Here is a 144,179-nt window from a genome sequence, read left to right on the forward strand (position 1 = left end):
TGGAAAGTAATTAACAACCCCTATGGCAGCAACCATTTTCCCGTGAGACTACTAGCTATAAGCAATAACTCCCAAGACACCGATTCGCCTCAAACTTTTAAACAACATGCAGCTGACTGGAAAACATTCAAAGAACTTTCCAGACTAACCCTTTCGCTAATAAGTCATTTAGATGTTGAAGCAGCCAGCTCACTTATTACGGCCCATATTCTTGACTGTGCTCAAAAGAGCATTCCTGAGACCACTCCTAAAACCCTCCCCAGACCTAGACCATGGTGGAATGAGGAGTGCAAGCGTCCACGTTCCGAACAGAATAAAGCATGGGCACTCTTACGCCGCTATCCTACGGCAGACAACCTGCTTAAGTTTAAACGGGCAAAAGCCAAAGGAAAGCGGACATGGCGCTTAGCAAAAAACGAAAGTTGGACAAGGTTTATATCTTCTATAAACTCTTACACAGACTCTCGCAAAGTATGGACTAGGATAAAGAAACTAAAAGGCTACAAGACCAACCCTACTCCCCTTGTAAATAGTGTGGGTAACACAATAAAAGACCAAGCAGATGCTCTCGGCAAACATTTTGAACACGTATTCAGTTCCTCTCATTACACGCAAACATTTTTACAGCACAAGAAAGCAGCTGAGCGCCAGCCCCTTTGTGTGATTGATTGATTGTGGAGTTTAACGCGCCGACGCAACGCAGGCGATGAGGCACGCCGTAGTGGAGGGCTCCGGATTAATTTTGACCACCTGGGGATCTTTATCGTGCGCCAAAATCTCGTACACACGGGCGTTTTTGCTTTTCGCCTCCATCAGAAAAGCGGCCGCCGCGGCCGGGAATCGAACCCGCGACCTCGTGCTCAGCAGCGCAACGCCTTAGCCACTGAGCCACCGCGGCGGGTAGCCCCTTTGTGTGTACCAACGGTCAAATGAAGGATACAATGCACCATTTACGATGCCCGAACTAACTACTGCACTGTCCACACGTGGTAAGTCAGCCCCTGGAGCTGACAGATTCAGCTATGAGATGATCAGGCACTTACACATCGACACACTTTACACAATACTCTTTAACAAAATATGGCAGAAAGGCCGCTTTCCAAAAGCATGGAAAGAGGCAATCGTTGTACTCTAAAAGAGGGGAAAGAACCGTCCTTTGCTGCTAGTTACAGGCCTATTGCCCTGACCAGCTGTTTGTGTAAGCTCCTGGAAAAAATGATAAACCGACGACTTTTTTACTTTCTGGAGTTTCATGGTGTTCTGGACAAAAATCAGGCAGGGTTTAGGTCTGGGAGATCGACTACAGATAATCTGGTTGCGTTTGAATCGTATGTTAAAGACGCTTTTGTCCATAAACAGCACGGCTTCTCTGTATTCTTTGATATGGAGAAAGCCTACGATAGAACGTGGCGATATGGTATTCTATTGGACTTGCAGTCGTTTGGCCTTAGTGGCAATATACTCAATGTTATACTCGTGTCGGTGTGGGGACTGCCCTGTCTAGAATATTTGTTCAAGAAAATGGCGTACCCCAGGGAGGAGGGCTGAGCTGTGCACTGTTCATTGTTAAAATGAGTTCTCTTAAAACTGTGCTTCCTCGAGCTGTTTCATACTCTGCCTACGTTGACGATATCCAAGTTAGCTTTAAATCCTGTAATCTGTCGATATGTGAACGCCAAATCCAATTAAGTGTCAACAGGCTGGTTACATGGGCTGAAAGAAATGGGTTTCAGTTTAACGCTGATAAAAGTGCTGTTGTCTTCTCTAGGGTAAACGGTGTTCAACCTCTTCCTTGCATCACGTTAGTAGGTCAGCCCATACCAGTGAGAAAGGAACACAGGTTTCTAGGTATTTTGCTCAACCACGAGCTCGCATTCATACCACATATTAAATTACTAAAAGTAAAATGCCTGAAAACAATGAACATTTTAAAGGTACTATCTCATCAGTCCTGGGGTACGGATACAAAATGTCTGCTAGCACTTCTTAATAGTGTTAGGTCAAGAATAGACTTTGCCTGCATTGTATACCAGTCTGCAACCAAAACAGCACTCAAAATGTTGGACTCAGTATACAACTTGGGGCTTCGCTTGGCCACAGGGGCATATCGAACAAGTCCTATTCCATCCCTTCATGTCGAATCAAACCAGTGGTCTCTAGGGTACCAGCGCGCCTACACTGCTCTGATGTATGCCGCAAAGGTGACTTCTTTGAAGGAACACCCTCTGAATACCATAATGAAAAATAACACAACTGATCATCTTTTTGAAAACCGACCATCCATAGCTCCACCTTTCCCGCTGGCAGTTTCACACCTCGTCAGCGAGTTCCAAGTTCCTCTTACTGATGTCTACTGTACTTCAATTTATGATTTTGTCGCTCCGTGGGACACTTTCCCAATTCTCTGTGACATGTCCTTTAGAGAAATACAAAAGAAAAATGTACCAAACTTTGTCATCACTCAGCATTTTCTGTTCCTCCGTGACAAATACAAGGCAGCTGAAGTTTACACAGATGCTTCAAAAACTACCACAACTGTATCCTGTGCTGCAAATGGCCCCCTACTTAATATATCCAAAACAATGAACAGGAACACAAGTATATTCACTGCAGAGGCGCACGGTATTCTACTGGCTTTGAACCACATTCTTCGAAACAAAGTTAAGAAGTCAGTTATATACACAGACTCTCTCAGTGTCGTCTCAAATCTTTCATCTCGGAAGGTCGGTAGAAACCCTACTTTTAATTGTGTTTTAAGAGCTCTCCACTCTGCTTATGGCCTGAAACTCATTGTCACAGTCTGCTGGGTTCCTGGCCACTGCGGCATTCTTGGAAATGAAGCTGCTGACCGTAGTGCTGCAGCTGCCGCCCTTTGAAGCAGCATAGACGTAAACAAGGTCCCATATCAAGATCTGAAACCTTTTGTAAAAAGAAAGCTGCGGGACCACTGGCAGCAACAATGGGACAGAGAAGCAGAGAATAAACTGCATGTCGTTAAACCCAAAATAGAAAAGCCCCCTGCTGAAAAACATGAGCCTTATGCAGATTGAGAATTGGCCACACACACATCACACACTCATACCTTTTAACGGACGCAAACAAGCCACACTGTCATTGGTGTGGGGGGCAGCTCTCAGTTCTTCACATGCTTATTGAATGCAAGATGTGCAGCACAGAGAGAAAACGTTACTTTCAAGAAATATACACTCATTGCATACCCTTGCACCCTTCATTATTTTTAGCAGATAGTCCCACGTTTTCTTACAGAAGAGTCTTTAATTACCTTGCCGATGTTGACTTCTTGAAGTACATAACATACTCCCCATGATCTCACTTGGCCTCGTGTTCCGTCACAAAACAATGGCAGTACTGTGGGGTTTTTAACACCTTGCATACCAATATTTCTTACTTTTAATTATGGCCCTATACACCAACTTCCATAGTTTAATTTTGATGTAGTGGATTTTTTACAGATTCCATTTTAATATCGCCTCATAGCATCCCACCATTGTCATGGCGCTCTTTGCCCTCGTCGGCCTTGCGCCATAAAACCCTAAATCATCATCATCATCAACACATACTCACATCTTGACTTGGACATTGGGTCTGCAGTTCTCTTTCTATCACTTGAGTGGGGTGTGGGCACAGACCGATATGGCAGTGACCACTTCCCTATCTCACTACCATACGTAGGGAAAGGCCCAAACAGCTCCACTTTCCCTAAAAGGTTCAATGAAGCAAGAGTGAACTGGAGTACCTTTACAGAAGCTTCCAAACTACACCACACATCCATAACACACCTGCGCGTTGAAGAAGCCCCCCAACTCCTCACGGCGTACATCCTCGACATTGCGAAAAAGTCCATTCCCCAGGCCTCTGGTGCAACGTGCAACGTGCAACCTTGGGAGTTCCTGGTGGAATGAGGACTAGGCGGGTGCGAGAGGCCCGGAACAAGACGCGGGGTATCCTTTGTCGGTACCCCATGTCCAATAACCTTGTATCATTTGAGGGTAAACAGCTCGTAAAACAGCTCCTTTCAATTTTTAAGTAAACTTTGGGAAACTAGTTAGTCTTGCTGATTTTTTTTTTCCACGGGTTTCAAATATGCCATATTTTTTCAGCTAGTCAATTAGTTCCCAAGATAATTAGAGATAATTAGCATTTTTTGTCAAACAATAGACAAAACAGTGTTGGTCATAAAACTGTAATCTTGATATTCTCCAATACTATGAACCCTGGTGAGTGCAATAAGAGAATCGGTTTTTTGATGCACTGCTTGGAATTAATTTTACAGCTCACTAGTGGCAAGGAACCATTTTGAATGTCCATTTCAAACACCAGAGTTTAATGAGCTGTGAAATTAGTAATAATTCCAAGTGGTGCATCAAAAAACCGATTCTCCTATTGCATTCACCAGGGTTCATAGTACTTGAAAATATCAAGATTGCAGTTCTGTGGTCAACACTCTTTTGTCTATTGTTTGACCATAAATGAATAATTATCTCTAATTATCTTGGGAACTAATTGACCAACAAAAAATAATGGCATATTTGAAATCAGTAAGAAAAAAACACCAAGTCTGACAAGTTTCACAAAGTTTACTTGAAAATTAGAAGAAGTTGTTTTAAGACCAGTGTCCCCCCTTAAAGGACAACAGACACACAACCTGTCCCTGGTTAGCACAACAGGGGACACACTCGAAGACCAGGCTGATACACTTGCACAACACTTCCAACACGTGTCGAGTTCTGCACACTACACAAACACTTTCATGAAACACAAGACGTGCATGCATTGAAAAGAAGGTCTTGCAAGACAATAATAAGTCGACCGCCTCTTATAACACCCCCTTTTCACTTCATGAGCTGAAGATTGCTCTCAGTACTTGTAAGCCTTCAGCTGCAGACGTCACATACACCGGCCAACACTTCTGCACCCATACAACAAAATATGGCTTTCGGCGCACATTTCCAGGTCTTGGTGGGAGGCTGTAGTGATTGCTTTCCTAAAGGAGGGGGAGGACCTTTCCTCTCCCTCCAGCTATTGACCCACTGCCCTGACAAGCTGCCTGTTTAAACTTCTCGAAGATGATGAACCAGAGGCTCGTGTGCTGCTTAGAGTACGGTGGTCATCTCAAGCGCTTCCAGGCTGGCTTCAGGGCGGGGCGATCCACAAACAACCAACTCGCCGCCCTTGAGTCATACGTAAAGGATGCTTTCATTCATAAACAGTTTTGTGCGATGGTGTTTTTCGACCTTGAGAAGGCGTATGACACCGCTTGGCGTTACGGGATTTTCAGTGAAGCCATTCGGTGTTTCGGGCCATATATTAAGCGGGAGGAGGGGCTACGGACCAATTTGATGCCTAATTCATTTGAACATGCGCAACACTCAAGGTACATTGTGGGCTGATGTACGAGATAGCAGAGGAACCCGGCTAGCTTCGCTAGAGAAAGTGCTAGGTGCCGTACACTAGCCCCTGCGGAATCCTTAGACTCATGCACGGGTTCGGGTCCTCACATGCGGTAGGCAGGCTCCGGAAATCCAAAGTAAGGCTTTATTGCCTGGCAATACAGACAACACGACAATCGCTTGCGGGGAGACATTGGCCCCGTTCGGTCGCTCAAGCCACGGGACTCAGACCTCGATATCCGTCATCACGGCCGCCGGGGCAGTGGAGGCATCCCTTGCAACCGATCAGGGCAGAATCTCTCAGCAGAGTCCCTTGGAGCGAACTGGGTTCACCGTCACCGGGCCTTTGGAGTAGGCACTGCTGAGCCAACCGATTCCGACCAAATCACCCAGTCAACTCCCGGGGGAATGTGCGCGCGGCCCGCTGGTCAGCTCGGGAGGGAGAGGAAGTCTTCCCCTGGTCGGGGAGAGGGTGGTGCAAAGGAAGGCGACAAACTGGTCCTCCTTCCCCCGCGTCCTCGCGCACATGTTCGCTGTGAGCCGGTTCGGCGCGTCGCATGGGGTCACGAAGAGGTCACGACTCGCGTGATGCGCGCCGGCTACCCAAAATGGCGGCTCCAAGCTGGTGAAAACTTGTGCAGGTGAGGCGTAGGGAAAGAAGGGTCCCCACAACATAACCACCCTTGCTAGTTACATGTCTGAGAGAATGTTTCATGTAAGAGTCAGTAGTGCAATGTCAACGGTACACGTACAATAAAACGGCATGCCGCAAGGTGGAGTTCTAAGTTACACTCTGTTCATAGTTAAAATGAACTCTCTTGGGAAGGAATTGCCACCTGCAATTTCTATTCAATGTATGTAGATGACGTCCAGATATTTTTTAAGTCATGTAATGTGTCAGTCTGTGAACTTCAAGTCCAGCTCGGTGTCAAAAAACTTGCCAGCTGGGCAGAAAAGAATGGTTTTAAACTCGATCTAGAAAAAGGTACTTGTGTTGTTTTCTCCAGAAAGCATGGGATCCTTCCAAAACCAGACATTTACTTTAAATGACGTTTTGATTCCTGTCAGAAAAGAACACAAGTTTTTTAGGTATAGTGGTGGATGAAAAACTTACATTTATCCCTCACATTAAGCAACTCAAACATAAATGCGTACAAGCAATCAAAATTCTTCAAATCCTGTCACACCGGTCCTATGGAACGGACAAGATACTCCTGTTGCGTATTTTTACCAGTCTTGTGGGGTCTCGATTGGACTATGGAAGTGTCGTTTATGGGTCCGCAACAAAAATGGCACCAAAAATGCTTGACCCAGCGCATGCATCTGGGGCTTTGCCTTGCATGTAGCTCTTTTTGCTCTAGCCCAGTCCAGAGCCTCTATGTCGAGTGCAATAAGTGGCCCCTGCCTCACCAGAGCATATACATGGACTTGCTGTATGCCTCAAAAATCATGGCTATGACTCACCATCCTTTTAATTCCACCATTAATAATACATCCTCAACAGAACCCTTTTTCTTTGCCTTTCTCACTTAGGATGAAAGAGGAAGCTCCTGAGCTCAAGGTCCCCTTTATAGACATACACAAGACACCCATCATCAATTTTATGCCACCATGGAATCTCCTCCCTGTGTCGTGTGCCCTGTCTTTTACACGGCTTGATAAAAACATAGCACCAAGAATTGCGATTTTGGAGGATAAGTACCGGTGTGAAGAATTTTATAGTGATGCGTCAAAGACTGTTATCGCTGTGTCTTTTGCTGCGCACTGAGAGAACTTTCGTGTCTATAAAAAGATGAATGTCCATAACAGTATTTTCATGGCAGAAGCACACGGCATATTAATGATCTTACATCAAATTATCCAACACCAAATACCAAATTCTATTGTGTATGCGACTCCCTTAGTGTTTTACATTCTTTGTCATCTAGAAAAGCGATCTAAAAACTATAATAATTCTTTTTTTTTAAGCTATTGTATCTGCATAGACCTCTAACATGGAAATAACTATGCTGGATTCCAGGGAACTCTGGAATTGTTGGTAATGAGGCTGCCGGTGCTGCACTGCAAGGCACAGTTGACATAACAACAGTACCCTACACTGACATCAAGCCGTACATCAGACAAAACTTCGCAAAACGCCAAACAGACTGGAGTACACAGACAGACAACAAACTACATTTAATTAATCCACACTTGGGACAATACACCACTGACACAAGCAGCAGGTACACAGAAGTCGCCTTGGCTAGATTGCGGATAGGCCACACGCGTGACACGCTCACACCTGCTCACTGGCTCTTCACGACCCCTGTGCAACAGGTGTGGGGAGGGCCTATCCGTGGTCCACATACTAATCGCATGCAAGGCACTCAGTACAGCACGACACAAACTTTCCCCAACTGTACCGACAATACATTCCACTCCACCCATTTTGGTTTTTTTGGTGACGATGCCATGGCTGCTTTCAAATGCGCTTTGAAGTATTTGTCAGATGTTAACTTTTTACACCTCACTTCCTATCGTGCATAATCAAAACTGGCCCTATGCACCAGCCATCACCATTGCCTTTTATTGATTTTACCATTATTCTGACTCACAGGTCTAATGGTTTCTTTTTTTTTTGTATCTACTTTTGTTGGGCACTCTTTGCCCCAACTGGCCTTGTGCCAAAAAAAATCCAACCATCATCATCATAAAGTCTATCTTTAATGACTGGGTGCCATGCCTACTTCCATAATGATGTCTCACTGTTTAGCAGTGTGTTTTTATGCTGTGTAAGCCTTAAAGGCCAACTGCACTCAAAATTTCAACCTCCTGAAAATGTTATTTTCGAATAGTCTGCGTAAAAAGACTGCAAGATACAAAATATGACAGCTGGAATATGTGTATTCACGGCGCAAACAACCATAAAAAATCGGAGATTTTCGAAACGACATTGAGGAGACCACGGTCATTGCGGCCGGGGTGAAGGGACGTTCCAGCAAGTGGGCGAGTGGTCTATGCGGCAGGCCGGATGAAGAAAACCTGCGCGCAACGCTTCCCCTTCCGCAGCCGCTATAGGAGAAGCGCACCCAGTGGAGCCCGACCAGTTCTCCTGACTGGCCATAGGAAAAAGTGCACGGCCGGCCGCCTTGTCACTTCCGCTTCATGGCTGTTTGCGTTATCCACCGGCAGGTGCAGCATAGCCTGTGACGGAGCTATTGTAAACGTCTCCAACTAATTAGCAATTCATTTCACGGGGCTACCAGTCATGTCTCAGTTGGTTTGGTTGTACGTACCGGACATTCAAAGTAAATTTGGCCAAGGTGAAATTTGAGCACAGTTGGCCTTTAAAAAGAATTTACTTATATCATGGTTTGTTTTGTTCATGCCCAGGTTGTGCAATTTGAACATGCTATCACTCCACTAGCTCTAGCCCTGCAGACTTTCCAGTATGTTGTCGTAGCTGACATTGGCAAGATGGCGACGAGGATAATTTTAGGGAAACACCTTCCAAACACACTCCTCATTTCAAAAAATGGGCCAAGGAAAGCTCAAGTTGGTACCTATGTGTTCTTTATTTTAATGCGGCAGGCTAATTGGACACCATTTATGGCTTCAGTCTCTATAAAATTTTTCATTACTGGTGTGGGTGATACGCACGAAAATAGAAGTATCCTGGAAGGTAAAATGTGTTACTATTTTACGTGAAGTAAATTAAAAAGAGATTGTGCCTGTGAGGGTTTGGTAGGATTGCACTGGGGCCTTCTTTAGTGTCAAGCTTTGTTGGAATGCTATGAGGCCGTGTCTGTAGCCTGGGGGGGGGGGGGGGGGGGGGGCTGTGCAAACGCGCAGGTGACTTTGACACCTCTCACCACGGGGGCGCCTTTGGTGGGCGAAGACTTCATGGTGGGCGGCCTGACCGCCATGGTGCAAGCGGTGGCTATCGCAGGTGCCCCAGCAGCCACGCAGGGGGAGCAGCAGCTACCCGGCGGACCAAAACCGGTAGGTGGGCTTGGGTCAGTGTGCAGATGTGGGGAACTCTCGCGTTCAGAAAGAGCTCAGACCCAGAAAGAGCTCCGAAACGGTGCTAGCTAGGGCTGATGCTACGTTCGGGCTTTAACTTTTTCGCTACCGCCGGAAAATTGACCAATTTTTAGGGGTCCAAGAAAACATTTTTTTCCTGCTAAAAAAATTGGTTAGGCACTAATTACAGGAACAAAAAATGCAGATTATTTAACGGTCTTTCAAATAACACCAGTTTTATAAATGTTTTTATATATCATAGTTGTGAAAAAAAAATCAAAATCAAAATTTTTGTCAAGTTGTCAAAAAAAATGTTAAAAAAGGAGTTGTGTATATCAAACCACCGGTAGTAGAAAAAAATTAGAATATAAATTTTGTAGGGAAACATTTCAGAAACACGCCCTGGAAAAAATGTCGACTTGCGCAGAACAGTTTGGCAGATATAAAAAAAAATGTTAGCACGCACGGTGCTCGTGTCATGGGGTGAAGCCGAACCTCCAATTCAAAATGTGCAATTTCGGGTGGTTTTCTGGAATAAGTCTGGTGGTTTGACATTACCAGAGGCACCAATTTGCCCCCACATAACGTAAAACGTCTTGTCAATGACGGACTTTGCATTTACAGCGAACACAATATTTGGGACAAGGACGCGATGCGGAAAAAAACATGCATGAAGTGGAAAACAGAACGCCGTGGTTGATGCTTGTTGACGTTCACGGTCAGTTATCTCTGAAAACATGAAGCTGAGCTTTATTATCATCTCCTTACTCACAATTGTAGCCTTGCTCGCAAAAATCAGGTACGATGTGCTAGAATCGTGCCCTGTGATCTTTGGCCGAGTAGGAGTTGCGCGATGAAAAAGATCAGCGCAACGATGATGATGATGATGATGATTAGTGGCTTTCCCTTTGAATCGGGGCGTCGGTTGTCAGCAACCAACGTTTTTAGATTAGGTAATCTAAAAACGTTGTCAGCAACCGACTTGCCTGTTTTATTACGTTTACATGCCCTACTCCCAGGTTAACCTATAGATTTGCTTCCTCCCTCCCATCTCTCCCTCTTTTCTGTTTTAAACTCATCGCCCCCACCCCCCTTTTTTCTCCCCTCGCTGTTCTAAATTCTCGTCTGCCTGATTACTCCACCTGCGTACCCATCCCTTCCCTGCTTTTCCTCCACCACCACTCCAGTCGCCTCTTCGTCACCTCTATGGCCTTGAAGTTGAGGTTCCCCCTCGCCCCAAATCCCAAAGCCTCCGCCAGCGTCGTTTCCCCCTCACCCCGCGGTGGCCGTATCTCTGTGCAGCTCCTGACAATATGGTCTCCTCTATTGCAGCGCCACCTAACAGTTTTCAAATGAAACCGTGCAAAAACCTATCGGAGCTATCAGAGACTCCATCGGAATAGACAGTTCAACTAAGCAGCAACACTAGACACCCGGATATACCCTCGCATGGAAACGAAACTGGAAGGCGAACAGCTGGCAGTGTAAGGCCGGTTTGAAGCGCTGTCCTCGGCGGAACAGATGTCTAGGTACTGGGTGTGATCTTTTTACTTGCTGCTGCTGCATCTGGAGTTTTTTATCGCAGAAATCGAGTTAGGGTGGGGGGAAATCAGGAGCGGCGTGCTTTGCTCGAGGATCAGTCGCAGACGCTCCAGGCGCTATGGCAGGTTGCCTTGAAGTTGGGTAACTGCGTAGTAGCGCTAAATATGAATTTCGCGATGCAGGAACGGAACCGAAACTGTTGTAAACTGTTCGTGAATGGTCATGGGGTATAGAACTACCACAGAACTTAGAACAACGTGTGCAAAGGCAATAAAACTGCCTAAAATCATAAAGTAGCTTGGCAACCAGACACTGCTTGACATTTTCAGCCGATTTCTGGGATTATTGCTGTCAGAGCGCGAACCTGACGATTGAAAATCGTTTGCTGGTTCACCATTCACGCCCTGATAGCAAAAAACAAACGCTGGTGCAGAGTAATTACGAGTGGCACGCATTCTTCATTGGTAGCAGTGACGCGCGATGACCACGCCCACACCACGCCCCTTTTCCACACCCAGGTGATTGAAAAGCGTGTCAAAAATCACGTTTCCATTGCAAAAATGAAAAGAAAACTGATTTTGAAAGGCCATTTTCTGATCTAACTCCGAACAGCTTTACTTGTTTGAGCAACGCGTGGAACGCTATGAAAAGGCGCTCCCAAAGTATCGATCAAATTGATTGTTTTTAAATAGGCGCGGTAGCGGAAGAGTTAATGTAGCTGCATATGTTGAGTAGCAGAAAAACCTGCAGCTATGCGCAACTTTGGTGTCGACAAACAATATGGGCACCACGTCGGGAAGTTTGTGTCGGGAAGACGCTGATGAGCAGCGGTGATATCTGTGACAATTGCTAACAAGTGCATCTACAGCAGGGTGCCAGATAGCATGCCGCTGTAGTGGTTCAAAGGGTTTCTCTGCAGATGTGGCACAAATGTTGCCGCCATCTGTATTGCCGGCCAAAGTTGTTACGGTTGTCTGCAGGCTGCGTATTATATTCAAACCCTCTCTGAGTCCCCCTTTTCTGTAATGTGTGAGCATTCCTTCATGACTCCTCCTAGAAGTGTCTGTCCGTCCGAAAACTGGGGGTGTTCAATGGAAGGCCCTGGGGCCCTCCTAGCAATAGAAGCATGCATACAGGGGAGAATACAGGGTGGCATCAGAAAGGGGAGGGGGGGATGCTCCTGCATGACATTTGGAGATGCTTTCTGCATCTGTAAATGTCATGCAGAAAGCAGAAAAGTGTCAGTATGCATTGTTCTGGTACTTTATTCAGTGCAAAAGGAGCTTCGGCGACTGAACCACAACGCCAAAAAAACGCAAACAAAAAATTCCAGTAAGGTATATGACATACCTTAGGAGTACTGACACGAAATTTTTATGTTACGTTTTTTTTGCTGCTATGCGTGCCTACCAGCCCACTAATCATAGAATGACAGATTAGACGGTCGAGCGCAGCGTAAACATTCATTTGCGGCGTCGATTATTCGTGCCAGTTTCGGTTTCGACAAAAAAACGCCGAGCGGCCTCCATGACAGCATGTATCACATGGCGTCACCATTCTTGCCGTATCGCTGCCTCTCTGGAAGCGCGCGCGAGCGAGCGCACGCGCGCGCCCTGACCGGCCGAGGTCTTCGCCGTCCCCACAGGCCCGGGCAGCATGACGTCAGTCCCAAAACCATGACGTGTACACACGCCCGAGCAGCGCGCGCCAACCACAGCCAGCGCGTCGGCTTCGTCACGGGAGCCCCGAAGTCGGCAGTTTGGGGCACGTAGCGGATGATGTCACGTCGGCCCGCTCTGGGCTTTCTCGTGCGGGCGAAGATTAAAATGGATTTTAAATATGTTTCGCTGAACGGTTGCTGTTGAAACTTGCTGGGAGATATCTCCTGATAAAAAGGAAGCGTTTTACATAGTTATCTCAGCTTTGAAATTTCGTGTCAGTACGTGTCAGCCATGAAGAGAAAATGCAAGTTGGTTTTATTCGAAAGATTTCGTGTTTAATAGTGCCCCCAGCGCTTGTCCGAATACAAACGGTGCTTTATTCACTGAGAAATTAAAAAAAATTAGGTTAAAATTTTGATTTTCCCGCTCAATCGTGCGTTTTCGTGGCCCCAAGTGACATCACGGGAACCGACCACTCTGCAGCCTAGAGTACCTTCATTCACGCATCCGCCGTACAGGGTAGAGACACATAACGCTGGCGCCGCCATGTTCGGTTGCTCGCTCGCCGCCGAAGCAAGTCATTGTGTCAAAACCGCGCTAAAATTATCGCCGCAACGCGGTTTACTGAAGAAGTTTGAATCATATTGTCTGTTTCGCGTTGCTAGGTCTCGTGGGAAACGAAAAGAATAACGCGTTGAGCCCGTTGGCCCAATTGCGGCGGCACGGGACCGTTCAAAGGTTGTCTCCACCCTGTACAGCGGTGTTGGTTTGTTCCCGCGTTTCTTTACGTTCCGTCACCTAGATGGCGCCACCATACCGTGGCAAGCGTTTGGTTTGTTTTTGCCCGCATTTAAACCTGGCTTGTTTTTGTTCTGGGAGAAAATATTTGTTCCCTGAAACAGTGCTCGCTCGACAAATGGGGTCACGTAAGACACCGTTGCTTGCGTCAATCGGCCAGTGTCGTCTGAGACAACCCCAAGCCCCGTAGTGCTGTGCAGCTAAACCAAAGCATGCTGTGCACAGTACGAACAGCAGAACGTATCAGTACTTCTATGTTTACATGTGCTTTCGTAACTTCCACTGTTTGTCCCATCATTCTTTTTGCTTTGTAAAGAATGTGCCCTAAATTTAAGCGCAAATCGCTCGTTCGTCTAGTTTGTAAGCTCTACCTAATTTGCGTCTGCTTCTGCCAGCCTCCGCCAATCGCAGAGCTTAGCCCATGTGACATCACAGGTTCTGTTGCGGGAAATGAGCTGGTGGGTCGCATGACCATTCCCGTTTTTCCTAATTATGTAGCTTATTTGAGCGAAGTTTACGTTTTAAAAGTGGTGTCAGTATGATTCTAACGAGACAATCTTTTGAATGAACCAAACTTGTGTTTTCTCTTCATGGCTCCTTTAAGCACCACACAGCATAAAGTGAAGGTGTAAGGTGTATACTGGGCCTAAATAAACACTTCAAATAAATTTCTCAGCTTCTACAGAAACAAATGATTGATGTGAATGATGAATAAAGAGGCATAAACTATCGCACCAGACAGAAGAAAGTCAATCTTCAGCCATTCGTTTTTCCCTTATAGATGGATTACAAAGATAACAGCAGTCAGCCTACAGCCATTTGCTCTTCCATTATAGACAGTCTTGGGCAGTAACTAAGTACTAGTAACGCATTACCGGTAACTAGTTACTTTTTTCAGTAACCTGTAACTGTAACACTGTTACTTTTTTTGGAGTAACTGTAACGAGAAATATCGTTACAGTTACTTTATTTCTATAAAAAATTATCCAACAGCAACACTCATTAACAACCGATATACGGTTGGCGCGTTTCACTTTTTCGGCCTTTCTTCCGCAGAACCTTCGTCTACTTCATCTGTGCCAGCTTACTCCCTTCGCATGGGTGAAAAACATCTGGGCCCGTTTGCCAGAACGCGATAAGTGTGGGAATAGGTTCTCAACTACGACTTTAGCGCTGTCTAGGTACTAAGTCGTTTGGCCGAAACTGATACAAACGCTCTGTTAAGGTAGTGTTTCCATCGGGTTTTCTGGCAACCGGCTTATTTGCCTTGGCCGACTTCGACTTATTGGCGTCTTATTCGTAAGCGGGAACTTAAAGGGGCCCTGAAAGGCGTTTTGAGCACACTAAATTGACTAGCGCAGTCGTTAGATTGGGTCGTCAACATCATCTGTGCCAAGTATTACTCTTTTACGCGCAGCGGAAAGCTCACACTTTTGTTGCAAAGTTTGTCGCTTTTTTCTCACCCTTTCCTTCGTGTTTTTGGACGCCGCCATCTTCACATGTCTACATCATCGATTCCGAGATGTTCGTCATGAGCTAGACATCCTGCTATTGGGCGGCTTTTTCACGCACTTCCGCCAAGAGATGAGTCGTCTGCTCAGCGTCGGCTCGCCGGCTGATCTGCCAGCGGAGTGCCGGAGTGCTTGGACATTTTACGACAAACGAAACAAGTGTAAACAAACGCTTAACCGTTCGTATTGAATGCAACAGGGCCATAACACGACATGAATATTCTCTTAAGTACGTTCCATAAAGAAAGCGTTGAAGCCCCGTGGCACTTCTTTCTTGCAATCGCAGAGAACGCCCTGAGCCGAATGCCCGGGTTTGACGCATACATTTTATTCAACTTCCAAACAATCCAGAGATGTGTTTCGAACGAACACAACGTCACAACATGCGTTGCAAGTCCGAACCGCGATTGACAGACGATGGGTTGCCTCCTCCTGCCCCTCGTAAATTCGGCACTCACCTCGCGCGCGGTTGGCGGGGACGAACAGCAAGTCACTTAACTCTGGCGCACAAGCCGAGATGGCTTTTACCCACGCACACTGCACATACACCATGCGAGGTTGAGTCGTACGCTGCTGGAGAAAGATAATGCAGACCATGGGAAGCACTGTCCACCCGCAGAAGCACAACGTCGCATTTCATCGCGAAACAAAGGCGTCCACAACACACACACCATCGCCTCCTGTAATGCCAAACGCATCTCGCACTTCCAAATGAGAGTGAGTAGTATGCCTGCAGTGCCCATATGCCGCGAGGTGGGGCCCCAAGCTGAACCGGGATCACGCAACCGTAACTGACTTCTAGAGCGGTTTGTGCCTTGTTGCCAGGGCAACCGATGTTTGATATTGTCAAAGAAATGGTGCTCTCTCCAGCGCTAGACAGCTCAGAGCCGCGGCGGAACATGTTTTGCCAACGTTGCCGCTCTCCACCACGCGTCGCCCCAAGCTGAACTGCGTTTTGTGCACGGGTTCTGTATCAGTTTAAAATGTCTTTTTCACATGCCGCCGCCAGGAATTACCACCGCCACAAAATAAGACCCTGCACCAGCGGGGCCACATCTGATACGGCGCTTTTTGGATAAACAGTGCGCTGTGCATCCAAGGGAGCGAGCGCAGGATCCTCCCCGTGCGGCTGCGAGTTCGCCGCCGATAAAGAGTCGCGTGCCGCCGATAGCAAAGTTCTGCAGCAACGTACACCGCGAAAGGGCAAGGCCAGGCCGCCGCACACATGCGGCCAGATTTTTCGTTCGCTTTTCCAGCCTTGAGCGGAGTGCCGGATTCATGGTGTCAACAAAGCTTGCCCGTAGCAGACGGCTGTGTGAGCAGCACAATAGCGGAAGTACGTCACCGCCGAGGAGCGCAGCATCATGGGAGGGAAGGCTCGCTCGCCGTCAACAGCGGAGAGTAAGTTGAAACGAGGAGGAAACGCGGCGCGACGATAATGCGCGGTTTTTGATTTACGATTTCTCAGCTAATACTCATCGCTTCAACAAAATTCTTGCGGGAGGAGATTGCTAATACATTGCTTTATTTGGTTACATGTACATCCACGCATCGGCGGAAGGTATTTCAGGACCCCTTTAATCGGGAACTTATGCGTACGGGCAAACGGGCCCTGGACTAGAAATGTTTAGGCGTGCACGTGTGCATGGTGTCCCACGCGGTCTACTAAGGGCTCGAAGTTTCTAAGTCTAAGCTGCAGTCACAGCGCGACATCGCTCTCACCCAGGCCATAAATAACGCTGCGACACGCGCCTAAGCGCACGTAGATGCATGTTGACGCGCCACGACCTATAGTTGTGGTGGTGGTTGTGGTTTGCGACGGGAAAAGGAAAGGAAATTCACTGGGGATATTTTGAGCTCGGCAGGGAGCTCACCTGCATACAACCCAGTGCAGGGGAAGGGAAGTAGAGGGGGAGTGATAGGATAAAGTAGAAAGAGAGAAAGAAAGAGAAAGGTATAAAGAGAGCGGTCAGTCCTAGAAAGCTGTCAGTCCGGGCACATCAGTCAATCACTGCACTCCGGGCTACAGCCGTTGCGTAAGACCGGTCGTCTCCAGGAAGTGGAGCAGATAAGAGAAGACTTTCCGTTGGGTTGCCGCGGGCCCCTTCGGGAACAGAAGGTCCTCCGCTGGGAAGGCCTCGACGCTGGAGCGCTCGGTGGAGCTCTGCTCTCTGCCCCGCGTGGTGGGGGCAGAAGCAGAGTAGGTGCTCGAGCGTCTCCAGTTTGGAACAGTCTGCACATGTAGGGGAGTCCTTGCGCCCGTGTTGGTGCAGACGCTCCACCACATTGCAGCAGTTGAGCCGCATGCGGAGAAGCGGGCAGCGGGCGTCCCTGCTGATGCGTGCGGGCAACGGTCTGGGCGCCAGGCCGCTCACCACCCGAGGGTCGGGGTTCATCGTCTGCACAATGCGGGTCAGGGCAGTGCGGGCCTCGTTGAACGCGGTGACGTCTTGGGAGACTGGGGTGCCCTCCTGGTGGGCCTCCCTGGCGCGGGCGTCAGCGTCTTCGTTGCCCCGGACGCCACTGTGGCCTGGCAGCCAGTAGAGTCGCAGGTCGCAGCCTCGGGAGGCCACAGTGCGCAGCTTGGTTGCAAGGGAGCGCTCCGGGTAGCCGCTGCTGTTGGTGGGTTGATCGGCCGCTTGCAGCCGCAGCAGGGCAGTCCTGGAGTCCGTGAGAATGACTGCCTCGGGGTGGTTATGGGGCCGAGCTCTGCAATCTATGCTCATCGCTCCAGGCCACCGACCCTGGGACCTGAACCACCCGGTCTGCTCTATTCGGCAAGTCTTCAGGATCATTCTGATCCATCATTTGTCACATTTGACCGCATACACGTTGGGAACCATGTCTCCGAAGGCGTAGTCATGCCCGGGATTTGCCAATCCTAACCAAGGAGTTCGAATTCGGTGCCATGGCAACGGTGCGATCGCCGCTGTCGCCACGTGCCGCCGATGCATCTCCAGCTGAAGCACGCGCTCTCACCACCGAAGAAACCCCTCGTGCCACCAAAGAAGCTCATCTTCGGTGCATCGGCATGCCCACGCAAGGAGCAAGCTTGACCAGCCACAGACTGCCTCAAAATAGCCTGCCGTTAACAATGACATTCGTGCCTGTTGAGGTACGCCGCCAAGTGGTGCAACACCGCCGAACCAGCAGCATCGACTGTGCACGCAGCCTAGAACTCCTCTTAGCCAGGTGCAGTGATATCCTGGCCAGCCATGCACGCGCCATTGAGCTGCTGCAAGCTCGGGGCAGGAGACCTCTCCCTCTCGGTGCTGTATGATCGACCACCACGCCCTCCCTGGTTACGTCTGGCGACTACTGTGCAGGCGTCGAAACGCAGCACAGCCCTCTCGATGCCGATGCAGACGACCAGGTGGTCAGCATGGACTCTGCGCCGCCAAAAAAACGCGGCCGAGAACCCGCCGACGGTTCGGGGGAAGAACAAGAGTACGCCGAGGATAGAGCTGGTGACATTTCAACAGTGGACCCAGAGACGGCGGCCAATGCGCGTGCCCCCATTCCCAAGCGCTGCAACCAGACCAGCGATGCTCCGCAAGGGGTGACAATGTCACAGGCTGCGCAGATCGGCAGAACACGATAGGCCAGGTCACACTCCCACGTGAGCTCTCCTGTGCATTACCGGCCCCTTGCTACCTCCGCTGGACAGGTTGCGATGGCAGCTGCTGTGAGGGAGCTCCCTCAGCATCCCGCTGCCTCGTCGAATGGTGCCCCCGCTACCTCGCCGAGTGGCGCCGAGCTCGCCAACGAGCTTGTGCGCTGCGCTGACAGAGCGGCGGCTGCGTCCGCTCTTCTGGCCGAGGAAGAAGATGGTGATGCGGCGCAGTGCATGGTCACGCCGATGGACTTTGCTGCCACAGGCGTCCCCAAAGAAGGGCGATCCAACGCCGAACCTTCTTTGGCCACGACCTATAGTCCGACGCACGGCTGTACCATTTTCGCCACATCTGGAGTGCAGTAAAAGTGTTTGACACAAAGGCGAACAGGAAAACAAACACCCACAAACGCTGCACAACGCACTGAAACCTTTGCACTTTCGCGGAAGCCTGGAAAACTCCGGTCAGGGTGTCGCTTTCTCATTAGCGACGTGCAGCCCTGTTTGCAGGGTTATAAAACGCCGTGGGGAGTCTCTCGGCGGCCTCGCGCTCGTCCAGCCCTGTGCGAACTGTGGAGTGTTCGATTCACAAGTCGCAGTTGCTTGCGACCATTGTGCGCTTTAGAGACCCCTGGCCGTATTTGGGACCACGCGTTTGGGACCCCTGGTCTAGAGGCTTCATCCAGCTGTACCAAGTGCTCGAACGAGGTCGAGGAAGTAATAAATTTCACGCCCCTCCACACATATGACAACCTTAACGATGGTGGCCCCCGAGTGCCCTCACACCAGCCAGCATCTTGGCCGGACGTCTGACCACACTGCCACTGCATGAAGAAATGTTCTTGGAAAGCCTCGCGACTTCTTTTCGAGGGCTGTGGCCGAAACGAAAACAGTAGCTACATCTGCTTTTGAATGTTGGGTGCAAGGAATACTTGGGCGAGCTTCATTCGGCCTACGCCTCAAAGCAAACGAAGGGAGGGGTTCCTGGGATCGGCGACGTGATTGCTGTGGAAGGCTGGGATTGTGAGAGCAGTTTTTTCCGGTCGAGATGGTAAAATCCGCCTTTGTGAGGCCAGGGGGGCGGAGGGGGAGGGGAAAACAGTAAAGCGTTCATTTTCGTTTCTATTCCCTTTGGAAATATCTTCTCATTCCGAGGATGGGGGTGACGGGGGGTTGGGGCGGGAGAACGACTCGGAGGGCCCACGGACAAACGTCGCTTCGGCAATGGCTCTAATTGGTCTCCGTCTTCGGCCACAAGTACGAAATAAAAAGTTAACGAAGCGCTTTTTTTTGAGTATCTTTCAAAAACACCTCGACAACCGATGTACTCCCACGTCTGTTTCCCCTTTCCTCCAAGGGCGTTCCGTCGGTCCGCCACCTCCGCCCCCCCCTTTTCCCATTCTCTCACTACGCGGGACGGTCAAGCAACGGCACTGTAGGCGAAAATAAATTAATGACATTGAAAGGTTGTTTCGGCTGTGTTGTCATCCAGCTCGGTATAATATAAGTTCGGCCTCTCTCATTCCAACTTTGAAAAACAACTAACTCTATGCTACAATGATATTCGCAAATAAATTTTTTACAGTGAGAGTGCAGCAACAAAAATAAAGTTCCTTATGATGGATAGCAAAACTTCCGTAATAAAAAAATGAGGCGTACACAACGATTGTTGGTTTGGGCATGAGAGTGCATCATTTTAGGTTCCTTTCGTGTAAGCTTTGCTACGTGTAATTTTTACTACCTGCATACCTTCGTACGTTTCTATTAAATGAGCCAAATCTATTTAGCTATTAGTTTTATACAGTAACGGAAAAGTAACGACGTTACTCTTTTGCAGTAACTGTAACTAGTTACTTTTGGAAAATTGGTAACTTTAACTGTAACAGAGTTACTTTTTTGGGTTAGGTAACTTTTTTTCGGTAACATGCCCATGACTGATTATAGATGGATTGCAGAGATAGCAGCAATCTGCGGTTCCCAACATGAGCCAATCGCTCAGTTACCCTACTTACGTTGACGAAAATGTCCGGGTACGCAGACAGTAAATAAAGTCTCAACAATCTATCTTAGCTCATGCATGGTGGACCGAATGCACGCATTCAGTCTACGAATCTAGAGTTGAAAAGCACCTTTCTGAGATCGCAACGCTGATCGGCAGCATCACCAGGCCCTGCAGTATGAGTGTATGAACAGTTGAAAAAAATGTCCATGTTGCAAACGTTGAAGGCCTCAATGGCTGTTGACAAAATGCACGCACCGCATTCCTTTTCTCGGCGCCACTTTGTGAACCACAAGTCGTACTCGACGCGGAAAGCCTGTTCAGGCATGCAGGTAATTGAGCCGTACTTCATTGCAAGGCTGCCGCAAATCAGGCTAGCTCCGGAAATGCAACTAGCGTACACAAAATTAGAAGGCACCAAAGAAAACAGCTGGAATATATCCAGCGTCTCAGATGGAAATGTTTGGATGATGTCCGCGATCACATTGTCCAACAGAGGCATCTAGATAGTTTGTCTGAAGTGGCAATGTCACTCGTGGACATAATTTGGGAGCAAGCCTGTCTTTTCAATGTGCACTTCAGCTGAAGATCTGTCCCAATCTCCTCAGCGAGTGCACTGGCCTCATGAAAAATGGCATAAATCTGCTTTTGCTCAGACATCACTTTTCTCGCAGTACTGTCGGAGCGTCCTGTACCACGTCTTGAGCTGTCTTAACGTCTATCGATGGCTTTTGAAACACCTTGCTGAGCGGATACGTGTGTGCCAAAAGTTCATTTAGGACCACCAAAGCAATAACAAAGTGGCTATGAGATATTGCAGGGAGAAGTGTTGCAACTCTGGAGGCACTCTAGTGTTCCCTCTAGTGGGAAATGTTATGTAACGTTTCGACAATTCGGGAGAGAGCTGCGGAACTGCCGAACACATTCATGGCATTCAACCCATTGGGTTTTGCAGAATCCTGTGAGTTGCCCTCCAAGCATCTGTTAGAGAAGTTCATTCTTTTAGACAAAGCTGTGAAGAATGCACTTGCTTCCTTTATTCCACTGACAGCATTAGGATATTTTACACTGCAGTTGATCTTGAAATTGATAAATTAAGCGCGGGATTGTAGCGTGGGCACCTTAGAGCATGCGGCACACTTTGAATCTCTGCTACTGCTCCTTTTGTTTCAGACACCATAGTGCTACGACCATCTGTCCCAACTCTGACACAGTTCTTTAAATTCGGTCATTGGCTTTGTAGGACGGTGCGAACAGTGCGCCCCAAATCTTTACCTTTAATGGTTGGCTCGTGGCCACTTTGATTCATTGTCTCAGAGTGCTTGACAGATTGCTTTCTCAAAGCGATAAATTCAGGGAAGTCCTCGCAGAGTACGCAGTTATGCACGTAGCGCAACACCAACGCTCACTGCGATTCGTGGGCGATATCCGTACTCTTATCAAACATGATGGTGTGTAGAACCGCAGTTGTTACTCTTTCTGTGATGATGGAGCCCAGGCCCCCCCCCGCTGGCTCCGCCACTGCGTGCATAGAGGTGTATGTGTGGAGAGAGTGCTTCTGCACTATCTGGCAATTTTTACCCGAGAGGCGTGGGCCAAGCGAGCCTTGAAAGGTGAGCAGAGCACGGCATTGCCTGGAGTGGCATGCTCATCCCCTCTGCTCTGGATCGTTGCAGTTGCGGGCCCGGCAGCAGCCAGAGGTGGCCCCGCCGCCTCCCGCCTCGGGGGCTGCTCCTCTCGAGGACCCCGCCATGCCGGCTTCCAAACGTCACTTCTCTGTAGCCACAGCAGGAGACCTCAGGTAGCACCCATGTGTGTGGGGGGGGGGTTATTGCCCATACTGCCCTGTGCAGTGCCCTTTAACCTTTGACCTGTGCCGAGTCCTGGTCATAGTTCAAGGCTTGTCCCAATGCTCCTATCACGGGAGGATAATGTCATGGGGGTCAATTCTAAGCTTCGGTGTTCTGCTGGCTGCCCATCGCAAACAAAACGAAAACACCCATAAACCATTTTTAACGTCATCCGAGGAAAGCAGTGTGGAGTTTAGCTCTGAAGCTGGAAGTGGACGTGTGTGGTGTGAAGGGAACTGACAGTAGACATGGAGCTGCACGTGTGGTACTGTGCCCATGAGTGGTACCCCACTGATGTCTTCGTAGTACGTGTGTGCGAATATCGAATAATCAGATATAGCAGCTTTTTTGACTAATACACATTTATTTCACCATATTTCACAAACAATACAAGTCGTTGTGCTGGAAGATCAGTTGTTTTTTCACGTGGTTGGGAAGTGGGCAATCCCTTTTGGCCGACACCAGTTCACGTGCCACAGCAAGCGCCCTTTCACTGGGCACTGAAATGTCTGGTGTCTCGACGTATTTGAGGGAAAGCTTTGCAAGACTGGGGTACCTGAAGCAGACCACAGCCTGCTACCAGCCACATGAATCGCTTTTTTTTCTCACCACTGTCTCCTCGGAATATGCAGCAATTTCCCATTCTGATGAAGGAAGGGTTGTATTTCCCGCTTGGCCATTTGCCAGATCAAAAGCATCCCAAACGTCGCATGAAGGCTGCGCAGACTGTTCTGGCTCTTGCTGTCTAGCTGCTGGGTTAGTTGCACCCACAGGAGGACATCATGCCTGATCGTGAAGCACCATGTATTTTAACCACATCGTCTGTTTTGAACACTGTGAACTTGAAATGTTGGTCCAAAAACATGCCCATGCATCCTTCCTTGTCCTCGGCATACAAAGGGAACCTTGCTTTGATTGAACTGGCCAGTGCTCTGTAGAATTCATTTATTCCACCGAATTCGCTAGGACAGTTAAACGTTCCAAAATAATTGGCACTTGAGCAGAAAGTGAAGGACATCTTTGTGCACTGGAAATCACAGTAGCATCATAGAATGGCGTCAGTACTTTGACATACTGTATTTTCGCAAGTATAACCCCCACCGAAAATGTGAAAATTTCAGTGGCAAAGTAGCAGTGCGGATAACACACAGGGTTTTTCCTTTAGTGCGGCTTCATGGCAATGTGCATAGTTCCGTGAAGCTCCTACGCAGTAACACTAAGCCTTCCATGGCAGTGATTGCACAGATCATACAAGGACAAGGAAGACCTTGTGTACAACAGTGAGGACTGCGGCTGAAGTGATAGCTCTAGCGAGAGCAGTGACACTGAATCAATTGTGACTTTCGCCTTGCATTCAGTGTATCCTACTTGCTAAATATACGCTTTTTTCTGTCTACATAGTATGTGATGCGTCGCTTGAGCAGTAGCTTTGGTGCAGCCTTTTCTGTATCAAGTGTGTGGGCAATAAGAGAGGTTTTTTTTCCCCCCTCTGGCGGGCTAAAAGGGGGGTGCGGATTATATGCAGGGGCAGGTTATACGTGCGAAACTACGGTATTCAGAGGCCGCCTCCTATTGCAGATACAGTGTAATCTCGATGATACGATTCTGGGTGATACGAATTTCGGGATGATACGAATTTCTGAGAAGTCCCGGCGAAATTGCATTGTTCGCAATGGGAAAAATTTCGGCTGTTCCGAACAGACCTGCGCGGCCCGGCGGATGATACGAACGAGCTGGCGGGGGCCCGACGACTGCCGAACGAGCAAGTGACGGCTCTCTCTCCCCTCTTTGTCGCTCTTTCTCTAGAAACGGCCGGGCAGTTGTTTTCTGCTTGCTGACACCGCCGCGAAACCCCGCACGCTTCTCGCGGCGTGGCCGGCTGCGGCCGCCATGGCGGCCGCAAAGTGGCGAGGTTGCTCGAGCGACCGCTCCTAACCGCTCTTTAAAATGCCGCTCAAGGCAGACGCTAAGTTGCTTGTGCGGTAAAGGAGCTGATTATGCATGCGAAAACAGTACTATAAAACATCATCCACGGCGCTAGTGAAAGCGCCCATGAAATATCTGCCAGGGTGCTAAGCCTAACCATCTCCGACGGAGCAAAGCCGGCTGTCTCGAGCGCTTCGCAAGTCGTCAGGCTCCTCCATCCTGCCGCGCGCGTCGTGCGTCATTTTCTGGTTGAGGTAGGAGCTACCGCGGGCGCGAAATCGTCGATACAGGCGTGAAAATACAGTGCGCGCAAAGCCGAGGTGTGCGAATCGCGTGCAAAAACGCACCATGCGGTTCACGCTTAACTTGCGGCATGTAGCGAGCTTGGGCACCGCGAGTGAGGTGACGAGCGCGAAGCGTTACGCGCTCCAGAAAGGGCTGCTTTGCGACGTGTGGGTAAAAAAATGCAGAAAAAATCACGATTTTCTTCATGTGAAAGTAAAAAAAGAAATACACGAAAACTTTTTTCAGCGCTACATTTTTTGGTCTGTATTGGTTCATACGAATTTCGGATGATACGAATATTTTTCGCGGTCCCGCGAGATTCGTATCATCGAGATTTTACTGTAGCTTAGGCCATCGATGCTGCTGTTTGGTGTGACTAGCTCAACAGTGACTGCTTCCTTCATGTCCAATAGGCGAGACAGCGTCAAGTCAATGGTTGTTCCATCTGGATCTTGCACTAGACGAAGGGGACCTTTGCCTGCTTTTTTTTTAGCATTCGTCCGGTCGCTTTTGTGCTGATGAACTGTGCTTATAATTGCGACTAATGTGTCTAGCTTTCTTGCACAAACAATCAATAGAAGGGGTGCAGGATATTGCGTCATTGATAGCCAGCTGCAGGGTGTGAGTGAAGCAGGAATGAAGCAGTTCATGGGAGCCGCGTGACCGCGGCATGGATCTTGCATCCCTTGATCTATTTTTTGCAGTCGTCAGGTATCTCCCATTCGTTGCGCATCTCTTCGAGCAATGATGCTATGTTCCCCGTGCTATGGCTGGCAGCCATGTGACGACTGTTGAGTGTGAAAGCAGTCCGAGGTTACTTTTTGCTAGTTCCTCTTTGATTTACCCGCTCCAAGTCGCAGCGGTGCTGGGTGAACAAAACACTCCTCCTCTCACTGTTTCTCCCACTCTGCCTCTTCCCGGCACGACTTCAGGCGCGCATGCGCGATAACGGTCGCCGCAGCTGCCGGAGCAACAGCGGCGGCGGCGCGTTGCGCTGGAGAAGCCGCGTTGCTCGCGTGCGCGTCGTGGCATAGTAGAAATTGTGTCAGCGTTCTGAAGACCACAGAAGAGCGGTTATATGCCCCATGCATAGGGACGAAGCGCAGCAAGGAGTGATTTTGCTTCGTGTTAGCAAAAGGTGAGGCACTTGTTCGTAAGGCGCGACTTTAATCGGACCGATAGCGCTGGTGTCGTGCAAAGCTGTAAACAACGTCTACCATGTTCGATGTCAACTTAAGCTATGCCGTGTCGTACACCAGTGCTGACACGTTGCGTTTGTGCTCAGTTGTATTTTCGTAACATGAATGAAGTGTTGAAGTGAAATTTCGGCGGCTGTCTTACTGTCCGAGCAGCGTACGTACACCTGCATGGCTGTGCGCCGGTCTCGGCGAGGCCTAGCGGGCGGCGCAAAGGGCGCGGGCCCGTGGGGCCAGGCGGGGCCAGCAGCAGAGCGGTGGGAAGAAGCGAGAGGAGGAAAGCATCAGCACCCTCCCCCCATTTTGCGCCTCCTCGCGGTGTTGCCATGACAATTAGCACGCCTCCAAGCTCAAGATGGCGGCAACGTTGCTATGGCAATTAGAACTCACTTTTGCCCACCCAGGCTCGCCAGGGGAGGATATGGCGCTACGACCACAATTAGCCGGGACGCTGGGTTGAAAGCTAATGTCCACATGTCACTGGTAAAGGCAGCAGCTGTTGTTCCTCCTTCAAAAGCACTGCTGAGTTCGGCCAGTGTCCCTCAATGCTTTTCTGGTCATGAAACTCCAGCCGCAGTTTGATGCAGGGACAAAAGCTTCCGCGAGGGTCCCACTCGCGAGGGTTACACTCACTGCGAGGTCAATCGTGGGGCCAGAGGTGAATATAAAAAAGTGTTCATGTGCGTCAGGAGTTGTAAAGTCCAAGGTACGCAGTGAGTTTTGATTCATTGTGGGCTCAAAGTGTCGCCACGACGGTGAGGTAGGTGACGAGGGACTGACAGCTTCTTTTGTTATGCACACGCCGTGCCGACAAATGCGGGAGTTTCGTCGGAGTTTGGCATGATTTCGGCGCGTGTCGTGTAAACTATACTTTATAGAGACCGCCTGAGGGTCAACGGTCAGCGATCCCATGTGAAAATATATATGGTTTTTCTAGCTGGATTATTGAACCAGAAATTCCCTCTAGCTAGAAATAGGCAGAATTTATAGCTAGAAATTCAGTTTCTAGTTCATTTCTAGCTGGATAGAGATTTATTTCCAGCTAGCATTTGTCAGTCCAGCTAGAAGAAAAAATCTGGAAGCTGTAAATAATCGTCTCTAGCTACCCTCAGAATTTTTCTAGTCAGAACCTGTCAGTTCCAGCTATAATCTAATAATCTAGTCAGAAATGAAGCTGGAAATTATGATTTCTTGCTAGAAATGCTCTCCATTTTCACGGAGGATATCAGAGTTGCTTTTAGTTGGTCAGCTTTAACACTTTTGTGACTGCGCCTATTCCCATCGTTAGTGTGTTATCAATGAATACAAATTCAAATTTTGGCACTCTTTGAGTGCTTCTGTACAGCTATCGCCATCCAAAGGGTAAAAGAGGAAGTATTTCATCAGTTCCGCTTTCGACTTTCTTTTCTCCGCTGCAAGGGAGCTTTTGAATGTCCTTTGCCGGTGGGGAGGCGAGCTCTCACGTGGTTTCGATTGCGACGTCGTCAATGCTTGCCAATGCTTCACGCGAATGGCAAATTTTGAAAGATTCCACTGAATCTAAGCTGAAATCGTTGGATGATGCCAGCAGCTCAGACATGGAAGACGACTTCGATTCGTCAGACTTTAGTGCGGATGCCGAAAGTGTGTCAAGCACCCCTGAACATCAACAGGTATCTGCCGTTGAGTTTCGCTTACTCCTTCGGCCGTTTTATCATGGGCGTGCATTGATGTAAACAGGTCCTGCCTGTTTTAAAGGCCAAAGCTCTTATCTGCAAGGTGTCAGCTTCATTCAGGCGAGACCACTTGGGTTCTCTCAGCGAAAATGGCCCAGAGTTGACCTTGGCGTAGCAGTTCATGAGACATTGATTTCGTTGGCAGCGTCCAGAAGTTCTGGAGCTGTCACGGAGCGTGCACCTCGATCAGTTGGCTTTCAGACTTGAGATCATTGAACAGCTGCTGGGCTGTGATGCACAACATCTCGCGGGCTTCACCGTCCCTCCTGTTGCGTCCCCTAAAACTGCACCTTGGGTCCCCAGCACCAACTACAAAAAATGGAATAATACTGGAACTGCAGACTGTGCTACGAAGGAAGGAAGGTTGAGCAGTGTGGGGATCCTGACGCCCAGGCCATTGCGCGATCACTGGGTTTGTGGCCTTGCGCGGCGCTCTTCCCCTCTCTCCCCGAAATGCCGGCTCGTCTCGGCGCCACTGTGTAGAGCCGAGCAGTCGTCTCAAACTCCTGCCTGAGGTGAAGCCTGCAGAGACCGTTGCGGCGATAAAACACTGTCACGCAGCGGGCGCTCCGCCCTGGTAGCGGAGCTAACCTCACCTCATTGGTCCGTTTGAACGATGCCCGAACCCAACTCTCGCCAGGACGCGAACGCGCACCCTGCGCGGGGGTCCGTTCGGGGGAGACGCTGCCAGGACGCCGAAGGCATTGGCCGAAGGTATGTGACGCTTTCTTTACCAGCCGGCGGCAACTCTGTTGCGCCGGCGAAAGCCCACCAGCCCTTCCGGCTGCGGCCCGTGCCCAAGGCTGCTCCTGTTGTCCCTACGCTTGCATATAGTAAGGCCGTACCTACCACTCGACGAACACGCCGTGCGGTACGCGCCTGTGAGCGAATGGGCCCCGTCTCCCTCGCTGCTGCGAGCCGATCCGGCCAGCACGGCGATGCGCGCGCGCACAACGTGCGCGCACCCCGGAATTTGCCCTGACAGAAGAGCCCACTGGCTCTGCGCCGACGAAACGTGCGCACTTGCGCGTGGCGCCCCGTCGCCCCTTTCACCTAATGGGAAGTACGTACCTGTACTGTAAATTGTGTAATTGGGACTGTAAAATATGTGACTAGAATGTTAGTATAAAATAAACGTCTTCACTCCGTACCCTGGGCATATTCCTTTGTCGCCCCCTTCTCCACCTGCCCAACAGAGGCGGTGTTAAGTTGGCGCGACGGCGTTTCAGTATCGTGAGCGTGCTCAACTAGCTCGAACCCACGGTGGTTCCTCGCAGTGTGCATGAATGCCTGCCTTGTGCAATGCCAGGGTTATGCATATTGTGAGGTAGAGAGACCACAGCAGAAAACAAATGTTGTCTGCAAAACATGTGCAGCCAACCTGTGTTTCTCCGCGTCGAGAAACTGCTTCGCGCGGTGGCATGATAGGCCCTAATGTTTATATTTTTGTATGTAAATAACTTTTGTACTTACACAGCTCATATTTGCAGTATTATTCTATAAGGGTTTTGTGTTCAAAGTGTATATTTCAAATTGTTTTTATGTGTACACTGTTCAAACTTTTTTGTTTTGATAATTTTTTGATAAAATGCATAATAAATCTGTTGTTTGAAGTTGTTACTGCTGGAGAGCCATATCCTTCCCCTATCACTTCATACCTTACACTTTAGCATCAATCATTTTCTGTGGCAGGCAAAAAATATTTCCTGGACTACCCAAAAACAACCGGTTTTTCCAAGGTCACAAATGTGTTAATCTGTTTTGTACTTGTGTCTTGATGTTTGAGTGAGAGCATGGATCATGTGATCATTTGTGCACAAACATTCGGTGAATGTAGTTGTGGCCAATCAGAGGCCTAGGGTGTGCTAGTAGGCCCTCCTCACTTATAGCGTCCTCGATAAACACGCACCGGTGTTGCCCCCAAAACCGGCGCGGTGCACAGTGCCCCACGACGGTGCGTACCGGCACGGAGCGTTGATCGAGGACAAACGGGGCGGTTCTACCCAGGCGCCATCTCTTAATCTAAGAAATCAACTCATAAAAACGTTCACAAATAGCAATACAGCACTGTAATGAGACACAGCGCTATTAGAAAGTGGTATTTATTGAAGGCCAATGATTATATGTACGCACAACTTACATCCGTCACACATGCGGAACAACGTACCGCCACCGCTTCCACTAAACAGCTACATACAAGCTGATTCTCATCTTCGTTTGAGCCATAATGCGAGTGCCTGTTTTGTTCCGCCCTTCCGTTACAGCAAAACAAGTAGGTCTTCATCGCCTGGGCACTCCGGTGACAGTTCATGATCATTCGATCGAACGAAACGAATGTCAATCCCCAACTGTCTGGCAATGCATGCAGCCGTCTTTGAAGTGCACGAAGTTCGCGTCCTCATTTACAATCTCTGGCCGTTGTTACCGCCCGATAGGAGCCTGTCGCATCGTTGCCCGATGAATTCACAAGCACTCCATCCTTGTCAGCAACAATACACAGCTCCTCCCGCCTTGACACGAGTGCGGCGATGCGCCGTCGCTGCAGCAGACGGCGGAGGAAGCCCCTTCGCCGGCGTCGTCCGCGATGCATCTCGGGATTGCGCCCCGGCGCACCGTCGACTCTCTTGGTGCGCGGCGGTGCAACCAAAAATTGCCCCGCGACGGTGCGCCCCGGTTTATCGAGGACGGACGGTGCACACCGGTGCAGTTTATCGAGGATGAAAAGGCGCACCGGTGTGCCCCGGTGTGCACCGGTGCGGTTAATCGAGGATGCTATTAGTATTGGGACATGCCTTTGGAGGTGTGGTGTTTGTGAAATAAAACTGAAGTGTTTGGTGTTTCGGGGGTTGATCGAAATGCTGGGCAAATGCTGGGAGACCCTTTTGAGTTAAATATGTTTAGCTAAGTGCATTTAAGTACTTCTCTGTTTTCTTGTAAATTACATCATCATCATTAGCCTGTCTACGCCCATTGCAGGGCTAAGGCCTCTCCCATAGATCTCCGATTATCCCGGTCTTGGGCTAACTGCGACTTAATTTATCCCCGCAAACTTCTTGATCTCATCCGCCCACCTAACTTTCTGCCGCCCCCTGCCACGCTTGCCTTATCTAGGGATCCCCTCTGTTACCCTTAATGACCAACATTAAATTATTTATTAACGGTAAATTAACATTAAATTATGTATGTTCATTAATTGGTAAGTTTTGTAATGCAACCAAATGTAGTGCGTAGATTAAAAGTTAACCTCGCGACCTCCACAGCCATTGTGTACTTCATCAGTGGACTGAGCACACTATTTGTTTGTTTGTTTGTTTACTAACTCATTTATTTATTTGAAGTGCTCACCAACAGTGCTAGGCCTTCTTATGTGATGCGCTAGGTACATGAATATAAGCCTCGAGCTTCGCGATTGCTGCGCCGCCTGCCGCCGCTTCTCCGCGGCGTTGACGGGATGTGCGAAGCGTGGCTGATAGGGGCTCGTGCAGTGTTTTGGTTCTGTTTCGCTTCTTTTCGCCTTTCCGCGCCGAAAAAAAATTGTTAGGGTAACGTCTATAAGCAATGAGTACGTTTAGGTCACTTAAAAAGCAGCTGCGTCTTCGTAGAGCACGCGATCGCCTGCAAGAGCTACCCGGGGACGCGGTTCTACGTGCATCGTCGCCGCTCTTCCGGGCGTCCGCGGCGGTAGTAGCATATCACCCCTGTGACCTCCAAATACGTCAGGCACAAATGAATTTTACTGTCGCCTCGTTTAGACCTGATACTGGCACAGTGATAGGTTGGCTTCATTTTGCGGCGTGGACAAGAATGCGGCTTCGTTTCGAATATATACGTCGCAGAAAAATATGTTTCGGGGTAATTTGATTAGCCAATCCCGGACAATAACTTATGCCTTTTATGAGAAGATAAACCATGCGAAAATGTTAAGTATATTCCAAGCCCGTACGTCGTTAAATATGTGCCCACACATGCGTTATATCAAGAACCATGGCAATATATTATACGCAGTGTCTAGAGTTACGTCCGACGGAACCCAAAATTGAAAACTACAGTTACGTCCGACGGAACTTTAACGTGGTGTCTAGAGTTACGTCCGACGGAACCCAAAATTGAAAACTAGAGTTACGTCCGACGGAACTTTAAGCCAGTTTCTAGGGTTACGTCCGGCGGAAAACTATGGGTCTATTCGATTCAGCCTGCACCTCTTGAACCAGTTCACAGTGGTGCAAAGCGGGTTCCGCCATCGGCGGAACCAGCCCTGCACTTTTGTCGTCTGCTTCTGCACCTCCTCGGCAGGGAGTGCAGGCAAAGCCATGAACCCGTCCTGCACCCGTCGGCACCACCGGTGAATCGAACGTCGCGGTTCAGGTGCCGCGAGCTGCACCGCTGAAACGAACGGCGAAGTGCGGCACCGCCTGAACTGGTTCACGCGGTGCAGGTGAAACGAATAGACCCTATATGTCCGACGGACGTTTAGGCCAACGTTTTGAGTTACGTCCGGCATAACGTAAAGCACAAAAAAAATTACAGCTAACGGCAGCTACCGTGACGCTCTAAATGTGTAATCTATACGCAACAGAGAGTTATAACAGATCGGAAACGGATTACGGAGATTACAACTAGCGACTGCGTGAACATGAAGCGGGCATTTTACCTCTACTGCATCTAAACAGATGGCGCCAGCAGGTCAAGCTGGGCTCTCAATATACGGCTGGCTGCTCCTAGTTTTTCGTTGTATTTGTGAGTCCCTCGCACTGACACCGCCTAGCTGTTCCTCACTCGCCGATTTGTAGACGGGCCCCATGCTGCTGTTAATACTAGTTATGTAGCCAGATCGCCTTTATTTAACCTAAAAGAAGCTATCGTACATGCGTCGCTCGATGACACATGCCACGGCAGTTGGGTCGGGACCGTTTTTCGCTTGCTGCTTGAGCTGTCAGAATCGCGCGGATTTCACTTGTTGCAACCTAATTTTTCTTAAACGATCTCATATTTAAAATCCGTTCGACTAGGCGCGAGCCAAGTGTACGTCTGTCAAACTCTTCCAAAGCGGCCGTCCGCTTTGGAACGACGGACACGGTGCGTCTCGGTACCGTCCGGCCAAGTCGCTCCGGTTGACGGCCCGGTTTACGGTACGGTATGGACCCCAACTCATGCGGGGTGGCGTCCAGACGGTAGACGTTACCGCACTGGAACCGCTTTTCCGATCTGTTATAACTCTCTTTTTAGAGAGTTATAGCAGATCGGAAAAACGGTTCCGGTACGGTAACGTCTACCGTCTGGACGCCACCGCGCATGCGCAGAACCCTACCGTATACCGGAGCGACTTGGCCGCGCAGTACCGAGACATACCGTGTCCGTCGTTCGGAAGCGGGCGGCCGCTTTGGAAGAGTTTAGGATACGTACGATTGGCTCACGCCTAGTCGAATGGATTGTAAATATGAGATCGTTTAAGAAAAATGAGGTTGCAACAAGTGAAATCCACGCGATTCTGACAGCTCAAGCAGCAAGCGAAACACGGTCCCGGCCCAACTGCCGTGGCTTGTGTCGTCGAACGACGCATGTCCGATAGCTTCTTTCAGGTTAAATAAATGCGATACGGCTACTTAAATTAACAGCAACATGTGGCCCGTCTACAAATCGGCGAGTGAGGAACAGGCGGTATCAGTGCGAGGGACTCTCAAATACAACGAAAAACTAGAAACAGCCAGCCGTATGTTCTGAGCTTGACCTACTGGCGCCATCTATTGAAATGGCGTAGAGTTAAAATGCCGCTGTTCACGCAGTCGCAGTTCGAATCTCCGTAGGGGCGTTGGATGTTTTTTTTTTTTTTTTCTAATGCTTTTGAGAACTAAAAACTAATATTTCAGCACAGGAAGCGCCACAGACTCACGAAAAATTGCCAAACGACGTACAACACAAGTCGCTCCCAGTCACGGTAGCATGGCCGGTAGTTACGGTCTGCTATAACTCTAAAAACGAGCCTTCCCGGTACGGTCCCGTAGCGGCTACCGTGTACCGTACCGGAACCGTTTTTCCGATCTGCTATAACTCTCTTTTGTGCTTTACGTTATGCCGGACGTAACTCAAAACATTGGCCTAAACGTCCGTCGGACATATAACTCTAGTTTTCCGCCGGACGTAACCCTAGAACCTGGCTTAAAGTTCCGTCGGACGTAACTCTAGTTTTCAATTTTGGGTTCCGTCGGACGATCTAGATACCGCGTTAAAGGTCCGTCGGACGTAACTCTGGTTTTCAATTTTGGGTTCCGTCGGACGTAACTCTAGACACTGCGTATATTATAAAACCACAGAAAAATACATGCTGTGCAAGTGCGGAAGAAGCATAATAAATAGCTCTAACGGAAATAAAAAAAAATACAGTGCAGCTTCTGACATGCTAAAGACGTTCGTCGAAACTTAAGCCAGGTAGGGCTCACCAGACCAACTATACGCGAAATGCACTGCTATTTCGCGAGACATAGGTGGGGGGTAGGGGAAGGGGACGCTGTGTACAAATGCGGAGCAGATTTAAGCAATGAACGTTTTAGTAATCACACACACACAAATCTCGCGTTCACTGTCGTTTTGTTTTTCGACTTCAACGAACAGCTGATCGTTCGGCGGACGCATTTTTGGAAGTATGCAGGGTAGACAGTTCACAAGCGATGAAAGGTGTCGTTGGAAGAGTGTGGTATGTGATAAGGCCCTCTGATTTCAGTTTCTCCTTTCTTCGGCAGGTTCCCTGTGCCTGTGACGACATTTCGAAGAAGCGTTTACTCGCGGACGCCGATTATATTCTAAGCCCGTCTGCGCGCTGCTTGCAGAGCATATATGTAGCATATGAATGTTTGCGGGCGCTCACCTCACGACAAGACGACTCTGTCGTGTGCTGATCCCCGAGTATAATTCTGCATTATCAGCCATACTTACGTTGAATATTCCCGAAATTAACACACACTGGCTTGTAAATGGTGGTGATCAATATCTGAGGTATATTATTGGCAAAAGTAACTGGCGTGCTGTCAGGTATGAGTGTTCCGCTGAATATGTAAGTGCACAAAACTGATTTACATCATAGTGTATACCCGTAGCATGAACATCTGAGGAACCGGGGGTTACGGAGACACTGCTAGTAAATTCAGGGCAGTGAAACTACAATCAGGTCCATGCATACGACGGTTCCGCGACCGTGGCCTGTGACACACACCTGGCGCTTTTACAGACCGAAAATACCACACTACGATCGCGTCAGAAACATTTACACTGTCGTAAACACACCCCATTTCCGAACAGAGTGACTGCTCCACATAAACTTGGATTGCCAACGCCCGCAATGGCTAAATCTCAGTCGTGAACATGCCGCAAAAGCAGCGGCGATAGTGGGGAGCGGGACGGAGTCTCCCGCGCCTGCTTTCGAAACGGGCCGCTAGGGGGATTTCAGTGGCGCCCCTACAGGCCGCACTCGAGGCGTATAGGCCTCCTGCACTGCCCAGGGGGCGCTGCTCAAGCGGCTTCCGGGTAGTACTTCCAGGTAGTACAAAGCAACGTGGGTCCCATAGGATCCCGTGTTGACAGAAGCAAAATGAGCTCGACGCTCTCGTTTATTTTGCGACGTGGTCACCAGCTCATCCCCGACGCGTGCGATCTATTTCAGTGATCAACTTGGCATTAGGGGAAAAAGCTTTGCAGCGCTAAACACGTTTACAGCGCCGACGAAAGTGCCGGGACCGTGACGGCGTCTGCTACTCGCAGGTTAACCGATCGATGGTCGTACGAAGTGAAATTTTAAGTAAAATTTCTAGTTTAAACTGATATCTAGGTGACCAAGACTTCTCAAAAACAGCCGATCAGAAAAGAAGAGTGACGCAATCGGCGATGATTGCGCTTTAAAAAGCCAGCGAGTCTGGCGGACAGCAGGCTCGCGCACCGCTCTTTTGCGTACCTGCACACTATGCGTGCACTTTCATTAAGCAGTGCTCGTTTGCGTCACCGTTACGAATACATGGTGCAGCGTTAGTTTGCCGTTTTGTTGCGTGTCTCAGTGACAAAATGCCGCGACCGTCAGAAGCGTGAAATCTGTTTTGCGATTCCGAAATTAGTGGCCGTAAAACAAAGTGGTCGGGCGAACTAAGAGACCGCCCGCTTTCCTTGTTTGCTCTCACTTTACTTAATTATGCTCTTGCAGCATACATTTCCAGTTCGCACTTAATAGCCTAGAATGAGGGTCATCAACGGCCGAGTTCCATGCAGCCGACAAGGAGGAGGGCCGGCTGGACGGCAAATCGAGGGGGCGGGGGGGGGGGGGGGGGGGCTTTGAATGCAAATGAGAAAAAATTCAGCGAATTTCTAATACTATTTGACAATAATCTGGCGAAGTGTGAAGATGGGGGGGGGGGGGGGGAGCGGGCAATTCAACTGGAGGACGCAAATTCTTTGTTCTTGTCTCGCTTTCTAACTCCATTTGAAGTCAAAACTGTCGTGTCGGCGTTAAGATTCGACGACCCCTGCTCTAGAAAACCAACACAGTCAGTGATGATCGTATATAAATATTCGGGGCCCCGCGCCGTATATGCGGCTCTGTTATGTTATGCTTTGTTATGTGATGTTATAGAAGTATACATCTCTGCAGGCAGCGGGCGTGTGATTTGGTGCGTGTTTTGCGTCATTTAATAGCGCTTAATTTGCTTATTTAATTGGTGCTAATGCCCCACCTACTCGCTAGTATACATGTACCCCGCCGTTCGTAAATCGTGCGGCGTAAAACATTACGCAAGAATCATTTAGTTTGCGAAAATACGAAACAAAATTTCCACTCGTTTCAAAGGCGGTGCCAGGCGAGCAGTGTCAGCTGAGTCGGCTGCGCAATTCTTGCTTTCGCTTGCATGCTCCCGATGAAGCAACCTTTTGCAGTTACCTCAGGATGTAAGATGAGCAGCGTTCCGTGTTTATGCTACTCGTGGACTTTCCTTTGTCGACCGCGCGCAAGAAGAAAAAAACTGTAAATGTCGTAAAACAGTTAAACCACCCGACCTGGCGATACTGTCCCACGCCGCGACCACCGCGACAGCTCGCTCAAAAGAAGGCCGACAAATCGGCTTCTTTTCGCGGATATTATTTTGTTTAGCCTCTGCAGCTACTTTAAGGGCTATTTCATACAGTATGCAGTCATTTAAACACGCCACAAAGCGCCACAACCAACCTTCACTCTGGCTTGTAATTGAAAACACATGGAGGGCGGCGAGGGTCGTCTGCTTTTGTACTACCCAGAGGCGTCGGCCGCTAGGGGCGCTGGATGTCGCCAAAACTCCAGCGCAGGAGGCCTATAGACCCTTTGCAAAAAGGCGGGCCACACTGACTATTCAGCGGTGGCAACACTGGTGGTTAACGCGACGACGCCATGAGAAAGGAAGCGTCACGCAGGAACGCCGTTGCAGTTACGTGTTTTGACCCAACGCTTCACCATTTTGCAGCCTCATAAAGAGATATTTTGGGTTATTTTCCCACGAAAGGTTATTTTTCCACGTAGTTCTTGTAAAAACAACTTTACGAGAAGCGCATGCCATTATTACGCCGCGGCGGACGTTAGCTGTTCTGTGTTTGCTGCCTTTCGCTTCCTTCATGATGGCGGAGCACAGTGTTGCCGTAATGGCCTGCTGCTCCTCCGCTAGCGCTCGGGCCATTTTGCAAAGGGTCTATAAGGCATACAAAACAAACAAATGGGACGGGAAATAAATAAAAAATGGGCAAAAATAAATATGTAGATATATACAAAAGAGGAGAGGGATCAAAGAAGGCCAAATATTTTCTGAACAAAAAGATCTCCAAGGTCATGTGTAGAGTGTGCACAAATGAACACGAAGCCGATATAAATAATCCCTGCCAGCAAAGGAGTGTCAATGTCCTTTTGCGGCAAACTGCACCATTGTTGTCATAGGTTTGAACAGCTCTGGTGGTACCTTGTGACGCCAACGAAAGGTTCCTCTCACTTCCAGGGGCAATTACCGCATTAGAGCATGCAAAGTACGGGTTTGTCTTGGTTGGGGGGGGGGGGGGCGGTTTGCTCGATGCGGCATCATTCATGGGGCCAGAGGTGAATAGGGAAAGGCGCGCTGGGGCGCCAGTAGAAGTTGTACCGCCCAAGGTACACAGTGCGGTTTATATTCATTACGGGTCTATGGTGTCACCACGACAATGAATATATGTGACGAGGGACTGACAGCTCCTTTTGTGATGCCAGATCCCCTCAATGCTTTTGAAGGACTCTGGTAATGCACACCACCGTGTTGACGAAGCCGGGAATGTTGTCAACGCTGAGCATAATTCCTGTGCGTGTCGTAGGAACAATACTTATAAGAGGCTGCACTAGGGTCGACGGCCAGTGCTGAGAGCTGCTATCAGTCGGCTTTTAAAAGTTGTGATAGACAAATTCCTTGAAACTGCAAAAACAACCTGCGGTGCCACCGGATCCCATGGGAGACTAGCTTCGTTGACGCAGCGCACAGGTCTTGTCTGCCCCCCCTCCCCCTTGTGCTCCCAGAGCCGCCGCGCGGTGGCTTTGGCGACATAGCAACCTCCTCTCATAGCATTACAGCGGAGTTTTGCGACCAGAAAAGCAGTGATAGACTCTGGTTCGGCTTTTACCTTCTTCCGTGTGTCGTCATACATGCTCGGAACGAGCACGCGTGATAGTGTGGTGCGTGATGGATAGTTCAGCACAGCCTCAGCCATAAGTTCTTTGATCCCGCAGTCTTCAACAACACTGCAAGGCTGTAAATCAAGCGCTGCCGTGGCAGCCACCTTGCTATGCTGAGTTTCAGTCCTCTTTTCTGAAAGTGGCTCGGCGCAGTGCACAAAAGTCACTTATAGGGACCCAGAAAAGCATTGTGAAGGTGGCAATCAAATGCATTCAGGTGGTAGAACACATAACGGGGGATTTTTGAGCCAAGGGTGAGCCCCATACGTTGTACGGATATTTTGTAAACAATTTTTGAAGATAGCCTTTCTCAGCTGATGAGCGCGACGCCGCAGCGAGCCGATCGCCGCTGACGCATTGGCGAGGCACCCCCTGATTCGCCCAATCGCCGGTGAGGTCGGCCGCCGGCGACGTCATTGCCACTGGCTTCCAGCTGCTCTTCCTGCTTCCTGCGCGATCCCGAGTAGGCATAGAGTACCGGATTTCTGCAGTGACGTTCCGAGCTCTCCGCGTCCTCTGGATCTGAATAAAGATGAGTTATCCGTGCCACGTCGTTGGTTGCAAAGCGAGCGGCTGGAGTGGCCTCAAAATGAGGCAAGATACGGACGATTGCAGACTGTGCAAAGGCAAAGGCGGGTCCGCAGCGATTGACGCGTGCCTAAACGCAGGAATGTAGCTAGCGCAGAATGGAAGTCGAGCGTCGCGATGTCACATGGCTATTCCCAGTGCTTCCAGCTGCTTTGGAAGAAGCAAAGAGGGAGGAGGAATTGATCGGCAAGCGGGGAGAGGTGCGTGTAATTGTTTCTGGCGCAGCTTATACTGAATGTAGATCAATAATTCCAACGGCATTGCATCACTATATTGGTGCTACGCGACAATACAGGTCTTTTGTAACTTTTACAAAAGGCTTTTCTGGGTCCCTTTAAGGGGGGACATGGCTCTTAAAACAATTTATTTTAATTTTTAAGTAAATTCTATGAAACTTGTCAGTCTTCATGCTTTTCTCCCCACTAATTTCAAATATGCCATTATTTTTCGAGTTGGTTAATTAGTTTCCAAGATAATTAGAGATAATTAACCATTTTTGGAGGGACAATAAACAAAACAGCGTTAGACACAAAACTGTAATCTTTATATTTTCCAATACTATGAACCCTGGCGAGTGCAATAAGAGAATCGGTTTTTTGATGCACCGCTTAGAACTAATTTTACAGCTCATTAAACTTCGGTGTTTGAAAGGGGCACTCATAAATGTTCCTTGTTACTGGTGCCACCAAAGTTTAATGAGCCTTAAAATTAGTTTTAAGCGGTGCATCAAAAAACTGATCCTCTTAATGCACTCACCAGGGTTCATAGTATTAGAAAATATAAAGTTTATAGTTTTGTGGCGAACACTGTTTTGTTTATTGTTGCACCAAAAATGGCTAATTATCTGTAATTATCTTGGTAACTAATTGACTGACTCAAAAAATAATGGCATATTTGAAATGAGTGGAAAAAAGCAGCAAGTCTAACAAGTTTGAGTTTACTTAACTTAACAATTAAAAAAAATTGTTGTAAGAGCCATAACCCCCCTTAAGGGGCGACACGGGTCTTAAAATCCAGAAATTTTGCCAAAAAGTCGATTTTTCAAAATCACCATTTTCAGAAAGTAGAGCTATTTTTCTTCCAGTCAGCCAAGTATCCAGACCCGGGAGTATGTATTTGAGCCATAATATCAATTTATACAGTCAAACCCTGCTAAAACGAAACTGACGGGGTGTGCGAAAATTTTTGTTGGAGCGGAAATTCATTAGGTTGAAATGAGCCCCAACAAGCCACAAAAGGGCACGAAAAATACCCCTGTACGTTGCCCGCATCACTGACCACATATATACTATCTTTAGAGAACGGAGTGATGCGCAAGTAAACATGTTTATTCGGATAATAAACCTGCCAGTAGTCGTCAAACTGTTTTTTCTGATCAACAAGTTGTTAGTTATTTGGGCATTAGGTTCAGCAGCCGAGTTTGCCTGTTCAATCCGCATTTTTCATTGCGCTGTGGCGGCCTCTGGTGGCGCCGCCAAGAAGCAATATGGCAGGGGTGCAAGTGGGCTGCCACTGCAGCGGAAGGGGAATCAGGGCTGAGTTGCTGGTGTTTATTTGTTTCACGTGAATTGTATTGCCAACCTAAAGCTGAAACAGAATAACTATGCTGGAAGACGTACATTTTCAACGTGGGAAACACCCTAACAAGCATGCGACGCTCGTTTCTTTTTGCAGCAGTTCTGCAAGTGTCAGTAAGGGAGGGTGGCCATTTGGGGTTGTGGAAGCGATGTTCTCAAGCATTCTTTTTTTCTAGCGCTTGAAAGAGATGGGAGGGGGACATGGGTATCTGTAAGAGAGCAGCATAAATGCAGGCCCCGAATGTGGCCTTTATACAAATAATTGCTGGAAGCTGGTATGTGAATATCAGCGATGCAAAATATTATATGTGGCGGCAGATTTGTTCAATTCCACCGTTCTTTTTTTTCTGTTTCTTATCATAACGAGCATAAATGCATGAGCAGATTACTTTTGTAAGCATTTTGACTGAAGAAAGCTAGCATAAATGCGTGTGCAAATTACTTTTGTAAGTGTTTTGACCGAAGAAAGCTACCATAAATGCATGTGCAGATTACTTTTGTGAGCGTTTTGACCGAAGAAAGCGAAGTCCAAATCAACCGAAGTCCCGACGTATCTCAGAAAATTGCTTTTTTATTCGTAAGCACACTTGTTCATCGTATCGCACGATTAAATTTTCTTCTTTAGAAGAACTGTCAGTTTGAAAAGTTAGTATTGGTTCATTCCTTTTAAACAGTGGCAATATCACAGGCAAAAAAAGTGGTGCTGGAACTACATTTCTACTGAAATCGCAAGCTCCTCATCATTTGGATGAATACATTTCCCAGCAGAGTTGAGGGCTGTAGGCAGATTACAACGAGAAAAACATACATCACTTTCCGCAAGCATGTCGGGACAGACAGACGGACGGACGGACGGACGGTTCTCGAATGCCGCGGACGCAAAGCTGAGGTGTAGCTTATATTTTTGCACTCCTTCAAGAAGTTTTTTTTTATAGTAGTATTGCTGGCACAGAAACTGATTATCATTCTTTGAATAGCACTTGTCCACTAAGCGTCTCTTACTCTACGTTACTTAAAGGAGCCATGAAGAGAAAACACAAGTTTGGTTCATTCAAAAGATTGTCTCGTTAGAATCATACTGACACCGCTTTTAACGTAAACTTCGCTCAAATAAGCTACATAATTAGGAAAAACGGGAATGGTCATGCGACCCACCAGCTCATTTCCCGCAACAGAACCTATGATGTCACATGAGCTAAGCTCTGCGATTGGCGGAGGCTGGCAGAAGCAGACGCAAATTAGGTAGAGCTTACAAACTAGACGAACGAGCGATTTGCGCTTAAATTTAGGGCACATTCTTTACAAAGCAATAAGAATGATGGGACAAACAGTGGAAGTTACGAAAGCACATGTAAACATAGAAGTACTGATGCGTTCTGCTGTTCGTACTGCGCACAGCATGCTTGGTTTAGCTGCACAGCACTACGGGGCTTGGGGTTGTCTCAGACGACACTGGCCGATTGACGCAAGCAACGGTGTCTTACGTGACCCCATTTGTCGAGCGAGCACTGTTTCAGGGAACGAATGTTTTCTCCCAGAACAAAAACAAGCCAGGTTTAAAAGCGGGCAAAAACAAACCAAACGCTTGCCACGGTATGGTGGCGCCATCTAGGTTACGGAACGTAAAGAAACGCGGGAACAAACCAACACCGCTGTACAGGGCGGAGACAACCTTTGAACGGTCCCGTGCCGCCGCAATTGGGCCAACGGGCTCAACGCGTTATTTTTTTCGTTTCCCACGAGACCTAGCAACGCGAAACAGACAATATGATTCAAACTTCTTCAGTAAACCGCGTTGCGGCGAAAATTTTAGCGCGGTTTTGACACAATGGAGAGTTTTAGCTGACCGTCTTTCACGGTCCGCTCCGCTCCGATAGCGAGCGCGAGCGCCATTGCGCATGCGTGGCGCGCTCGGCCGCGAACGGCATTGGCTCCGGTTGCGCTGAGCGTGCCGCCGATACTGGAGCGGACCGTCAAAAACGGTTAGCTAAAACTCTCTAATGACTTGCTTCGGCGGCGAGCGAGCAACCGAAAATGGCGGCGCCAGCGTATACGTGTCTCTACCCTGTACGGCGGATGCGTGAATGAAGGTACTCTAGGCTGCAGAGCGGTCGGTTCCTGTGATGTCATTTGGGACCACGAAAACGCACGATTGAGCGGGAAAATCAAAATTTTAACCTAAATTGTTTAATTTCTCAGTGAATAAAGCACCGTTTGTATCCGGACAAGCGCTGGGGGCACTATAAAACACGAAATCTTTCGAATAAAACCAACTTGCATTTTCTCTTCATGGCTCCTTTAAGCCATTAAATATGATAGCAAATTTTAGCTCGCAAGCAGATCGCGAGTCCACCAGTAGAAAAAAAATGTGCTCTTCGTACTTCTGTTTCGCGCTTTACGACATAAACATTGGTTTTGATTCTCCGTTTCGTAGATGAAGTTGAGTAACCCTTCTTCTGGACTTAGCGTTCCTTACATTTTCTACAAGCGTGCCAGACATGTACACGTATAGAGCTTCGGTTAAGCGAAGTCAGCGAAGCGTCGCTAGCCACAACATACGGATCGCATCCATAGTGTGAAGGTATGCTTGCTTCATTCACCTTAGAAAGTTTATTACGCTCTATGAACTTGTAGCGACACCATCACCATTGTCACCATCAGCGCCAAATCATCATCAGCACTATCAGCCAGCTCGCGCCTAGAACAGATTCAACACACCTCGGAAACGGCACCCTTGTTCTACGCACCTTGTCCTGTCCATGGCGCAGCCAATGCAACCGCAATAAACGTGGGCTCGGCCTCACCGCCTCGTCGGCCGCCTACAATTAGGTGACCCGGACAAGCGGCTTCGCCATGGCTTCGCAACGCTGCTTCCCCAGCCACAACGTGGACCACGGCACGCAAAGAACGTTCCCCGCCCTCCCAGACCTTCCCTTGCTGATTCCGTTTGACTCCATCACTAACCACGCTGCATGGTTCGTCATCCTGGAGAGCCATTTTTATGTAAATGACATCTGGTCCCCGGAAATCGGGTACCTCGTGACATTACTGAAGCTACCTGCTGACCTCATTGAGCAGATCCAGCTGCTGACCGCAGGCCCCAGTGCGTATGACGACTTAAAAGACACTGTCATCAACCACTACGGCATAAAAACCCGGCAGACGACAATCCCAACAGAACCTGCAGCCATTACCACCATCAGTCCTCTTCCAACACCGCCCTCAGCCCATGTACCCGAACCCTTACTAGGTGACGGGTCTGCGATCATGGGCGCGTATCTCGAGCTTCCAGCCACACCTACACCGACGGGACTCGCAGCCGACGTCGTCACGGACGTCAACCGGCCGGACGGAGCCCTCCTCCTCCCCTACAGTGGCAATATCGCAGTGGCAATATCACAGGCAAAAAACGTGGTGCATGGAACTACATTTCTACTGAAATCGCAAGCTCCTCATCATTTGGATATATAACAATATAACAGTGGCAATATAACAGTGGCAATATCACAGGCAAAACAAGTGGTGCATGGAACTACATTTCTACTGAAATCGCAAGCTCCTCATCATTTGGATGAATACATTTCCCAGCAGAGTTGAGGGCTGTAGGCAGATTACAACGAGAAAAACATACATCACTTTTCGCAAGCATGTCGGGACAGACAGACATACAGACAGACGGACGGGCGGGCGGGCGACATACAGTCATGTGCTTAGCACGGACAAGTATTGCCATCCGGTGGAGCCCGACATAACCAGTGACGGCACACTCACGTGGTTGCCTGCATGTGGGCCTCGCTAGTGAATACAACGGATAAGGCTGACTGAAATATTGGATGTTGTACGACGCATCGCTCGGTTTCACTGCCTCAGCCTGCCTGCACGAGCTGGCAAATTGCAAGGTCCAATTTCACGTGTCGCTTGCATGTACACACTTTGGCCCTCGGTTGATACAGTGGCGTGATGCGTGCTTTTGTCCGTGATCATTCGTTCGATTTTGTGGAGGCATGTGTCAGATTACGCAATGTCTTACATGACTCGGCGCGACTTTAGGAACAGCGTCTCTGGCGGCAGCGCGTGCAGTGAACACTCCTTGTGTTGTCACCATCCTGTGATCTGAGGATGCCGAAAAATGCGAAGCGCATCATATTTGCATGCATTATTCAGTTGTTTAAGTGTCTAATCCACTTATAGATAGAGCAAAAGCTTCAATGGGTTACAGTGTGCACTTAGCTCTGCAGTTTCCTATTTTCATGATAAGTCTTGGAAATGCATGCTGCACAGTGTGAATTACAGTTACCATATTTTCCGGTGTATAAGTTGTGGTTTTTTCTGACGTTTTCGTTGGTGTGTCTTAGCCACTGGTGCGACTTGTGTATGGAATAAATCCCTTACGTGGCGGCCGCGCGTGGTCCGCGCTGGAAAAGGTGCCTGTGGGCTGCCTAATGTCAGCACACGTTAGGAGACACAGCTTTATGGTCTAAATGAATGAAATATTTGCTAGCAAGTCGGGGGAAGAAGGCTTCGATGGTTTTGCCTTGACGTCGTCTAAGTACATGCTATCTGGGTGTATCAATAAACCATTTTTGAGAAGTTAGTTCTGTCTAGACTTTGGACGGTTGATGCACATGCCTAGCACTGCTTACTGGGGATGCGTTCAGAGGCGGTGACCGCCGCAACCATGTACTTTCACCGCACTTTCTAATGAACTGATCCTCTATGAGTTTACCTGATTAACAAGTGCATTTTGTACACCAGTGCGTCCTATGCACCGGTGCGACTTGTATACGGTTTTTTTTTATGGAAAAAGTGTCGTTTTGAGGGGGGTGCGACATATACAAAAGTGCGACTTATAGACTGGAAAATACGGTAAGTGCAACGGTGTTGCCGCGCTCGCAGCCAATGCAAAGTGAAGAAAAACAGCAGCCTGCTCATTGCTTTGCGACATCGCGCGATGTCGCAAGTGGGAGTGTGCCTTATAGCGTCCTTGATAAAGTCGCACCGGTGTTGCTCTCAAAACTGGCGCGGTGCACAGTGCCCCACGACGGTGCGTACCGGCACAGAGCGTTGATTGAGGACAAACGGGGCGGTTCTACCCAAGCACCATCTCTTAATCTAAAAAATAAACTCATAAAAACGTTCACAAGTGGCAATACAGCACTGCAATGAGACAAAGCGCTATTAGAAAGTGATATTTATTGAAGGCCGATGAAATGAAGGACAACTTAAATCCGTCACACATGCGGAACAATGTACCGCCACCGCTTCTACTAAACAGCTACATACAAGCTGCTTCTCATGTTCGTTTGAGCCATAATGCGAGTACCTGTTTTGTTCCGCCCTTCCGTTACAGCAAAACAAGTAGATCTTCATGATCTAGGCACTCCAGTCACAGTTGATGATAATTCGATTGAACGAAATGAATGCCAAACCCCAACTGGCTGGCAATGCATGCAGCCTTCTTTGAAGTACACGAAGTTTGCGTCCTCATTTACAATCTCTGGCCGTTGTTACCGCCCGTTCGGAGCCTGTCGCATCGTTGCCCGATGAATTCGCAAGCAAGTCATTCTTGTCAGCAACAATATACAACTCCTTCCGCCTTGACACGAGTGCGTCCTGGAAATAAAATTTGTGCTTCAAGGACGGGACGACAGAAGAGGACACTGCGCTGTGTAGTGTGTCCTCTTCTGTCGTCCCGTCCTTGAAGGGCAAATTTTATTTCCAGTATGTCAGACCAACTAGCCCGTCGGAACGCTTTAACGAGCGTGTCGATGTGCCGTCACTGCAGCAGACGGCGGAGGAAGCCGCTTCGATGGTGTCGTTCGCGATGCATTTCGGGATTGCACCCCGGCGCACTATCGACTCTCTCGGTGCACGGCGGTGCAACCAAAAATTGCCCCGCGACGGTGCGCCCCGGTTTATCGAGGATGGACAGTGCACGCCGGTGCGGTTTCTCCAGGATGCAAAGGCGCACCGGTGTGCCCCAGTGTGCACCGGTGCGGTTGATCGAAGATGCTATTAAAGCAATGTCGCCTTCTTAGAGGAAACCACTCTATGCATCTGATTACTTTCTTTCTTTCATGCCCGATTCCAGTAACATTTTCAAGTGTAACTGCAGCAGAAAACTGGTCTCTTAAAGCTGTTTTTTTCTGTGATTCTAGCTGAGCTAGCAACTTGTTTCTGTCTCGCTTCCTTTCCTAGCAGTGACGCATTGAGATGTTTCTGTCCATTAAAACAAGGTGCTGCTACTGTAAATTCCCTACAAACATGCGCATTATACGAGTAGGAGGTGAAAGAGCGCTGGCTGGCAGATTTTGCATGTTAGTAATGGCAACACTGTTGTGTTGCAAAGAAATTTCTCTGGCATATTCAGTGCGTGAGAGTCTCTGTAGAAGAGAGGTCCTTTAGAGTCTCCGTAGAAGGCTTGATGCGTGACGGTCGCAATGCAATGCGCAGGTGTCAGGAGGAGCAAGAAGAGGAGGCGGCTGACTTGGAAATTGACGAGGAAATGGTTGTGGAAGCAGACAGGGAGAAAGAAGAGAGGAGAGGTGGCGTTTCCGTGGACCCGTTCTCGGATGCATTGCAGAGCCACATCCTTAGCTCGTGGGAGCTTTTAAAGAGCGACCAGGAACGCTTGCACCTTCTGAGTGGCAACCGGCCGGCCCTCAATGCCGACGCACACATCACCCTGGGTGAGAGTCCTCTGTCGTGCATCCATCCTCCAATCAGAAGATCACGTGGACTGATGAGGCAGGCTGAAAGGTTTGCAACAGAAGGGCGCTAGTCAAAAAATGCTTCTAACTCTGGGTGGCAGCAAACTCTCACTCACCCTTTGTCGTCTGTCATAGCACAAACTTTCGCCCAACTTTGCTAGAGATTCGTATGATGAATTTTGAGCCAGCCACATCGATTTTCGTGGTGACGCAGCAGCCAGGACATTGTGCTGCTGAGCCCAAGGTTCACGGGTTCAGTCTAGCCATCGTGGCTGCTTTTCAGGTGGAGGTGAAAAGTGAAAGCACCCGTGTGTCAAGATTGTGAAGCTCAATAAAGATTCCCGGGTGGTCGAAGCCAATGCGGAGCCCTCCACTATGGTGCGCCTCAGAGGCCAGGTGTAGCTTTGAAGCATTAACCCCCCCCCCCAAAATGTCAACCACATTGGTCAGACTGTGTCTATTTCTGGATCAACTAGAACTTCTCTGCCAGAAGTTTTTTGCGGTACCAAATGGTAGGTAGATGTCACCACTCTGGTAACATTTCTGGGAAAGGTGACTTCACCTACAAGAGGCTTCATGCTGTACCAGGCCAAGTGTGTAAGAGTTTGCAAAAAGGGGTAGGTTTAGTTTTGAAAGAGAAAAAGATGAAGTTTTCATGATCGGCTTCCAAGTATAAAAACAAGCTGTACAGAAGATACGGAAAGTGCAGTGTTGGAAGTTTCCGGTGCCCCCTTGTGCAGGAGGCCAACAGCTGAGGGTCGTGCGCTACCTGACGGCTGGATTGCACGCTCGTGTGTATCTGGCGGAAACGGTAAACACAGAGGAAACGTTCCTGGACGATGCACCTGAGGAATCCTTCCAGGTGAGCTATTTTGAGTGGCAAGTGCAATACGTAAGCAGTCATGGTGTCATCCATTTGAGCTGTAAATGGGACAAGACATGCAAATGCTCGATTGAACGTAGAAGGATTGCGTCAATTCTTGCACGATGCGATTCACTGATTAAATACTTTCTAAACCCACCGTGGCGGCTCAGTGGTCAAGGCATTGTGCTGCTGAGCCCAAGGACGCGGGTTTCATTCCCGGCTGCGGCGACCACTTTCTTGATACAATAAAACCTTGTTACAAGAGACACTCAAGGGAGCCAAAAAACGTGCCTCTTGTAACCAATGTCTCTTGTATATGATGTCGCTAACATGGTGAACATAGGGAAACCAACCAAACCGTTTCCATTGAAATGTCTCTTATAATCAAGTGTCTCTTGTAACAGTGTCTCTTGTAACGGGGTTTTACTGTAGAGGCAAAAAACGATAATTGCCTGTGTGTTTGAGATTTCGGCATATGTTACAGATCCTTAGGTGGTCATAATTAAACTGGTGCCGTTCACTATGGCACACCTCATCGCCTGTGTAGCGTCAACACGTTAAACTGCATGATCAGTCAAATACGTGGCAGTATTTATGCGAAATATCCACCATACTATTTCTCAGCAAGGTTGTTGGTGGTTTTGTGTGCTTTGATTTATCGATCGCACAATTTTGTTCTTGAGGGGAAATAAATTCCACGCACCCTGAACCTTTTGGGGACCTCCAAATTTTTTCGGTGCAAAAGTGTTTGCCTACAGTAGAATCTCAATGATAAGAATCTTGTGGGACCGCAAAAGAATATTTGTATCATCCGAAATTCATATGAACCAACACAGACCAAGAAACTGAGCACTAAAGAGTTTTTCTTTATTTTCTTACCTTTGCAGGAAGAAATCTGTGATGTTTTTCTGCTTTTTTTTAACCTCCATGTCGCCGAGCAGTCCGTTTTGGACTTTCGTCTCCTCACTCGCGGTGCCCAACCTCACTACACGCGCCAACAGTCAAGGCATGAACTACGGCGCATTTTTGCACGTGATTCGTGCGCACCGGCGTTGCGCATGCAATTTTTTCAGGCCCGCGTTGACGATTCCGCGCCTGCGGTAGCTTCTGCCTTGGTGCCATAAGGTGCGCGCCAATGTGGAGGTGCGCACCTCATCCCCTCATGGCGGCAATCTCGAAGCACTCAAGACAGCCGCTGGCTTTGCCGGAGATGTTTAGGCTTACCAGCCCGGCAGATATTTCATGAGCGCTTTCACTAGCGGCGAAGATGATGTTTTATTGGCGATGAGCGCGACCACGCGCGGCACTGCGAAGCGCGCCCCCGTGACATCGGCTTAGGGATTCTCGTTTTGTCGTCTGCTTCATTCGGGCTCGCTCTCCCTGCTGTTTCTTTGCACTCGGTTGACGTGTTACGCTTGTCCGCACCAGATTTGGCATGTCCGTAATTTTTTATCATAATAATAGACATGAAATCGCATACACTAGCTCAAGGCATGAGTTTTGCAGTTTTGGGTACCGCTACCGGAGAAACATTGCCGGCGTCGCCCTATTCCTTGCGACACCGGTCCTGTGCGGAGCGCGAAGAGTTGGAGCTAGGGGTCAGCTTCTTATAAAGCAATTTTTCGGACAAAGGGAACAGTCAGCTGCTAATAACCCAGAACAGCGAAATAGCAAGACCTAAACAAATACCAGGCCCTAAGGGCTGGTACTGCCGAACGCTTGCCGAACGCTCGAAAGTATTGTATCACGTCCCTTTACGTTGTCATGGCATGAAAGTATGCCGGCATGCATTATGGGGCTGCAAGAACTGTAGGTTGAGTTCCGAATAACCCACTGTGCGTGTAGGCGCGTGCTGGTTTTATACCATGCTTCTAACCTGTATGGAGGTTTATTGAGCAAAACGAGTCACGTCTACGGTAAAGATACAGTAACACTGTTTGTTCAGACCTGGTGGATATTTCAGTACATTCCCCAGATCCATGCCTTCCCAGTATGCAGATTTGCGTTATAGGAAATCTGCACTCAAGAGGAGGAGGAGGCGGAGGAGGAGCGAGACGAAGAGAAAACTATTTAGCAGCACAATCGAGCTGATTAGTGGTTCGGGTCCTCAGTCCAGGACAAATGAGTAAGAGCATTTTTTTTCAATTCATAGATCGCCATACCGGGTTTGTTCTACACGCCTGGAAGAGTTGAAAACAGTTGAGGAGAGCTCCTAGGAAATATCCAACGGTTTCGGTTCTTGTAATATCTGAACGTATATATTGCCGCGAACCATACATTGGGTTTGTTTATTTGTGTTTTGCTTTTACCGCCCGGCTGCGCCGGTCTGTGTTATCTCTGCGCCAAGGGAAGCGCGTGTTCCATTCTTTCTTTCTGTGCCGCATGTGTTATCTGTTGTGATAGGGAGAGCATTCCGATCTAACGTGAACAGCCCAGAATAATCTTCTTGGATCTACTATGTTCTCGATGCGAATCGACGTTTCGAGAACCACGCGCGCCGAAAGATAAAAAGCCTGCAGTGCGGACGCCGGGGCATTCGATTCTGCGACGCTCGCCGACGCAAGTCACTTTGTTGACCGCTGCTTCGCCGCCTCTGTATTCTTTTGAGTTGTTCGGGGAGCACAAGTTCGCTCCAATAAACGTGTTTCTCATTCAAGACAACTGCATCGTCCTTGTCTTCGTGACATCTGATGGAGGTGCGGGGTACGCACCCTTCATGCCCACTACAACCTCGGGAAGCCGCCAAGCCAGTCCAACAAGAGCCAGCCTCCGCCTGCAAGATTTACCACCCGAGTCCGGTCTATCACCGGAGAAGAAAGACGTCGCAACCAGCACCATGCTCAACTAAGCCAATCCTCCTGTCATTCTGCAGCAGCCACGGGAACCGCCATCATTCCGAGGAGCCCCCGCAGAAGACCCAGAAGAATGGCTGGAGAAACTGGAGCGCGTCCAGAAATTCAACAGGTGGGACGACGCAGAAACGTTCCGGCACGTTTTCTTTTACTTGGAAGATTCGGCTCGCACTTGGTTCGAGAACCACGAGAGCTCCTTGACAAACTGGGCTCAGTTCAAAAGCGAGTTCACTAAGACCTTCACTACCGTGGTCAAAAAAGAACGCGCAGCGCTTTTACTTGAAACTCGAACGCAGCACCCCAACGAAGGGGTAGTGATCTTTGTTGAGGAGATGAAGAGGTTGTTTCGACGTGCGGATCCGGAGATGACAGAAGAAAAGAAACTAAGGTTTCTCATGCGAGGGGTAAAGCAGGAGCTTTTTGCTTGCCTTGTCCGCAATCCTCCCAAGACGGTGGCCGAATTTTTGTCTGAGGCGGCCGCGATGGAGAAGACGCTGGAAGTTCGAACGAGGCAGTACGATCGCCCGGTCAACGTGCTGGTTTCCGAGACGATCGGTGCCGGGGCTACAAGCTCCGACACACTGCGTGAGACCATCCGAGCAGTGGTGAGGGAGGAGCTTCGGAAGCTTTTTCCGACGACGCCGCAACCTCAAGTGGCTTCCCTGACTGACGTCATCCGCGAAGAGGTCCAACACGCTTTGGGCACTTCTATGCCATCCGAGGCACCCCGCGGGCCACAGGCGATGACCTACTCCGCGGCTGTTCGTCGACCCCGCCCTGTTCCAACCCGTCTACAACAAGCTCCACCGTACCGCCGTCCACTCTCGCCGCCGTCCCCACTGGCGCCGCCGTCGACCGTACCGCCGTACACAGCCCAAACCCAGACGCCGAGGAAGACTGACGTTTGGCGAACGCCAGATCATCGTCCGCTGTGCTACCATTGCGGAGAGGCCGATCACATCTATCGTCGCTGCCCGTACAGGAGACTCGGACTGCGTGGTTTCTCCGTCGACGCCCCACGCCCCCGACCCGGCCAGCGCCCTACCGAGATCGACGAATACCTGTCCAACACCAACCGAGGACCAGCCCGCTCACACCGATCGCCGTCGCCCTACCCATACCAGTCGCCTAACCGCCGTAGCAATGCTGATTTTGCACGTGGAAGGTCCCCCAGCCCACGCGGGGGAAACTAAAAGCAGCAACTTCTGGAGGGGAAGTTGCTCTACAGCGAAAAACGGGAAACCCTCCAACGACGCAAGGACGCGCTGAATACAGTGATTCACGACATGCCCTCATCCCGACGACCCGAACTAACCCTGACGAGACTCCCGAACACGACGACAGCTACACGGCGCGACGCGTACCCGACCTGACCGAGACGTCCGTTGAGAGGTTGAGAAGACGACGACAACGACGATGCACAGTGCCCGACCGTCAACACGTACAAGCAGAGATACGACGCCCCGACGAATCCGGAACTCGAGGAAGACTGCATCTGACGTCAAGGTGTCCATCGACGGCTTTGACGTAGTCGCCCTCGTAGACACGGGAGCTGACTATTCGGTAATGAGCGGACCATTTGCGTCTAAACTGAAGAAAGTTATGACCAGATGGGACGGTCCTCACATACGCACAGCAGGAGGCCACCTCGTGACGCCAAGTGGAACGTGCACATCGCGCGTCACCATAGACGGCACAACGTACCCTGCGGCGTTCGTCGTTCTGCCTGACTGCTCCCGCGACGTAATTCTTGGAATGGACTTTTTGATGGACAACGGTGCAATAATCGATCTGCAGACTAAGTCAATAACTTTTTCTCCCCATCACTCCATGACGCCGGAACCGAACCCCGAACGACGTGCTGCTGTAAGGATTGCCGATGATCATGTCACCCTGCCACCCCGCGCAAGCTTGATGGTCGCAGTCTACTGTGAAGATGCTGCTCCCGACGTCGACGCTATCGTAGACACTGATCAAAGGGTGCTTCTCGACCGTGGTGTGTCTGTCGCAAGAGGCATTGCGCGCTTCAAGGAACACCGATCCCACATTTTAGTTACTAATTTCACCGAGGAGTACCAGCATTTAAACAAGGGCGCGGCAATTGCATTCCTCGAAGAAACGCAAGAAGCAAGTGACGTGATCGCGGTCGCCGACTTTGAACGCACACCCGTAGAAACCTTCAAGCTCCCGCAGCCCTTCGACGTGAATCCGGCGCTACCGCAAGAACAACGGAACAAATTATTGGCTTTGCTGCGTCGCTATAGCGAATGTTTTTCGTCGAGCGCAAAACTACGTCAGACCCCTCTAGCGAAGCACCGAATAATAACCGAAGATGGAGCCCGACCTACCCGACAGTCACCGTACCGCGTCTCTTCACACGAACGGGAAGCCATCCGGACTCAAGTCGACGACATGCTCAGCGACGACATTATACAGCCATCGAAAAGCCCCTGGGCTGCGCCCGTCGTACTCGTAAAGAAAAAAGACGGCACATTAAGGTTTTGCGTTGACTACCGGCGACTGAACAAAATCACGAAAAAGGACGTGTACCCCCTCCCCCGAATCGACGACGCCCTCGACCACCTGTGCCACGCGAAGTACTTCTCATCGATGGACCTGAAGACCGGCTACTGGCAAATTGAAGTGGACGAGAGAGGCCGAGAGAAGACTGCATTTATAACCCCAGACGGCCTATACGAGTTCAAGGTGATGCCGTTTGGACTGTGCACAGCACCAGCGACGTTTCAAAGAGTCATGGACACTGTGCTAGCTGGCCTTAAGTGGCACACCTGCCTCGTATACCTCGACGACGTAGTGGTATTCGCCCGGACTTTCGACGAACACCTTGCAAGGTTGGAGTCTGTACTCGAGGCCATTCGTACGTCGGGGTTGACGCTGAAGCCTGAAAATTGCCGTTTCGCATACGGGGAACTCAAGTTCTTGGGCCACGTCGTCAACGCCATGGGAGTCCTACCTGACCCGGCAAAAACTTCAGCCATTGCGAACTTCCCAAGGCCGAAAGACAAGAAGGGCGTGCGAAGATTTCTCGGGCTGTGCGCATACTACCGGCGCTTCGTCGCAAACTTCGCACGCATTGCAGAGCCACTCACGCGCTTGACGAAAGATAGCACCCCTTTCAGCTGCGAAAACGACCAAGGAAAAGCATTCTGCGAGCTGCAAAAACGCCTGCAAAGCCCGCCCGTGCTCGCTCATTTCGACGAAAATGCCGAAACGGAAATGCACACGGACGCCAGTGATATAGGCTTGGGTGCCGTCCTTGTCCAAAATCAAAGCGGCTGCGAAAGGGTAATCGCCTGTGTCAGCCGTGGTCTGTCGAAGGAGGAGAAAAACTATTCTGCTTCTGAGAAAGAGTGCCTGGCTATTATATAGGCGATTTCAAAATTTCGCCCATACGTGTATGAAAGGCAATTCAAGGTTGTAAAGACCACCATGCGCTGTGTTGGCTCGCCAATTTGAAGGACCCCTCTGGCCGTCTTGGGCGGTGGAGCTTACGCCTGCAGGATTTCGACGTTACAGTCGTTTATAAATCTGGCAGGAAACACTCCGACGCCGACAGCCTGTCCCGCGCCCCCGTCGACCCACCACCACAAGACTCTGATGAAGACAGCGCGTTCTTCGGGATCGTGACGGAGAGCGACCAAGCCGCCCAGCAGCGTGCCGACCCCGACTTGCGCGTCATAATCGAGTACCTCGAGGGATGCAACGTTGCCGTTCCTAGGACCTTCAAACGCAGCTTACCAGCATTCAGCCTGAGAAACTTCGTCCTCGTGAAGAAGAATTTCAGCCCCGGAACAAGAGCGAATTACCTTCTCGTCATCCCCGCGGACCTTCGTGACGAAATTTTGGAAGCGTGCCACGACGACCCGTCTTCCGGACATCTCGGCACAGCCCGCACTATTGGAAAAATCAAGGCGAGGTACTACTGGCCCGGCCTTACCTCTGACGTCACCCACTACGTCCGGAGCTGCCGTGACTGCCAGCGACGAAAAACGCCGCCGACAAGACCCGCCGGACTTCTGCAACCGATCGCCTTGCCATCGAGACCATTTCAACAGATTGGAATGAACCTTTTAGGCCCGTTCCCTACGTCACGATCACAGAACAAGTGGATTGTCGTAGCGACAGACTACATGACGCGCTACGCAGAGACCGCCGCTCTTCCGAGGGGGACTGCACAAGAAGTAGCGAAGTTCTTTATAAGCCAAGTTGTGCTGCGACATGGAGCCCCGGAAGTCCTAATCACAGACCGCGGAACGGCATTTACTGCGGAGCTCATGCAAGGAGTATTACGCTACAGCAACACGGACCACCGAAGAACGACGGCGTACCACCCCCAAACGAACGGACTAACAGAACGTCTGAACAAGACAATCGCAGATATGCTGTCAATGTACGTTGATGTTGAACATAAGACTTGGGACGAAGTGCTCCCGTATGTCACGTTTGCGTACAACACGGCTATCCAGGAGACGACACAGCTGACGCTGTTCGAGCTTGTCTATGGTAGAAGGCCGACTACGATGCTCGACGCCATGCTTCCGCACGTAAAAGACGACGACCTCAACGCTGACGTCCACGGATATCTTCAACGTGCGGAGGAGGCCCGCCAGCTCGCTCGAGTTCGTATAACGGACCAGCAGCTGGTGGATGCGGGCCGCTACAACCTCCGACGCCGAGACGCCGAGTACCAATCAGGGGATCGTGTGTGGGTTTGGACTCCCATCCGACGACGCGGACGCAGTGAGAAGCTCCTGCGACGGTATTTCGGACCCTACCAGATTCTACGACGTATTGGCTAACTTACCTACGAAGTGATCCCCGATGGTGACTCCGGCACATCACGACGACGCACGCGGCCTGAAGTCGTCCACGTGGTTCGCTTAAAACCTGTCTACGGACGATGACGAACTTTTATTTTCATTTGTTCGGACTGTCGCTTCGGGTCGATGCACTCGGGTCGATGCACTCTTCGGGTCGATGCACTCTTAGAGGGGGGGGGGGGGTAATGCCGCGGACCATACATTGGGTTTGTTTATTTGTGTTTCTTTTACCGCCCGGCTGCGCCGGGCTGTGTTATCTTTGCGCCAAGGGAAGCGCGTGTTCCATTCTTTCTTTCTGTGCCGCATGTGTTATCTGTTGTGATATGGAGAGCATTCCGATCTAACGTGAACAGCCCAGAATAATCTTCTTGGATCTACTATGTTCTCGATGTGAATCGACGTTTCGAGAACCACGCGCGCCGAAAGATAAAAAGCCTGCAGTGCGGACGCCGGGGCATTCGATTCTGCGACGCTCGCCGACGCAAGTCACTTTGTTGACCGCTGCTTCGCCGCCTCTGTATTCTTTTGAGTTTTTAGGCGAGCACAAGTTCGCTCCAATAAACGTGTTTCTCATTCAAGACAACTGCATCGTCCTTGTCTTCGTGACAGTATGTACTATTTATTGCGCTCGTTAGCGAGTATATCAAGCCTTAAACACCGTAATCGTGTCATAATTGTTCGGGTTGAGCGTCAGTTCGTTATGATAACAATGGTTACGATAGAAATTCGGAGCATAAAAAATTCCCCCGCATTTCCCCGAGGGGGAGAATGTGAAAGTGCGAATGCACGGTTGTCGGCCCGCTTGCGGCGCTTGCGCTCGGTCCCCGCAGCCCACCGCCTCGCCGCCTTCCCTTCCATCTCTTCCATCGGGTTTGTAGTATCACGTGTACACCACGCAGTTATCAAGCCGCTATAACGCCGCTGAGTCGCCAACGCACGCCGCTGTCGACGTAGTTTGAATGCGTTAAAGATATAAGGCGCGTTACTCACACTGATATCAGCGTGGCGTCCGTGGCTTAGTCGGTAGAGCGTCGCGCTGCGGCCGCAAAGTCCTCGGATCGAAACCTGGCGCCGGATGCTGTTTCTTTTTTAAATATAGAGGAGCACTGCGGACGCCGCCGCCGCCGCCGCCGACGCCGCCGCCGCCGCCAGCGGTGGATGGTTTGGGGTCGCTTATAAAGTGCATTCGCACTTAAAACCGCCTTCGAATACTCTGGACAACGTTGCCTGGGGCGCGATCGCAGTGGCGTAGCAAAAACCTTCTCATTGTATTTGCATGTGAGTAAACAACGCATGCTGCGGATATGCACTTTTTTGCAAGTAGCCATAACAGAAGCCAATTTGTGAAGAAGGGAATGTATGCCATGCATACAGCCTGGAGAAAGTATCCTCACGATCTTTGTGAGCCTCCCAAACATCCCCAAACCTACTTGTAAGACTTTTGTGACAGTTAATAATTAATTGTTATTAATATAAAATAATGCGTTGGGCACAGAAAAAAAAAACTTCATCCGATACAAGTCAACAACATGGAAAAAAATAGAAGACAGACGCTTTATTTCCTGCTGTGGGATGCGCGTGTACGTAGCGCTAGATTGTTGAGTTGTCATAAGAGCATCTCAAAATACTGTAGGGAAGTCAACGCATTTTGAAACTTATCTGTGCGCTGAACCTCACGAATAAGCTAGAAAGGACGGGTTGAACACGAGATTCTGACCGATGTTCTGAGGAAAGTTGTTCTTTCTCTCCTCGTGTGCTGCAAACTTGTGGGGGATACAGCTTGAAATTATTCAGATGTGTCAGAAGCTTTCAAAAATGACTGAAATATTAAAAATACGCTTTTTAATGCACTAAAGCATCAAAGCGGGTGATTTCTAGCAACAGGCACGGCTGCCCCTCACAAGCGGAGTGTAGCAGACGACAGCGGCGCGAGTCCTTAAAGGAGCTATGAAGAGAAAACAAAAGTTTGTTTTATTCGAAAGACTAGGTGTTTCATAGTACCCCAAGCGCTTTCCCGGAAGCAAATGATGCTTTATTCACTGAGAAATAAGGCAATTTAAGCCAAAATTTTAAATCTCCCGCTAAAATTGAACATTCCGTGACGTGTACAATGGCGTCATAGAGCCGGTCCATGAAACAGATACTTAGTATGTCGACTCCATATAGCACCCACGCGCGGGAGTCGATCGAGACGGCGGCCATTTTAAAAATACTAGTTAAACCTAGTGCACCCGCAGCCCTAGTCATGGAATCGCCTGATCCGGAGAACAAAACTCTCGCCGAGGAGCTCGGGCTTGCATTTAACAACCTCACACCACAAAAACGCTCAATGCTTCTAAGTGCACGAGCGGCAAGAGTTGTGGGATACGCGGTGGACGGGAAAGCGACCATTCCGCGATAGCCACAACAGACGAACGCCCAGCCGTCGGCACCGCTGCCTCGTCAGCCCCGTCGCGACGGACGAATATAGACTGGTACGTATGTGCCGTATTTTGATTACGGTTAATAATAGTTCAATTTCAGTAGCAGTATCACTTATGCCAGTTGGCCGGTGTCGTGTATGGAAAGCCGTTCGCTCGAGCTCTCGCTTCGACCAGAAAGATACGAACGTCAATGCGCGGTGTTTACGGCATTTTTTTCCCCAAGGTCAGAGCGATTTGACGAAGTCGGCGACGAGCGCCAGCATGTCCCTGGAGTGAGCTAACGTAAGGGTCCCTGCCGTAACTGAACAAACTGAAGTTTTCAGTGGTTGTAAACTGGAAAGGAGCTCGTAACGACAGCAGCAAGCCAACACCATTCGAAACTTACGCGGCGACTGGCACTATCTCGTCGCTTCTTGCTGTTCCTTACTCCCCTCGTTTCTATTTTTACCTTTGCTGGTTGGCGATATGACGGCCAACCTCCTGTGAAGGGATTACGATACGAAGCAAGGTCGCGGCTGTGCGTGCTGGAACGGTTCGTTGGCCCCGAAGAGCCTCGAACCCGAAAATTCGTCTGCGCGACGGCGGGATGTCGAGCTCGGCCGTCGCTAGTTTCGTACGCATTGGCGCACACGCTTGCGAGTTCGTTCGGACCTTCAACCGTTTACTCCACCGTTCTTTGTCATAAAAAGAATGTGCAGTATGTTTCACGGGCATTTAGCTCGCTATGCAAGCTGTAAGCCCTGCCTAACATGCGTTTGCTTTTGCCGGCCTCCGCCAATCGCAGAGCATTCCCAAGTGACATCACAGGTTCTGTTGCGGAAAATGAGCTGGTGGGTCGCATGGTCATTTCCTTTTTTCCTAATTATGTAGCTTATTTGAGCGAAGTTCGCGTTATAAGTGGTGTCGTTATGGTTCTAACGAGGCAATCTTTCGAATGAACCAAACTTGTGTTTTCTCTTCATGGCTCCTTTAAGCAGACGTCAGAGCCAGGGGGCGCCACTCAAACATCTCACCGCCAATAGTACCGTTCTTGTCTGCATTATTAGCTCCTTTACCGCACAAGCAACTTTGTGTGGGCCTTGGGTGGCATTTAAAGGGCGGTTAAAGAGGTCGCTTGAGTGCCCCACACCACTTCGCGACTGGAGCCGCTGCCGTCTTGCCGCCGCCAGCCACGCTGCGCACAGCATGCACGTGGTTCCGCGGCGGTGTCAGTGTGTCTGGCGTGCGCGGTGTGTTTTCACGAGCAGAAAACAGCCCGACCGTTCCTGGAGAAAAAGTGACAAAGAGGGAGAGAGAGGCCGTATGTCGTTGTTGCTTGCTCGCTCGGCAGACAGGCGCCTCACCGCCTTGTTCGTGTCATCTGCCAGGCCACGCAGTTCCGTTCATAACAGCCGAAATTTTTCCTATTGCAAACAATGCAATTTCGCCAGGACTTCTCAGAAATTCTTATCACCGAGAATTGCAGAACAAGCTGACTCCTCGTTTTCTTAATTGAACAGGCCCCTACCAAGGTGGTGCTGAAGCTGGATGCTCACAGCAACAGCGGCCTGTGGGAGTTCTACGTCACCACCGAGCTAGCACGACGCCTGCGCGAAGCCTACTCCAACAAACGGGCTGTGAGTGACGCAGACCTTGCGCTTCGGTCCCATCGATCACATTCTCCACTTGGTAGTCATGTGTGAATTGAGTACCCAGTGTACAGCATAGAAATAGCCTGATTGTGTCAATGAAAAGTGGAGTTCGCCAAACAGTTTCTAGTTTCTTTTTTTTTTTGACAGCTTTTCAGACTTCTTTTTGATCAGGAATCGCTGAGCAACCTCTTCTTCTTATATATATATATATATATCGAACACGGATATATCGAATATGGGTATATCGAATTATTGTCTATATCGAACTCATAAATTATCCCCTTGAAAATTCTTTGTAAAAGATAGGAATTGGTATGTCTATATCGAACCGCATTTTTCCCGACATTGGGTATATCGAACGCCGCGCGAGCTGGAAGGTGCTCTTCGGCGGTCGCTGCACCCCCCATTGAGGTAGGGAAGGATGTGGAGGAATGTGCGGGCATGGCGAAGACTGGCTCGCGGAACTAATCCCCCCATACGGAAACGAATTTGCGCTTGCCCAGACGGGCCCCGCTACCGGCCGCCGTAGCGTTAGCGGACGGAGCCCGGTATGCTAAATCTCTCTAGGCACACAAGCCCGAACGCTCAGAAAATGTGACAGTGCTAGGTAGGGATGCCCCGAATGCGCACGTCCTTTTTTTTTTTTTTTTCGGCTGCATACGTTCCTCGGCTTGCTGAAAAAGAGTTTTGTTTTCTCTCTCTCTGAGTCTGTCTTCCCCCAATGTCGTCTCAGGAAAGGGAAGAGGGAATGAAGGCGCTGGCGGCCTCCTCCTTCTTTTGCATTTTGCTGCTGTTGCTGCTGTTGGGCGAGTTGTCCCGCACCTTTCGGAGATCACTGTTTCTCTCGGAGATGACCATCGCGAGTGCTTTGTTGGAGTCGGTTCAGAGAGCCTTGGAATTGTTACCTTCAAAGTTCTTGTGGTACGTGCGCACTGTTCTTCTTTTGCGTGCGTGTTGTGCATGGTGTGCGAAGGCGCAGCGTACTGCTGGAATTTTCTAGTTGTGCAGCCTCGAGAAGATCAAGACCAGCGCCTTTAATTTCATTTCCAGGACGAAGGAGCAGGCCAAGATCAGCGATTTTTTTTCACGGAAATAAAGCGTCCTGTTGTGTCGTGAGTGTGGAATTAGTTGTCATTCTTGAATGCGACGATCGGTAAAGCGGGATTCACACGACGGAGAAACCCTCTCACGGAGGCGGACGGATATGTGACGTCAACACCACGTGACCGGATTTTCCGTCTTGGTGGCGCATCCACACGTGCGGAGCTGCGCGGAGTGAGTAGCAGACGACAGCGCGGAGGAAGCGAGGGCGAGGCTCGCTTCCTCTGCGCGAGCCTCGCCCTGTGTGCCAAAAACTGGTTCCATTCCCTACGGAGGGCCGCCGCCGCCGAGCGAAAACATGCGGTGGCATTTTCTTTCCCGGAGCATCCGCGGGAAATCCCCACCGAGGGGCGGAGCCTAAAACCGGTCACGTGAGCGGCTCCCGCGGGTCAAAAAGAGAGGGGTTCTGTTCTCCGTCGTGTGAATCCTGCTTAAGTGATCGTCCGCCATAGGTGAGGTCTCAGAGCCCATATTTTTTATATGAAATTTTTCATATATCGAACTATTTCGCGATCCCCTTGGAGTTTGATATATCCGTGTTCGACTGTGTGTGTGTGTGTGTATATATATCCCGGAAAACGGCGGATTTTTTCTCGACTTATATTTTCGCTTATTTATCAATGAATCAAAAAGAAAACGTGACAAGCACACGTCATTCGGCCCTATTAAATATTTCGAAAAAAAGCCGAATAGCACTGGCAATGACGACTGCAACCTTGATATATATATATATATATATATATATATATATATATATATATATATATATATATATATATATATATTTATATAAAGGCGTCTTGAAATGTACTGGCTCTAATTCCACCCGCCTGTAAAAGCTACTGTCGTGCGGCACTCGCCGTGGTGGCTCAGTGGCTAAGGCATTGTGCTGTTGAGCACGCGGACGCGGGTTCAATTTCTGGCCATGGCAGCCGCTTTTCTGATGGAGGTGAAAAGCAAAAACACCTGTGTGTACGAGATTTCGGCGCACGTTAAAGATCCCCAGGTGGTCAAAATTAATCCGGAGCCCTCCACTACAGCGCACGTCATTCATTGCCTGTGTTGTGTCGGCGCGTTAAACCCTACAATCAATCAATCTACTGTTGTACGGCTCGTCTGTAAACAAAGGTCGGACCTTGAGAGGAGATTTGTTGGCAATAGTTTCTTAAGTGCTTTATTAAATGGACAGTTATTGCAAGCCAGTCAATGAAAAACTGCGAGGAAGACAGGGACAAAGGTTAAGAGAAATGCGACGTGATTTCTGCAACCTTAAAAGTTTTCTAAGTGTTACCACAGTCGTTCACTGTTTTTCTCTTCACAAAAGTCCGCCGTAACGCTATGGGAGGGGTTTGCTATGTCGCCATAGCCGCCACGAGGTGGCGCTGAAAGCACGGAGAGAGCAGACGAGACGTGCACACCGCGTGGACGAAGCTAGGTGCCCATGGAATCCTGCGGGGTCAGGTAGCTGTTTTCGCAGTTTAAACTAATTAGTCGATGTGGTGCCTTCGTTCATATTGTAGAGATTGCTTTTGGCCTGCCGTTACGATTGCATGCTGAGCAGCCTTCAATGCTTTTAAAAATATATTTAAGGACACTGAAGGACTCTAATACAGCAATGAAGTGTGAATTGGCTTTGAGGGCCTGAGGTTAACTCCTTTCGATCTACAGATAACATTTGGTTACAATTCCAGGCATACCAATTAACGAATGTACACAATTTTCATGAAAACAGAGAAATACCTAAATGCATTTAGCTAAATACCTATATTTAAATCGCGAAGGTACCCTGGCTCCTGCTTTCGTTTGCTCTCGTTCGGTTGACTGACCCTCTTTTCTAGCTTCTTTAGATCCACCCCAAAGCAGCAAACACTTCAGTTTTATTACATTAGAACCACGCCTTCAAGCCCATGTCCCAACAGAGCAGAGGTCGGCGAACTCACTCATGAGTCCACTCACTCAGACTCATTTGGACTCAAACTCACACGCAGGGGTCGGTGAACTCACTCATGAGTCCACTCATTCAGACTCATTTGGACTCAAACTCACGCGTGAGTTTGAGTTTGAGTGAGCGCGAGGCTAGTGTGGCATGGTGAGTTTGACCTTGAGTGAGTTTGAGCCGAGTGATCACGTCTGAGTTTGAGTCCGATTGAGTTTGAGTCCATTTTGAGTTCTGAGTACATTTTGAGTTTGAGTCCATTTTGAGTTCTGAGTACATTTTGAGTTTGAGTCCATTTTGAGTTCTGAGTACATTTTGAGTTTGAGTCCATTTTGAGTTCTGAGTACATTTTGAGTTCGAGTCCATTTTGAGTTCTGAGTACAATTTGAGTTTGAGTCCATTTTGAGTTCTGAGTACATTTTGAGTTTGAGTCCATTTTGAGTTCTGAGTACACTTTGAGTTTGAGTCCATTTTGAGTTCTGAGTACATTTTGAGTTTGAGTCCATTTTGAGTTTGAGTCCATTTTGAGTTCTGAGTACAATTTGAGTTTGAGCCCATTTTGAGTTCTGAGTACATTTTGAGTTTGAGTCCATTTTGAGTTTGAGTCCATTTTGAGTTCTGAGTACATTTTGAGTTTGAGTCCATTTTGAGTTCTGAGTACATTTTGAGTTTGAGTACATTTTGAGTTTGATTACATATTGAGTTTTGAGTACATTTTGAGTTCTGAGTAAATAGGAGTTTGAGTACATAGAGTAGCCTAGCAGGCAGCTATGGTTGGCTGTTAAGTTTCATGCGTCACTGTGGGCTCGGAATTCAGGTTACCTGCCAATCGCGATCTGCATGATCGGTTGGGAGGGAGGTGGTGTCTGATTTTTTTTAGTTTTTTGTTGAATTTTCATGGCCATAAGCACTTGCTGTATACCTAATTTTCGCGGCTGGCGCGTGAGTGATAATTGACTGGTGAGGTCATAAAAAAGGGTTGTCTTAACTTTTCTTCCTGACGGATCCACTAAGAGCGTGGGAAAGGGTGGTGGGAAAGCACACGGCGGCGCTGGCGTGCTGGTTGTTCGCCTGCTACTGTTAACGGCTTGATATACTAGGGGCCACAAAGGAAGAGGTGAGAGCCGGGGGGAAATGGGGGCGGGGGCTGTCCTTTCTACTGTTTCAAATGAATTAGCTGAATTGACTGTGCAGCGCCCCTTAAGACAGAATAATGACCACATTAGATTGGGTGAAAAGTGAAACTGATGAGGCTAAGGCGTGTAAGGTATCAAATGAAAGGTCCGGATTAACGGAATCACGCGGGGTAAATAAAAAAAAATGCTTCCTGATTGTAGTCATCAGGCAGTCATAATGAGTCATAGATTTGGTTAAAATTCAAAATGACGCTGCGAGGGCATGTGGGGAATCAAATTCAAGGTCTCGATGTGGGGAATCATTTGGGACGAACATGAGATATGGATATATCATGACGTAGTCATGGTAAGTCAAAGATTTGGTTAAAATTCAGTTTCATGACGCTAGGGCGTATCAAATTAAAGGTCTCGATGAGGGTAATCACGTGCTTCCTGATTATTATCATGACATAGTCAAAATGGGTCATAAATTAGGTTCAAATTCACAATGATGCCACTGGGTGTCCGGGGCATCAAATTGAAGGTTCCGATAAGGAAAATCACGTGGGGCAAAAATGTGGTAGGGCTATATCATGAGATAGTCATGGTTAGTCATTTATTGGTTTAACGTTCAAATTGATTCCGCTAGGATGTGATGGGTATCAAATCAATAGTCTTGATGAGCCGAATCACGTGGGAGAAATACAAAAATGCTTCCTGGTTATAACCATTAGATTGTCATGGCGAGTCTTATATTGGGGTAAAATTCGAAGTGACCCCGCTAGGGCGTGTAGGGTATCAAATTTACGGTCTTAACGAGGGGAATCACGTGGTACAAATAAAAAAAGGCTTCGTAGTTCGAATCATGAGATGGTAATTATGAGTTTTAGATGGGGTTATATTCAAGGTGAGGCCGCTGAAGCATGTGTGGCATCAAATTGAAGGTTCCAGTTAGGGGAATCATGTCGGACACCCGAATAATGCGTCCTGGTTACAGTCATGAGAGGCATCGTTAGTTTGACTGGTATGAATTTTGTATGACCCTCCTAAGGTGTGTGGGGTATCAAATTAAAGGTCTCGTCGAGGGGGATCACGTGGTACAAATATAAAAATGCTTTCTGGTTATAATTGTGAGGATATAGCAAAAAGTATATAGCAAAAGGTACACACTCACACGCTCACTCACTCACTCACACTCACTCACATTCACTCACACTCACACGCTCACTCACTCACTCACACTCACACTCACACTCTCACACTCTCTCACTCACACTCTCTCACTCACACTCACACTCACAGTCACACTCTCACTCACACTCTCACTCTCACTCTCACACTCTCGCTCTCACACTCACACTCACACTTACACTCACTCTCACTCTCCCTCTCACTCACCCTCTCACTCTCACTCACACTCTCTCTCACTCTCACTCACACTCTCACTCTCACTCTCATTCACACTCACACTCTCACTCTCAGTCACACTCACACTCTCACTCACTCTCACACTCTCACTCTCACTCAGTCACACTCACACTCACTCTCACTCTTACTGTTACTCTCACTCACACTCACTCTCACTAACACTAACACTCACACTCGCTGTCTCACACTCACGCTCTCACTCACACTCACACTCTCACTCACACTCACATTCACATTCACACTCACACTGTCACTCTCACTCTCACTCTCACTCACACTCACACACACTCTCAACCTCACTCTCACTCTCACTCACTCACACTCTCACTCTCACTCACACTCTCACTCTCACTCTCACACACACTCTCACTCTCACTCACACTCTCACCCTCACATTCACACTCTCAATCTCACACTCTCAAACTCTCACTCTCACTCTCTGACTGTCTCAACCTCTGTGAGGCCATGTGAGTTCTGAATTCATTTTGAGTTCTCAGCCCATTTTGAGTTCTGAGTTCATTTTGAGTTTTGAGTACATTTTGAGTTTTGAGTCCATTTTGAGTTTGAGTACATTTTGAGTTTTGAGTACATTTTGAGTTTTGAGTACATTTTGAGTTTGAGTACATTTTGAGGTTTGAGTACATTTTGAGTATTGAGTTCACTTTGAGTGAGTACATTTTGAGTTTTGAGTCCATTTTGAGTTTTGAGTTCATTTTGAGTTTGAGTACATTTTGAGTTTTGAGTCCATTTTGAGTTTGAGTTCACTTTGAGTTTGAGTACATTTTGAGTTTTGAGTCCATTTTGAGTTTTGAGTTCATTTTGAGTTTGAGTACTTTTTGAGTTTGAGTACATTTTGAGTCTTGATTACATTTTGAGTTTGAGTACATTTTGAGTTCTGAGTACATTTTGAGTTTTGAGTCCGAGTGAGTTCTGAGTTTTGAGCTCAATGTGAGTTTGAGTTTGAGTGAGCGCAGATGTGCTGCTCAGCATTGAGTCTGAGTTTGAGTGAGTGGTGATTCGAAAAAAAAATTGAGTGAGTTTGAGTGAGCCGCGCCAACTTTGCCGAGGTATGCTCACACGTGAGTTTGAGTTTGAGCTTCAGTGAGTTTGAGCCAGACTGAGTTTGAGTACGCTTGAGACCGAGTGAGTTTTGAGTCAATTTTGAGTTTTTAGTCCATTTTAAGTTTTGAGTACATTTTGAGTTCTGAGTATTTGAGTTTGAGTGCATTTTGAGTTCTGAGTACATATGAACTGTAGCCTAGGAGGCAGAATGGTTGGCGGTTAAGTTTCATGTGCCGCTTTGGGCTCGCAGTTCAGGTTAGCTGCGGGTACGGCAGCATTCGCGATGCGCATGATCGGTTGGTGGGGAGGTGGTGGTGGGGGGGGGAGGCGGGGTGTCTGATTTAGCGGCTGGGCGTGTGAATAATAATCGACTGGTGAGGTCATAAAAAAGGGTTATCGCACCTTTTCCTCCTGATGGATCCTCTAAGGTGGGAGAGGGTTGTGGGAAAGCACACGGCGGCGCTTTCTTGCTGGCTGTTAACCTGCTTCTGTTAACGGTTTGATTTGCTAGGGTCAAAAACGAAGAGGTGAGCACCGGGTGGAAGGGGCGGCGGCTGTCCCTCCGCTGTTTCAAATGAGTTGTCAACTGAACCGAGTTGGCGACGCCCGTTTAGACAGAATAATGACCGCATTATGAGATAGATTGTGTAAAAATTCAAACAGATGTCGTTAAGGCATGTAAGGTATTAAGTTAAAGTCCCGATTAACAGAATCACGCGAGGTAAATTAAAAAAAATGCTTCCTGTGTATATTCATCAGACAGTCATATTAAGTCATAGATTGGGTTAAAATTCAAAATGATGCCACAAGGGCATGTGGGGAATCATATTCAAGGTCTAGATGAGGGGAATTACGTGGGACAAAATGCGTTACGGTTATATTATGACCTAGTCATGGCTAGTCATAGATTGGGTTAAAATTCAAATTCATGGCGCTAGGGCGTGTGGCGTATGAAATTAAAGGTCTCGATGAGGGCAGTCACGTCGTACAAATGTAGAAATGCTTCCTGAATATTATCATATGACAGTCATAGGTAATAAATTGGGTTAAAATTCAAAATGATGCCACTAGGGTGTACGGGGCATCAAATTGGAGGTTGCAATGAGGGAAATCACATGGGACAAAAATGCGCTATGGCTATATCAAGAGATAGTGATGGTTAGCCACTGTTTTGGTTAACATTCAAATTGATGCCACTAGGATGTGTTGGGTATCAAATTAATGGTCTCGATGAGGAGAATCACGCAGGAGAAATACAAAAATGCTTCCTGGTTATAGTCATGAGATATTCATGGCGAGTCTTATATTGGGTTAAAATTCGAAGTGACCCCGCTCGGGCATGTAGGGTATCAAATTTGCGATCTTGATGAGGGGAATCACGTGGGACAAATAATAAAACAAGGCTTCGTGGTTCTAATCATGAGATAGTCATGGTGAGTCATAGATCGGGTTGTTAAAATTCAAGGCGAGGCCACTAAAGCAAATGGGGTATCAAATTTAAGGTTTTAATTAGGCGAATCACGTGGGGCATATAAATAATGCATACTGCTTACAGTCATGAGGGTCATGGTTATTCAGATTTGATTAAAATTCCCAATGATCCTGCTAGGGTGTGTGGGGTATCAAATTAAATGTGTCGTTGAGGGGAATCACATGGGACAAATATAAAAATGCTTTCTGGTTATAGTTATGAGATAGACGTGGTAAGTCGTAGATTGAGTGAAAATTTAGAGTGAGGCCAATAAGGCATGTTGGGTATCAAGCTAAAGGTCTCGATGAGGGGAATCGCGTGTAATAAGTAAAGAAATGCGTCCTCCTTATCATCATGGTATTGTCATGGCTAGTCAATGATTGGGTTAAAATTCAAAGTGATGCCGATAGGGCGTGTAGGGTGTCAAAGTATTGTCTCGGTGAAGGAAGGTGGATTGAATGCAACCACCAGAAATCATAGCACTGAATAATGACCAGTTAAGTAAAAAAGTCTTATTCAGCGCCCAATAGATATAATTATACTTGTTAATTGTTCAACCTTTAAAGCGTGGTTGGTTCGACACATAACAGCACTGAACATCCATCAACAAGCCTGCATTCCCATGAAACAGCTTAGGAACTCTTGGGCTGATATGCCCAGAAAAATTTTTTCAGGGAGCACCGGACAAACTGCAAACATGCCTAACTGCGCCCCTGATATGCTAAGTTCACATTAAAAAAAACAGAAATGCTTAAATGATCTCAGCTAAACATATCTAACTCACGAGGGGATCCTCGCTCACTCTCGTTCGGTCAACTTACCGGACTCAAGCTTCCCTAAATTGACTTTCGAGCTTTCACTCTGACTGTCCAAGAACACCAAACACTTCGGTTTTATTACACAAACCATGCCTCTAAGACCTACTAACACACACTGGGCTACTAATTGGCCAGGACAAAATCCAAAGATTTGTACATAAACAATCACGTGATCCGCACTCTCACTGTCACTTCCAGGTATTCATCAAAGCACAAGTATAACAGGTTGAAATCGACCAACTAAAGCAACTCTGAACACTGGCCTTCAACCTTCGGGCGGCCTCTCTCAGTTACCCCTGAAAATATACAGATACGGTGGTTTCACGAGGGACCTGCAGCGCCGCTCGACAACCTTTCACCGGTAGGGAACAAATCTATCGACTAGACGCGCATCCTGGCCTCCCCAGACAAACGATGAAAGATGAAAAGCATTCTCGCGGCTGCGCTATTCACCCAACGTCGAACGCCGCTGCGTAAGCTAAACCGGCCTGAAAGCAAGCACAGGCTGCGGCCCGCTGCGTGGTTATTCTGCCCTTGACCTTCGAGGAACAACGTTCCGCTGTAGGGCGGAAAGAGAAACACAGTAGCGACTTGTGGATTTTTCTACTCGAGCCTTGGCATCAAAAACAGCCAAATCCTAGCAATGTAACGTTTGCAGAAGGAACGCCGTTCCTGCCGTTCCTTCAGAAACCTAACGAGTTACCGTAACAGTTCCACCGACCCGTAATGGAACAGTGGCGTTCCTCCGTTCCTCCCAAAAGGAACTAGTTCCAGGAACGCCGTTCCGTACAACACTAATTACACGACCCTGGCCGGGGGAGGGGAGGGGGGTACTTGGCAAAAAATACTACGCATTAAAAAAGCAAAGGCATATCCGTGAACGCCTCGCATTTCAGAGGTTCGCGGGGACAGTTCGCTGTGACACAAGGCGTTTTTTCAGGAGGCAGAGCAAGAATGCACGGAACCGTAACCCTAAGCAGCTTTTACCTAAATGAACTGAGCAGTGAGCGCACGTCCCCTCGCCCAATCTTGTTTGTTTCGCCCCGGGGCCGCAGCACACCATCAAGTCTGGACAGCCTCTATCATGAACACGAACACGGAGCCTACATCAAGAGTTTGGTATCCAGTATATACGTACAATTGCTTGCAAGCAGCGCTAATCATCTTGGCCAGTATGTACAGCTGTATTGAATCTGCAACTAAAATTGTTTCCGACCTCACAGGAGTTACGGTGTCGTGTCATACCGAATGCAAGAGTTTGAGCTCACGAATTTACACCCGTAATATTTTTACCACGCGTGAATTTTAAAACTCTGAATGCTAATGAAATCAGAGTCCATCTGAGCCCGAGTAAATTCCTAGCACGAGAGAGTTGCGAGGCCATTTGAGTTCTGAGTACATTTTGAGTACTGAGTACATTTTGAGTTTGAGTACATTTTGAGTACTGAGTACATTTTGAGTACTGAGTACATTTTGAGTTTTGAGTACATTTTGAGTTTGAGTGAGTACATTTTGAGTTTTGAGTCCGAGTGAGTTCTGAGTTTTGCTCTCAATGTGAGTTTGAGTTTGAGTGAGTGCAGATGTGCTGCTCAGCATTGAGTCTGAGTTTGAGTGAGTGGTGATTCGAAAAAAAAAATTGTGAGTGAGTTTGAGTGAGCCGCGCCAACTTTGCCGAGGTATGGTCGTGAGTATACTCTACGCTCTTACCATGATACTCAACGCTCTCACCCTAACGCCTGGTTAAATGTTTCAGAACTCGCTACACATTCGTCGAACTGCATACCCACTCGACCAAAAGGGGGCCGATGGGGTGGCCGTAGTATACCCGTAGCTTCCCTTGACGCCAGCGGCGGGTCGTCCAGGTTCAGTCCTCGCGCTGAAGTGCCGCGCAACGAAGCCTGCAGAGCTGCGCTGCTGCCATGCAACATAGTGTGAGGAAAAACTACTAACACAGACTGGGCCACTGATTGGCCATGTCAACCAAAGGTTTATGCACAAATAATCACTTTATCCACACTCACTCAAACTTCAAGTCAGAAGTGAAGTTTGTGCACCAGCAATCACTTGATCCACACTCTCACTCAAATCAAAGCAGAAGCACATCACTTATAAAAACCAATCGACTGATAGCAACTCTGAGCGCTGGCCATTGACCCTAGTGTGGCCTCTCTAAAATATTGTTCCTACAACGCTTGCCGAAGTTATTTTCAGCGCCGACGAAATTCTCGCCTTTGTCAACACGGCGTGTGCATTCCCAGGGTCCCTCAACAGTACTGGGGGGCCCTGGCATCACAAAAGGAGCTGGCAGTCCCTCGTCACATATATCCGTCGTCGTGGTGACACTTTAGGGCCCTAACGAGTTTGAACCGCACTGCGTACCTTGGACGCTACAAGTTCTCCAGGCGCCGCAGTGCGCCTTTTCCTATTCATCTCTGGCCTCACGAATGATGCTGCATCAAGCGTAACCCCACCGACCGGGATGCATGCTCTAATGCGGTAATTACCCTCGGGAGTGAGAGGAACCTTCCGCCAGTGTCTCAAGGTACCCTCGGTGCCACTTGGACCTAAGGCAACAAAGGTTCGGCGAGGCGCAAAAAGACATTGACAACCTTTCGCTGGCAGGGATTATTTTTCTCGGCTAGATGCACATCCTGGCTTTCCCAGACAAATGATGAAAGGCGGAAAGCGCTGCCGCGGCTACTTCTAGCGCCCCTCAAATGCATCAGTTCGGCCAGCAAAAAGAAGGCCTGCAGGCTATACAACAACTCAGCTGCTGGTGGTCTTCATTAACTAACTGAAGTAGTTGAACTGGACAGACCGTCTAAGCTGTTTTCAAACAAATGCAATGTGCCTCTCTTGCTAAGTGGCAACAGAGCGAACTGAACCACGACTTCGCAACACAGCATTGAAGTGGTAGTGAGATTCGTGCCAGAAGGTGGGGCATTTTTGGGAGCGCTACGAATTCGGGAATTGGAGCTTCCAGAATGGCCTTGAGCAGCTGCACAATATTACATTAGATGCACTTTTGTTTGTACAGTGCTTGTGTAACATTATCCTGTTGAGTTTCTATGAAAATTAACACGAGGTAGCAGTGAACGCGAAGTTAAGCTGCGTTGGAATCCTAAAGATGAGCCTGCATTCGCGCAGCAAAAGCTTCATCGCTGACACTTTAAAATTTTGCCGAAGCTCTATGTGATAAGCGCACAGTACTGAAGTTACTTCAGTGAACTGTTAACGCGGGAAATCTATAGCTTTATTTTTAGTTCTGCGGCTGCATAACAGTTGGATCGCATATGATTCGCGGGATCAGTGTCACTGTAGGACTCGCTGCGTGGGTCATATTTGCGAGTTTTGAAATCTGGGGCTTCGCCAGTGTGTCAAACCCAAGTGAATAACTTTTGCTTAAAGAAAACACAGTCTTACGCTGCTTTGCACGAGATAAAAAAAACTGCTGCAACAACACGTACATGCATAATTGCTGCGTTGGCACAACTGGCTTTATCGAAGCGTCGCTGTCGTTGTTGCTTTCATTGTTGCTGCAGAATTTTGCAGATCTAGATTTGCAGAATTTTCAATTTTCCAACACAAAAAGTAAGCGGCTCTACATGTGGCTAATACAGCACGCATCATGTTCCAGGCTAAATATGCAGTAGCCCAACTGTCTGTGGCTGCTGTGCTACGCCTGTTGGCATGGGATGGGCTGACTCACTGAACTACTTTCTTCCACATACTTCAAAATTGTGGTAAAGGGAGTGGGTAATTAAACATGTGTCCCTTCAGTTAGAAACTTGTTGGCAGTGGCAGCATCGTTTTCACGCCCAGCACGACTTGCAGCTTAATGTAAAGGAAGTACACTGTTCGTTCATATGAGGCGCCCTTTATTCATAGTAACAGCGCTAAAAACACGAGAAAAAGAGAAGAGGGCACAAACACAATGCTGTTAACAACTGAGTTTTATTGCTTAGGCCAGTGGTTTTTGTACACACATGGGCAAAAAAACAAAAAGGAAAAAAGAAGGAAACACTAAATTAACACGTGAACATCTGAGAGAGCGTGAGCGTCGCATCATACTGACTTTACATTTCTTTTCACGTTAATCTACTTTCGGGGCAAGATGTACAATCGACACAAAATACAGGCCTTTTTAAAGCAAAGCTTTTTACCTCTACCCCCCAAGGGTTCTTTCGCGACCGTTGGTGTCACCAGAAAACTCCAGTGAACAAATAAAAGAATTTGCTGGCACCGCCGGGAATCGAACGTGGAACTAATAGACTAACAAAGCGAGAGCCCGTTGTCTTACCGATATAGCTACGAGCCCACGCGAAGACAGAGAAGACAAGTGGTGTACTCACCAAGCACATCTACGGGTTTACCCACTGCGTTCTCGCTGAATGCCACGTGAAAGCGTCACGCGACCACTCACGCCCGTTTAGCGTCCCTGTGCGCACCTTGCTCATATGCTAAGAGTTACAAAAATAAAGGAAGGTCACACCAATGCATGACATCTCACTTCTAGTACGCCAAAGTGCTAAAGCCGGTGACCTCCAGTGTTCACGTAAAAAATCACAGCTTCTTGCCGTCCGCCCTCACGCCAAATGAAGGAATACATTCAAATACTCCTTGATGGCCAGGCCATCACTCCAAGCCCCAGCATCACGATCCTGGGCCTACATCTCGAGACTAACACCAAGAATGACGTCTCCTTGCATCGCCTCAAAAACAGCATACTTAAAATCATACACATGATCAGGCGACTTGCCACAAAGAAGCGAGGCGTAAAGGAATTCGGTACCTTTCGATTAATTGAAGCTTTCGTCCTCTCGAGAGTCACGTCAACCCCCTGTCTCCTTCTCAACAAGGAAGACATCGAGATGCTTTATATAATGATTAGAAAGGTGGTCGAGCAGGCCATTGGTCTTCTCATTAGTGCTTTCACACATAGGCTGCTTAGCACGGGGTCCATAACAGGGTGGAAGAGCTGATAGAAGGCCATCTTTCTAACCAGAAGGTCCGACTCAGAACTTCGGTGGATAACCGCATGCTTCACCAGATTGGCTGGGCAGCCCAGAATGTCACTCCGCTTGACGTACTCCTAGACTCTTGGCGACTAAAACTAAAGATGCTGCTTTTGCTTAGAAATATGAACCCCTCACATGACGAGGGTTCACCGAAAAGCAAGGGCTCAAGCGCTAAACACCACCCGCGGTGGGGATCATGGAGTTATCTACACAGACGCCTCCAAACATCGAGGGCAGCAATACGCCATCATCGTGGCTACCTCCAGAACCAACCTCCTTGCGTGTACCTCGCTTAGGACCCAAGAAATGACGGCAGCAGAAGAGGCAGCCATCATCTTGGCTCTCACTCAACCAGGGGTTCGGAGGGTAGTCACCTATTCCCAGCAAGCCTACTGAAATTAGATGTCGGGTTGGGTGTCCTGACCTGCAGTGCGCGTGCTAAAAAAACACTCCCCAAACGGTTACATTCAGCTCATCTGGACCCCCCCCCCCCCCTCACGCTTCAATGGAGGGCAACAAATACGCCCACCCAACAACCCTCCGCTTTTACCTCCAGTGCTATGGAGCTTCACGAGGACAGTTACCCGCTTTTCACGTTCAGGGATTATCGCCTTTTGAGACAGACCATGCCTTCGCCTTACCCTGACCTTTCCAGGGAACAACAAACTACCCTACGGCTTATACAATCCGGGGTCCTTCCTACAGCCTACGCGTCTTCACTTAACGCATCGGAATCACTACGACGCTGAATCTAAATTTTGCTCAGGAGCACTCCGCCCCGTAATCGGGGTGTGCGACTTCAGCCCTGAGCAGCTTCCTCCTTCCTCTCTTTCCGTCAACTACCCAACAAGAGCAATGGGAGATGCTGCTGTCCAGGGCCTTTCTACCTACCCAGCTTCAGCGGACAGGCCGCACGGACTGCATATGGGCCCCAAAGAAGAAGGAATCACTCCCCAGGGCTGCACTCTGGGCTGTTCAGAAATCTGAACAGAAGTATTTCTTCATCCTCCTCCTCCTTCTCTGCCGCAAATTTCGGAGAAGTCAGATCGTCTAACACCGGGTTGGAGCTTACTTTAGTTTTATAAAAAAAGTTTCCACTCTTGTGTTTCACCAATACAACTCAACCAGACACCGTTCATGCATCATGCATTGATTTAACCTTACCGAGAAAATCTCTTTGAAGTAATAAATGGTGTGGTTAAGTGCGTTTCACTTCTATCTGGTTTTACTATTTGTAGAGCGATGTGAGTGAATTTAAGTGACGTCGCATGGGTAATCGTTATGGGTGCCGTTTACAGCTTTGCTTTCCAACCACATTCACGGGGTGGATTGGCGCGATTTTTTTTTTTTTTGTAATGGCAAGAGCAGTTTGGAAACTAAACAAAGATTACCAGGGTGGGGCTTACTGCGCTAGGAATCTACACTCTTTGTCTGTGAGGGCAATAAAACGGGTGCTTTCGCATTGGTCACCTAACTTGTTAATTTCCGTGGCCTCTAAGATTTCTCGCATGATTTGGCTGCCATGCTCCCTATCACAACGCTCTGGTTCAAAAGTGGCTGGCATTTGCTATTGCAATCACGACAATGCTGGGCGAGATGACCACTGAACGTTTTTGAAACATTGTAATGGTGTTCCCTCAGTCTATCATTTAAGCATTGGCCAGTTTGGCCGACGTAATTCTTGCCGCACGAAACAGGCACAAAACAACTTTTTCTGCGCAGGCAACAAACTTTTTGTGATGCTTCGTTGTACACTTGTTACGCGTAGTTAGACCAGAAATAACTTTGCGACACATTTGCGACAATTTCAGGGGAGCTGAAAACACCACTTTTGCATTTCCGCCGTTTCCTACTTTCTTCAGGCCATGAGCAATTCGATGCATGTATGGCACCACTGCAATGGGCTCTTTCTTTTGGGAGCTGGACTGAGGCTGGTCCTGCTCCTTTTCTTTCTTTGTTAGTTCTTTCAACATTGACTCTGCAACGGCTGCCTGCAGGCACGTTGCGTACCCCGCGGCCGGAAGGCGCTGTGTTTGTGCCTCAAAACTGCTGTGGATGGCATGGGGGCAGGATTTCCTTAGCGCGTTGCCAAGACAAGTCTTGACAATTGCTCTTTTCACGAGTTTTGTGTGAGCTGACGCATAAGGAAGGATCAGCTCGTTGCCACGCGAGTCGTACTGCCAGCATACGTGGTGATCTAGCAGCTGGAGTCTCAAATCCAGAAACTTGATGAGCCATTTGATGGCTCTTCCTGACTCAGAACCAGTGGCGACAAGTGGCGACCTTTTATTGACGCTTGGACACATTTCCTCTTGGGTCCTCTTTCCAGGTGAACTCAATCGCCGACCTTCTATATGGCTGCTGCTACAGCAATAGCAGCATCCTAGTCTTCCCGTTCAGCTGCTACGGAACTCTTCTGGTGAGTAGTCCCCACCCACAAATTTCAGTCTCAGTGCTGGTCTAGTTAGACGCTGTTTGCTCACCCTCAACTATGATCTTTCCTGAAGACCTGGTGGCTTACGAATGTGGCTCGACTTCTCGAGTGCTCAAGCATCCTCGGAGAAACCTGTAAAGGCGAAGTTTTGTGAATTCCGGCATACACTTGAACCTGTCTATATCAAACCCGATTGCTTCCAGGTGCTTCGTTTCACTTCAAGATATTGGAATTGAATATCGAATATCAATTTTTTTTCACGTGCCTCAATTTTTCATGGGCTTTTGTGCAAAAACAAAAGCTACTTTGCATGGTCAGAAGCAGTGACTTTTTGTTTTTCCCATTTAAGGGGGACGCGGCTTTCAACTTCGGAAAAATGACAAAAACATCGTTTTTTTGAAAGCCGCATATTCAGCTACTATGTTTCCTATTCTGTGCATCGGCAAAGTTTTCCCGCTGAAAAGCGTAGCAAAGTGGCATTAAAAAATATTTTTGCCAGGCGTGGTGACAAAATATCAGCACAAAAGGGCAAGAAAATGGCAATTTCCGGAGCGCTGTATCTCCACACCGGTGCCATCGGGCGCGGCCATTTTGATATCGTTAGATCGGCCGAATGATTGTCTTTCCAGTTCCGCTCATCTCTTTTATCTTCCTTCGATCACAAATACACAAACGGCAGAAAAGAAAGGACGCACAAACGAAGCTAGAAATAGATGCTGAAGCGCTATTGGCCCTCCGGTCGGGGCGCGCTAAAGCGACCCTCCTGATTGGGTGTCGCTGCGGCAACACAAGATAGCGGCCTGAACTGCGTAGTGTGCGTTTACGAGTTCATTTTCGCTGCTTCGCTCGGCCAAGTTTCTGTTCAGTCTGTGGTATTCAACAAGGACGTTATCGCAATGGGAATGCCTGAGATCACGAGCCAGATTACGGGAAGTTGTGTGGCTCGAAAGGCGGAGGTCATTGAACGTTTCGTGGTGCGCGTGACTCTACCGTCACCAGACACCGGAGGGTGACACACGGTGTGTGCGCTTGTGATAGCGGTTCGTGAAGTGAACTTTTAGTTGAATATGCGTACACGCTTAGTTATTAATATGTATGACAGTAGGCTCGCTAGCCTTGGGAAAGAAACGGTCGATGTGCCAAACGCTGCGGCGCGCACGGCATAGCCGCGCCAGTAGTTGTAATTAATGCCTGCGACGTTAGATTTGATCTTAAAAGCGACCTGACCAGCCATATCAGGGATAATCAAAGTACGATGGGTCGCGGTAAACATACGCTGCGATGCGCGCGAGCCATATCACCTTTCTTGTGCAACACTTCCCGTGCCCTTCTAATCATCATGCAAACAGGTTTGTGTTAGGAATATAGGAATAAAAATATGTTCTCTGCGTTAAAAATGTACCTTACTGTCGCAGCATTTAACAGTGAATTTTTTAGGGAAATTATTAATACCGATACATACAGTCGCGTGCGATTTGAAGGTAATTGCGCGAGCGTCGACCCACCACAGCGATAACGCCCCCTCGCGGCTTGTTTTACTGCGCCTGGTTCCTATAGCCTACGCATTATCCTCTCCCACGGTCGCTGTTTATTCAAGCAGCCATCACTCCCGCGGCAAAACCAGTGACGCATTCCTCTTTTTTTATCGCGCACGCAGCGACGACGTCCCACTTGTCGTATATTCCAGCAGTTATCGAAAAGATGCGCGCAAACTCATTCACTAGAAATACTGAGCACTTATCACAATCGGTACTATCGCTTCTCACGATAACCAAGAAAAAAGCGCACGCGTGATTATAACCACACAAAATCACCACATTGCGGAAAGGGTGGTTTACTATCCGCGGGAGTGATGACTGCTTGAAGGAACAGCATTTGATGGAGAGGAGAATGCGTAAACTAGGTCCCAGGAAGAACGCCGAAAAATGCCGCGCGGGGGCGTTGTCGTCTTTATCGGTCGAAGCTCGCGCGATTACCTTCAAATCGCACGCAACTGTACATCTATGGCTTAGGGCACACTGGCTGTGCTGTGAGAAATATTGGATGCCTTGAATGTCAAAAGTACTAAAAAAATGTACATGCATTGGAGTTGTAGTTATGCAGAATATTATTCCAAGCTTCAAAGTAGCTTATTTGTATCCTTGTGGCATGTACGCCTCGAGCGCGGCCTGTAGGGGCGCCGCTGAAATACGTCTAGCGGCCCGTTTGGAAAGCAGCCGCGGGAGTCCGCGCCCCGCTCCTGAGTGCCGCCGCTGCTTTTGCGGCACGTTCACGACTGAGATTTACCGTTTGCAAGCGTTTGAAATCCATGTTTATGTGGAGCAGTTAGTCTGTTTGCAAATGGGGTGTGTTTACGAGTGTAAATGTTTCTGACGCGATCTTAGTGTGGTACATTTGGTCTGTGTAAGCGCCAGGTCTGTGTGTGCCACAGGTCAGCGTCGCGGAACCGGCGTATGATGGAACCGATTGTACTTACATTGACCTGAATTTACTAGCCGTATCTCCGTAACCTCCGGTTCCTCAGATGTTCATGCTACGGCTATACACTACGTTTTAAATCGGTTTTGTGCGCTTACATAATCAGCGGAGCACTCATACCTGACAGCACGCCAGTTACGTTTGCAATATTATTGATCGCCACCATTTACAAGCCAGTCTGTGCTAATTTCGGAAATATTCAACAAAAGTACGATGGACAATACATAATTATACTCTGGGATCAGCACACGACAGAGTCGTCTTGTCGTGAGGTGAGCGCCCGCAAACATTCATCTGCTACATATATCATCTGCGAGCAGCGCGGAGACGGGCTTAGAATATAATCCGAGTCCGCGACTAAATGCTTCTTCGAAATATCGTCATATGGCACAGGGAGCCTGCAGAATAAAGCAGAAACTGAAATCAGAGGGCTTTATCATATACCACACTCTTCCAACGACACCTTTCATCGCTTAATTGTTGAACAGCCTACCCTGTATACTTCCAAAAATTCGTCCGCCATACCGTCAGCTCTTCGTTGAAGTAGAAAAACAAAAGGAAAGTGAACGCGAGATTTGTGTGCGGGATTACTAAACCGATCATTGCTTGATCCCGCTCTGAATTTGTACACAGCGTCCCCCCCCCCCCCCCCCCCCCCCCCCCCCCGCGAAGGACGTTATCGCATAATGCACTGCTTTTTCTCGCGAAAAAGCAGGGCATTATGCGTATAGTTGGTCTAGTGAACCCTAACTCGCTTAAGTTTCGACGAACGTCTTTAGCATGTCAGAAGCTGCACTGTTTTTTTTTTTCATTTCTGTTGGAGCTATTATGTTTCTTAATTCCCGCACTTGCACAGCTTTTTTTTCCCGTGGTTCCATTAACTTCCCTTGGTTCTTGCTATATGGCGTGTGTGGGCACATATTTAACGACGCACAGGCTTGGAATTTACTAAACATTTTTGCATGGTTTATATTCTTATGACAGGCAATAGTTATTGTCTGGGATTGGGTAATCACATCCCCGAAACACATTTTTCTGCGACGTATATATTCTAAACGAAGCCGCGTTCGTTGTCCACGCTGCAAAATGAAGCCAACCTCTCACTGTGCCAGTATCAGGTTTAAACGAGGCGACAGTAGAATTCATTTGTGCCTGATGTTTTGGAGGTGACATGGGTGATATGCTGCTGCCACCGCCAACGCCCGGAAGAGCGGCGACGAAGCGCGCAGGACCGCCTCCGCGGGTAGCCCTTGCAGGCGATCGCGTACTCTACGAAGACGCAGCTGCTTTTTAAACACTGCACGAGCCCCTATCAGCCACTGAGCGCAAATCCCGGCAACGCCGCGAAGAAGCAGCGGCAGGCGGTGCAGCAATCGCGAAGCTCGAGGCGCATAAACTTTCAGCAATAAACACCTGCACATACGAGTACTATGTTGCAGCTCCAGGCAAGGTTATAAGACATTAAAGAAGCCGAAAGTCAGTTTTCAAAAAAAAAAAAAAAAAAAAAACTGCTCCACTTGTTGCCGTGGTGACAACACTGCAAAGGGAAGTTGCCCAGTGCAATACAGCCAACCTGCTCACCTACTTTGCATTGAAAGCCATATCCTCCTCCATTTGGCCTGCAAACTGGGCTACCGTATTTTCACGCGTATAACCCGCCCCTGCATATACCCGCACCCACACTTTACGTCGAGTCGACGAATAAAAAAAATATACCCTCGCGTATTGCCCGCATACTTTATACTTACAACAATGGAACAAAGCTACTACTCAAGCAACATTGCGCATTTGTTTATGCTAAAGAACTGACCTTGGTGACTACATAACTAGATGGCTTGCCGCATACATTTTTTCAGGTTGGTATATTATTGAGTTGTGTGTGCAAACTTCTCATGGCTGTAACTTCTACTACAGACCAGATAGAATTATAATATTAGTCTCATTACACTCCTTTATTTGTGCACAGTTCACTGGTACCATGTTCAGCTGTATCCCTCCAGCAGTTTTTTTACAAAGGCTGTCGAAAAATCAAACATAAAAATCAAAATAAATTTAAATATAGTCATTTTACACAGAATGTTTTTTATATCTACAGTCAGAATGAAAAACCGCATGCACCCCCAAATTTTTATCATCATAGCTGTAAGAATAAAGTTTTAACACGTAAGTGTTTTATGCCTGGCTACACAAAGATTTTGGTGACGTCATGTCCGTCACGGAAGTTACGTCGTCAGAAAAAGTGCCATTGACGCGGCTGCGCCCGGTTTCGATCTCACAACTTTCCGGCCGCAACGGGAGGTACGTGGCGCTCTTCCCACTGCACTACGAACCGAGACGTGAGCAGATGCTAAGAACGCACCTTATGTCCTTCCCTATGACTCATTCAGATGGTGCGCGCCGTGTAGAAGAAGCAAAGCGAAGTAGCGCATCATGACACTAATGAGCCGCAACAGTTGGCACCTCGATGCCGGCGCCTTGGGCCTTAGGCGCCTTCGTGTACGGGGGACGTGCATGAATTGATGCACCCTCCCCTGTTTTTTGTTTCTTGCGTGTCGGTGTCACTTCGTCTGGCGTGGTCAGGCTCGTGAACCCTTCTCACAAAAAGGAAATTACTTTAACATTCAACTTCTCCTGTGAAGGCTTCTTTCACTTTTGTGTTTTGCCGATTCCTATTAAAAAGGGATCAACCACATTTTTTTGGTTGAAGACCCATGTGCCCCCTTAAATGGGGGTACGCTGTTCTTAAAACAAATTCTTTTAATTTTTAAGTAAACTTTGTGAAATGTGTCAGTCTTGCTGTTTTTTTCGCACTGATTTCAAATGTACCATTATATTTTCAGTTGGTCAATTAGTTCCCAAGATAATTAGTGATAATTAGTTATTATTTAGGAGCAATAGACAAAACAGTGTTGGTCATAAAATTGTAATCTTCATATTTTCCAATGCTATGAATCCTGGGGAGTGCAATAAGAGAATTGTTTTTTTGATGCGTTGCTTAAAAGTAATTTTACAGCTCATTAAACATTGGTTGCACCAGTGGCAACAAGGAACCATTTTGAGTGCCCATTTCAAACACCAAAGTTTAATGAGCTGTATTTGTAAACATAATGGGCCATAAAATGCATCAACCAACTGCTTTGATTATTGCCCTCACCAGGGTTCATAGTAATGAAAAATATGAAGATTACAGTTTTATGACCAACACTTTTGTCTATTGCTCCTCCAAAACTGGCTGATTATCCCTAATTATATTGGCAGCTAATTGGCAAACTGAAAAAGTAATGGCATATTCGAAATCAGTGGGAAAAAGACAGCAAGGCTGACAAGTTTCACAAGCTAGGTTTACTTGAAAATTAAAAGTTGTTTCAAGACCCGAAGAACGCCCTTTTCAAGCGCCTGTGTCGTTGTTTTTCTCGTCCCTGTGAAGAATTTTTGCGCTTAAGTTTCACTCATGGAAATTGCGAACCAACTAGCTCGCCTCTCCATTTTGCTTCAACTCTCATTCACAGCAGTCCTGTCACCGAACCAGTGAGGCAGTAGGTAGTTCAGGAATCCGGAGCAGGTGCGATGACGCGTTTGAGGGGAACAAAAAAAGAAAGAAAGACTTGCACTGGAGCTGCTGTACCGCAATCGTAGACAGCGCTTCATAACTCTGAATCAAGCACTTTGCAGGCATGAAAAATATGACTTGACAACACGCCACAACCACAGTCACAGACCACAATGAGGCACTACTTTGGAAGTACATCGGTAGTGTGAAGCGCAAACCATACATTGCAGAAGGAAATCTCGCACTGCAGTCGCCGCGCACGAGCCTGCGCTGTCCTCTGTCGAAAATAAATAAAATAAAATCCATTAAACATACACCGACTGCATTAAAAAAAGCCTGAAAACAGAGGCGCTGTCAAAAACAACTAAAGCAGCAGCGAATGCTGTAGCAGAAGCTGCCCTAACATGTAAACGTCCAATCACAGTATCAAGGGTGGAATGCTGCACCATTTGTGCCATTGAACGCCAAACTTGTTTACCTGCGCCATCCTGGGCCAAACTGCCCCTATTGCGCCAAAATCGGTTTTCAGCGCCGTCCTGCGCTGCAGTGCCTGAATCGAGCCGTGAGATATGACCACCACGGTGCCCCGTGTCTGAAAAATAGTCTGAAGCATTGTTTCATTTTCAATGCGGTTATGGTTTCGGTTCCCTCAAGAATATACGAGGAGTTGCTTAGCTGTGAGGCCGCAAGCACTGCACGCCTTCTCTGCCGTCACTTTGGATTTATTTGTGTCGCATGCGCACGGGTTCTTCTTGGCGGTGCCGGCCGTTGCGCCACAATAAATTGAACATGACCAAAAAAGAAAACAGAAATATTCGCCTGAAAGGTCGTAGTTTATTGCAGGTTTACTACTTTTTTACTACTTTTTTTTTTACGAGCGAGCACGAGGTCGCGGGTTCGATTCCCGGCCACGGCGGCCGCTTTTCTGATGGAGGCGAAAAGCAAGAACGCCCGTGTGTACGAGATTTCGGTGCACGATAAAGATCCCCAGGTGGTCAAAATTAATCCGGAGCCCTCCACTACGGCGCGCCTCATCGCCTGCGTTGCGTCGGTGCGTTAAACCCTACAATCAATCAAATCAAATCATTTTTTACGAGCGTAGCTGCATGTATTGAACAGTGTCTTGGACGCTTTGCCCTGGTTTGTTAGTTCGGTTCGCTTTTGTTATGAGCCAGGTACTCATTTTCGCCTGTGAACTTTGGAATTCGTTTTGCTTCTGTGGAGAATAGCTCAGCATTAATTATGCCTTCTAACACGCTCTATTTACATAGTCTACGGCGTACGTTCGTCGACTCTCGCAACCACATGATGGGCGAAGACAAAGCTATGTTCTGCTTTGCACGCAGTGAAACCGCTGTTCGATAGAAAAAAATGCAAGCAAATGCCTTGTTTTACGGAATGCTGCCGTGAGTTCACTTAACACTGCAGTCTATTGCACACTAAGCGAGGCTTGTTATCTGATCCCCTTTGAATGGTGATAACACGGCGCAATTGCTCAGGCTGAAAGTAGGCAACTCCGCATATTGTAAATTTTCAGATAATTTACGAGTTGCGTTACGAGTAGCTTCTAGTGCATGGTAGAACGCCTAATATAGTAGATAAATAGATTAAACTTAATTGGCAGGGGCTGCCACAGGCTGCTGTGCCAGCACCCTGCCAAACGGCCTTTCTGGCTGCTCCAAGCCTGCTACAAAAAAAGGTTTTTTTCTGCTCCCGTGACTGCTCCCAAACCCATTGACCCTGTTCCACCCCAGCAGTATTTAAAATGGCAGCCAGAGTTGCTACTGACGGCACAAAGAAAAGATCTTATCAACGCAGTTGCAAATTACTTCATGCAGCGGAATAAACTTTACGGCCTCTGCAAGGTGCACTCGTCGAAAGGGCGACTTGGATGAATGTATCAGCAGAGCGTTTGTGGAGGCCGATATCTCTCACTTTCGCAGAGCCGTTTGGAAAATCCACCCAACTATTAAAAAAATTGAAGAGTAAATATTCGATTCGTATTCGAGTATTTACACACTCCTTGTGGGCTACAGGGGGCTTCAACAGCTACAGCCATTAAAATCCCCAAAGAGTTCGCGGTGTCTCAAGGGACACAACAATGGTTTCGACTCGCCGACAAAGCGACGGCAAGCTCCAAAGGGCCAAGTGGGACAGTGCATATTGATCGCTGCAACAGGGCTAAGAACTACACTGTACCAGCGTGCACCTCAGGGTCCCTGCCGAATGGGTGGCCATGGCCGAGGTTGCACGGGGGTCGCCTGCAAGGTAAGAATAGGCCTACCCTGCGCGTCCGATCGGGGTCAAAGGCACGCCCCGACCTAGACTGAGCGGCAGAAAGGGGGCGAGCCGCATCCCCAAACCTTATTTAGTGACTCTAGCATCCCCCTTTTCCATCTTTTATCACCCCCCAGCCCCGTGTGCAGGAAAGGGGCGGGTTTCTGAGTGAGGAGGAGCGATGGCGACAAGGCAGTTTTTCCCCGCTGGTGCCATAGTGCAGGCGGACGACTGCGCTCGCCTGAAGGCCATAGGTCGGCAAAACAGAAAGAACTCGCTCAAACTCAATCACAATTTTTTTCATTCACGCTGTACTCAATCAAACTCAGACTCAAAAAGTTCGTCTGTTCACAAAATCACTCGTACTCGCTCATCAAATACTCATTTGTAATCGTACTCACTTGTACTCAAACTCATTTGTCCTCACGAGTATTCATACTCAATCTGTACTCATGAGTACTCACTCTGTACTCATGAGTACTCAATCTGTACTCATGAGTACTACTCATTCTGCACTCATGAGTACTACTCATTCTGCACTCATGAGTACTACTCATTCTGCACTCATGAGTACTCAATTTGTACTACTCACGAATAATCAACTTATCTGCACTGTTAGCTAGGTCGTAGCTCGAATGAAAGACTAAGTAGAAAAAATAAATTGTTTAATTGATTAGAAAAACACAGGTTACATATAAATCAGCACAGAGGAAGAAAACGTCTGATGCGGTGCACTGTCGTTGGGCGACTTACTGCGCGAAGGCAAGTACATGTGACAAAGCAAAACGGACCGTAAGCACTCGCGTTGCGTCTGGTGTCTCCTCTTGTTCTCAGGCCGGGTCGGGCTCAGGGGAGCTCGGGGGTTGTCGGTGCAGCCGTGGCCGTAAACTGCATTTTTCTGCGTGTCTTCGGGTGGCAGCTTTTGTCGTCCGTTTTCTTGTTTGCACTACTGTACTCAGGAGTGCATATACTCAAGAGTGCAAGCACTCGCAAAAACAGTATTCATGAGTATTGTACTCATGAGTGCTGTGTACTCATGAGTGATGTGTACTCATGAGTGCTGTGTACTCATGAGTGCTGTGTACTCATGAGTACTCATACTCATTAGTACTCAAACTCATGAGTACTCATACTCATGAATACTGTACTCATGAGTACTCATACTCATGAGTAGTGTACTCATGAGTACTGTACTCACGAGTAGTGGACTTACCCCTATACTCACTCGTCATCGTACTCACTATTTTTTTCTGGGTGTGTGATCACTCATCATCGTACTCACTCGTGAGTTTGAGTGCAAATGAGTACAAATGAGTGTACTCACGAGTGAGTACGCCGACCTATGCTGAAGGCCATGCTCGTGGGAGAAGGAAAAGGTGATCACGGGGTCCCCACGCCCTGCAAGAAAGTGTTCTCATGAATGGTACCGTATTTACACGATTGTAGGTCGACCCTTTTTTTTTTTCAGATTTGACAATCCAGTGTTGGGGGGTCGACTTAGAATCGAAATTGAACTGTCTACCGTCTAATTGGGGGGCGTTTTCTGCCCGCAAAAATGCGCCGTGCTGACGCTGACGCGAATACCACCCGCATCAGCATGCTGCGCGCCACGCGATCGGTGGCGGCAACATGGCGGCGGCACCAGCTGCGAAGACGTGCGCGTAGCTCCAGCGACCGCTTCTAACCGCTCTTTAAGGTATCACTGAAAGCACAAACGAAGGCATTTGTGCAGGAAAGTTGATAGCGTGGTCGAAAACGACACTATAAAGCACCATCCGTGCTGCTAGGGAAAGCGCCAATCAAAGATCCACCACCGTGGTAAGCCTAAACATCTCCGGCGGCGTCAGCTAGCTGTCCCGAGCACTTTCAAACTGCCGCCATGAAGAGCGCGCCTCCCCATTGGGGCAAGACGTCAGGCTCCTCCCACTGCCGCACTCGTCACGCGTCATACCGACGTAGAACCAGTAGAACTTAGAAGCTGCCCCGCGCGCGAGATCGTCGACGCGGGCGTGAAAAAGTCGCTTGCGCACGAATCGTGTGCAAAAATGTGTCAAGAAACGTTTTATTCGTCTCTAACAAACAAAATGAGTATTAGCGAATCCCTTAATTTTTTTCAATGTGTGGCACTAACGTAGCCCAAATCATATCACATTGTTCAGTAGACTTCCGAACGCGATGGGGGGAAGTTAGTCGCTCAAAAGTAAATCACGCGCAGGTCGCTTTCGTTAGCCGCCATGTTGTTTGTTTTGGTATCGCGCGGCAGTGGCCGCTGCCAGTTGCTTCGATGGTTGTCATCTCTCAGCAAATGTGTTCTGCCCGCTCAACCCACAGCGCATGGTTATTCCTTGTGCTTATACAAAAGCTTTTCTTTTTTTTTATATCTACCGCGCATACAGCAAGCGCACGGCTCTTGTGGGAGCATTGATCATTGATGGTAGAGTTGCCGTGTGGGTTGACGGAATAGCTTCTCTCTGTGTTACAATTTTCTAGGCGGCGCTCGCTTTTTTTTTTTTCTTTTTTGAGATGCAACTTTTGGGGGTCAACCTACATTTGAGTCGACTTGCAATCGTGTAAATACGGTATGTGCTTGTACGACATCCCATGCCTTAGCTTGCTTATATCAAATTGTCCCCTACATACAGTGCTCCCACTCCTGCACCAAATACGCCAGTTTGCACAAAATGAGGTATCCCGCGCCATCCTGCTAAAACAAACCATGATTTCGCAAGCAAGTACGCCAAAATTTGTGTCGCGCAAATCGTGTGCAGCCATTTAGAAATACTACTTCACAGTGGTCTCTAGACATGTATAACTAACTCGGCTTGATAACTCGAACTCCCTAGCACCCGTCATCGCGTTTGCCGCGGCCTGCCAGAGAAGTGAGTTTGGTTGGCACCGTCGCTGTACTGCCGATACAGTGCTTCGTCTAGCAAGTCATTGCAGCGCTGGCGCGCCGCGGTTAGAAGCTTTCCTGCTTGCCATAGTTTCCAATGGTTCCTGCTATAAACAATACTAGTTATAGGTGGCGTTTATTTCCAGCCCTCTCCGCTCCGAGAGCCAGCGAGTGCGCCGTTTTGTGGCATGCGTGACGCGTTCGGCTGCAAGCTCTCTCTTCGCTTGCCGTGCTCGTTGAGTGGACCGTCACAAGTGGAGCGGGCCGTGAAAAACGTCCAGTCTTGCTAATAAAAAATCTAGGGTGGAAATGCGCACGAGTGCCTGCATCTAATAAAATGAATAAGCAAAGCACGACGGCTTGCCTCAACAATTCATAAATTAAAAGAGGCACGTTGTTTTTTTCCTACGCATGTTTGGTGAAGCTTTTCAATAATCATTATCATGTTGCATTTTATCCACATCAGAAAGGAACTTAATAATTTTCAAATGATGTTTTGCTGCCTTCTTGCCGTTGGGTAGAGTATACTCAGGGGATTTAATTGCATCAAACTTGTGGCGACATTTAGCGGCTGTTTCGAAATACATGGAAAAAAAAATCCCATTGCTTGATTCCAGAGCTGCCAGGTTGGACTATAAATAGCCAAACTGGGCTACTTGCTCTTGTGGCTGGCGGGAAAATTTTTTTGATTAGCTGTTTGACTAAGCCGATAGGGAAAGCTATTTAATACCCCTGTCAAACGTGCCTATTTCAGTGCACTTCCACAGAGTGCACTTGGCTAAAATGTCATTCATGGCCAGCTAAATGGCAAAACCGAATGACGTTTACCACTGAATGCACTTTAAGCTGAGTGTGTTTCCGAAACACACTTTACCCAGGCTGACTGAGTGAGTTGTCTCGGCCGAGGGTCAAAAATGGGGAAAAATAACATAAAAAGCGAAGTTTAGATGATAATAGGTAATGTTTCAAGTTACAAATGTACAAATGTAGGTCGACCCCCAAAAGTTACATCTCTCGAAAAAAAAGAAATGCGAGCGTCGCCTAGAATTATTTTTACAGGAAGAGAAGGGGCGACGAAAAACAAGAAAAAAATGACATACGTGCCAGCGCCGCCTGGTGGGGTTTTGCTCCATGGCGGCCTTTCTCTGCGGCATTTTCGTAGGGTGGCTTCTTGTGGCCCTAAGGTTGTGTTCCCGTTTCAGCCTTCTGTGTTATATTCCACGCTTTCAGATAATAGCCACCAAATTATAATGCTGCTGCGATTCACTGCACAGTGAATAACAGTGAAGATATCAGCGCCAGTGTTCAGTTGCCGTCTTGACTCCTTTTCTTTTTTGGGGGGGACTTGTGCGAGGTGCCAATTGCGATTTTGAACAATGCAATCACAACATAATGTTTACATTGTTGCTCATGTGATAAATAAAGAAAATTTCAAGACATTTTGCGTAATACTTATGCTTTCTATCGTCACTGATATTGCAAAGGGCACTTCGTTTCGTCGTTTAGCAGAGCGCAGCTAAAGTGTCATTTGGGAAGCCCGAGTACACTTGGTGAAGTGCACTTAAATAGGCACATTTGACAGGTGTATTAATGCATGTTCAAGCGTGCCAGCAGGGGAGCGTTTTCAGCGACTCCGTGGAAACGTCTTCCACTAGCAAGGACTAGAAGAGCATTATTCTTCAGCAGTGCCTTTGATTTGTGATCACATGTGTGAAAACCACCTTAAAGTGGCTTCCATCCGATCTGACACTGTTAGGGCGACCTCCACGTCAATTACTGGACGATACTGGTCAATTTTTAGTGGTGAGATGCTTTGGACACATCTAGCAGTTCGTGCCTAGTTGCTCTAAGGCTCTCCAAAACTGACGTTTAGGTGCTCCAAATTGCTCCAGCATTAATAATTTGCTGATACAAAAATTGCTCCAAATCACCGTTCATCAGTGGCACCACTGTATATCGATCTGATAGGCGTTTTTCTTTTTGCAAGTTGATTGTAACCGGGCTGGACTGTATCCATTGGCACAGGACCTGTTGAGCCGTTACCGTAGGCAGGGCAAGGAGTTGGCAGTGCCCGAGTGCCTGGTGCTCTACCTGGCCCTGGAACTCATCACGGCCGTTGGCCAGGTGCACACGTGCGGCGTCATCCATGCCGACATCAAGCCCGACGACGTACTAATTTACGATCTGTGAGCCAAGGAGGATCGCCTCTCTTCTGTTCCTGTTCCTGTAATGCCCCAGAAGAAACTGGGGCGTTACACTCCCACCATGTAGAGGCATCCTGCAGTGTTTTTAAAGGGCAGTCTAGAAGCTGGGTTCATTCAAAAGATGGCCACCTCAGAATGACAGTGATCCTAAGTTAATGCAAACTTAAAACGTTGAAAAGGGGGGGGGGGATAGAAGTAATGTTATTCAGAGCTGGAAATGTGGTAGGGAGAGTTATCAAAAGGCACTTCTTTCAGATGGGACGACACTTCTGAAGATGGGGAACGCATGGCAAGACAATCTCAATCTAATTATTGCTCGTGCACGCAGTAAAAGCAGAACTGTGGGGCTAACAGAGGTCAGCCTGACAAGGTTTTTACTGGTTCCGCAACTCCGCTCCATTGAAGGAAGAGAAAAAGAAAAATCTGGGCTTTTTGTACCCCACAACATTCTTGCAGACTAAGAAACTGTCTCCCATCACTGCATAGTTTGTGATAGAAAGGGTGTCATTGAACGATGGCCAGTCCATCTCTATACGAAAAGGCGCGGTTAAAAACCTATTAAAACTCGGCAAGACAAGTTCACCTTTTCGCCTTTCTTTCTTTTTTTTTTGTAACACATTTAGAGGGAAGCACTTTGGGTGATAACCTGTATCTCCTTTACCTACCTGCACCCACGCAGCCCAAGCGAGGCTGGCTTCATTGACCGATTTGACGAAGCTGGGGTGAACTGCATACGGCTGACGGACTTCGGCCGGGCCATCGACATGACTGCCCTGCCTGCGGGTACCGTCTTCACCCAGGTCATGCAAACAGATGGCCTAATCAGCACTGAGATGCTCGAAGGTCAGCCGTGGACCTTTCAGGTGCGTGACCTTTTTTTTCTCTCTCTCTCAGGTTGGTTGATGGAGGAGACGTGGAAGGTGCAGGAAGCAAGATGGCCACCGGGCAGATTCTCCTGCTTGCGTGCATGTCTCCATGTGCCCATTTGCAGCATGATGTTGTCTAAAAAAATGTATATATAAAAGCAGAAGTTTTGTGAATAGGCATTAAACTGGTGTGCATTTTGAGGGAAAAATTCGAGGCAGGGTTTGCAGAACTTTAATTTCAGCCCTCAGAGTGCAGCATATTTCAAGGTTATAAAAGATTGATCCCCACTTGGTGTTCAAGCCATGGCCCAAAGTGGCAACACTTGGCGTACAGGCGGACCCAGCGAGCAACACAGAATGCTGTTGACAACAAAGGCTGTGGCAATCCAGCCCTGAAAGGCTGTCCTGAAGGATACTGATATCAGGGTCTCTACTGCTGCTGTGCTGGTTGGTGGTGATGTTTCTTGGTTATCGACATACGCTCTCCAGAATTTTCTTGTTCTCCTCTTTTCTTTTCTGGTGTCGCAGTTAGACTGGTTTGGTGTGCTGGGCTGCTTGCACATGCTTCTGTTCGGGAAGATTATGCTCGTCAAGCAGCTCGAAGACGGCAGATGGGCCCCCCGTCTCAAGTTCAAGAGGTGCGCTGCTTTTGCTCTTCTTAGTCCTTCCCTTTCTCGCCATTTCTCAGGAAATCACTGCGACCAAGGGGAACTGCCTGAAATTGTCAGTTGGCGTCCTAAATGTTTGTTGTCACTAGTAGGACGTGGTAGTTGTTGTAGGACCTTGGTAAATAGACGCCAAGTTCCTGCATTTCCCTGTCGCTAGTGAAAGGCTGCACCACTAACTTTGTCGCTTTCCTTCTTTCTTCGATGTCCAGTGTTGTCATACTGGCAAAGTGAGACATTCGTACTGTATGCTTAAGTTCTTGAGCAGCAGAGGGCACTTGTTGTGTCTAAATCGGTTTATGTTAATTTCATGAGCAGTCAATTTTCCGTCCATGTTGTCATATCAGAATAAGCTTTGGTGGCACTGCCGTTCTGGACAAGGCGTGGAGCGCAATTGACGGGAACCAATTAAAGCTTGTCGGGTTAATAGGTTACTGTCTCCTGTGGCGTCCGCATTAAGCAACGCAACAATGAACATGAGAAAGGGGTCGAGGAGTGATGATATCCCGTGTCTGTTGTACCCGCCGCGGTGGCTCTGTGGCTAAGGCGTTGCGCTGCTGAGCACGAGGCTGCAGGTTCGATTCCCGGCCGCGGTAGCTGCTTTTCTGATGGAGGTGAAAAGTAAAAATGCCCATGTGTACGCCATTTCGGAGCACGTTAGATATCCCCGGGTGGTCAAAATTCATCTGGAGTTCTCCACTACGGCACGCCTCATCGCCTGCGTCGGCGCGTTAAACCCTACAATCAATCAATGAATCACCGTGTCTGTTGCACCTTAGTCATCACTTTCCACGACGTGTATTGTGGGATAAACCTGAGCATAAAATTGGGCACCGAACAGTGCCCATAGGTCTATATCTACATCCTCCGTTGGGCCGACAAACACGTCTTGCTATTTCTAGCAGTTTCCATCAGTGAGGGAGTGGGTATAAAAGAAAAAAAATAGCTACAGCACAATTATAAACAAGGACACAGAAAGATGACAGGACGAGCGCTGACTTCCAACTGAATTTAGTAAGAGAAAACTTGCAGAAAGAAAATAGAACAATAGCAACAGAAAATACACGCATAATCTCTGATAGCACACCACCATATCAACATGCATTCACGCACTTGGCACAATTAAGTCATACCCGATGTACAGCACGCGTTGTAAAGGAAATCTCTCTTTTATGGACAATGCGATGGACGCCCGGCTTACACATTTACTGCCGTGCCTTTCAATTTCGTGTGCTTCAATTATTTCTCGCGTAGTTTGGTTTCAATTATTTCTCACGTAGTCTGGTAGTTTGGTTTCGCTGTACATCAGGTATGACTTAATTTGGTGTCAGTACAGATTGTGCCAAGTGCGTGAACGCGTGTAGATATGGGGGCGTGCTATCGGAGATTATGTGTGTATTTTCTGTTGTTTTTGTTGTTCTATTTTTGTTTTAAATATTTTACTGGTGTTAACATGAAGAGTGTGCATAAAAGGTGCAAGGTTTTCCTTATTAAATTCAGTTGGAAGTCAGCACTCGTCCGCCGTCCTTCTGTGTCCTTGTTTATATTCGCGCTGTAGCTATTTTTTTAAATGAACTACCCACTCGCCCACCAGTACACCTTTTTAAGGTATAAAAAGTTCACAGTAAACTGCTTGCAGGGGTGGTACCGCCACTTTTCTTTACTTCCGTCCATTTATCTACTCACGAGCAAAGTGCTAGCGAACACTCTTCTTTCCCCCCGTCCAGGTACTGGCAGCAGGACCTGTGGACCCGCCTCTTCTCCGAGCTGCTGAACATCCCGAGCTGTGCAGAACAGCCAGACGTGACGCCCTTTCTGCTCGAAATCAAGAACCTGTTGCTGGAGAGGTCGCGGGCGCACGACGTTGTCATGGAGGCACTCCGAGCGAAAAGACTTTGAGAGAGAGAGAGAGAGAGAGAGAGAGAGAGAGAGAGAGAGAGAGAGAGAGAGAGAGAGAGACAGAGAAAGACGTCTATCGTACAAGGGCGACTTCGTTTTTACAGGCTGATGCTTTTGCACTCGTACTGGGACAAAAATGCTTGTTCGTCTACCGATACGACCGTTTAAGAGACACTGAAGAAAAAATACAAGTTGTACTACATCGATAGATTAGCTTACCGAAAACACGGATATACCACTCTCGCGCATAGATTTTCTAAAACAAGGTAGAAAATAGCGAAAATGTAGAGACAGGCGTCGCCACTTCTGACTATACCACGCAACGTACACCGGAAATGGTTTAAATTGCGTGACCAGTATCCTAGCAATATGTCTCCAGAAGTTTATAAAAACGTAAGTGGAAGTTTTTGCAGTATCATGTTAGAACATTTAAGAAATTATACTGGCTATGCTACTAAATACTTCCTCCGCCGCGCGATATGGCTCTACATGGGCCCCGCATACGGCGGTCTTACGCGCGCATCAGCGCCGGAGTTTTTATATTTTGTTTCGGGAGGGGGTAGAGGGGGATTCCAGCTATATATTTGAATAAATTTGAGACAGAGTCGAATACAAAAAGTTTATTCAGCTTTAAGTGCCCCTTTAATAGCGGTAAAGACATGATTATCAAAGCGCGATCAAGGCGGCCTAGTGTATTCTCACCGCGCCAGGCGGAAATTACGGACCAAATACGGGGAATGGGAACCAAAAAAGACATCCCCCTCGCGAGGGGCACGATCAAATGCACAGCATTTCCGAGGGGGTGCGCCGGCAAGTCGTATCTCTCGATCGCGGGACCCGTGTCGCCATCTTTCGGAGGCGCGGGACAACTTGTGGCGCTTTCGAAACAAACCAGAAATGAGTGAAGGATATAAGGCGCGTTCGGTGCATCGAAATTTGTGTCGGTTTCGTGGCTCAGTCGGTAGTGCGCCGGGCACCTTGCGTTCCGCCCGCGGCGTCATGGGTTCGAAACCGGGCGCCGGAAACTGTTAATTCTTTTATAGTGTAGTGGCCTGGCTGCGGACTACGACAAGGCGCGCCTGCGGACTACGACAAGGCACGCCAACGCCGCGTGACATTGTGAGTTACTAAAATGCTATGCATTTAAAACTTTTATTGAGAGACTGGGGTTAGGGAAGCGTGGTGGCCGCCGGTTGGAGGTCGGCGGCGACGATGGCAGCTCGTTCCACCAAGGCGATCTGAACGCCCAGGTCGGAGCTACCCAGCGCACCCTCCCATTGCTCGTCACGGGTGATTAAAGGCCCACATAGAGTGGGGAAGTGTGGCGCGCTGGCCACATGCGGGGCGATGAGGTGAGGGGTAGAGGGAAGGGTGGATATGATGGAACACCGCCCTGCAGGGAAAGGAATGAACCTGAAGAATTCGCCAGGTGCGCGCTTGCTCATTGCTGAGCTGGGGATGCGCCGGGGGGTATTTTCGGAAAAGACTTTGAGGAGACAAGCCCCTAGGCGTAAGGGTGGAAGTGTGTCTTTAACCTATTTTCTTTTTTTATTTCTGGTACAATAGTATGAAAATATACACTCTTCTGCAGTTTTTTGTGCTGATTCCAAATATCCAATCAGTTTTTGCAGGTCAATTAGTTTTAGGGATAATTACTACCCAGACAACGCACATACATCCTAGGTAAGTGCTAGGGATATCCCACCTGGGAGTTCGGGAACCCCCAGGGACATCCCACTTAAATTCCAAAAACATCCCAAGTAATACAAAAAAAGACCTCGCTGGGATGTCCCATACTAGGACTTTGCTGGGAGGTCTGACATCCCATGTAGAACAAAGAAAGGAAATTTTTGGGATGTTCCAAAAAGGTGCTCGTAGGTCTTTTTCAGGGCACGTTTGATTAATGCTTGTGGGTATAGCTCAACATTCCATTGCAATGGAGCTCTTCCGCCACTCAGGTGCACAATCAGAAGTCTGCAAAACCATTTTATTGGACGAATTTCGTACGTAACAGCGATCAGTGGCAAAATCAAGCAGCACTCAAGTCTTAAAGGTAGGCTATACTCTTCTAACACCACAAATAAAAGTTCTTCATAGCTCCATGCATGACTTTGCTTCTGTTTCTGACAATAAATTCGACTAGCTGAAGCAGAAGTGAAATTTCACATGAAAAATTTCTGAAGGTAGCACGAGTTATGCACAGAAAGATAAGAATCATCTCTTCTCTTATACACCAGAAATGCGCCATGCACGCTGAATAATTCATTTACAAAATAGGGTCAGCCTAATCTCTAAGCAATTTATGACAAAGAATGAGGTCTGAAAGTGCTGTACTTTCTGAAATGCCAAAAGGTGAAACATGTTTCACGACACAGGAAAAGCACATTAGTGCACAGAAAGTTACCGAAAACCATTAAAAGGGCCATGCAGACGAAACACAAGTTTGGTTCATTAGAAAGATTGCCCCGATAGAATCATACTGACACGACTTTCTCTTTCGCTACCGCGCCTATCAAAATCGATCAATTTGATCGATACTTTTGGGAGCGCCTTTTCATAGCGTTCCTGGCGTTTCTCGAGCAAGTAAAGCTGTTCGGAGTTAGATCAGAAAATGGCCTTTCAAAATCAGTTTTGTTTTCATTTTTGCAACGGAAACGTAATTTTTGACACGCTTTTGAATCACCTGGGTGTGGAAAAGGGGCGTGGTCATCGCGCGTCACGGTTACCAATAAAGAATGCGTGCAACTCGTAATTACTCTGCACCAGCGCTTGTTTTTTGCTATCAGGGCGTGAATGGGGAACTGGCAAATGATTTTCAATCGTCAGGTTCGCGCTCTGACAGTAATACAGTTAAACCTCGATGTAACGAAGTCCGTAAAATTCGTAATTTACTTCGTTACATTGAAATTTCTACATTGAAATTCGTGGTTATAATGGAGTGTTCATTGCGTGAAGCGTTTCCTGCAAACGAAAGCGTGGCGCGCATACACGGCTGGCGCACTGTTTCTATCGCAGCTTAATCGTCTACGCGGGCATCAGCGTGAACCGCATGGAGCATTTTCTCCCCGCAAAAACGCACCCCGCAAACCACAGGCGCGCTGACGCAGCCGCGGAGACCAGCCGCGCGATGTGGGTAGCTCCAGCGACCGCTTCTAACCGCTCGCTGAAACGCAACTTGAGGGGCGAATGAGAGGGGCACGCGAGAGAAAGCGGATAACGCAGGCGAAATTTTCACTGTAAAACGTCATACGCGCCGCTTACGAAAGCGCCCATCAAATATCCTCCACGGTCGTAAGCCTAATCGTCTCTGGCGGGGCCAGCCGGCATCCCCGAGTGCTTCGAAGCTCCCGCCATAGGGTGCGCGCTTCCCCATTGGCGAAACTGGTCATGCTCCCCCCACTGCCGCGTGCAGTGCGAGTAGCTTTCTGGGCAAGGCAAAGGAAACAATGCGCCAGCCATGTATGCGCGCCACGCAGTTTGTAGGCTCGCATTCGCGGCGGGCGGCCGTGTCGCTGTTCGCGTTTTATTGAGACACCGTTTCGGCGCTTCTCCCCAAATCTACTTCTACAAGTGAAATTTCGTGCCTGAATCTCCATGAAACTTTGTTACATTAAAATTTGGGCAAACGGGACTTCGTTACACAGAGGGTGAAAATACATGGTGTGCATACACTTGAAGTTACAAAAAATTCCGTGGTTCGTTACATCGAGGGTTTCGTTAAATTGAAGTTCGTTACATCGAGGTTTAACTGTAATCCCAGAAATCGGCTGAAAATGTCAAGCAGTGCCTGGTTGCAAAGCTACTTTATGATTTTAGGCAGTTTTATTGCCTTTGCGCACTTCGTTCAAAGTACTGTGGTAGTTCTACTTACCCCAGGACCATTCGCAAACAGTTTACAACAGTTTCGGTTTCGTTTCTGCATCGCGAAATTCATATTTAGCGCTGCTACGCAGTTACCCAACTTCAAGGCTACCTGCCATGGCGCCTGAAGCGTCCGCGACTGATCCTCGAACAAAGCACGGCACTCCTGATTTCCCCCCACCCTAACCAGGTTTCTGCGATAAGAACTTCAGATGCAAGTCAAAAGGTCACACCCATTCGCCAGATATCTGTTCCGCCGAGGACAGCGCTTCAAACCGGCCTTACACTGCCAGCTGTTCGCCTTCCAGTTTCGTTTCCATGCGAGGGTATATCCGGGTGTCTAATGTTGCTGCTTAGTTGAACTGTCTATTCGGACGGAGTCTCTGATAAGTTTTTGTACTCTTTCATTTGAAAACTGTTAGGTGGCGCTGCAATAGAGGAGGCTCGTTGTGCTGATCTTTTTCAGCGCACAACTGCTACTCGGCCAAAGATCACACGGCACGATTCTAGCTCATCGTACCTCATTTTTGCGAGCAAGGCTACAATTGTGAGTAAGAAGATGGTAATAAAGCTCAGCTTTATGTTTTGAGAGATAACTGACCGTGAACGACAACAAGCGTCAGCCACGGCGTTCCGTTTTCAACTCCTGCATGTTTTTTTACGCATCGAGTGCTTGTACCAAATATTGTGCTCGCTGTAAATGCAAAGTCAGCCATTGACAAGATGTTTTTACGTTAAGTGGGGGCAAATTGGTGCCTCTGATAATGACAAACCGCTAGATTTATTCCAGAAAACCACCCGAAATTGCACATTTTGAATTGGAGGTTCGGCTTCACCGCATGACACGAGCACCGTGCATGCTAACATTTTTTTTTATATCTGACAAACTGTTCGTGCAAGTCGACATTTTTTCTAGGGCGTTTTTGAAATGTTTTCCTACAAAATGTATATTCTAATTTTTTCTACTACCGCTGGTTTGATATACACAACTCCTTTTTTATCATTTTTTTCGACAACTTGATAAAAATTTTGGTTTTGATGTCTTTTTACAACTGATATATAAAAACCTTTAAAAAACTAGTATTATTGGAAATGCCGTTAAATAATCTGCATTTTGTGCTCCTGCAATTAGTGCCTAACCAATTTTTTAGCAGGAAAAAAAATGTTTTCTTGGACCCCTAGAATTAGTCAATTTTCCGGCGGTAGCGAAAGAGTTAAAGGGGCCATGAAGACAAAACACCAGTTTGGTTTATTTGAAAGATTTCGTGTTCTAAGTGCCCCCAGTGCTTTTTCAGAAGCAAACGATGCTTTATTCACTGTGATATTAATCAATTTAAGCTAAAATTTTGATTCTCATGCCAAAACGTGTGTTTGAATGACGTTTGCAGTGATATCATAAGAACAGGTCTTTCAGCTAAACTTGTGTGGAGAGGAGACTTGTTTACTGTTAGTCGACCTAGATGGCGCCACACCATGGCAAGCAGTTTTGTTTTTGGTTTGTTTGTGACCATATTAAAACCGGCTTGTTTTTGTTCACGGAGAAAATAATCGTTTCATGAAACATGGTGCTTGCTCGACAAATATGGTCACGCAAGACACCATTGCTTGCGTCAATCGGCCAGTATAGTCTGAGACAATGCCAAAGCCCCGCAGTGCTGTGCATCTAAACCAAGCATACTGCGCGCAGTACCGACAGCAGTGCGCATCGGTACTTCTATGCTTACGTGTGCTTTCGTTACTTCCACTGTTTGTCCCACCATTCTTACTGATATAAAAATAATGTGCCCTAAATTTAAGCTCGAATAGCTCGTTTGGCAAGCTTATAAGTTCTTCCTTATTTCAGTGTGCTTTTGCCAGCCTCTGCCAATCGCACAGCTGGCTGGTATGGCATCATCGGTTTTGTTGCGGGAAATGAGCTAGTGGGTCGCATAGCCATTCTTTTTTTTCACAGTTACATAGCATATTGCACAATTACATAGCAGCCAAATGCAGCCAATCCAAATGCAGCCACTAATCGGTATGGATTATGAATGCACAGCAAACTATCTAATTTCTGGTGAGTTGTTTTCTATAACTCTTAAAAAATAAAGAGGCAAGTGAAGCAAAATAAGATTTTTCGAGTTGAAATTTGGATTTGTCTCTCATGCAATAAGATACATAATATTGATTTCACTCAAAACTACACAGGCTGCACTTTGTAATAGTACATTAGCCATGAATGTGGTGTTAGCTGACACACAGCAGAGACCATGCAAACGTCCAAATGGACAACCACACCCTGAGGGAGTACTGATGCCAAGCACCTTATTCTGGGAAGATGCCCTCAATTCTGTAGGTTTTTTACCACGTAGTAGCTTACCACACACACACACACACACACACACACACACACACACACACACACACACACACACACACACACACACACACACACACACACACACACACGCACACGCACACGCACGCACGCACACACACGCACGCACACGCACGCACGCACACGCACGCACACGCACGCACGCACGCACGCACGCACACACAAAAACATAGTTTAGACTAGTGTCAGGAAAATATACATGAGCAATCAAGAAAATGAGATCAAACGACTTTCATATCAGTCCTCAGCAGTGACTCCATTGCAGCTCCAAGGGTTTTCTAGTGTGCCGCAGCTCTTTCCGCAGCATGTCAGAACCGTGTTGCTGTCTTCTTATCCTTTGGAGTTCCATGTGGCTGGGGAGGCTTTCCATGGCCCATGAAGCTGCCTGCACATAATTTAGAAAACAACTTGTAATGAATTCAATGAACAGTGCAGACACCGGCTAGCTTGAACACTGCCGGTAAGGAAAAGCAACTCGAGCAATACCGAAGTGTACAGATAACAAGGCACGCTTAGGGAGGCTTTACTTAACATAATGTTAACAATACGTAGCAGGCACAGCAACAACAAACACAATTGCGGGTTGTTTTGTGCAGACATTTGATGCGTGATAGAAATTTTGCTATTTGGATTTGTGATCGATCACTTTAGTTGTGTTTCATCGACTTGACCTTTACATTCCGTGATTGCTCAAACATTTCACCTGCTTGAAATGGAAATGAAACAGATTTCCTATATAACTTTCAGTCAAGAGATTTTGAACCGGCTCTTACAATCACGCTTGATAGCACTACGCATCACACACATGCAAGCTACTGCAGCCATTTACCATTAAATATTTTGCCAAATGCGCCATTACATTAGTCTTACCTTGGATCGAATGGTGCAAAGCACAATGGAATATAACAGAGTAACAATAACATGGACGACACTAGACACGGGAGTCGCAGTTTTCCGGTAATGCCCACCAGGTTTAAAGCTGCCTGTAAAAACTGCTAACTGCATCTCTGAGTCTCTGCTTGCCGAGAAGAGACTACAGGAAACTGGCAAAAAAGAAAAGGAAGAAATATAGCTGCTTGGCAGTCTTTCAGTTAAAGAATGACTGCAATACCTATATTCAGAGCATATCGCGCAATTTGAGAAAGATTATAAACAAAATGAGTGAAAGGTTGTTTTTACTGCACATGAAAAATCGTTGTGGCTTTTTAGGAGTAACCGCACCGTGAAGCCAGTCTTCGCAGCCCTTTAAACATGATGCACAACTACCCCAACAGTGCCCAATTCTTTAAAACAGTCGTCAAAGCGGTCCACATCTGGGTATTCAAAGCGGCCCAGATTGCGTTGCCATTTGTTGCATAGTTTGCCGGAATTCTCTTTGCTGGGGAGGTTGTGTAGTCGCCAACATGCTGTAGTGTCACTGTTGTCGCCCTGTTCCGTTTTCATTCAATAACACAACAATCAAAGTTAGGAGCAGTCTAAGGCAGTAAAATGATATCAAATTAGGAAAGACACCAGTTTTGACTCTAATGTGGTGGCTGTTTGCGAAGTTTTAGTTTTTTTTCTGCAACTGACCCACTGGTTTTGAGTATGAAAATTAAATATGATTTCATATTTGGTTAAGTCTCCTGCCACGCGCGTGGCACGAGCTGCGCCCCCCTGGCAACAGCTGCTGCCACGCAGAAGTGACGTCAAGCTAAAGTAATCACGTGACTTCCTGTGACGTCACAAAACAAACGTCATATTTACGTCATTTGATCATGCCACTTTTTTGTGTTAACGACGACGGCAGCCGGGTGTTCGCGTCTTGTGTCCCGACGTTCTCCGCCCGTGGTTCGAATGGCAGGCCTGACGCATCGTTACGTCCTTATGTCCCTGTACAGCGGCTGCCTCGCGGCGCTTTTTTCTTGTTGGGAGGTGTGCTTGTAATTAGTTAGATTGGGTATTTTTTGTGAACTTGCTGTTGCACGTCTTGGTAAGCCTAACGCATTGTTTTCTGCACGCTGCTTCTCCCCGCTTTTTACATGCTCCTAGAACTGTACTGTTGTCGTTTAATATTTTGTAAGTTTCACGTTGTTTTGAAGTTCGCGTGCTATCGGCTTTACGCACCTGCATTTGTTGTCTACTTGTGCCTCGCTTCTTCCATGCCAAGCCTTGTGTTCTGATTCTGGAGTGGTGGCTCAATTATAAAACGTAGGGATCAGTATTTTCCATCGCGTCGCGCCGTGGCGAGCGACGTAGTGTCAGCGTGTGCACGAATCGAGTGTCGATTCGTGTTGGAATCGAGTGGCATCATCGAACGCAATCCGATCTCGCATGTAGCTTCTGCAATTTTTCCTCCGGGGCAGTAGTACTGTCGCCGAGAAATGTATCCTGACTATTCCGCAGAAACGATCTGTGCACGTGGCGCTGCAGAATCCGTGCAGGGAGCGCAGTTTCACTTCCGTGGGTGGAGCCCAACTGCCCGTCCAAAGATATATCTATTCAAGATACCACTGAAACCATTCGCTGACTGGCTGGCTTCTTGTGCAAGGAGGCTCAAGCTCCAACTGTGCAAACATGGGAGAAGTGCAGCCGATAAGATCGCCGTGTGAGCCAAGTTTGGAATTTCTGCTAACAGTCCTTTAAAAGTCTGGTGTGCATAAGGTTAACAAGTGACAATTCAGTTATTGTTAATCTATGCTCAGATTTGTTGCTTAGAGTACCATTGTGCTTTCAACTTAGGAAGTCTTAATGAAATTATAGGCAAGGCTTAAAATTACTGCTTGGCTTTTATTTCCCTTTCCTTCGCTCCAGTACCTTTCGCCTCCTCTAACCTGGTTAGGCAACAGAACTTCCTCCTGCATCTGCTTTGAGTATGTATTTTGATAGGCTCGTTCCTTCTTTACTCTTGTGTTTGGCTTGGTTGGAATTGAACATAACCAGCCACGATACTTTCATTCACTCTCAGCAGGATGGGCTAATGATGATGAGAGCTTATCTTGGAGGCTTGCAGTCTATGCACAAATTCCAAGTGGCTGTGACATCTATATGCCCATCCCAAGCACTCTGCGGAGTTCAACTTGACACTAATGCTTGTATTCACAACTGGTGAAGCGTGCTTAAGCGTCTACGGTCAAAGCCTTTGGGGTAGTGAACTGGAAGAGTTTCCAATTGTGAGGGGACGTTTCACATTCTATTGCTTTTTAACTCCGCACTGTGTAAACTGTTTTGGAAAATTGCTCAAGTGAATTTACTTAGTGGTAAGGGGCATTATAAAATGTCCCACATTTCGTTCACAATGATGCAAGTCTCGTCAGAAGCCAGCTGCTAGAAAACACATTCACGGGTTGTGTGTTGTGTGCCCATTAGCTGTTTCTTTTTCTTCCACAAAACGGGCACTTAAACAATCCTTTAAGCCATCAGGCTTAAAAAATAGTTCATCAAGGACAACTTCGGGGTAATGGTTGGTGTCGAGCGTGACATTGCCCACTACCGAGAGTACTTCTTAATACCTTGTGCAAGAACTGGAGCCAAGGCCACGTGCGTGGATGTGAATGCCTGTCGGTGGTTGTGAAAGTTGCAGCACAGCTGGAAGGTGTATGGATCATGGGTGGCTTTAAAGGGACACTGAAGTGATTTGTAAACAATGCGGGATTACTTGCACAAATTGTAGTCCGGAGTCCCCAGGCCATGTTACGACCACTCTGGGCGCGTTTACGCGATTTTATTTAGTAGAAAAATTAATTCGAAAATGTTGTACTCCTCTCCTTACGCTCGCCCATTTTCTGCGGCGTTTTCGTGTGACGTCGCGAGGAGCCGAGCTCGCAATTGGCTGCGCTACTGCACGGCTCCCCGGCCTTCAGACAGAGTCAGTCGGCCCAGCGTTTCGTCCGCCGGCCGCCGACGGGTCGTCGCAATTCGTTCGCTCAGTTGAAACGAAGCCAGGACACGTTTGTGAATGGAAGAATGTGCCTTTCTTTACTTGGCTAGTTTGTACACTGTATCTAGCTCCAAGTCAAGGTCGCTTCACACAAGCGCTGCACAAGCGCACATGCGACGCTTCGCTGACTGGTACGCCAGTAGGAAAATATAAGGCCTCTTGAAGGGGGACAAGAGTCAGCGAAGTCAATACAGGTACTAAGGAAATAAAATCAACTGATATTTTTACCGCACAGCGTAAACCTAGGGTGCGGGAAGCACTTTTTTGCGCTGGGCGAACAAGCACAGCGGTCAGCAGCACGACTACGCATCTGCGAACGCTTTTCGTCTACGAAATGCAATTACTAGACGTGAGCTATTGCGGAAACTCGGGGACGCATACTGCACGAGCGCAATACAACAAATAGTCACCTAAGCTGCTTGAAAGACTAAAACTAAATAAAAGTGTAAACTGGTTATACATTATATACATATTTCATTTTTCGGGCAGCCCCTGCGCGTGGACTGGTGGTTTGGAGCGCTAGGTGTATCATCACAAGTGTTTCGCCAGTTCGCCAGTCGCAAGTTCGAATCCTCGCGGGTACCTGCTTTTTTTTTATAAGTTAATTTTTTCTTTTTTCGCCGATGTTTTCTATACTGAGTTCATCTTTTTTGGGGCCGCAACGTTCATTGCTCCACGAACTAGTCCACAAAACTCGCGCAGGCTGGCACTGGCGCGCTAGCGAGTTCTCGTCCCGGCCAACTGGAGGACACTCTTCAGCAAGCGTGTGACGTCATCCAAGGCTATGTCACGTCTGTCGGCCTCTCTATTTCGTCTTCAAAATCCACCCTACTCGTAGTCAGTAGCAAGCGTGGAGTAGCCCTGGACCGCTTTCTTCCTCAGGTACAAATTTTTGGCAGCCTTATACCGCATGTTGACACCCTTCGGATCCTCGGTCTCACCTTACATTATGCTGGCAGCTCTGTACGGACTCTGCGCACACTTCACAATCAGATCACTCAGCTATCCCATCTCCTCCGCCGGGTCGCCAACCGAAGAGCTGGACTGCACGAGCATCACCTGCTCCGCATCATCGATGCTTTTGTTATGTCCCGTATACTATATACAATTCCGTATTTGCAACCCTCGCCATCTCAGCTCTCGTCCCTCGAGGCCTCCCTCAGCACACTTTACCGTATCGCTGTGGGAGTACCCCCCTACGCCCCCAGCGCCACCCTTCTGGAACTAGGGATATATAATACTCTTAAAGAACGCATTGCGTGCCATCGCCAGGCCCAACCCGAACGCCTGCAGACTTCTGCCCAAGGTCGTGCTATTCTCAATACACTTAACTACCCCACTTCGCAACTACCCCCCATACCACCGGAGCACCCTCCTTGGGCGACTTTCACTAATTTACGGGTTGAGCCTTTGCCCCGCAACATGAACCCTGATCGACACCCTGCTCGTCGTGCACTGCGCGTTCAGGCCCTCACCAGACGAATTAATTTTCTACTCTCCCATGGTTCCATCGTTTACTTTACTGACGCCAGCGACATCCCCTCGAACTCAACGGGCACGGCTTCATTTCTCCAACTCCCTTCTTTAGACACTGCCACGCTTTCCTTTCTTTCCCCACCGGGTTCGACCTCTCTCGAAGAATACGCCATTGCCCTTGCAATAGAGCACGCTACTCTTACTGTTGCTACCAGCAGGCCAGTATATACCTTCTCCGACTGTCAGTCAGCCCTTCGTAATTTCGCTCACCATGAGACTCACCCACACACTACTGAATTCGTCACTCCGATACTTGCATCGAATCCTCGGCCCCGCTTCACACTGGTTTGGGTTCCTGGCCACGCTGGCATGTGCGGAAACGCCTTAGCAAACGCGCTCACCCGAGTACCTTTCCCGGGTCCGTCCATGTCCTGGCCAACCTTGTACCATCCGCCGACTGTTCGTACTCAACACCGCGCTTCCCGCCGTTACCAATTACACGCCCAACGCCTATCACGTACCCTGTACCCACCCCCCAGTTCCCGTCTAACTCGTGAGGCTGCGTGCCTCATTCGGCAAGCTCAAACCTCTTCACTCCCCTCCCCTCCCATCACATTCTTCACCGCATCTATCGGCGCCCTGGTCATCCTTCCTGTCCCACCTGTTCTTCCTACCCATCCATCCCTCATTCTTATTGGGACTGCACCCCGCCATCACTTGACCCATCCCTCGCCTCCATCACCTCCTGGGAGCTCTGGTTGTCTCCCCCGCCGCCAGTAAACATCCAGGCTGCCCAGGAAGCTCTCTACAAACACGTGCCCCGGATCCGCACGGACATTCTGGAGTACTACGTGGATCCGGTGAATTGAACTTTGAAATTAGGACCTGGACTTAGGTCCTGCGGAAATAAAGTTTGTTCTCTCTCTCTCGTTGGCGTGCTGTTGCCATAAGCACCGACTGCTTGCGGGCAGCGGGCACAGGCCAGAATCAACAGACTCTTGGTCTGGTGCGAACACGCTTTTTACGATACAGGCATGAGTGAGGAAAGCTCCAAATATGGGGGAAAACCGCATGTATTTGAGCGTCTGCGGGGATGCGGAGGGCGTTCATGCACTGCGTAGGCCTCGGCTAATGAATGCTACGATTCCAAGCCGTCCTGGGAGGCTTATCTTATGCATTTTACAGCCGACAGCATGGCAGAAGTGCGGTACTACGATTACTGGGATATTGAGAATGCCCATCCAACGACGCCATCGGATGTCAAACATATTGTTTTACAGAACCGAAACCGAAACCGAAACTTGTTTGATTGCTAACCTTGGGCATCGTCCAATCACGGTGCCCCCTCCTCCCAACGTCACAGCTTAGTTGGTGCGGCCGCCGCAAACCGCGCATGGCAGTTTTTCTTCTTTCGCGCTTTGTAAAATAATTATCGATTTGTCAACCGGATAAACGATGAAAAGTGTGCTAGTTTGAGCCAGTCTACGCAGTGCAAGCAAAAACGGGAGCTTGACAAATTCACTTCAGTGTCCCTTTAAAGGAGCCATGAAGAGAAAACACAAGTTTGGTTCATTCGAAAGATTGCCTCGTTAGAACCATAACGACACCACTTATAACGCAAACTTCGCTCAAATAAGCTACATAATTAGGAAAAAAGGAAATGACCATGCGACCCACCAGCTCATTTTCCGCAACAGAACCTATGATGTCACTTGAGAATGCTCTGCGATTGGCGGAGGCCGGCAAAAGCAAATGCATGTTAGGCAGGGCTTACAGTTTTCATAGCGAGCTAAATGCCTGTGAAACATAATGCACATTCTTTTTATGACAAAAAACGGTGGAGTAAACGGTTGAAGTTCCGAACGAATACGCAAGCGTGTATGCCAATGCGTACGAAACTACCGCCAGCCGAACTCGACATCTCGCGGTCGCCACCGTCGCGCAGACGAATTTTTTCGGGTTCAAAGCTCTTCGGGGCCAACGAACCGTCCCAACACGCACAGCCGCGACCTTGCTTGGTATCGTAATACCTTCACAGGAGGTTGGCCGTCATATCGCCAACCAGCAAAGGTAAAAATAGAAACAAGGGGAGTAAGGAACACAGAGCAGCAACGAGATAGTGCCACTCGTCGCACAGGTTTCGGTATGGAGGTCGTGTTGGCTTGCTGCTGTCGTTACGAGCTCGTTTACAGTTTACAACCACTGAAAACTTCAGTTTGTTCGAGTACTTTACAATGAAATTTCGTTGCTGTGTTTTGAAATGCCCATGTAGTACGGGCAAATCGTCGAGGGAGTGCGACATCCCCGCCGGTGAGATCTCCTTTCATGTGCTGCCCAACGACGAACCTCGGCGAAGCAAGTGGCTACGTTTTGTGAACTTTGCAAACAGAGGAGAAAGAGAGCTAAAGGAAGTACGAGTGTGCTCTCTTCATTTCCGAGGAAGTGATTACGGCAGGGACCCGGACATGCTGGCGCTCGTCGCCGACTTCGTCAAATCGCCTTTCAAAGTGCTCTGACCTTAGGAAAAAAATTGCTGTACACACCGCGCATTGACGCTCGAATCTTTCTGGTCGGAGCAGAGAGCTCGAGCGAACCGCTTTCCATACACGACACCGGCCAACTGGCATAAGCGATACTGCTACTGAAATGGAAAATACGGCACATACGTACCAGTCTGTATTCGTCATTCGCGACGGGGCTGACGAGGCAGCGGTGCCGACGGCTGGGCGTTCGTCTGTTGTGGCTATCGCGGAATGGTCGCTTTCCCGTCCACCGCGTATCCCACAACTCTTGCCGCTCGTGCACTTGGAAGCATTGAGCGTTCAAGTGGTGTGAGGTTGTTAAATGCAAGCCCGAGCTCCTCGGCGAGAGTTTTGTTCTCCTCATCAGGCGATTCCATGACTAGGGCTGCGGGTGCAGTAGGTTTAACTAGTATTTTTAAAATGGCCGCCGTCTCGGTCGACTCCCGCGTGTGGGTGCTTTAAGGAGTCGACATACTAAGTATCTGTTTCATGGACCGGCTCGTATGACGCCATTGTTCACGTGACGAAATGTGCAATTTTAGCGGGAGATTTAAAATTTTGGCTTAAATTGCCTTATTTCTCAGTGAATAAAGCATTATTTGCTTCTGGGAAAGCGCTTGGGGTACTATAAAACACCTAATCTTTCGAATAAAGCAAACTTTTGTTTTCTCTTCATGGCTCCTCTAACAATAAAATGACTGCTGAACGTACTTTTGCTCTGGTATCAATGAGCAGCATGTGAGCATTGATAAGTGCTTCCCTGTTGACATTTTTGTTACACAAAAGCAGGCCATGTTAAGGCCCCCTGGCAAATATTCATGAAAAACACTGGACCAAAAAGCTGCCTACACATGGAAACCATGTTGATCACGGCACCTTTCCTAGTACTTCAGTACCGTTGATCAGCGCGGCGTTTGTTCCCCCCAACTAGTAAACTATCCCAGCGTTGCACCTTAAGCCAGAAATCGAACACTTGCTTGTCAATGACAAGTGATCTGCCAAACTTCCGTGTCTATGCAAAAAGTGAGTAGCTCTACTTTCTGTGCACTGTTTGTGCTGTGAAGCTCCGTTTCTAAACAAAATGCCATGGTTCTTCTGGAAGATGCACAGCATTAAAACCTCAACAGAAAAGGAATAAGCAAGCGATACTCTCTTGCACTACACAAGAGTCCTGCGGGAAAGCCAAACCAGCAAGTGATCTTTTTCTACAAAGCGCTGCAGACGAGCCAAGAAAAAGATTCCTTTTTGCGGACACCAAAGCTACGCTGGAAAGCCAAAATGTGTGGTGTCTGTTACTGCAGATTAGCTGCAAGACAAGCATGTTCACGCAAAAATTTATGAACCAGGCTGGCGGGGTAACAAAATTATTGAATGAGGTTACAACAAAATGTGTTATGAAAAATGATATAATACTGTTTGCTATAAATAGCAATTAAAGGTATAAAATGGTTTTGACACTAGTTAAGTGGCCTGTTGGAAACCATTGGGAAAACATAAAGAGCAACATTTCATACAGCTGCAATTGGGGAATAGCAAAGCGTGGTTGGGGCCTGAATTCAGCAGGCATGCTCCAGCTCAGAATGTATAATTGCAGAACAAAATAATTATAAACGCCTAGGGTAAAGGTGAGCTTAGTTGAGTTACCACCAAGCAAGGGCGTCCGCAGAACTTTTTGCAAGGGGGGGGGGGGGGCATCCATCAGCGGGGGGGGGGGGGGGTACGGTTGCATAGCACCAAAAAAGCGTTATATGTGGTTACAAAAATTACAAACAGCGAATTAGAACCAGACTTGGAGGATATACATTGGATTTTATTACCGAACAAACAAATAAAGCGAATAAAGAAAATGCGAAAAGTTACTCTCACTTTGTAAAAGAGTGTGGTCAGTCTCGCTGCGGGAGGGTTCTCGACTCACGCCAATTGCACACAGCACAATACGTTCACATACACACAGCTGCACTCCGTCAATCATCTTATAAATAGCAGCTGCAGACGCCTCGGGTTTTTCTGGGCAAATTGCGAGATGACATCTGTGATGAAGTCTGTTGAAATGGCTCACACAACTACTGGCCTTCCTGACTTTGAATGCAGTACAGGCATACAAGCGTTTTGAGGGGCTGATTTATAGGTTTTGTTGCGGGGCTTGGGTGGTGCCGACATTTCGCTATTTCGAAGGAAATGGTGTACTAGGTGATGGGATGGCACAGGAGGATGTTACACTCTCCCTACTAAGTGTAGCGGTGACGATAGCTGCAAATTAGTCCGAAAACTGAAGTTCTTGTGGTATGACTGCATAAATCCAAAGTTTAGAAAAAAACAAGAAAAAAACGTAAAACCTTTCAGAATTGTTCGCTATCTTCAATAGCCAGCACAAGCAGTCTGTTTCACTGCCGTCATATGATCGGCAATGTTAGTCAGTGCCTAAAGTGCAATGTTGAGCGCAGTCCTGAAGGGCGTTCCATACGGATACGCAGGACCTGGGTGTGCTAATCATTTGAGTAGCGTGGATTGTTGGGCTAGTTGGTCCGCGTACATAATTGAAAAAACTTTGCGCTAAAGGACGAGACAACGGAGGGAACGCCGGTGTCGTTTTCTCCTTTCTTCAGTCCTTCAGGGCAAAGTTATTTTAATTATGGGCTAACCAAGCTGCGCAGCTTTTTTGTAGTGCATAAAAATATCCGAACCTCCAGGGAGGGGCAGTTGCCCCCCCTTGCCCCCCCTTCCGGACGCCCATGCCACCAAGGTATTTGGTAGAGAGAATAGTTACAAAAATAAAGAAGCAACATGGGAAGCTTATTTTCCCTGATTTAAGTCTATCAGCACTGAGCTTCATGTTCTGCATGTCCCATTGAAGAATGTTACACCTGCATGCACTCGGCACATCACATTTTACGGTATAACACAGTTTACTTCGAACATAGGTAAATAAGAGAATATTGCATAAGCAGTTCATTTATACGTGAAATAGAAACAGCAGGGTTTTTAAAACGAAGCCCGTAAGTGTGCTGAATGAAAGGGACCAATGATGAGTTTATGTTGTTACTAATAACAAAATTTCAACGACCTTGTCTGAAACAAACCCCTTCTATGGAGGGACTGTGTGTATTCATAAGATTTTTTTTATAAAAGGTTGTAAATGCCCTGTAAATGTATGTCAAAAGGTATTTTAACGCCCTAGTCGTGGCCTGTGAGTCATCGGCGCTTTTTTTCTGGTGTTTAGATGATCATGGGCTGTTGTACGGGATCCACCTTCTCTTCTCACTTTGGTCACCATCTTTCTTAGTCACTGCATTCATGTGCTTGGTCAGGGAGCTAGCAAGCGTCGAGGACGACAGTTGGCACCAACTATCAGCCGAGTTCCTTCAGGCTGGGACAATTGCTGGAGAGGCTAAACAATGTTTTTAAAATCCCTAACTGAGAGCTTTCACTTTTTGTTTTGTTAAAGAACATTTAGGCAACCCTTCAAGAACTGTCCGAAATAACAAAAATGACTATTGTGCCCATTAAATAGTTAATATACGCACAGTGAACGATGACATAAAATCTATCAATGCGAACCTACCCTTTGAACCTGCTTAATATTTAGCAGAGACTCACTCCAATCATTAGCTGTTTTATGGCACTGTGTGGGTGGGCTACTGGTTTCCACCTATGGAGCCTGTGGGCCGCGCTAGTTTCCAGTCGTCCTGTCAAGTGTTTCTGGAGACTAGCACTACCCTGCAGTGTACGAGCCATGGATTCCTTGGGTTGGCCATGTGAAATTCTAGTGAATCGTTACAAGCCGCCAAAGAAAGTGAGCATTTGTTTATCGACCACTGTTTTGTGGCCACGAAAATTTTCGTTCATTAATTAAAAAGACTAACAAATGACATCAATTTTATTGCGAACTTCAAACAAATAACTGGTATTACAGAAAATGTGTAAAGCAGCTGGAGCTCCATAGCCACTTTCCAGCTATTTCTCCATGCCATCAGAGAATTTGGTTTGTGCGACTAACAGATACCGACCTATTCCACTGCAAAGAAACATAACTGGGCGATTGTAGTGGGGCCTCTAGTTCCATTTGATCATATCGCTTGAGTGTTTACGTACAGTTAACATACTGATGACTGTGTTTATAGTGCATGCCCATATAACATCAATGTAGTTTGAAATTGGGGTCTTTTTCACCATTCCTTTTTGTTAAATTCGCCCTATGACAGCCTTGACGTTTGCCTGTCAATTACATTTGCAGCATGCTCGCTGCTTATACCTGTTTACACAAACAATCCGTAGATGCTTTCACGTTCCAGGCACATCTTAAGATTCTCTTTGACGTTGCTTATTGAGCCTGTGCAGAACCCATAGGTTTTCATATGCTGGAGTGCATGTAGGTGTATTAGACATGATGGCCGGCCAAGCGTACACCCTTCCTATTACCGTCTGTACAGCCTCTTCTCTGACCCTATCGTCTGGGTGTGTGCCCTGAATTAACTTCCTTTGGATGAGGGACTCAGTCAAGTCTGGCCAACATAGCGTACACCACGGTACAGTGAGACGTGAAAGTTATACCAGTGCAGTGGCTATGAGATGAAGCGTCTAGCTAGTCTACCTTTTGAAGGTCGCAGATCCTAAACTGTTGTAGAATCATGTATTCTACTACGAAATCTTTGGTTTCTACTAGGAAATCTTTTTAAGCGCTGAATATCACGCAGTTATGATCCTTGTGGCGCATGCTCACAAGACGTTTCTGCTCATAAAACGTATCGTGGGTGTAAAACAAATTTTAAGCTACAATTTCGCCCACTAGAAAATAAGAACTTCCCGATTTTCGGAAGTTTTCCTTGCTAATATTTCAGAAGAGGAGATCTACTGTAGTGGTACGTACGTGGTACATGTGTGGGGAGTCTGGGGACACCAAAGATTACCTTTCCTATTCTTGGCGCAATTGTCTGTAATTGTAATGCGCACATGTGCCTAGAAAAAACGGTTGCCACCACTTCCTTTCTTCCTCGACACTGTACATTCTGATTATCTTTTGGAGCTGCTAAGTTGTCTTCATTTCGAGAATACACACCGCGATTTCAGGTCACCCATTTAAGCATTCTGGACGTGCCGTGGTGCAAACTGTTGATAGCAGATGCCACCGCCCCGACATGCGTCGGAAGGTTCACAGAATTACGCTCGAACGGCGTCTTTTCTTGTGTGGAACGTAGCCTGTTGGAACGGGGCCAGCCGGCTGTGCGATGTCGTCTCACGTACGCTGAAACTGTACGCAGGTACAATCGGCGTACACCAAGCATAACCAAGCGGTCACAGGTCAACATTACTCGAGAGCGGCTATTTTGCTGCGGTCTGGAAAGGCTGGCTGGGTCCCCACGCAATACATAATCACAAGCAACTTTCTCACGTTTTCAGATAGTGCTTCTAACAATATGAACTCCGGTTTATCTACGTTGTCGGCCCGAGAAAATCGGAGCTTCGTCACGTTTTCGGATACGAGACTCCATGTACGCGATACGGCAGCAGCAGCATCGCCGGCTGCTCCCGCAAGAACAAAAATTGTTTGTTTAGAAAAGTTTTAGCAGTTCAATGGTGCGTTATTTTGTACTGCAAATAAAAAAAATGTGTATTTCGGACTACACTACACAAAATAATGACAATTATTAATGTTATGACGTCATTATGACGTCACGCGTGGCAGCAGCCGTTGCCAGGGGGGGCGTGGCTGGTGCCACGCGCGTGGCAGAAGACGCTGCCTTTCATATTTTAAGTAAATGAACAGTGAACAAAGTTCCACAAACAAAAACATTGTTTGTTTTACGTACGGAAGTATTATTTTTTATTGCCGATCGAACACGCGGCGTGCGAGAGTGCTAGAAATGGCATTTGAAATCCCAAATGTCTCTCTCTCGGTGCTCATTTGGCTCGAATGTCATTTGAGCCGAATGGCATTATAAAACCTAGTGTAGCAGCACAACTTGGCATTTGAGTCAAATGGCGTTGGGTTCAAATGACATTCGGTCACTAGTGTAGCAGGGGCATTAGATTGCAGCACAGTCATTAGCACATACACGGGCAGGCGATCACGCGAGCTGAGTAAATTGAGCACATCACACACAGACATGCTACTACGTGAAAAATGTTAAACGCGTAAATTATAACGCATAATGCCTGCGCTATGCCATTTCTGAAAGAAAAAAATAAAAAGAAAAAACGCAGTCAGTACCGAGGACTGTCACTGGACTGTCGCACGTGTTAACAACCCGAGACGGGGTTTCATCTAAATACATGCGAGAAATGAGTGATTTCGTTCCGGGTAACGCGGGACTGATGATTGAGGCCTAGAACCAAGGACTAAGCTACGCTAAAAGTTTTAGTAAGTGACACTATGAGGCCCAATAATGTCTCTTTGTCTAGAGTTGTCCTTACTCGGCTTTCCGGCATCTGCGGAGTTTTTTTTTTATCTGTTGCAGTGATGCCCCTACTACACTACTTGTATTTTTTTATCTGTTGCAGTGATGCCCCTACTACACTAGTTGTATTATAAAGTCTAGTAAAATAACCAACAGCTGAGAGTACAAAACAAGTTGAGCGACGCGAAAAAATTGCAGCAAAAAGCAACTTTTCCCGCCACCCCGGGAGAAGTCTTTCGACCGTTTCCGCACTGAGTACCCGCTTTCGACCACGGAGCAAGAAATCATTCATAAAACACAAGAAGGGCATTGGAAGGGTTTAAACGCTGCGTGGTTACGACTTGCAGTAGTTACCTTGTGAAATGACGTTCCGGCAGCACGGCGCAACACACGGAGGAAGGAATGTGCGACACTTCCATCCGTGGGCGGCCATGTTAATAAAACTGAGATGGCTGAATCGGCTGAATCAGTTTCGTAAAAAGTTCACAGGCGTCCTTAATGGTGTACAATAACAATGAAGCTTTAAAAATGTATTGAGATATAATTAAAATAAGGTAAAAATTTTATTTTTAACTTATACTTTTAAATATTTTACACAAATACGAAATTAAGTGGCAACAAGGCAGAGAGAGAAGTGATTTGGTGGAAGAAAGGAAAGGAAAGTGCACTGGGGATATTATTGAGCTCAGTAGGGAGCTCACCTGCATACAAACCAGTGCGGTGGGGAGGGGAAGAGGGGATAAAAGACTTGGGAGGAGGTTAGGGGTGGAATAGAAAAGGCGTGAAAGAGAAAGACAGGCAGAAGAGAGAGAGAGAGAGAGAGAGAGAGAGAGAGAGAGAGAGAGAGAGAGAGAGAGAGAGAGAAGAAAAGAAAAAGAAAAGAGGGGGGGGGGAGGGTCATTACATAGGCGACAGCGGCACGAGTGTTAGGCGCGAGTGCTCGAGCGGAGCAGAGAGCTCGAGCGAACGGCTTTCCATACACGACACCGGCCAACTGGCATAAGCGATACTGCTACTGAAATGGAAAATACGGCACATACGTACCAGTCTGTATTCGTCCGTCGCGACGGGGCTGACGAGGCAGCGGTGCCGACGGCTGGGCGTTCGTCTGTTGTGGCTATCGCGGAATGGTCGCTTTCCCGTCCACCGCGTATCCCACAACTCTTGCCGCTCGTGCACTTAGAAGCATTGAGCGTTCAGGTGGTGTGAGGTTGTTAAATGCAAGCCCGAGCTCCTCGGCGAGAGTTTTGTTCTCCTGATCAGGCGATTCCATGACTAGGGCTGCGGGTGCACTAGGTTTAACTAGTATTTTTAAAATGGCCGCCGTCTCGGTCGACTCCCGCGTGTGGGTGCTATATGGAGTCGACATACTAAGTATCTGTTTCATGGACCGGCTCGTACGACGCCATTGTTAACGTGACGAAATGTGCAATTTTAGCGGGAGATTCAAAATTTTGGCTTAAATTGCCTTATTTCTCAGTGAATAAAGCATTATTTGCTTCTGGGAAAGCGCTTTGGGTACTATAAAACACCTAATCTTTCGAATAAAACAAACTTTTGTTTTCTCTTCATGGCTCCTCTAACAATAAAATGACTGCTGAACGTACTTTTGCTCTGGTATCAATGAGCAGCATGTGAGCATTGATAAGTGCTTCCCTGTTGACATTTTTGTTACACAAAAGCAGGCCATGTTAAGGCCCCCTGGCAAATATTCATGAAAAACACTGGACCAAAAAGCTGCCAACACATGGAAAACATGTTGATCACGGCACCTTTCCTAGTACTTCAGTACCGTTGATCAGTGCTGCGTTTGTTCCCCCCAACTAGTAAACTATCCCAGCGTTGCACCTTAAGCCAGAAATCGAACACTTGCTTGTCAATGACAAGTGATCTGCCAAACTTCCGTGTCTATGCAAAAAGTGAGTAGCTCTACTTTCTGTGCACTGTTTGTGCTGTGAAGCTCCGTTTCTAAACAAAATGCCACGGTTCTTCTGGAAGATGCACAGCATTAAAACCTCAACAGAAAAGGAATAAGCAAGCGATACTCTCTTGCACTACACAAGAGTCCTGCGGGAAAGCCAAACCAGCAAGTGATCTTTTTCTACAAAGCGCTGCAGACGAGCCAAGAAAAAGATTCCTTTTTGCGGACACCAAAGCTACGCTGGAAAGCCAAAATGTGTGGTGTCTGTTACTGCAGATTAGCTGCAAGACAAGCACGTTCACGCAAAGATTTATGAACAAGGCTGGCGGGGTAACAAAATCATTGAATGAGGTTACAACAAAATGTGTTATGAAAAATGATATAATACGGTTTGCTATAAATAGCAATTAAAGGTATAAAATGGTTTTGACACTAGTTAAGTGGCCTGTTGGAAATCATTGGCAAAACCTAAAGAACAACATTTCATACAGCTGCAAATGTGAAATAGCAAAGCGTGGTTGGGGCCTGAATTCAGCAGGCATCCTCCAGCTCAGAATGTATAATTGCAGAACAAAATAATTATAAACGCCTAGGGTAAAGGTGAGCTTAGTTGAGTTGCCACCAAGGTATTTGGTAGAGAGAATAGTTACAAAAATAAAGGAGCAACATGGGAAGCTTTGTTTTCCCTGATTTAAGTCTATCAGCACTGAGCTTCATGTTCTGCATGTCCCATTGAAGAATGTTACACCTGCATGCACTCGGCACATCACATTTTACGGTATAACACAGTTTACTTCGAACATAGGTAAATAAGAGAATATTGCATAAGCAGTTCATTTATACGTGAAATAGAAACAGCAGGGTTTTTAAAACGAAGCCCGTAAGTGTGCTGAATGAAAGGGACCAATGATGAGTTTATGTTGTTACTAATAACAAAATTTCAACGACCTTGTCTGAAACAAACCCCTTCTATGGAGGGACTGTGTGTATTCATAAGATTTTTTTTATAAAAGGTTGTAAATGCCCTGTAAATGTATGTCAAAAGGTATTTTAACGCCCTAGTCGTGGCCTGTGAGTCATCGGCGCTTTTTTTCTGGTGTTTAGATGATCATGGGCTGTTGTGCGGGATCCACCTTCTCTTCTCACTTTGGTCACCATCTTTCTTAGTCACTGCATTCATGTGCTTGGTCAGGGAGCTAGCAAGCGTCGAGGACGACAGTTGGCACCAACTATCAGCCGAGGTCCTTCAGGCTGGGACAATTGCTGGAGAGGCTAAACAATGTTTTTAAAATCCCTAACTGAGAGCTTTCACTTTTTGTTTTGTTAAAGAACATTTAGGCAACCCTTCAAGAACTGTCCGAAATAACAAAAATGACTATTGTGCCCATTAAATAGTTAATCTACGCACAGTGAACGATGGCATAAAATCTATCAATGCGAACCTACCCTTTGAACCAGCTTAATATTTAGCAGAGACTCACTCCAATCATTAGCTGTTTTATGGCACTGTGTGGGTGGGCTACTGGTTTCCACCTATGGAGCCTGTGGGCCGCGCTAGTTTTCAGTCGTCCTGTCAAGTGTTTTTGGAGACTAGCACTACCCTGCAGTGTACGAGCCATGGATTCCTTGGGTTGGCCATGTGAAATTCTAGTGAATCGTTACAAGCCACCAAAGAAAGTGAGCATTTGTTTATCGACCACTGTTTTGTGGCCACGAAAATTTTCGTTCATTAATTAAAAAGACTAACAAATGACATCAATTTTATTGCGAACTTCAAACAAATAACTGGTATTACAGAAAATGTGTAAAGCAGCTGGAGCTCCATAGCCACTTTCCAGCTATTTCTCCATGCCATCAGAGAATTTGGTTTGTGCGACTAACAGATACCGACCTATTCCACTGCAAAGAAACATAACTGGGCGATTGTAGTGGGGCCTGTAGTTCCATTTGATCATATCACTTGAGTGTTTACGTACAGTTAACACACTGATGACTGTGTTTATAGTGCATGCACATATAACATCAATGTAGTTTGAAATTGGGGTCTTTTTCAGCATTCCTTTTTGTTAAATTCGCCCTACGACAGCCTTGACGTTTGCCTATCAATTACATTTGCAGCATGCTCGCTGCTTATACCTGTTTACACAAACAATCCGTAGATGCTTTCACGTTCCAGGCACATCTTAAGATTCTCTTTGACGTTGCTTATTGAGCCTGTGCAGAACCCATAGGTTTTCATATGCTGGATTGCATGTAGGTGTATTAGACATGATGGCCGGCCAAGCGTACACCCTTCCTATTACCGTCTGTACAGCCTCTTCTCTGACCCTATCGTCTGGGTGTGTGCCCTGAATTAACTTCCTTTGGATGAGGGACTCAGTCAAGTCTGGCCAACATAGCGTACACCACGGTACAGTGAGACGTGAAAGTTATACCAGTGCAGTGGCTATGAGATGAAGCGTCTAGCTAGTCTACCTTTTGAAGGTCGCAGATCCTAAACTGTTGTAGAATCATGTATTCTACTACGAAATCTTTGGTTTCTACTAGGAAATCTTTTTAAGCGCTGAATATCACGCAGTTATGATCCTTGTGGCGCATGCTCACAAGACGTTTCTGCTCATAAAACGTATCGTGGGTGTAAAACAAATTTTAAGCTACAATTTCGCCCACTAGAAAATAAGAACTTCCCGATTTTCGGAAGTTTTCCTTGCTAATATTTCAGAAGAGAAGATCTACTGTAGTGGTACGTACGTGGTACATGTGTGGGGAGTCTGGGGACACCAAAGATTACCTTTCCTATTCTTGGCGCAATTGTCTGTAATTGTAATGCGCACATGTGCCTAGAAAAAACGGTTGCCACCACTTCCCTTCGTCCTCGACACTGTACATTCTGATTATCTTTTGGAGCTGCTAAGTTGTCTTCATTTCGAGAATACACACCGCGATTCCAGGTCACCCATTTAAGCATTCTGGACGTGCCGTGGTGCAAACTGTTGATAGCAGATGCCGCCGCCCCGACATGCGTCGGAAGGTTCACAGAATTACGCTCGGACGGTGTCTTTTCTTGTGTGGAACGTAGCTTGTTCGAACGGGGCCAGTCGGCTGTGCGATGTCGTCTCACGTACGCTGAAACTGTACGCAGGTACAATCGGCGTACACCAAGCATAACCAAGCGGTCACAGGTCAACATTACTCGAGAGCGGCTATTTTGCTGCGGTCTGGAAAGGCTGGCTGGGTCCCCACGCAATACATAATCGCAAGCAACTTTCTCACGTTTTCAGATAGTGCTTCTAACAATATGAACTCCGGTTTATCTACGTTGTCGGCCCGAGAAAATCGGAGCTTCGTCACGTTTTCGGATACGAGACTCCATGTACGCGATACGGCAGCAGCAGCATCGCCGGCTGCTCCCGCAAGAACAAAAATTGTTTGTTTAGAAAAGTTTTAGCAGTTCAATGGTGCGTTATTTTGTACTGCAAATAAAAAAAATGTGTATTTCGGACTACACTACACAAAATAATGACAATTATTAATGTTATGACGTCATTATGACGTCACGCGTGGCAGCAGCCGTTGCCAATCCCAAATGTCTCTCTCTCGGTGCTCATTTGGCTCGAATGTCATTTGAGCCGAATGGCATTTCAAAACCTAGTGTAGCAGCACAACTTGGCATTTGAGTCAAATGGCGTTGGGTTCAAATGACATTCGGACACTAGTGTAGCAGGGGCATTAGATTGCAGCACAGTCATTAGCACATACACGGGCAGGCGATCACGCGAGCTGAGTAAATTGAGCACATCACACACAGACATGCTACTACGTGAAAAATGTTAAACGCGTAAATTATAACGCATAATGCCTGCGCTATGCCATTTCTGAAAGAAAAAAATAAAAAGAAAAAACGCAGTCAGTACCGAGGACTGTCACTGGACTGTCGCACGTGTTGACAACCCGAGACGGGGTTTCATCTAAATACATGCGAGAAATGAGTGATTTCGTTCCGGGTAACGCGGGACTGATGATTGAGGCCTAGAACCAAGGACTAAGCTACGCTAAAAGTTTTAGTAAGTGACACTATGAGGCCCAATAATGTCTCTTTGTCTAGAGTTGTCCTTACTCGGCTTTCCGGCATCTGCGGAGTTTTTTTTAATCTGTTGCAGTGATGCCCCTACTACACTAGTTGTATTTTTTTATCTGTTGCAGTGATGCCCCTACTACACTAGTTGTATTATAAAGTCATGTAAAATAACCAACAGCTGAGAGCACAAAACAAGTTGAGCGACGCGAAAAAACTGCAGCAAAAAGCAACTTTTCCCGCCACCCCGGGAGAAGTCTTTCGACCGTTTCCGCACTGAGCACCAGCGTTCGACCACGGAGCAAGAAATCATGCATAAAACACAAGAAGGGCATTGGAAGGGTTTAAACGCTGCGTGGTTACGACTTGCAGTAGTTACCTTGTGAAATGACGTTCCGGCAGCACGGCGCAACACACGGAGGAAGGAATGTGCGACACTTCCATCCGTGGGCGGCCATGTTAATAAAACTGAGATGGCTGAATCGGCTGAATCAGTTTCGTAAAAAGTTCACAGGCGTCCTTAATGGTGTACAATAACAATGAAGCTTTAAAAATGTATTGAGATATAATTAAAATAAGGTAAAAATTTTATTTTTAACTTATACTTTTAAATATTTTACACAAATACGAAATAAAATGGCAACAAGGCAGAGAGAGAAGTGATTTGGTGGAAGAAAGGAAAGGAAAGTGCACTGGGGATATTATTGAGCTCAGTAGGGAGCTCACCTGCATACAAACCAGTGCGGTGGGGAGGGGAAGAGGGGATAAAAGACTTCGGAGGAGGTTAGGGGTGGAATAGAAAAGGCGTGAAAGAGAAAGACAGGCAGAAGAGAGAGAGAGAGAGAGAGAGAAGAAAAGAAAAAGAAAAGAGGGGGGAGGGTCATTACATAGGCGACAGCGGCACGAGTGTTAGGCGCGAGTGTTTGTTCAGTAGCCTCAGCTACAGGCGCTGGTTTAGTCCAGTGGCCTCGAGGAATGCCAGGAAGTGGCGGAACACTTCACGACGGGAGCTGGCAGGACCCGTCGGGAACAGCAGGTCCTGCAGGTTGTGTCTGGGTCGTCCGAGACGCTGGAGTGCAGCCTGCAGCACTGCTCTGCGTGCTGTGTGCTCGGGGAAGGACAGGAGCAGGTGCTCCAGCGTCTCGGGTTCGGGGCAGTCGGCACAGGCGGGGGAGGCGCGTCGTCCTTGGTGGTGCAGCAGGGCCGCCACCTCGCAACAGTTGAGGCGCATCCGGAGCAGCAGGCTCCGGACGTCCCTGGTGAGGCGCCCTGGCAAAACAGGCGGGGCCTGGCCAGAAACTACTCGGGGGTCCGGGTGTCTGGTCAGGGCCATTCGGGCCAGGATTTGGCATGGGGCGTCAAACGCCGTCACGTCCTGGGAGGCGGGGGTCCCTGGCTGGTGGGCACCCTTGGCTTGAGCGTCGGCCGCCTCATTGCCCGGGATGCCAATGTGGGCAGGCAGCCAGTGTAGCTGCACAGTGCAGCCGCGAGAGGCCACCGCGTGCAGCTTTGCCACCAGCGACTGCTCCACGTGTCCACTGGAGCTGCCCGGTTGGTCAGCCGACTGCAGCCGCAGGAGGGCTGGCCGGGAGTCAGTGAGGACGAGGGCCTTGCAGTCTGGGCCTGCCCGCTCGAGCAGCAGGTCCGCAGCCAGGTGCAGGCCGGCCAGCTCCGCGGTGGTGGACGAGGCGGGGAAGGGCAGGCGGCACACCCGGCTGGCGCCAAGTGCCGGGGCAGTGCAGGTGGCTGCCGCGTTGCCCGTGCGGGGGAGCACCGACCCATCCGTGAAGACGTGGAGGCTGGCGTTGTTCTCCAGCAGGGCAGCCACCTCCTGGTAGATGGCCTGGTGCGGAGTGGCCCTCTTGCTGCGCACCCCAGGCAGCTTGGTGTTGATGTCTAGGGCCTCTCCTGTGCCCGGGTGGTGGAGAGGGGGTCGCTGCGGCACCACGATGTCATCCTCATAGATTTGTAGCAGCATGCCCATCTGGGAGTTTGGACAGGCACGGAACCGGTGCAGCAGGGCGGCCCCGTCCAGGCTTTTTTGCAGGCGGTCAATATGGCGCAGGCCTGCCTGAAAGGCCCGTAGCTCAATTGGCCAAGTGGCTGCCTCGGTGTACGAGGCCGCCACAGGAGATCGGCGTGGGAGGCCCAGGCAGAGCCGGATGGCCTGGCGTTGGTCGAGCTCAAGCGCCTTCCACCGCAGTTGCTTCAGGTTGGCGAGGGGCAGCGCGTACAGCACAGCCGAGGAGGCCATGCTGTGGAAGACACGCTGCGCAACCTGGTGGGAGCAGCCGTTGCCTCGTGCCAACAGCCTCCGCACGCCCTGCTGCACCGCCGCAGTGCGCTGCCGCAGTGCCCGCACAGCTGGCAGCCATGACAGCCGGGAGTCAATGAGCAGCCCCAATATTTCACCTGGCGCTGCCATGGGAGAGGCTGGCCATTGAGGGTGATGGGTGGCGTTGCCCTGCGGGCCCCGGCGCCTCTCGGGTGCACCATCATGGCCTGCGTTTTGGCCTCCGAGAGCTGCAGGCCACGGCTTGACAGAAAGGCAGCCACTGCTCCCAGCGCCTTCTGCAGGCACGCCCTCACGTGCTTGCCCAATCTGGTAGGCCCGTGTGTCCAGATGGCGACGTCGTCCGCGTAGACTGCTATATCCACTGGATACCGGAGCCCAGTGGGAATGCAGTCAGGGAGGGGAGCCAGCACCAAGTTGAAAAGGAACGGGCTCAGAACACTCCCCTGGGGCACCCCAGAGCAGACGTTCCGTGGGCTGCTTGTCGCCCGGCCGACCTTCACCCGTAGGGTCCGGCCAGACAGGAATGCCTGCACGTAGCTCCTGAGGTGCCCCACGACGCCCATGCTGTCCAGGGCCCCCAGGATGGCGCTGTGGGGGACGGTGTCGAAGGCCGCCTTCATGTCGAGCAGCACCAGGTAGGCCACCTCCCTTGTGTGGCAGGCCTGCTCGTGCATGGAGACGAAGTCCCCCAGCGAGTCAGCTGTGCAGCGGTGCTGCCTGTAGCCACTCTGCTGCTCTGGGAACACCGCTCGCCGGTCGGCAATCCACTGCAGGCGGGCCAGGACTGTGCTTTCCATGAGCTTCCCTGCAGCGGACGTCAGGGACACCGGTCGGTAGGACCCAGGCTCCGTGGGGGGCTTGCCAACCTTCAGGATCGGTGAGATGAGTCCCACCAACCAGGGTGGCGGCAGGACTCCTGTCGCCCAGACCCGGTTGAAGAGCAGCAGGAGTGGCCCCAGGTTGGTGACGTCCAGGTTGCGGAGCATCTGGTAGGTCACCCCGTCGATTCCTGGAGCACTCCTGCGCTTGGGACAGCGACCAAGGGCGGCCCGGAGCTCTCGCAGGGTGAGCTCTGCCGAGCAGAGGGCCACCGCCCAGGGGTCAAGTGGGACGGCTGGGGCTGGGTTCAGGAGGACAGGAGCAGCTGGGGCCTAGGCCGACAGGGCAAACTGGTCCGCCAGGAGCTCTGCTAGGGCCTCCTCGGTGATGCCCATGGTAATGGCGACTGACTGCAGAGGGTGCTTGCTGGTGGTGGCAGGGTGCAGCAGGGCCTTGAAGACCCGCCAGGCCTTGGCTGGGTCTCTGCGGGAGTCCATGGAGGAGCACAGAGACTCCCAGCCCTGCGTGCGGCGCTGCCGGGCCCGCCGTCTGCATTGGGCGTCTGCCCGCCGTTGCTCCATCCAGTCAGCTGGGCACTTGCTCCTGATGGCCCGCCGCTGGAGCTGGTTGCGGCGAGCCCGAAGCCGCAAGAGCTCCAGGTCTGGCAGTGCCGTGCAGAGGGGTACCTCTCCCCATACCGTGGCCTTGTCGGCGTTCCGCACAATGGCTGCCAGGATGTCAACCTGCGGGTCCTCCAGGCACTTCGCCACCTCCTTGCGGAAGGTAGTCCAGCTGGTGACGCTGTATGCCCTGGTGTCGGCTCGCCTGCGGTCACCCCTGGGAGTGACCAGGATGGGGTAGTGGTCCGAACTTCAGGTGCTGGTGGCAGTCTCCCAGGAGTAGGCGCACCGCTGCGACACGATCTGCTGTGCGCGCTCCTGCTGCTGGAGGATGGTCCCGCGGGAGGCCATGAGCCTGGCCAGGCTGCGGGGACAGCTGTAGCTGTTCGTGCGGTGGTGGAGAAGGTGCGCGCGTGCCGCAAGCGCGCTGGTCGAGGGTGGCGGCAGGCTGCCGCTCGTAGCCATGTCGCGCGCTCTGGCTATCGAGTTCTTAAAAGAACTGTCGCATAGCAACGTGCTACCGTAACCAGAGACGCGAGCGAAAAGCGAGACTTCACGCGCGGACGTAAAGGCAATAGCGGGTCGAAGATGCGACCTACCTCGACCGAAATAAACGTTGCACCCGCAACAAGGTAGACGCAGAACCGAAGCGGCTAAAAGGAGGAAAGAAATCGCAGTGCCTATTCTGTGGACCAGACCACAGGATAGTGTTCAGCTTTATTCATTTCTCTATGTTTATTCTGTGGACCAGACCACAGGATAATGCTCAGGATTATTTTGTGGACGATTTGAGGCGGCGCCGCATGCGGCTAAAAGGAGGAAATTATTCCACGTTTTGATTGGCTCCTGAAACCACTGTCAGTTGGGGACAAAACTTAGGGACATTCAGGGAATTTGTTGCTGCAGCGAGCAGGCTTGTTGTGGCCTCGCGCGTTGCCTCCTAGGGAATTTTCTAAGAAGCTGAGTGCCGGCGTCTAGCAGCAGACGACGCAAGAAACGGCTGGAACTGACGCTTCCTTTCAGTTTTGACGGGTGTCTTGCTTGACGATATTTTTTTATGAGTGCGGAGCGTGCCTGCCTAACCGTGTCCATGGTATCGCCCCGAGTTTGTCCTGCGCTGGTTCCTTTAGTTTTAAAAACTTCAACATTCCTTTCTCCTCTGCGTGGCCCTAAAATTACTACTGCGCCGCACCAACAAATCATCCGACTTAGAGGACGCCTTCTTCATTATTTCTCCGACACTGAATTACCTCTGCGTTTAAGTTTCTTGCTTATTTCAAGAACGATGAGAAAATAAAATAAAAATTCCGTGAAGAACTGCGAGATTTCCTAGAAGCGCGCGCGCGTACCGGCCGGGGAGAACAGTAATCGCAATAGCACTTTCCCTTGTGCAGTGTGCCTTTTAAACTAAAAAAAAAAGCAGGATGAGATATTGCCCTTTCAAATCAGTTTCCAGATCTGGTCATTCCAAAATGCACAATTGATTGGCGATAGATGGTAGCGTAGCTTATTTAGTGGCTCTAAGTCTAAACAAGTTTGTGTTATTGCAAGATGCTTGATTGCTATGACACTAGCTCTTTGTAGTGACGGATGTAGAGGAAGAATTAAATTGCTTCCAACTTACAGGCTTCAAGAGCAGATGTGAAGATATGAAAATATGCAAAATATTTAGAACCTGCTGTTGTAAATGAACCTGCAGTGTAGCATTTCAATCTTTAATCATTTGCTCTTGTGAAGACCTTTAAAACCTTCTTCGGACAAATGAATTATACTTTTCAGCTTGAGAGATACAACTTGAAATGGCTGTGAATGTTGGCTACCTGGCAGTTCGTTGTTTAAACTGCAGCATAAATACCAGATAAGAGACCAGGGGACGATGACGTGCAAGTGCTCATGTATTGTCCTCCACATTATTTTCCACTATTTCCACGTTACAGCACTATGTAAAAGGAATATACCAAATGAAGGAGACAGTTTTTAGTTTTATTCATTCCCAGCTCCACAGCCATAGAAGACGACAGATATCAGAGGTGCCAAACGTTGTAGGTGCATCCAGATGCTCGTTGAGACCTCTGTCACTGAAAAGTAAAAAAGAAATACCATTTTGAAAACTGGTCAAGCACTACATATATTTCATTAGGAGCCTCCCATTCAAAATTCAAATAACCAAATAGCTTAAACACAGTATACTATTATTGTGTTCCTTGCATGTACGTTTTTTAGTATGTGTATGGACAATGACGTTTCTGCTGTATTTTTTTCTTGTACACACTTGGCAGTATTCTCTGATGTTATTATTCTTCATTAAATGTGCTAAGGTACCACACCCCTCATTAATGCTCGTGGGGGCCATAAGGGTAGCTTGAATAAATAAACATAAAACACCAAATACATGGAACTACTTCTACAATTTAACGTTCCTGTAGAAGTTAATAAATTTATAAAATTAATAACAAAATGGCACATTTGCACAAAAAACCCTAATACAAATAAAAACATGGCCAACTCCAGCTTTCTCAAAATTATGTATATCAGCCTCTTTGAACCAAGCAATAAAACTAAACATCTGATATCCAATTTCGTTTGCACGAAATCGCAGGCAGTAGTGGTCCCAGAGATTGGTTTTAGAGGGGGCTATTTTTTGGGGGGGGGGGGGGGGGGGAGTGGGGGGGGGACGGCAAATAAAGAACTTTTCCCCTCTTTGCACCAGTTTTTCGGAGATGATAACCGTGCCGGCATGCGCACGGATGCGGAGCAACCCGCTTGCGCACAATCACTTAGCGGCACAGTGGTTTTTGGCCCCCCTTAGGCGTTACAACGGCTGGCTCGAGACCGCATTTTTAACGGTCGCAACACGTGTGCAACCTCGCACAAGTGGGATTCTTAAAAAAGGAAAAGTATAAAGCTGAGGACCTCTTTGAGGAAAGGGGGGGGACAGGGAGCAGGGCATTTCCCCCCCCCCCCCTTCCCTGGGACCGCCACTGATTGCAGGCAACTTTGGTGTCGCAGAAGCTGTCGTGCAACGATGACTTACTTGCTCGTCTCTATTTTTCTGATTCTGTCCCTCTACAAACACATTCCACAGTCGCCATGAGGTTGGTCGACATGTTAACACGTTCCAAAAAAGATAGCTATTGTATAGTGCTTTTTTCTAACACTATTTTAATGTTCTTACACTCACTCCTGTGACACCTAAGGCTGATTCGGCTGGAGAGCACTTGTCTGTGGGCAGCAAGTTCTATGGTGGTCCTAAGTGGGAAAGTCTCAGTAAAACAAAACCCTTTCTGATGTAAGGGTAATCCTCTGCCAGGTGAGTGCAAGGGTAGAGATTGCTTGAACTTTGCACAATAATGCCTTAATCATGACTAAGTTCAGTTAGGTGTCCTCAACATTTCAGAGAAGTGCAGAACAAAAAATGTTTTGAAGAACGACTTACAAATACTGATGGCAGAAATGAGCGGCCAGAATGTTACGGCCTCTCTTAACTCCAAACTCAAACCGTCAGCTTAAAACAACTAAAAAATACCTTAAGGAGTAGCACCACTATTAAACGTTCATAACTTGATTAGGCTCTACTTAAAGGAGTACTGAGACGAAATATCAAAGCTGAGATAACTATGCAAAAAGTTTCCTTGGTATATGAAGATTTTAACAGCAACCGTTCAGTATAATATATTAAATCAGTTGGAATGTTTGCATGCGTCAGAAGGCTCAGAATAAATACCTTTTTGACACTGGCATAAGCAAGACGCGTGGGCTGAATCGCCATGAAGTTCGCCCCAAACTATCGACATCAGGGCTCCAGTGACTTAACTAGAGTGAACTAGAATAGGGGAGTGGCCCGAGCGGGCGGAGACGGCGTTGCTTTCGGCGTGCCGCGCGCCGTCGACCACCGCTAGGGTGGCTAGTGGCGCTGGTGCACGATCTCGCAGCCGGTCAGCCGCGCCGGGCGCCCGCGCTGTCGCCGCAGCCCTCGATCAGACCGGACGAAACGTAGAACTTGGAAGGCGGTGGGTGCACGTGCGTTCGGTTGAATTGGTGCGGTGGTTTTGACGTGTTTTTCAAAACAGTGAGAGAGTGCATTTCGTCAAGGACCAGCATGTGAGGAAGACGGCGAAAAGAAGGACTGATGCGCACTGTTTTGCCCAGGCTGTCACGCCGGCTATCAGGGCGCTCCAAAGGCGTCTTTGATTGCCGCCCCATGAGACGAAGAGGTTCGAAAAAAGTGGAAGCGCAATTTGCGCCGGCAGGAGAGAGAGAGAGACAAAACTTTTTGTATCGAGCTTTTAGGTGGGGTGGTTCCTCATTTCAGGTAACCATGTGCCGTCCCGGCTCGACTGGCCCTCTCGACCAGAGAAGTTGATCTTGAGGGAGGGAGCTGGACAGCAGTATCTCCCACTGCTCAGGAGTAGGGGAACGAAAAGGAGGTGGGAGGTCTGGGTTCTTGGCGCACTCCCATATTATGTGCCATAGAGTGCCTGGTTGAGTACAGAATTTACATTGTCCGTCGAATTGTGTGGGAAATAACAGATGCATCCTGACTGGATGGGGAAACGTATTTGTCACTATTAGGACAAGCCCCTCACAGAATCGTCGGCTGCAGTGTGCGAGCTCCACTTTGTGTACAGGCCGTTCTGCACAGGTTTGCGCTAAACATGGAGAACACGTTCACTGAATGCTTCAGTCTTCTTGATGAGCTTCATTGGGATAGCATCCTTTACATTTTGAGTGTGGTGAAGGCTAAGCAGCAGTGTGAACTTGGGTGCAGTGATCATTGTAAGGCTGTTGCGGCAGAGGTGCGTTTTACCTCACGACCCGCATTCACTTCTACTTCAAAATCATCAGCAGAAGCAATGCAAAAAAACGGCAATCTGCAAAGTATGCTAAACTAGGTAAATGCCCGTAGGACTGGACCAAATTGCGAAAGAAACTGTGACAGCACACTGAAACGTAATCTGTTCTATCTCGTTCACTGTATGTATATGATAAAAATTACAATCGGGTTTAAAACAGGTGAAGCTGGGCCATTAGCTGTACACAACTTTGCTTAACATGTAGCATTGCATGTAAGTGTTAACATTAGTTAGGTACTGTTCTTTTTTTCTAGTAATTATAACAAATAAACAACTACAAAATAATTTGCCTTTCGCCATGATAGCACCGATCTGATCGCTGAAAAATCGTAAGGACTCCATACCATGGCATACTGGCAAGCAAGCAGAAGTTAGTTTCGTTTTTGTGCTTTGCGGCGCGTCTAAACTTCCTTTTAGGAGATTGAGGGGGGGGGGGGGGGGGGGGGTCAACGTGCTTATTTGCGCACATGCGCCGAATAAATAATACATCAGAGTTGACTGCAACACTTCGGCTAAAAAATTTGTCGCTCTTAAATGCTGCTATACGGGCAATGATGTGTTTTTAGAACCGCGATGCTCTGCCCTGTGCAGGGCCTAACGGTCCATGCTGAACACCTGCCAGTTCGCGAAAAGTAATTATCGTTCGTCAGGCAGTATTCGGCGTGTTGCGGAGAACACAGGTGACAGTTCATTGACATTCAGAAGCGCACGCGCGAGATATAAAGCTCGAGGTGAATCAAAATCGCGGATAGCGGAACTAAGGTGCCTGCAACCAGTACGGACTACCACATCGAGGCCACAGTTCTTGTGCTCGACCTGGAGCAGGAGTAAGTAAAGCAAAAATCATGTTTGGTCGTTTAGAATCTTGCTTAGCTTCTGAATGCCTCTGAAAACCGAAAGAGAACGCGAGAACAGAACAGTGCAAGGCCAGACGCGCAGTCTCACTGCGCCAGACCAGCTGCGAAAGGGCGCAGTCGCGCCACCTCGCGGTGTCGACGCCAACCGGAGTGGCTCGGCGCCGCCGCTCGGGACACTCCCTTATTCTAGTTCACTCTAACTTAACCAACACACCGGCTGCTGATGGCGCACGCTGCACTGCCTTGTGTATCATGTCACAGTTTTGGGACTGATATCGTGTGGCCCAGGCACGTGCAACCATGAGCCTGGCCTGACCATTTACCCTGCAGTCGACCATCTAATGTTCCATTCTATGATTCCTGGGCTGCTGGCAGCCATAGCAATGGGAAAAATGTAACACAAAAATATCGTACCAGTACTTTTTAAAATATTTATATAGGCACATGAACTGCATGCTAATGGCCCTATCTGCCAGTTGTTGCCCCCATCTGTCTACCATTCCTCAGCTGAGCATGAGACTGGTACAATAACATGTCACATTTAGATTTGACAAATTTGGAAGCTTCGAGATTCACATTGAACTTTTTGTGATCTTTCTTGACAAGGATCTAACCAATAAGGACTGCTCACTGGCTTGGCTCATGTACAATGCTTAGGCTTCACACACATACTGTACTTGGAACAGTTTCATTTACTAAAGTGAAGCTTCCAGCCTCTCCCTGATGCGTCTGTAGTCCACCCAAAATGCACTGCAGGAGAGCCAACTTTTTCTGATAATGACGATCATGGGTGAAGTGAAAAAACATTAAAACGCATCCCATGATCTCAACTGAACTTGGGTCCCTCATGTTATGAAGCTGACGTCTATCCCACTGCGCCATTCCAGCATAGTCGAAGCAATCTGGATTTGCATGGACGTAGAAATTTACACAGAAAATGTACACCTCCATCTAACGACAATGATCGTACACTACGGAAGGTCATGGATTGCCTGCATCAGTAAAGCTCTAGAGAGCACAACTGCAGTGAAGCAGACCATCCCGATAAGGAACAGGTGCTCAGTACTGGGCTGTATAATTTGGTGTTGAACTTTGTTTTGGAAAGCTTCACATCCCCCGTTTTTGTCGTTTGAACAGATTGGCAGTTCATTTTTTATTGAGCCTTCCCGTCAGTAACTAGGTCACAGCTACATATTTGGATGTCATACTACCAGGGTGTTCTGTGAGCAGACAGTCTGACTGCTGCTAATTTCGAGTGTAACACAAAACAGCCCACTTGTGGAGGCATTCACCTGCTTTCCATGGGTACCCAGAAAGGATGTAGACCAAGGCTTGCCCTCCAGGCCCTGCACCAATATGGTAGGGGCCAGGTCCAGGCACTTCTTTTTTTCTACTGGAAGCCCTCCTATGTAGATGCTGCAGGAGCATGATTAAATGCTGAGTAAGCACAACTAAAAGTTGGGTAATCTAATAATACATCTTTAAAAACCAGAATGCGTAAAAGATGGCGACGTGGAATAAGACCATACAGGACAACCCACTACAAGAAAAAGAACACATAGAGCATCGTTTTGTGTGTTGCTTTCTGCAAAAGCAAAAGTGGGCTATCTCTGCCGCATTGTTAATAACAAGGATCATCGAAGGAAAGGGAGGAACGAGTGCAGTGTTAACTATTCGCAGCCTTTAGTTCATTGTATGATTGGCATGGTTTACAGTATTCCGTTGCCATGTAAGTCCGTGTATGGGGGCCAGACAGGACGCTGTCTAAGCGTCCATCTCGGAGAGCATTTGTTTACGATAACGAATTGAACGGGCGCAAAGCTTCCTGCACATTATAAAAAGTGTGGGTGTCACCCTTTGTTTGACGAGGTTGTGGTGTGTCCCTCCTGCCCGTACGCGTTATTTGTGCACATTCAAATTTTCAGTGGCTTTATGCCCTGCCACATACTATTTGTCCCATACGCAGCTTCTTCCATTCACCTTCAATGTACACTTCACGACAGTTGCTCCTGGGGCCTCCTCCCTCATAAAGGGCCCAAAATGGTTCCTTCACAGCCCCTCGGACGATCTGATTCTGCCGCCGTCATTTGGTCTATCTTTTCTTTCTCCCTCTTCCGTCTTTGTTGGCTCACGTTTTCACGCTTTTTTTTCCTTTGACCGCGATATCCTTACGCTGGCTGTACAGAACCGACGTTTCCCATTAATCTCCCGCAACGCAACTGAACTACCCGAAGAGCTAGAACTCTGATGCGTGCTACTCGCGAGATTAACGCTATCAAACACAAGCATACTTACGTAAGTTCGAGGCACTGCACTTCACACATCCAGGACTGCGCTCGGGGAGTACACGCCACCGGTTCGATCAAACTTGAGCAATGTTATGGGCTCCTACACAAAAGGAACAACAATGAAGCGCTTGAAACTGCGGCCGGAGTGTGTGGGGACATAGCATCGTAATTTGAATTTAGCGTTGTCTGCATACCTGGACGAGAAACAAGGGAAAAGACAAAACCACGGGAACGTTGGCTACACGAAGCAGGTGCTGGTTTGCGCGCCAACGTCTGGTTTGTTTTTTTCCACTATCTCTGTTCCTCGTCCAAGTATACAGCGCATGCACGCTTAATTTGAATTCAAGATTATACATGAATTGTTAACGTCACGGGAACAAGAATGACAGCTAGGAGGCCGCGGCGGCCACGCAAACAAGAATTCCCGCAGCTTTAGGAACACAGCACAGTGGTATAAAGGTAGAAACTACAACAAGCATAAAATAACGACATTACTGACCTTGCAGGAATGAGCGCATAGATGCCCTCTTTTCCGCTCTTCCTTGTCTGACAGCAAACGCCAGAGACAGGCATGGCTGATCTACGCTGAGCTCAGGCTGCAAGTCTCTTTTGAAATGTCGCAGTAGTATGTAGGTATGTCAGACAGCTAATCGGACAGGGAGATCGCACCACTACTAGCATTCACGGTATATTCACGCATTCGCAGCTTCGTTTGGTAGCAATCAACACAAACTGACAGGCTGAGTACAGACAGCACAAATCGTTCACTCGGGGGCACCCAGGGGAATCACAGAACAGGGAGGGGGAAATGCTGCGTCTACTTCGGCGTTGTCCCTAGGCGCTCAAAAACAAGTCCAGTGACGTCACGTTTTGATCACGTGACCCAAGGATTTCTTTCCTCCTTCTAGGAAGGCTCTGCCTTCTAGCCGCTTCGGGCGGCGCCTGGCGGTGCTGTTCGGCGCGGTCGTGTTGGTCGTGGCATAGCCTAAGCCGTTATAAAGGAGGCTATGGCTGTGCCATCTTGAATCATGTTTGTCACACATAAAGGAATGGGCTTGGGCGCAAACCTACGTGTCGAGGTTCACTACCTTTCCCGCCAATTACACGAATTTCATCATTTCATGCGGATCATGGTCGTGGCCACGGAGGCATCCGACTAAAACCTTCCCTAAAACATTCGTCCCTTGCGGGTAACGAGCTGGCTAACGAGGTAGCCCGAGATTTCTGCTGCCGGGATGCCTCGGATGCTGCCTCTCCACCTCGGGCGGGAGGAAGGGATCGCTTGGTTAGGTATCGAGTCGGACGCACATCCCCGGCCCTGCTCCCACCTAAAAGGGCTGGTTAAGAGCTTTTCATTACTTCAGGTTTTCCTGACGCTGAATTCGAAAAACATGTTTATTTTATGTGTAAATACATCCAAACCATCTTTTTTCGTCAAAACAAACGACCCCCGCCCGCGGGCACGGTGAGAGCCCTGGCTGCCTTTCGCGATTGGCTGGCGGCAGATGACGTCATATTCGGAAGTGCCGGCGCTGCGGGGACCGCTCGGCCAGAAGATCTCATTCTGTTTCCGTTCAGATACGGGCTAGAAGGTCCTCTCGTGAATGGAGGGCTCACACAATCTTTCCTTAGAATAGGAGAGCCGGAGGGAAGTACAAACGCAACAGGTTCGCTCGCGGCGAGCTTTAGAAAGGGGTTCTCCCCCGACGACTCATGGCCGACTTGTTTCTCGGGTGCAGGGAAGTTGCGCAGATATTGGTTCGCCGCTTTCACTACCAGCGCTAGTCGCAATTCCTAGCACAATTTTTCAACCCACCATCATTTCCATCCTCGAATGTGGAACGTTGTTTTCACATTTGGACAGGCGGCAACAAGTTCTGTGCAGCGGCCTGCGACGCGCACAGGCAGCGCGGCCGCCGCCCGTCGCCGCGTCGCGCAGAGGTGGTGGTGCCGGGTCGCTGCTCGGCCGGTCAGCGGAACGTGGCATTGCTGCACATACGCATGTTTTAGAATAGGGGAGCCGAACTTTGGTCGCCCACCAAAAGGTACAGGAACCCAAGCGCAGCACGCTGGTCCCCGACGAGCTTTAGAACGCCTTCCCCAACAGCTCCTGCCGGCTCAGGTTGCACGGATCGCCGCTATGTTGGGAACTTTAGGCTTAGCACCAAGGGAGATATCTCGCCGCATCTCATGCTCGGGCAGGTTCGTTTGCCTGCCGTCGACGAGCCTCCGCGACCGGTCGGCGCTCCGCATCGCGATACAAATTCGATCACCTCTTTCGAAATCACCTTGGATGACAATCCCTAGCACAATTTTTCACCACACTATCATCCTCTCTTGCATGTTTACCTTGCTTTTCGCGACGGCCTTGATTCCGGACGGCAGCGAAGAGCGGTGCTGCCGCGGCATGTGTTGTGCGAGCCGTTTCGTGCGCCGTACAGGCTTGCACGACCGGCGAGTGTGCGGAGCGCTTCCGTGCGCAGAAAACGCTTCATGCTTTCAGCTTGCTTGATTTCTCTTTAAAATCTAGCTATGCAGCGAAGCTGTCGTCACAGCCAACAACGTTGATCGGGAAAGCGAGCAAGAAGTTCGGGAAGCCCAGAGCGCCGTGGTCCCACAAATTTTTTAATTCCCTTATAATAATGGATCAGGAACTTGGGGTACCTCCGTATTTGTTTGAGCCCGTCGCTTCGCGTTTGAAGCACAGAGCACCCGACGACACGGCCGGCCCACGACTACTCGTGAAGGCAATGTAGTTGCCACGGGTGCTCGGGTAGGAAATCTCTGGTATGTAGGAGTCGCTTTAGGGAATCACGCAGTAGCATTACGGTTAAAAATCGACGCGGAAGCAACTCTAGACAATGATGATTAATAAAGTACAGATTACACGCCTATTTAATTCGGAACTTCGCCCAGAAAACTGGGACACAGCGAAGCGGCGGCGCACGTCCCCGGTCGTCTTCCGAACATGACGCTACTTCCGGTCGCTGCCGCTAAGTTTCTCGCTCTTCCGGCGATGCGGCAGGGAGCAGTGGGCGGGGCGTAGGGTCAACTTTAACGACGAATACCGCTGTCTCCAAGCTAAAAATGACGAAAAAAACTTTACAGGCATAAACTCACCAATGTAATAATTGTAAAAAGTATCCCTAGTAGCACAAATCGTTGCCGCAACGTTTCTGCCGTGTTGCCAATGTTGTGTAACGTTAGGCAACGTTACACAACGTGGTGACAATGTTGCCGAATGTGGGCCGACATTGGACACATTCAGCAACATTCCCGCAACGTTTACAAACAACGTATAGGCAACGTTGCCCGTATGCACATTTTTCACGTTGCAGCAATGTTGCCAAATGTGTGCCAACGTTGGAGACATTCAACAACATGCACGCAACGTTTACAAACAACGTATAGGCAATGTTGCCCGTATGCACGTTTTTTCACGTTACAGCAATGTTGCCAAAGGTGGGCCAACTTTGGAGACATTCAACAAGATGCACGCAACGTTTACAAACAACGGATGCGCAACGTTGCCTGTATGCACATTTTTTCACGTTTCAGCAATGTTGCCAAATGTGGGCCAACGTTGGACCCATTCAAAAACATTCATGCAACGTTTACAAACAACGGATGGGCAACGTTGCCCGTATGCACGTTTTTTCACGTTCCAGCAATGTTGCCAAATGTGGGCCATGTTATGACTCACTGGCGCCATGTTTGCGTAGGTCAGTCGCCCGCTGGTCGACCACCCCACCGCTTGTTGACGGAAAGGAAAGGAGGCTGACCAGACGCGGCCGCGGCGACTGATTGACAGCGGCTTTTGAGCGGTGTTGAGTGTTGTTGCCCCAAAGGGATTAAGGAGCCGCCGCTATTCCCCCTGCCTAAGCAACTGAACGCGTGTGCGCGTGAAAGCCCCGACGGCGACGACCGGACAATGGGACTCCAGTGGCGGCGGGAGCACACCGAAGAAGGCAGTGGCAATGGTCAAGCCATTGACTCTTCCCGGAGTGATTCCACGAACCTTGATAATCTGTGCTGTTAGGCTCCCTGGAAAGTACGTGCGAGGAGAACCCCACCGTGGGAACGCAGCGCGCGGCAGACACCTAAAGGATACGCGTCGCCCGCGCGTCTTCCGTTCTTCCCCTCTACTACAGGCTCCTGACGAGTGGCAAGGGTGTGTGTGTGTGCGTGTGTGTGCTTTGCATCTGCCGACATACCTGAAAGGCGTGTTCCTACCCGAGGGCGGTGCTTCACAGCGAGGAACTTCCACATCACCATTGGTCCGCATTGTTTTGTATGGGGATCCCTAACCTAGGGAACTAGGGATCGGTGGTCAACAAAAAGGGCGTGCTGCGGCTCGCCGAAGATCTGTCTCCATCTCGACAACTCACTGTATAAATGTAAATAAACCCATTGAGTTTGCTCTAAGCTCTCCCCTAGTCCTGGCTCGACGGAGCGACGGCGACCGGCACCCGCTACCAGCAGACTGCGGTCGCTACAACTCGCTACAGCCAACGCAAAATCAGTGTTGGACGCATCCAACAACATTCACGCAACGTTTAACACATATGCAATGTTGCCCACATGCACATTTTCTTGCGTTGCAGCAATGTTGCCAAATGTGGGCCAACGTTGGATACATTCATGCAACGTCTAAAAACAACGCATGAGAAACTGCCATTTACACGCTTTTTTCGCGTTGCAGCAATGTTGCCGAATGTTGGCAAATGTCATTATTATGATGATAAACGATTTCACGTGGAGTTACATAAGCTACCTAAAAATTCAAATGATCCCGTACAGCACACTTGAATGTTTGCGATATAGTACATGTAACGTCAGGATACGTTAATTTCGGGAGTGTGGTTAAATGTGATGAATGAATGAATGAATTTATTGTAATCAAGGAAAGGAAAGACCACCAGCAGGTGTAGTTTGTCTCACCTAAGGGTGGACACCGGAACGCCTGCCGGTGTAGGGGGTGTGGGGAATGGGGAAAACAGTTGTACAGGGAAGGGAGGATGGAGAGAAGAAGAGGTTACATATATACCAATATACAAGTCTAACAGGACATATATGTACAATATATACAAGGTAAACACTTTTTTTAAAACCCGAAGACAAAAAAAAACAAAAGAAAAAAAAAACAAAGCACCTACACACACACCGTTTAGTTTATGTGGGGAGGAAGCGTAGAGCCGGGAGGAGTCCTGAGGCATCCAGGTACGACCCAGTGCCTCATGGACTCCGTCCCGCTCTCTGGCACTGCCTGGCGGCCACAGAAATTCTTCGAGGGGCCGAGCCCCTCCCCCGAACGCGGCCAACAGTTCGGTCCTCCCTGCCACAAACTGGGGGCACTCCAGGACCAGATGTGGCAGGGTCTGGACAGCCGCCCGGCAGTGCTGGCACGACGGGTCATTGATGAGTGCCAGGCGGTGTTTTCGCTCGGCTGTCCACACGCACCCCACGCGTAGGCGCAGCCATCTTTCGCACGGCCGTGGTGGCCATCTGTGCCCTGGCTCGGAGCTCCCTGGTGGCCTGCCGGAAGTTGACGCAGTGGTCCAGTGTGAGCCCAAGGTAGCGCACACTGGACTTCCAGCCGAGCTCCTCGCCATCGATGTGCAGGCACCTGGCCCTGCGACGGGACTGGGCATCCGGGTGGACCAGCATCGCCTCTGTCTTGCTTGCTGACAGCTGCAGGCCAACATTGACCAGCTTGGCCCGCACCGCATCCAGGGCCGCCTGCAGCTGTAGCACGATGCTTCGGCAGCTCCCCTTGGGGCCCAGCACCCACAGGGCCACGTCGTCGGCATACACAGACATGTACACCCTGTGTACCCCTCCTCTCGTCAGGCAGTCTGGTAGAGCCGCCATTACCAGGTTGAATAGGAAGGGGCTGACGACTGAGCCCTGCGGGGTGCCCACGTTCACTGGCTGGGGCGCCGACAGGGCGCTGCCCACCTGCACCCGCGCCGTGCGGCCCGTCAAGAACGCCTCGACGAAACCCCGCAGCTTGCCCGCGATACCTGCCTCCTCCAAGGCCAGGGAGATGGCAGGGCGCTGCAGGTTGTCGAAGGCACCCTTGACGTCTAGCAGCACCAGGGCAGCCACCTGCCTGGTGGCCCGGGCATGCTCCAGTGCTGCCACCACGTCGGCAATGGAGTCCGTCGCAGCCCTATGCCTCCGGAAGCCTGTGAGCTGCTCCGGGATGAACTCCTCCTCCGACGTGATGACCTCCATCCTGCGCAGGGCCACCCGCTCCAGCAGCTTGCAGCCACAGGAGGTGAGGGCAACGGGGCGGTAGGCCGTAACTGCCCCAAAGCCACGGCCTGGCTTGGGGATGGGCCGCAGGATGGCCAACAGCCTATCGGGAGGCAGCCGCCCTGTCGCCCAGATGCGGTTGTAGGCAGCCAGAAGCCTCGCGAACCCCACCTCGTCCAGGTTGCGCAGCATCTGGTAGGTGAGGCCATCAGCCCCTGGTGCTGACTTCCGCTTGCAGGAGCGCAGCGCCCCACGGAGTTCGGCCTCCGTGATGGGGGCGTCATTGAGGGGATGGCGTCCCTCTGACTCCTCCAGCGCTGCAACCACCTGCCCAGCCGCTACCTGGTGTGGCGACAGGAAGTGCTCCGCGAAGAGCTCGGCCAGCTCCTCGTAGCTGGCTTTCCTCCTGATGGCCAGGGCTGCCAGGGGGTTGCGGTTACCACGGGGCTTGAGGACCGACTGGAAAATGCCCCAGAGGCGGCGGCAGCGTGGGTCGGCCTCCGAGCTAACGCATAGCTCGGCCCAACGCTGCCTGCTGAGGCGGTTGGAGTGCCGTCGACAGGCCGCGTCCACACGGCGGTATGCCGTCCAGTCAGTCCTGGCTCCGGTGCGCTGCGGCCTTCTCTCAGTCCGGTTCCGCTCCGCTCGCAGCTGCAGCAGCTTTAGGTCTGGCGTGGTGGCATCCTTGGCAATGGAGCAGCTCCGCGTGGCTCGCTTGGCGCAGCGAACCAGGCCCGCGAACAGCTCCTCTCCCTCCCCCAGGTCCTCCTCAGCAAGGCAGCGCCGGAAGTGGTCCCAGTGGGTGACGTGGTGCCGTGTGGGTCGCCTGTCCAGCTTGCCGGTTGGTGCGATGTGCAGCGGGTAGTGGTCTGAGCCCCAGGTGCTGGGCTCCCGCCTCCAGGTGGCCTCGACCCCGGCTGACACCAGGCTGAGGTCAATGACCGTGGCAGTGGTATTGCCTCGCCTAAAGGTGCACTCACCGGTGTTCAGCACAGTCAGGTTGAGGCGCAGCATGGTGTCCCACAGGTGTTCTCCGCGTGTGTCAGTCCGGCCATCTCCCCACATAGTGTGATGTGCGTTGAAGTCACCACAGAGGAGATGCCGGGCTGCGCAGAGGGACACCAGCCGATCCAGGAGGCTCGAGTCCCAGTGTTGGTTGGGGCGCACGTACACACTGCACACAGTCACGTCACCACCCGGCACGAGACGAAGCGTCACTGCCACACACTCCTGTACAGTCGTTGTCACCGCACTGGTGTCCAGCACCGTGTGCTGCACGTCGCTGCGCACAAACAGTGAAGCCCGCGAGGATCCTGGGGGGTGGGAGGGGTCGCCGCACACCACAGCCGAGCACTGTCTGCTGTCACACGCCGTGGGACTATGGTAACCCATGTATCCCGGCAGAGTGAACCCCGAGCCATCACCCACACGCACATAGCTCTCCTGCAGAGCCACAACATCGGGCGCGTGCTGCAGCAGGTACGCGCTCAGTTCCGCACGACGCGGGCGGAGCGCGTTTACATTTCACTGCAGCACAGTGGGCACCGGAGGCTGTTTGCGGCGGCTCCTAGCCATGATGGGGCTCGGGGAGTGGTCGTCCCTGCACGGCCTGGACGCACAGGGGTCGGAGGGGATTGTCAGCAGGCAGAAGCTCTCCCACGCTTCAAAGGACAAGGTCCAAGTGTTCCTGCTGCTGCCGTAAACTCCACCGCCCTCGTCCCGGCCGTGCTGGGGGTGCCTGGCTGCTCTGCTGCTGCTGTGCTGGGGCGACTTGGCTGCCATGCGGCGGCGGCTGCCGTCCGGCGTTCTGGCTGCAGCTGCTGCTCCTCGGGTGCTGGTGCATCGATGTCGCCGGCGCGACAGGGGGCGGCTTGAGCTGCGCGGCCGCCCGCACGGCCGCTCGAGCGTCCACACGAGAGGTTGGCGCCTGCGCTCGTGCTAAGGCAGCACACACTCGGCGCTCTTTCTGCCAGCGCGGACAGGAGCGGTCGAGCACGGTGTGGATGCCCCCGCAGTTAGAGCAGAAAGGCTGCGCTGCCTTGCACATTGCCATGGTGTGGGGGCCCCCGCATCGCCAGCACCTTCTGTCACGGTTGCAGCTCGCTGTTGCGTGGTCAAGCCCGCCGCACCTGTCACACTGCAGCGGTCGCGGTCGACACGGCCTCACCGGCCGCCGGAGCCTGTGCAGCGCTACCTCCGCAGGGGGGATGGGTGCCGAGAAACGCAGATACACTGCAGGCCCCCTGCGAACGGCCGACTGCACCGGCATGGGTGTCTCGAGGCCGGATACGACTGCCTCGGCCGTGATCGTCGCGTCGTCGATCACGATGACGCCCGTGCTGCTCGACGACGGCTCACGGGGGCTCACATCGATGCCACAGATGATAGTAGTGGCCAAGAGAGTCCCCATGGCTACCTGGGTGGCCGCGTCCGCTGCAACGACGTTCCGCCGGCCGTTCACCCGAACATCCAGCACACCAGGCTGCACAGTGAGCTGCCCAGCGATAGCGTCGCGCGCCAGCTTCGCGAACGTAGCCCCGGACGCCTTCGGCCGAAAAAGGACAGTCCCGAGGGCTGTGGGGCGTGGGGGAAGCTTCGGCCCCTCGTTCCGAAGCCTTCGTGCCGCTCTCCTACGTTTAGAAGGCGACACTACCTCCTGCCAGCCGTCCTGGGCGGTGTGGTTACGGCTTCCGCCGCTGGCCGCCTCGGCAGGAGGCCGCGCTGCGCTTGGGTCATCGCGTGGGCAGCTCTTAGGGCTCGCAGCGCCACCTGTGGAGTCCTCACTCGCTCCGCCGGTTCCCGTCTGCCTGCTTTTACCACTGACGGTAGCGGGAGGGTCTCGACGGGCGGTGGCCACCTTCTCGCTTCTCCCTTGTGGTGTCCGTCCCTTTCCCCGCGGCTGCCTCCGTGGCTCCCCCCGCAGAGCGTCCGCGTAGTTGCCGGCGGCTCGCTTGCTTCCCGCTTGCTTCCCGCCAATTGTCCCGGCGGTGACAATCGGTGCGCGGCCTGGGGACCCCAGGCCGCGCGCCGATTGTCACCGCCGGGCTGGGCTCCTCCGCCGCTGCAGCCGCGAGGAGGGACCGAATGGCCGCCGCTACTGCGGCATCCTCCCCCGTTCCGTCCAACATGGCGCCGCCGGTCGCCTCGCCGTCTCGCCGACTGCCTCGCTCCTGCTCGAAGTGGACGGCGTCCAATTCGCCCATGACGACGGCGGCAAGCGCGATGGCCCGCTGGCCGCGCTCGCCCTGTGCTGTCGGACGCCCGTCCAGATTCTGCAGGTGCTCGAGCTGCCGGCGAAGCATTTCCAGCGTCGCCCTCACAGCGGCGTAGGCTTGCTGCCGCTCGGCGTCCCCCGCCGCGCGCTCCACGTCCGTTGGGGGGCTCGGGGAGTTCCCAATATCCCACGAGGAGAACTCTGTGACGGCCGGGTCCGTCGTGGGGCTCAGGCTCACCTCGGTGTCGTCAGGAAAGCCCTCGATCTTGGCAAGCATGGGCACCGCACCGGCCCGCTGTCGCTCGTCGTCAGGCTCCACGCTCGCCGGTGTGCCGGGGCCCCCGTCACCGCTCTCCGTGATGCTCACGCGCTCGGGAGAGCTGGAGCGCGAGTCGCCCCGGGCCATCGCTTTCGACACCGCAGCCCCGGGATGGGCAAGAAGCACTATTTAGCCTGATTTCACCGTGTTATGCGGAAAATTCCCGGGAGCACATGTGAAACGCGGCCGCCATGCTTGGCCCCCTGGTGGCCATCCTCTGTGATCAACGCGTACGTACAGTTTTCTACATATTTAGCAATGCCGACGAAAAACCTTCAAATTAACATTGCCTGTGCACATGTTTATCTAGGTTGCCGCAATATTGAGGAATGTTGAATGTATAGCAGCTTTCCATTTATTTATTATGTGAAACACCACACTAACCCATGTTTTGGAGAAATTACGTCGCCTATAAAAGTTCAAATGGTTATGCCCAATTGACGTCTTAGCCACAGTTCACTGCAACGTTTTTAGATTAGGTTGGTTCAGATTAGGTTGGTTTAGAAAACGTTGGTTCACTGTACCATCGCCTCGTGTACTTTAATTACTGTACTTTAGCTGCATATAATACGGCACTTACACGCACACGCACGCACATAAATGAAATCCCCATCGTCAGCCTGTCTACTGCAGGACGAGGGCCTCACCCATGGAGGAAAGAAAAGTATTCTTTCCTCCATGCGCGGCACTTGCTTCGCGCCATCTCCGCGACCCCGACATACAACCTCCCCCCCCACCTCCCCCCCTCCTCGCCTGCTCCATCGCAAGGGGAAAAATGTGGCCGAGCTTTCTCTTCTCTCGCAAACCCTGCCGCAGCCCAAAACGAAGAATCTGACGCCCCCGCGCCGGCTCCCTCCTTCGCCCTGGGCACGGCTTTTGAAGCTCCTTTCATGGCGGCCGAGCTCGTGCGGGCCATTCAAAATGCAAAAAGGAAAAGTGCGCCCGTAGCCGAGAGGCCGCACTCGCGCCTTCTTGACTTTGCAACTTTCACTTGTCTTCCAGCACCCTCCCTGCTCAATTTGGCCTCCAACTTGTCCCTCCCATCTCCCAAACTTTTCTCCTCTTTTCGTCCTATTTCACTTCCGAGCGTTTCCTCCAAAATTCTCGAATCCATGGCGCTCGCACGCCTCGAATTACAAGTATGCACGAATCTGCAACTTGAACCCTGAGCAGCAGACGGGTTTTCGTCGCCAGCGCAGTGCCATTGGATTCAATTGCCTACCTTGTCTCTGCACTAGAAAACGCGAAGGCTACCAAAAACCGTGGCCTTTGTCGTCCTTTTGAACATTCGCAAAGCCTTCGACCGCTTACGCCACGAGGCTATTCACGATGCAGCAAAACGCTGCAAAATTACTCGGCCGTCACCCTCATCTCCCCCGACGTTACAAGACTGGACGAGGCCCGCCACTCCATCGCGCAAGAACCAAACAAGCAATACCCATACGCGTGGGTTGCATCATTCAATGCACCCGCTCGCATGCCAAGCATCAAATTTGGGTGACAAGAATCCTGCCTACTCAGCAGGCTCCGTAACTGGCTCCGTACTGCAGCCTCCGTACCAGTGCTCACCTACAACTGAATGAGAAAATCAACAGTCCCACTTGTTCTTCATCCACATAGATCAAGCAGCCTAAAATATAGAATCCAATTCGCAAATCAAACATAAAGGCAAACCAGATTTCGCTCAAATTCCAAATCAAAGAACTACCCGCTCTTCATTTAAAATATGAGTTAGAAACAGGCCAGAAAATATTTTGGAGCTGGAAAGACGGGGATGAGGGGAGATATGAACTAAGACACACTTTGTGTGGCTGGGGCCCCTATATGTACACCACGCTATGAATGCGAATTCTCAGTGTAAGGAAAAATGTAAATTTGTGGACGTCCGAGCGATATCACGTAATGATGTTATAACACACCTGCAGTGATATCGCATGGATGTCCACAAGCAGATGATCTTGGGTGAAGCATTGTATGGACATCACATGAATGTCCTGAAATGACATTGGATATTGTGACCATTTGTGGATATCCTATGGACTTTCGTGGTTTGCTGGGTTCAGATCAGACGACAAAAACCCTACGTCGATGTGTGATCTAGAAACACAGCTCTCGAAAAACTGCAGAAATGCATGTGGAGAAGTGTCACGCTGATTGTGTAGAGTCCCCCATGAAATCTAAAAGGAACCGTGAACGTTTGAACGTTTCTGATGATGATGATGTTTAGAGTTTAATTGCGCAAGGCCGACTAAGGGCAAAGAGCGCCAAACAAAAGTGATTACATGAAAGTGACATGGAAGTAAAAGAACATTTCTGTAAAAATAAACAAAGTAAAACACAACGTAATGAAAATGACTGGTGTAGAGGGCCAGGTTGTCAACATGCATGATAAGAAATGAGACGTAAAAATTTTACGTCGGTGAGAAACTCGAAAACGCGTTTGATTGAAAACAGGGCTTCGTCTCCTAAGAAGTATGACGGGTGTGGTGGAATATGTCGTGTGTGTAGTTGTGGGAAGTGTTTTCGTCGTGTAATGTCGAGTGCCTTACATTGTATGAGGATGTGGATCACGGATAGGGCCTCTCCGCACCTGCTGCACACAGGTCTTAGAGATCCAGTTAGCAGGTGCGAGTGCGTTGCGTGCGTGTGCCCTATCCGTAATCTAGCCAAGGCGACTTCTATGTATCTGTTCCGTGTGTCGGAGGTGTACGGTCCCAAGTGAGGTTTTATTACGTGTAACTTGTCTGTCTGTTCACTCCAGCGCGTTTGCCATGTTTTGCGAAGTTGTTGTCTGATGTGTGGTTTCACGTCGGTGTAGGGTAATGTGGTTATGTCTACTGTATTCAAGAGTGTAGCAGTAGCAGCCATTCGGTCCGCTGCTTCGTTCCCGGCTATACCACAGTGGCCAGGGACCCAGCAAAGAACAAGTTCAAATTTGCGTACATACACAGACATAATACCCTTGACTATTAAATTTATAACGTGATTTTTTGAAGACTTTGTTGACGACAACGCCCGCACAACACTGAGAGAATCTGTATATATAATGGATTGTGGGATGTGGCTTTGAAGGATATGATTAACAACCAGAAGTACACCATAAGCCTCTGCCGTAAAGATACTTGTATTACTGTTAAGAGTTCTCGTGACACTAAGGCCGGGCCCATGCGCCGCGCAGGACACCGAGGTGGAAGTTTTAGAG

General features: G+C 48.9%; 2 protein-coding genes across 2 annotated transcripts; one reads left to right on the forward strand and one right to left on the reverse strand.

Moving 5' to 3' along the window:
- Positions 1–9,296: 9,296 nt before the first annotated feature.
- On the forward strand, positions 9,297–93,678 carry LOC144157019 (mitotic checkpoint serine/threonine-protein kinase BUB1-like). Its single transcript, XM_077688402.1, has 12 exons — positions 9,297–9,399; positions 18,255–18,487; positions 18,596–18,778; positions 22,217–22,341; positions 46,824–47,059; positions 47,821–47,942; positions 59,561–59,677; positions 75,971–76,060; positions 89,299–89,459; positions 90,157–90,340; positions 90,872–90,981; positions 92,736–93,678. The coding sequence occupies exons 1-12, from the start codon at positions 9,297–9,299 to the stop codon at positions 92,905–92,907; spliced, it is 1,836 nt and encodes a 611-aa protein (XP_077544528.1). The 3' UTR covers positions 92,908–93,678.
- Positions 93,679–119,242: 25,564 nt separating this feature from the next.
- On the reverse strand, positions 119,243–122,735 carry LOC144157036 (uncharacterized). Its single transcript, XM_077688403.1, has 3 exons — positions 121,892–122,735; positions 120,747–121,817; positions 119,243–119,253 (listed from the first exon to the last, which is right to left on the reverse strand). The coding sequence occupies exons 1-3, from the start codon at positions 122,733–122,735 to the stop codon at positions 119,243–119,245; spliced, it is 1,926 nt and encodes a 641-aa protein (XP_077544529.1).
- Positions 122,736–144,179: the final 21,444 nt, after the last annotated feature.

The sequence above is a fragment of the Haemaphysalis longicornis genome, unplaced genomic scaffold (genome assembly GCF_048455015.1).
Source record: "Haemaphysalis longicornis isolate Haplotype H1 unplaced genomic scaffold, Haemaphysalis longicornis Haplotype H1 scaffold_1, whole genome shotgun sequence".
Classification (NCBI taxonomy): Eukaryota; Metazoa; Arthropoda; class Arachnida; order Ixodida; family Ixodidae; genus Haemaphysalis; species Haemaphysalis longicornis.

What these genes read in the sequence shown, in the direction of transcription:
- LOC144157019 (XM_077688402.1), top strand. Translation starts at nt 9,297, where the DNA reads ATGGTGGGCGGCCTGACCGCCATGGTGCAAGCGGTGGCTATCGCAGGT. An exon ending in GTGATGCGGCGCAGTGCATG is followed by an intron (nt 18,779 to 22,216) that starts GTCACGCCGATG and finishes GGATCGTTGCAG; the next exon opens with TTGCGGGCCCGGCAGCAGCC. An exon ending in CACCTGAGGAATCCTTCCAG is followed by an intron (nt 47,943 to 59,560) that starts GTGAGCTATTTT and finishes TTAATTGAACAG; the next exon opens with GCCCCTACCAAGGTGGTGCT.
- LOC144157036 (XM_077688403.1), bottom strand. Translation starts at nt 122,735, where the DNA reads ATGCTCCGCAACCTGGACGTCACCAACCTGGGGCCACTCCTGCTGCTC. An exon ending in GCCACCCATCACCCTCAATG is followed by an intron (nt 121,818 to 121,891) that starts GCCAGCCTCTCC and finishes CATGGCTGCCAG; the next exon opens with CTGTGCGGGCACTGCGGCAG.